Raw genomic sequence first — 144179 nt, forward strand, 5'->3', positions numbered from 1 at the left:
TTTTGTGGAGTCTGTAGGGTTTTCACCATAAAAGATTATATGATCTATAAATAGGGATTAATATTACTTCTTATCCTCTGATTTGGATGCTTTTATTTTTTTTCTTCCGATTTCTCTGGCTAGGGCTCTTCACACTATACTTGACATTAGAATCTAAATCTCGTTTGCAATCAAAGTCAATTCTGCAGACTAAATCTGTGATTGTGGAGGTGTTTCTGAGAATGGACGCTATCTTACACACACAATTAATCAGTTACTGAGATGCTAAATTTGTTTACTAATGTGCATAGCTATGAATGAGTATTGATAGAAACAAATGAGCTCACAAATGTAAGTGCTGAAAATACCAGCTGCTTAGAGGCACCAAGTTGAAAATATTGATTTGAGTTTCAAAGTGATTACAGGGCTTTTTAACTAACTGCATATGCCAACGTGATTTTTGAACTCATGTTGTCTAATGCATAAACCCATGGTGAAATATTTTACATTTTGTGCGTTTGATTCCACATACTCTTGAGAATTTGTCCTATTTTGAGTTTTAACATTTTCTACTTCTGGAAAATTGGGGAGCGCATTACCTCCCTCCCCTCTCCAATATTAGACTTATGGTCATGTTTGTAGTTGTGTTCTGGCTGGGGTCCTTAAATTCAAGGTGTCATTTGGAAACCAGTATTTTGGTTTTGCTTATTACACTAATGAGGAAATTTGGGAAAGTCTTTAGGGGAATTCCTGGCATTCTGTAATCCCCTGCCCCAAATCTGTCAGAATCGATGTTGCCAAATAGTGGGTGTTGGTCTGTCGGACTCTGTTAGTTACTATTCTTTTTTTGGCCAGTCCCCACAATTCAAGCTGAAAATATCAGATATTCGCTTTCCCAGCTTTCTTTACAGCTAAAGATAGCCATGTGAATGGGATCCAAGGAGAGATCTATCGGAAGATTTCTAGAAAATTTTGTCCTCCCTGATAAAAAAAGAAAGGAATATGAGAAGAGCTCCTTTTCCTTTTTTCAGCCTTTGACATATTTGTATTATGTTGTAGTGGTCAGAACTGTAGTGGTCATCTTGTGGAAACCAAGTGACAAGATTGAAGAAAAAGCTAATATGTTGACGGAGAACATAAAAGAATGTATGTAAAACACCAAGATAAGACAGTAGGAGAAAAAGAGGAACAAAAGAGGTACAAAACAAACATAAAACATTAACAAATTGGTGGTAGTCTTTATCTATCAGTAATTACTTTAGATATATATGGGTTAAATTCCCCCAAATAAAAGACACAGAGTGGCTGAGTAGATTTTTTTAAAAAGATCCAATTATATATTATCTATAAAAGACTCACCTTAGCTTTAAAGACACAGAAGGTTGAAATTAAATACGTGAAAGGAGATATTTTACGCAAATGGAAACCAAAAGAAAGCAGAATGGTTATGCTTCTATATGCTTATATCATACAAAATAGTCTTTAAGTTAAAAACTGTCAAAGAGGGGCACCTGAGTGGCTTAGTGGTTGAGTGTCTGCCTCCAGCTCAGGTCATGACCCCGGGGTCCTGGGATTGAGTCCCACATCAGGCTCCCCTCAGGGAGCCTACTTCTCCCTCTGCCTGTGTCTCTGCTTCTCTCTGTGTCTCTTGAATAAATAAATAAAATCTTAAAAAAAAAACTATCATGAGACAAAGTCTATATAATGACAAAAGGGTCATTTCATCAAGAAAATATAACAATTATAAATATATATATGCACCCAACACCAGAGCACCTAAATATAGTAACAGAATTGAAGAGACAGATAGCAGTACGATAATGGCAAGGAATTTCTACACCCCACTTTACAGTAATGGATGTTATAATAGCTCCTGATTTTGAGTATTTTCTTAGTCTAGCTAAGTGTGTGTTGATTTTATTTATCCTGTCCAAAATCATTGTGGTTTTGTTGATATTTGATATTCAACAAGGGTGCTAAGAACACAAAATAGGAAAAGAATACCTCCTCAACAAGTGGTGTTACTGGGCATCCACATACCGAAGAATGACATTATCTCACACCACACACAAAAATAAACTCAAAATAGATTAAAGACTTAAACATAAGACCTGGAACCATAAAACTAGAGAAAATAAAACATAGAGAAAACATTTCTTGTGCAATAATTTTTTGGATCTGACATGCAAAGCGCTGGGAACAAAGTTAAAAAAAAAGAAAGAAAAAAAAAAAAAGAAGAGATAAATGGGATTACATCAAACCAAAAACTTTTGCACAGCAAAGGAAACAAACAAGAGAGTGAAAATATTTGCAAACCATCTAACTGATAAGGGGTTAATATCCATGCTATTTCATGCTATTTAAGGAACTCCTTCAACCGAAGAACAAAAAAGCCAAATAACCTAATTTTAGAAAGAGCAATAGACTATTAGTTGCTTCAAGGCGACATACAAATGGCTGACAAGTATATAAAATGACTTTCAAAATCACTAACACTCAAGGAAATGCAAATCAAAACCACAGTGAGATGTCACCTCACACCTGGCAGAAATGTTATTATTAGAAAGATGAAAAATAACAAGTGTTGGTGAGAATGTAGAACAAAGAGGGAGTTTTTGCACACTATTAGTGAGAATGTAATTTGACACAGTCACTGGAAGGCAGTATGGAGAGATCCTCTCTGGCCAATGGTTGTGCCAGTTGTGCCAGTTGGCTGCTCCTTTGTATGTCACTGTCCATCCAGGGTCTGACACATAGGAAGCACCTGACATCTGTTTGTTGGGTGATGCTAGATGACCCTGATGCTAAATCTCTCCCGGATTCTCCCAGGAGCATGGTATTTAGCTGGGCTCCTGGCCTGAGGTCTGCTGGGAAGAAGACAATCCAAGCACACATTGCTCTAACCTCCTTCCATGGGCATCTGCGACCCCGGGCAGAAGCCGATCTCTCTCATTTCTCATTTCTCAAGGTTGGGGATGAAACAAGGCAATATATTGATTAAACACCAACTCTGTGTTGGGTGTCCTATGTAGATAGAATCCCCCTCTGGCCAGAAGGCAGACCATAAAATGACTATGAGACAGTGTGATAAGAGTCACACTGGAGCTGAGGAGGTTGGGGGTTCAGCAGGTGACTACAGTGAGGGGATCCTAGGCCATGACAAGTGGGCCATGTCAAACATGTTCATGGGGACATGAAGCAGATGTTACTCCCTGGGAGGGCATGTGGCTTAAAAGGCTGGCATCACACAGCAGAAGATATAGCTGAGCAGGAGACATTGGCATGGCCCTCAGCCCAGCACGAGGAGCCTGTGGTCAGGCCTGGCTGTCGGAATGCCCACGCTGGACCTGTCCTGTGGGGCCCTTTCAGCAGAGGCACTCATAGGGTAAGAGGACGCACCCACCTCGGGCCTGCACTCCTCATTCTAGATCATGCTTGGGGTACCCTAAATCACAGAAATCCCTGTGAAAACATCCCAAGCCCACCTCCACTTGGCCTCTTCCCAAGAGCTGACCATGCCTACAATGAGCCCTTCTGGCCCTGAGGGGCAGCCCAGAGATTAGAGGCACCAGTGTACCTGCCCACATGTTTGTGCATGAGCACCTGGGTCATGGTCTCCTTGGGGTTGGGACCAGAGCTGTAACATATCTGGACATGTGATGCATGGACCATTCTTCCCCCCTGCCATGGTCTCTGCAGTCATGAGCCACACAAGAATGCGCAGATGTTATCTAAACCAGTGAGCACCTGGAGTCTGGGTGAGCAGTGAGAGCGTAGGTGCGTGTCCCAGCCCTGAGATGTTATTAGGTGGGTGATGGCCTGCAGGCACGGGGCAGGGAGCCGTGTTAGAGGGACCCTGCGCAGCCACAGACAGGATATGCTCTGAGCAGAACCTGGACTATTGTTCTGGCCCACCCATTAGTTATGTGGGCTTGGACTGTCATTTCCCAGAACAGTCACTCACAATCATCTGCAAATGTGAGCTCATCCCTGTGCCATTATTTATTTATTTTAAGGATGTATTTATTTAGTTGAGATAGAGAGAGAGTGAGCAGCGGGGAAGGACAGAGGGAGAGAGAGGGAAAAATCTCAAGCAGATTCCCCACTGAGCATACAGCCCAACACCAGGCTGGATCTCACGACCCTCATGACTTGAGCCAAGATCAACGGTCAGACACTCAACTGACTGAGGCACCCAGGTGCCTTTAGTAAGGAACATGTTGTGGAAATCCCAGAAGCAGCCTTGGGCACACGCCCCAGTGGGGGCCTCCTCCCCTCTGCTGGAAGGAGCAGCCCATTCAGGAAGGGAGACGACCCCTTGAGCTTCACTGTGGTGAGCTGGGGTAGAAGCGTGCAGCGCCCCCCACTTGGGACCTTTCTGGACAGCACAGGGCAGCCTCTGAGCCCACGAGCGTGGCACACTTGCAGGTGTCTCCCCACAGGCCGCGTGCACAGGTTCCAACGGCAGGGCTTGTGTGCAGCCTGGTGGGACTACAGTCTTTGATTCTGGAACCCCTGCCCAGAGGATGCATTCTAATGGCTTCTGCAGAAGGTCAGTCGCCTTCTGAGAATCTGATGTCTGCCAATGAAAGGTTCAAGACTTCCTCAAAATGTGGTGGGAATAGCTGTCTTTGGATTTCCCCTAGGAGTTTAGGGGGCATTTTTTTCCCTTATTAATTTTTTTTAAAAGAAAAATAAATTGCAGCCTATGTTGTTCTTGGAAAGGAGAAAGGACCCCCAGATGTTCCTTGTTCTCTGTTTCGATGCAGCAAGCACGATCCCCTTCAGGCTGTCCTGGGGCACTGCTCGGTGTTGGGGAGAGAGACCCCCCCAGTGGGCCTGCAAGGGGACACAACCTTGGGTCTACAGTGGGGCTGGAGGTGCCCTGTAATCTTGCCCCCTCAGCAGGGACAGGGGGTGAGGCCACAACCCTTCCAAGTAAACAAGACCCAAATGTTTATTCAGTGCTTGCTGTGCAGAAACCAACAGAAACTTCTTTTTTTTTTGTGATGCACTGTCACGCCGGTGGGCAGCTTGGACACTGAAGCCCCAGTTTCATCTGTATGACGGAAAGAGCAAGAGAACCAGGCACTTTGGTTTTGGGGAGAAAATGAATCACAGGAAAGTGAGCTTCCATTGCCGACCACACTGCAGGCACCAGATGGACCTTCCGACTTCCCCACGTGGACGTTAGCTGGGTATCGCTGTGCTGGCAGGGCTGGTGCTGCTGTCCTCTCTGCAGCCACCACCTTCCCCGGGGGCACAGATGCCTTATCAGGTGACGAGTGTGAGCCAGGATCCGTCCTGGGCTCTGGGGTCGTTGACCGAGGGCAGCGAAGGTGGAGGGTGAGTGACGGGATTTTGTGTGTGGACAAATCCCTCCTCCTCCGGCTGCCGAGTGTCCATGCTTTGCCAGGTCGTGTGCGAGGGGCCTGCATACAGTATCCCTCAAATACATGCTTATCACACCTGTTCGGGCATCAGGTCTGGTTCTGGGTGCATGGCCCCCTGCAGCGGCCACACAGGCACCTGCATCCACCCCACGATCCAGCAGGGACACACACTTGCTCCCCAGGACAAGGTCGAGCGGCAGGGCAGCCACCTCACTTCATATATGGAGGCCCGGACAGACGGCACCCTTGGCGTCCAGAGGAGTCAGGGCACTGGCTCCAGCCCCGAGGCTGGGTGGGAGCTCCGCCGTGCTCATCACAGGGTCTGCAAGCCTGTGAGGACTCTCCGTGAGCCACAGTCACACTGACAAAAGCTCTCCTGGACTTTGCGAGGAGGAGCTCAGTGTGCCACGAGCTCTAAAATGAGAGTTTAGACCATTTTCAGGTCACATCATGGCAAGTGGTGGGAGTGGTTTCAGTCTAGGTCTGACTCCCCATCCCGGGACCCTGGCACCCGCCCCACAGCCCCCAGGGTGGGAAGAAGGAATGAAGGAGCAGAGGGAGAGATGACGCCGGACCTCCTGACCCACAGGCAGCAACAGGGTAGTCCCTGCAGGCACGGTGACAGTCAGCCAGCCAGCAGCAGGGGCGTCTGCACGGCCTGATGGGTCAGAGGCCAGGCCCAGTAGGTTGGAGGGAACGGGGATGCAGATGAAGTTTGGCCAAGGCCTGGAGGCGGGAGTGCAGACGGGGAGCAGCCAGGCCGTGTGAGAGGAGCCAACCGTCTGCTGACTGGGGGATTGGGGTACTGAGCAGACAGATGGCCGGGGACCCCGGAGCCTCTCCCTGTGGTCATGTGCAGGAGGGGAGAGTGATCTAGGCTGCTGGCAGCAGCTCCCACAGTGAGCTCATCAGAATGTTCTGGGTTCACAGAGACCAGTGCAGGCGCGGAGGAAGCACTTCTGCTCTGAGGGGACCGTCGGCGTCCCTGCGGCTCTGGCCTGTCCAGCGCTGCACAGTGTGTGGGGTTCTCATCATCACAGGATGACTCCATGTCCTGCCACCTCATTACCTGGCCCTTCTAGCAGAACCAGAGGCACGGAAGCTGACAATCCTGGGTCCTGGTGGCTCGAGCGCGCCCATCATGCAGACGCGTGTGTCCTGATGCAGGATGTGGGCTCTGTCCTCACGGTCTCGTGCATCCTCCGCGCTGCCTCCCAAGGGGTGGGGACCAGGTGCTCTTGGGCCCTCTTATTGGTGCAGAGCTTCGGGGTCCACCTGGAACCCCAGCAGCATGCCCCAGCCCCCCAGCTGTGACTCAGCAACTCTTGGGTTGTAAACAGGTTTTTTTTTCTTTTCAATAATAACGATATAACACATGAGTTAACACATTTAGAAAAATTCTAAAGAATAAGTAACGATGACCCCTAGTAGTTACTGACTTTTGGGCCAGGGTGTGCTCTGCGCTGGGAAAGCACAATCTCATTTAAACAAGCGTCAGCTCCTGGAGGGACTCTCTCTGCCCCTCTACTTGCGACAAAGAGAAGTTGCACCGATTGCTGGAGGCCACACACTGTCCGAGGAAGCCTTGATTTGAGCCGATGCCCGTGAGTCCACGATGCCTTAATTTTGGGCCGTGGGTTTCAGTGAAACCAGCAATGCCCGAAGGGGTGTCCTTCCTCTGAAGGAGCCCAGAATTCACAGAAATGGGTGCTGTGAGCTCCTGAGCAGAGGATGCAGGCCACACAGGGTCCTTTTTAGGAGGGGGACGCGGCTGGGGTAGACTTGTCCTGATGGCCCCGTGGGTCCTGCATGCCAGGGTGGCCGAGGGCAGGCGATGAGCACTTCTGGGCTTAGATAGATAGAAGATGCCAGGAGCTGCATTTCATCAGTACTTAAAAAAAAAAAAACTCAGACATGAGGTCTGGGAGGAAACGGTTTTGCTGAGTATTTTGAAATACCCAGGGAATCAAATACTTCATTTTGATTTTGAAAAAATTAAGCAGGTACATCAGGTTTTCTGACGGCAGAGGTCCATTCGCCAGGTTTCCTGTGACTCTGTCCTTGGGGGAAGGTGTTGGGTCATAGTCCAGGGTCCTAAGCCATGGGCAGAGCCTGAGGTCATCTGGGCAAGAAGAAGGGGGAGAAATGTTCAGGGCTTGCTGCAAGCCTTTCTTTCCTCCATCCCTTTCCTGATTTTCCCCAGGAACCCCCACCTGGCCCTTCCCTTCCTGCTCAGCAGATGCCCTAGGTCCCTGCCCTATTCAGGGCCCACAGGCAGGGGAGGCGGGGTGGGGGGCGCCTCATCATAAAATGATGTAAAGCAAGAATGATGCTTCCTACCATGCAAGGCAGCTTTGTGCACTTCACAACCTGTACAATTGGACATGACCGCCCAGCTTGCCTCCGTCTCAGCCAGAACATCAGGGTGACGCTGGTCAAGTCTGGCCTGGCTCTGGAGAAGGCGCCCTGACTCCTCATGCACTGCATCTCCCCTCCTCTCCTGCCTCCCTTCCTGCTCCTCTAAAACCATCCACATTGTTGCCTCCCTTGGCCCCCCTACCCACAGTAACGATGGCCCCTGTCTCCTCCCTGCTACCACACACACCCTGGAAGCCGTACTCATCCCCCCCTCAACACCCCTCCGCTCCCCCTGCATCTCATCAGGACAGGCTCCCAAGCCCTGCTCCCACCTTGCCTCCCTGCTCTTCGTCCTTCACCCTACCCCCACCCCACTGAGCATCGCTGCTCTGGGGTTCCAGTTACTTGGGGTGCACCCAGGGGACACTTCCGGGGAGGGCACACATCCTCACAGCCCCCAAGGCCAGCGCTGCTGTCCACCAGAGCCTGAGTCAGGACCACGCAGACTCCTCACTCTGGTCCAGGATCACCAACCCATGACATGGGGCCCCTGCACCGACCCCTTCAGGTCCTCAGATAATTTCCTGCCTGGGAAGGAAATGTAAGGCACCTGCGTGCTGAAATGGGGAATTGGGGAGCGTCCAGGCCTGCCTGGTGACCACACACCTGTGGTGCCCCAGTCCATCATCCTCCACAGAGGCTGTCTCCTGGGGGCCCCCAGGCTCCCTCCTCCTTCTCCTCGCTCTGAGCACCTCAGGTCCTCTTTCTTTCTTTCTTTCTTTCTTTCTTTCTTTCTTTCTTTCTTTCTTTCTTTCTTTCTTTCTTTCTTTCTTTCTTTTTTCTTTCTTTCTTTCTTTCTTTCTTTCTTTCTTTCTTTCTTTTTAATTTATTTTTTATTGGTGTTCAATTTGCCAACATATAGCATAAAACCCAGTGCTCATCCCATCAAGTTCCCCCCTCAGTGCCCATCACCCAGTTACCCCCACCCCCCACCCACCTCCCTTTCTACCACCCCTTGTTCGTTTCCCAGAGTTAGGAGTCTCTCATGTTCTGTCTCCCTTTCTGATATTTCCCACTCATTTTTTCTCCTTTCCCCTTTATTCCCTTTCACTATTTTTTATATTCCCCAAATGAATGAGACTATATAATGTTTGTCTTTCTCCGTTGACTTACTTCACTCAGCATAATACCCTCCAGTTCCATCCACGTTGAAGCAAATTGTGGGTATTCGTCATTTCTAATGGCTGAGGAATATTCCATGGTATATATAGACCACAGCTTCTTTATCCATTCATCTGTTGTGACGGAGAGCTGCTGGGCCTCAGGGTCTTGGCCCCAGAGCCGCTCTGCCCCAGCGTGCCGTCTCTGCACTCTAATCACAGCTAAGGCTGGCCTTGTCCCCTGTCCCCAGGGCCCATGGAGCCTGCAACCATGAGGGGCTTGGCATCTGTGCGACAAGTGAACGCAGCCGTGTGACTTCACAGTTACACCCCAGACTTGTTTTCCTCTCCAGCCCCGGGGTAGGGTGCTCCCTGCAGAAGCCCCACGCACAGAGAAAGGAGAGGTTTCAGCTCCGGGGGCTCCTCCCTACAGGCAGGTTCCAAGGCGGGGTCCCCAGGACCTCCAGGCGCCTTCTCCCACACACAGGGGCCGTGCCCCGGCCAACTTCGCAGTGGGGGAGGCCAGGTCTTTCCTTCTTCGGGTGCAGCTCCCCATCCCTCTCGTGCAGACATATATGTTCCTAGAAAGCCAACGGCAGAGCCTGCCGGGGACACGCCAGTGCTCCTTGTGCGGATCACCTAGCGGGATGTGGAGACAGAATGGGGGCTCAGTGGGGTCAGGGTCGGAGCTCCGGGCTGGCATTGAACTTGCTCCTTAGGAGGCCAGCAGCATGAGCTGGGGGGGCCTGATTCAGCTCACAGCCCCTGCCCACCTGCCTTCCCCTCGCTCCTGACAGCTGGTCCTTCTGTCATCACATAATTCTACTTATATACACGGTGCAAGGTTTTCCTCCCCAAATCCCTATTTCCAAAGAGCACAGCAAGGAAGAGCCTCTGAGAGCTGGTCCTCACCCCCGGGGCTGCCGTGCTGAGCCCCCCCACGCACTGCACTGCTCTGATCCCCACTCCTGGCCTCTAGAAAGCTGCGGGGGCCCCATTCCCTGGGACTGGCCTCTCAGCCCTCACACTCCCCTGCACCTGCTTGGACCTGTGGGTTTGCCCCCCGCCCGCCGTGCCCTTGCTGCCCCTGGAGGCCACCCCGCCATCTCCACACTCAGGAGGAGGAAAGGCAGGGTGGCCGGCGCCTGGGGTTGCCCATTGCGCCCGGGGCTGCGAGCCTGCTGAGAGCCTGGGGGGCCGCCTGGCAGAGGCAGCTGCGGAGTCCCCGTGTGCACACAGCGCAGGACCCCATCGCGGGGACGGCCGTCCAGGGCCCGCCACGGGGACCCTCCGCGGATGCTCAGGACTCCTTCCGGGTCCCGGGGTGGGAAGTCGAGCTCGTGGGGCCAGGAGCCAAGTTACCTGAGACGGACTCAAGGTGAAGCGCAAGGCAGGCAAGGTGGGGGTGGGGGTGGGGCCCTGTCCTCCCAACCCCCAGCCTCCCTCTCCCCCACCATGGCCTCAGGCCCTCAGGGGGCAGGCGAGTGCCTCCCTGGCAGGCAGCGTGGTGTTGGCATCTCCTGGGGGCTGAAGCAGGAGTGAGGTTCTCTTAGGAGAAAAATGAACACAAAGAGCAGAGATGCGCAGCCAGAGCTTGGGGTCGCATCCTTGGGGGCGCCACGCCCACCTCAATGCTCTGCTGCCGCCATCCCCAAACTCTTATTAATCTGGAACACAGAGCCCAGTCCCTCAGAGTATGTCGGGTCCTACTGAGCGCTGCAGGGAAAGTGTGTCTTAGATTCAGCCGGCTGACGGGGAGCTCTCTCCAGCCCGGGCCCACGGGTGCGGCAGAGCATCTCTGGCCGCGCCTTTTCTCTCTGCATCTGGATGCTCCCACTTGTTTTTTTTTTAAGATTTTATTTATTTATTTGAAAGAGAGACAGAAAGAGAGAGAGCACCAGCAGCGGAAGGGGCAGAGGGAGAGGGAGAAGCAGACTCCCCACCGAGCAGGGAGCCCAAGCAGGACTCGATCCCAGGACCCTGAGGTCATGACCTGAGCCGAAGGTAGATGCTTCACCAACGGAGCCCCCTAGGTGCCCCTGAATGCTCTTACTTCTTAATGTTCTCTAATTCATTCTTGACCTGCCTGGCTCCCCTTCTAACCTGGGGTGAGGGCCCTGCGCACAGCTCTTGACCCTAAGTGTTCCAGACACAGCCTCACCTGAGAGGGGCTTTCTCAGCTGTCATAGGGCAAGGAGGAAGAGCACCTCAGTTGACAAGATCTTTCCAGGAAGCCCTTCACCAAGTAGTCTCTTTGTTTTAACTGAGGGCTGAGGCTTTGGAGGTAAATATGGATTTCAAGGAGACAGAGTGTTATCTTAATGTGGAAATGTCACGCGGAGAAGCCCAGGTGATGGCTGGTGCAGGGGGACCCTGGGCCAGCTCTGGTTCACTCACTCGAGGGACAATGGGCCCTGGGAATAAGCAGGGAGGGGCCAGCAGGAATCTGAGGGGGGCTCTTTAGTGAGAAAGATGGGCTGTGGTGACAGGTAGAAGGGGGTAAGGGTAGCAGGAAGTAGGTGGCAACAGTCTGAGATTTCCAAGGGCCCAACTAGGAACGGTTGGAAGATAAGTGCCTGCCTTGGAATTCCTCCTGGGCGCCAGGGAAGGAGCATGATGACGAGCCGCAGGAAGCAGGCAAATTGAACCCAAAAAGCCATGCAAGTCGAAGAAACTGTTGTTCCAGAGCCTGGACACATGGACGGCAGCAAGCAGGGGGCTGGCGGTGCTCAGCAGGGCTTTGCCCAGTCCCTCCATTTGGCCTCCTTGGACACAGCTGGCTGTCCTGAACAGAAGGAGGGGAAAGTGCATTTCCCAAGGCCAAACCTTGGCCGAAGCCTCTAATTTTACTTCCACAAGTGTGTGCTGATGGGTTCTGAAAGGGAGGAGGCGGGTCATCGATCACACACAGCCCTCTGCTGAGCTGTAATCAGCTGCAGCTGCCGCCGGCCTGGGCCTGGCAGGCAAATGGCATCAGGATGCAGCCTTCCCGGGACCCCACATTCTCCGCCAGCCTGGGGGCAGGGGGCAGTCTATTATTAGGAGTGGCCCAAGACCTAAGTTTGCAGAACTCGTTGCTCTGGATTAAAACCACATTTGCAGGAAGTATCAACGGGGGTGGGGTGGGGGGGAAAAGCGTACATTCAGGCCTCCTTGGGGCTGGCAGGAAGAGGGCTCTGGGCCGCCATTTACAAATTCTTTCATAACATCCTCAGTTTTCTCGATTTTTCATCTAAATCCAAAAGCTGCCCCTCCTTTATAAGAATATGGTCACTAGGTCACCAGAAAATGCCCCACAGCAGAGACTGTCTATTAGAACAACTTCCTTTTGCATTCGTCTGTGGGTGGACACTGGGGTCGCTTCCATTCCTCGGCAACCGTAGATAAAGTTGCAGTGAGTACAGGGGCGCGTGTGTCTTTCCGAATGCATGGTTTCGTTTTCTTTAGGTAAATACCCAGTAGTAGAATTATTGAATCACATGGCATTTCTATTTTCAATTTTTTGAGGAACCTCAAAAGACGGCACATAGCTACACCTGTGGGGAGCTGTTGTACACCTGACACTGGTGTTATGTGTCAACTACAATTAAATTAAAAATATATAAAGATAGATGGATGAGTGGATGGATGGATAGATAGATAAATGGATGGATGGATGGATGCAGATGGATGGCTAGTTGGATGGATGGATGGATGGATGGATGGATGGATGGATGGATGGATAGATAAGTAGATAGAAGAACAGTTAAAGCACCCAAGAAACATGGGAGCTCTGACCATGATCAGTGTCCTGAAGATGCACTTGGCTCAGTGTGGGGCTTGAATGGGTCATGTTTCAAGAGGTTCACAAACTCCCACTGTTTTGCTTGGTGAAGAAAATTATAAATCTTATCGTGTCATCTGTCTAGTGCTTTCAATGGAAACATGCCTCTCGGGACATGGAGAGAGGAAAAGGACTGTGACAGGGATTAGAAGGAGCTATAGTCCAGAAATAAAGGCACATGCAGGGCTGATTTCTTTGTCCTTTAAAACCACTTTATTGAGGTGTGACCAACATGTTAAAAGTCGTAGTAGGTAATGGACACAACTCCGTGAGTTAGGTGCTAAGTTCATACCTGTGAACCCAGATGGTCCTTGGGGCCATAACAAATCCACCACCTCCCCATGCTCCTCCTGCCCCTTTGTGACTATGATGCATGTGTAACGTCCAACATAAGATCTACCCTCTTAGGAAATGTTGGGAATATAGTGCAGCACTGCTAGCCACAGCACTGGGGCAGGTCTCCAGGCTGTATTTGTGTCACATAACTGAAACTCCGTCCCGTGGGACCATCACCCTGCATTTCCACTCACTCCAGACCTTGGTGACCACCCTTCCATCTCTCCTTCTGTGAGTTTGACTAAATTCCACATATAGTGAGATTACACAGCATTTGTCTACATGTCTGCCTTATTTCACTACGTATAATGAACTCCAGGTCCATCCATTTGTCCCAATTGAAAGAATTGCCTTCATTTTATGGCCAAATAATATCTCAACGTGCACACTTTGTGTGTGTGTGTGTGTGTGTGTGTGTGTGTGATATTTTCTGTACTTATTCATCCATGGATAGACATTCCGGTTGTTTTCATATCTTGGCATTGTGAGTAATGCTGCAATGAACATGGGAGTTCAGATATCTCTTCAAGATCCTAATTTAAATTCCTTTGGATGAATACTCAGACATGGGGTTGCTGGATCATGGGGTAATTCTATTTACCACTTTTTGGGGAGCCTCCATACTGGTTTCCACAGCAGCTGCACCAGTTTTCATTCCTGCCAACAGTGCACGAGGGCTCCCTCTTCTCCGTGTCCCTGCCATAGCCATCCTTACAGGTGTGACATAGCACCTCACAGTGATTGTGATTCGCATGTCCCTGACGATGAGTGTTGTTGAGCACCTTTAATCTACTCATCGCCCATCTGTATGTCTTTGCAGAAATGTCTATTCAGATTTTTTGCCCATTTTTAATAGGATTATGTGGGCGGGTGCCATCGCGTTGTAGAAATCCCTATATATTTTTAATATGAAACCCTTAGCAAGATATTCTCTCATTCCAGAGGTTGCTTTTTCATTTTTTGATGGTGTCCTCTGCTTGCAGAAGCATTTGCTTTGATTACAGTCTCACTTGGCTTCTCTCTGTGTCACCTGTGCTTATGGTGTCAGATCTAAAAAAACCATTGCCGAGACCAACATCAAGGGGATTTTTCCATGTTTTCTTCCAGGAGATTTTTGGTTTCAGGTCTTACATTTAAATCTTTAGTCCATTTTGAGTTGATTTTTGTGTATGATGTAAGGTAAGGGTCCAACTTTATTCTTTTACATGTGGCTGTCTGGTTTTCCCACACCACTAATCGAAGAGACTGTCCTTCACCTTGGGCATTTTCCTGCACTCTTACCCTAGACTAGTTGACATGTGAGTTTGTTTCTGGGATTTCTGTTCTATTTTATTGATCTATGTGTCGGTTTTTATGCTAACACTGTTTTGATTACGTAACTTTATACTATAGTTGGAAAGCAAGTTTTTATGTATTTATTTAGAGAAAGAGAATGAGAGAGGGCACAAGCAGAGGGAGGGGCAGAGGAAGAGGGAGAAGCGGGTTCTCCACTGAGCAGGGAGTGAGCCGCACATGAGGTTCAATCCCAGGACCCTGAGATCATGACCCGAGCTGAAGGCAGACACTTACCCGACTGAGCCACCCAGCAAATCAAGAAATACAATGCCTCCAGCCTCATTAGTCTTTCCCAAGATTGCTTTGGCTATTTGGGTTTTTTTTATGATCCCATAAAAATTTTAGGACTGTTTGTTCTATGTCTGTGAAAGATGCCACTGGGATTTTCATATGGATTGCATCACTTGGGGCAATTTGAACATTTAACAATATTGATCCTTCTAACTCATGATCATGGGATATCTTTCCATTTATTTGTGTTTTCCTTAATTTCTTGTATTAATGTCTTAGTGATTTCGGTGTACAGATCTTTGGTCTCTGTCCTGCCAAGGCCTGGGTGTGCAGATGGCCGACAGATGTGTCTACCATACTGGGGGCTGGGCAAACCTTCGGGAAGACTGAGCAGGGATGGACCCCAACTACACACAGGGGAGAGCCAGGGCCAGCTCGTCTGGCACCGAGGAGTGCTTCACTGGCAATGTCAGAGGGACTCGTTCTGACTGGTGGGGCCGCATACAGCCCTGCAGGCCAGCTATGTCTCCGTGTTGTGTCCCACCACACACTTCCACATCCTCCAGCTACATGTGAAACCACAGGGTGTTTGGACACTAGGTTTTTCTGGATGTTTGCGGCAAGACACCAAATGAGCGCAGGCTCCTACTGGAGCCATGGGCTTCCGGCTTACTCAAGATTAGGTCCCCAAAGGCCCTGAAAAATAATCTAGTCCAGTGATTTTCACATGTTCAAAGGAACTCAATGCTTCTCTCAAAATTTTAGACAGAAGCTTGATATATGAAACCCATGCAAGAGTAGCTTCTCTAACAGGTGGAGAGAGTCTCACACCCCCAGTTCCAAGGATATTCTTGGCCTGGCCCCTCCAGCGCCTGGTTGCAGACCCCACTTAACCTTTGAAAACTCACTGTGCCAACTCAGGCTGCCCGTGGACAGAGGACATGGGGTCCAGAGAAGCTGGTCCCCACACGCCTCCAGAGGAGGGATGGAGCCGCACCTGGTGTCACTCTGCAGATACCGTTCCCACGCCAGCACTAACCTCCCACCCGCTCTCTGCCTCTACGTCCTCCCATGGGGGGCAGCGAAGGCTCAGCTCACCTCTCAACTGGCGGGAAAGGGAATTAGGGAGAAAGAATCTTGCATCACATATCTGCTCGGGGTCATAAGCCATTCCAGGATGGAGTGTTATTTCTCACAACTCTGTGGGCTGACCACAGATTTTCTGCTGGTCTCATGCTGGGTGACTCATGCATTCAGCTGCAGGCGACAGTGCCAATTCCACGATCCTCCCCAAGGAGGAGGGGCATTGGGCCAGGGTGGGTTTCGGGCTTCCTTGGGGGATCTAATCAAACGGCCAATAATGTCAGAACAGATCCAACCCTCTTCATTTAAAGTGAATCCTACAACTACTCATTTGTTCATTCAACAAACATGTATCAGAGCACCAGGAATTGAGCAGAGGCTGGTGGGAAGGACGTGTTCCAGATCATTCCCAGCTCCCAAGAGGGAAACATAGAGCAGACAGTTACCCCAGTATCCTGGACACACCTGGAAAGCACAGAAGAGGGGCCCCTGATGCCACATGGGCAGGTCAGGGAACTTTTCACCAGACAGTATGACCGCACTGAGTCTTGAGGACGCGTAGGGAGGAACAGGTATGGGGACATGGGACAAAGGGGAATGTGGGCTGGGTGCAGAGCTCGTCTTGTTTACCAGCCACCTAAGACTTTTCTATCTAAAACACATTCTTTAGGAGAGGTCGCCACCTGGGGAAGGGGTCACTTTTCCCGACAGAGGAAAGAGGAAATGGAGGGAACAAAGGTCTGAAGCTCTGGCTCCACTCGGAAGCAGAAATCCAAGGTCTCAGTGTGTCTGGGGGCAATGGGGATGTGTCACCAAGGCACCAGGTTATCATCCAACTGTGGCTCGCAATTGTGTATAAGTGGCTTATTTCACCCAAATAGTGTGACATTCTTAGGAAAGCAGTCCCAGTGTGGCATGCGATCCATGGTATTTTAGTGTCCTGGTCTATTGTTGACTTTATCACCTGCCATATTATGAACCCCCACCTCAGGGCCCCCCCATCCTTGGCCACAGCCTCCACCTTCAGGGCCTCCCCATCCTTGGTCACGGCCTCCATCCTCAGGGCCTCCCCGTCCTCAGCCACAGCCTCCACCCTCAGGGTCTGCCCATCCTTGGCCATGGCCTCCATCGTCAAGTTTTTCCCATCATTCCGAATGACTGCTGCCCCTCCAACCACTGTGTCTACACTCCAGGTTCATGAAGGAGGAAAAACGGAGGACAGGGAAGGGATGACACGTGACATCCAGTTCTTTTGAGGACCTTCCTGGAAGCCCTGCCTGCTGTTCACGTCCCTCTCACCGCCCGGATCCAGGGCCTCCACCCACCTGCCTGCAGGACGGAAAGTGTCCCGTGGCAGAAGCTGGCTCCCAGAGTAAAGTCAGACTCCGCCGGCAGAAGGAGCGGGGCTGCCGGGCAGGCCACCAGCCATTCACTGCAGCGCACACGGTGGGAGGTGGGGAGGAGTGGGTCAGGGAGCCCGGGGGGACGCAGGAGCCCCTGCCAGCTCTTTGCGGGGGTGGGGGGTGCAGTGGGAGAGGCGCGTGGGCTGTGAGCAGGCGGGCGTCACACGTGCCACCCTGCGGCTGGAAGGGCAGGAAGGGGCGCCGCGTGAACCAGCGTGGTTCTCAGTGGCGCCTCAAAAGAGGTGTAGACGGGCGGGGAGGACCCACCGTTCCCGCGCAGCCGGCTCACAGGGGAGCCAGGACCGCAGCCCCCCCGTGTCCTGCGTGTGCCTCGCCCGTGGGCCCCAGGTACTTCAGCTGGACACTCTATCAGGATCCATAAGATCCACGCTGTCCCCCCCGGGGTCGGTACGTGAGCGATGCTGCAAGGGCCAGCTGGTCTCCATGTGATTCATGTTCTGGGGCTGCTCCCCGCTCAACAGCCTCTCAGACATCTTTTGGAAGTTGGTTGTGTTTGCCCTTCGGTGTTGTTCAGAGACTGGGTAATAAAAATGCAAAATGCAACATCTGTGCTAAAAAAGAGAACTACGGTGCTGGACGCAGGGCGGGGAGCTTCGCGGGGGCCCTGCTGCCTGCTGGCCGATGAGGTGATGACGCTGGGGATTTGCACTACCGGCAGGAAGAAGTGGATGGACCCGGCTGCCTCACGTCTGAACTTCATCGTTTTAAATCCCGGCGTTCAGAAGTGGGGCAAGTCCAGCAGGGGACGGGGGTTGTGCCCCCCAGGGCAGGAGCATCCATGCCAGCGGGTTCTGATCCAGGCATGGTGGCCGGCCTCCCGTCCCCTTTGGAGTGGACACGTCCACGGGGCTTGGGGTCAGCTGTCCCCTTCCACGAGCTGGCCTCCTCGCGGGGCTAGCATCACAGTAACGACTCTCCCGGGACAAGCATGCTGATGCAAGATCTGCCCCCCTCTCCCTCTTCCGCCAAGAATAATAAACAGCTCCAGGCCCAGATCTGGGCTGATGTGTATCTCCCGGGCTGCAAGAACAAACAATGTCTTCCCATTTGGTTGAGACATCCTGCCGTTTGGAGCTTAAAACACAAGATGCAGGACCCTGAGCCCTTCCCGGGAAGGCTGGCTGGGCTGGGAACCCACATGCGGATCACAGTCACTGTGCCTTGGCCTCAGAAGTGTGGAGGATTAAGAGGAAACCAGGGAGAGGACGAGAGCAGTGGTTCCAGAGAAAGCACCATGGGAGAGGTGGGGGGGCGGAAGGTGCCAGAAGGACTGAGCGGGTGCATGGGCCACAACCTTGCTGTGGCTTCTGTGGCAAGGAACGGACGGGGCTGTGGAAGCAGGCTTCGGATCAGCTGGTTTGAATGACATCCATGAGCCCGGAGACTGTCCCTGATGTCCGGCCTTGGGCCCTGGGGAGATACGGTCAATGGGACAGTGACCCAGGCCGTGAGGGCCCAGAGCAGGTGGCCGTGTGGGCTCTGTGTGCTGGTTTGTATTTGAAAAGCGTGCTCCCAGGAGAGTCCACACTGCCTGCACCCGGGCCGACTCGGGGAGTGGCAGGAAGGCCCAGGAAGCCAATGAGGACAGTTGACGAAGCCCCTGCCGGGTCAGTGAGATGGGGACAGGGACACTGCCTGGTGGGGCCGTGTCCTGGGCTGGTGGGGAGGACGGGCGGGCTCCGATAGGAGATGACTTTCTCAGGTCTCTTGACTCCTTTTTAATCAGAGGAAATAACTTGTCTTGGAGACAGTATGTGGGCCAGGAGAGAACCCTTGAGCGGCACTCCTGGTGAAGGAAGTCACCCCCAGGATCCGCATCCGGAGCCTCCTCTGGAGTCAACACCCACCCCCGCCGGAGTCCTCGCTTACGGCCCCCCGTTACACTCAGGACAGCAAGGTTGAGGAGCTTCTACCCAGACTCCCCGGGCTGCTTTCTGACCTGACACAGAAAGGCAGACAGTGAAGGTGGATGGACAAGGGGCGCAGGGCCCTATACCCCCAGACGGGGGGTATCTGGCTCCTCTAGTGGCGCTGTACCCTGGGGCCTCCCAGCGGCTGGCTCTGAAGGCGTTGCCCTGGGCAGTGCCCCACAGTTGCGACAGGCACACAGTGACCCCTCCTCTGCCCTGCCCTGGACTCTCCACGCTCACAGCCAGCCTATATGGAAGAGGCAGGGCAGGACTGCCCTGGTGCATGACCACGGAGGCTCAGAGAGCCAGTGACCCTAATCGCATGAGATCACAGCTCAGCCTTCCTGACACCAAGTCACGGGTGTCGTGGTGACTCCCTCACAGTCACAAGAGCAGAGCGGCGCCAGTCCAAAGAGCCACATCCAGGGTCAGGACCAGTGAGGCCTGCTTGCAGCTTAAAACACGGTGGGAACCTCCCAGCTGCAGAACACAAGGACCTGAACGCAGGGCAGGCTTCAGGCAATAATGGATCCAGGCACTCAGACGTCTCCCTCTGTCCCTTCCCCGTGCGCTCTCCTGAGGCCGGCTTTCTCCTCCTCACCTCCACACCTGCAGCTTCGCTTCCTGCTGCCAGCTTCCAACCTGGGCAAGAGTCTGCCTCCCTAGCTACCAACGCCTCACACTTGAGTGCCTTGAACGTGCTGGGATGCCCCCTGAGCCAATCAGGGTGGGTTTTTGCCATCCTTGAGGGGAGGGTGGGTGGGGGTCAACCCCCAGGAAGGAAGAGGAGGCCCTCTGCAGGGGTGCAGCAGGGGCCACACGCACTGTCCTTCTCCCAAGCCCACCTTCCTATACGTACAGGGTCAGGGCTGTTTCTCCATGTCAGCAGTTGAGCCTCAGTGATCAGTGATGTAATGGAATCCAGCCAGGAGGACTTGGTGGCATTGGGTGGAGGCTGAGTGAATGCACCTGCTGACGGCCCAGGCGGGGACCACAGAGTGCGTGTGCCCCTGTGTACTGCCCGGCATAACCCTCCTCACCGCACCTGTGCTCCCCTGTGCAGGAAAGCTGCCTCTCCCTGAAACTCTGGCCAGGAGTCTGGCTCCCCAGGAAAACCACCTGTGCGTCCTGGGGCCACGCTCCTCGCACAACAGAGCAGCTGGAGAGAAAGGACCAGCTCTCTAGGGAACGTGCCTGGAACCACCTAATGAGGGGTGGTTTTGAAAACATATTGTCTTGCCATTAAATAAATAAATAAATAATAAATAAATAAATAGATAGATAAATAAATAAATAGATAAATAAATGGAGTGACCCAAAGCCCTCCCCCCCAGAGCTTGGCATCCCCAATGGAGACTTTCAGGGAGTGGCACAGCTAGCCGTGCGAGGAGGAGGGACCCGCGTGTGGCCACGGGGCGGGCCGGGGAATCCAGCTTCAGACCACAGGACATTCCTAGGTTGCGCTCTTTGGCCATCGCTCCACGGGCCCTGCTTTCCAGGCCACGTATGACAATGCTGTTTATTCCGTGCCTCTCAAGGGGACACGTGAGCACCATGTGGTCAGCCATGCCCTGCCCTGAGCAAGAGGAAGTGAGAAGTCTAGCATCCTCTCCCACTCAACTATCTTGTCTTGGAAAAACAGAAAGAGACTCTAAGCAAAAGCTCCGGCAAGCTAATCGCTGTTTCAACAACCAGCAGCATGCACATCGTAAGGGGTCAAGTCGTTGAGGCATCGGGACGGAGGGTAACTGTGCCTCTCGGTTTTGGAGATCATCCAGCACAGCCCCGCCATCCACACGAGGAAACTAGACACACCTACGTGGTCACCTTCTCCGAGGTCCTACTCGTGGGTGGGAGCAGAGCTCAGCTCTTCTCCAGAACATTCTCTTGCTGTCGAAGGTGGGTTGGCACCACTAACCCACCTGACGTAGCTGCACATGAGAGCAACTATTCTCGGGGTTGGACCACGGACCCTCCTGACAAGGCCCTACATCTACTGAACTGGGCCCATCCCTGCCCAGGCCATCCTGCCACCATCCCCAGGCGCCATGCCCTCCATGTCAGCCCCACGCATCACCCAGCGGCCATGGCGCATGGTCCTCGTACTTCTACACACAGAAAACCTCCCTCGTCGGTGGCAGGCATGCCCCCGCCCCTCCTCGGCTAGTAGGTATGGGCACAGATCACAAAAATTACACATGCGTCCCTGGAAAACCCAAGATTGTGTGAAAACAAAATAATAATCACACTTCATCTTCCCTCCCCCCACCCAGGGACAAACAATCTGAGTTGTTTTTAGTTTTCTCTATGAGTATATGATTCCGCTGAATACATTTCCTAATTTTCACTTTTTTTTGAAGATTTATTTATTTGAGAGAGAGAGTGCAAGAGTGCATGTGCAGGGGACAGGTAGAGAGAGAGAGAGAGAGAGAGAGAGGCAGACTTCCCTTGTGAGCGCGGAGCCTGATGCAAGGATGGATCCCACTACCCTGAGATCACAACCTGAGCTGAAATCAAGAGTCAGATACTCAACCGACTGAGCCACCCAGGCACCCCTGGTTGTCATCTTTTCTATCTCTTTGATGCATTTTGTGACGTGTATCACACTGTGATTTCTCTTTACCCACGGAAGTAACAATAAAGTTCAAAAGATTACTTTTTGTCAATTATATTCTCCTAAACCATCTTCAATATTTGCATATTTGGGATTTTATATTTAGCTCTCAAATCCAATAACTGAAGTTTATCTCTTAGTAAATAAAAAGCCAATTCAAACGAAGACAGAAGGACACGGTGGTGTGAACTAGGAATCTGAACCATCAGTTTCTCGTACAGACAAGAAATTAGGTTATTTTATTTTCTGATTGGTCCAGCTTTGTCCAGCGAATTGGCTCTTCTCCTGATTATGAATAAACAAGCATTTAGCTCCTGAATTCCCCTTTCTATGCTAATCATCTGTTTCTGCTGCTTTTGACCATTAGAAGTTTGGTTGGAAATCCCATGGCTGCATAAAGTCCATATACAACATTGTGATTCAGCGAACAGGCACGTGATGGAAAGACACATGAAGTGTCGTATCAATGATGCATATTTTTAAAAAGATTTTCTTTATTTATTCATGAGAGTCATAGAGAGAGAGAGGAAGAGACACAGGCAGAAGGAGAAGCAGGCTCCCTGTGGGGGACCTGATGCAGGATTCGATCACAGGACACTGGGATACATATAATACATATATTATTTGTGTTAATTTATGTAGATCTGATCCATCTATTTTAACTGCTCTGTAATATTCCATGGATTGGATTGTGAAGCTTAAACATAAAACCACCCATCCTTTTACCAGCAATAATGGGCTTATGCAGACATGGCACAGGATAGCCATCCTGGAGAAGCAATGCACATCCAGCAAACAAGGGAGAGGAAGGTAATTTTCTGGAGGAAGAGGAGGCAGTGGAGAGGGGTTGTCTTAATGGAATTTTATTGGAGAAAAGGCAAGATTTCAGGGCAGGGAGGGTTTCTCATTGGGTGGCAGGTGCAACGGGTCCCTGGTAGGAGGTGCCATGTCCATGGAGATCAACCCCTCTGAGGGTCTGTAAGGGAGTGTCCCTCCTGTGACTGACATGCCAGCCCCCCACCCTGCCCCCCACCCTGCCCCTCGGCCACCAGACCATTTCCCCTTATTAACGACCACAGGAAAAAAAACATGTATTGGTCTTATGCTGAGAGACAGTCCACGTGTCCAAAATTTAACACTGAAAACCCGGTTAGCTGCGTTGCCCCGTGTGTACCAGGCTCTGTGGGCGTGTGTGTCCTGTGTGAGGTCGTGCCGGCGGAGCACAATCAAAGGACGAGCCTCTTGCAGCCCTCACTGCCTCCCCACTGAGTGGTATCTGTCTGCATGGGGGTCAGTCATGGCCACCACTTGGCTCTCCCACCTTGGCAACACAGGGAGGACGGTGCCCCTGAATCGAGTGGTTCCAATGGCAATATCTGGGCCCCCACATACCTTGGCAGGGGTGGCGCTCTGCAAGCTCCGGGGCGGCAGGTGGGGGTCTGTTCCCTGGAACATAACCCATAGCCCCCTCCCACAGCCCCTCCCTCCCGCCCTCCCAGCCCTTGCCCTGACTGCTCAGCTCACTATCTGCAGGAAATCTCTCCGCTTACAGCACTTACATCCATTTCTGTGTCCCGCCGTGACCTCTGAGTCCACACACTGCCGGCATCGATGCTGAAGAGCTTCTATCTCCCTACTGCCTGCAGACAGCTGCTTGCCAATCTGACGGGGGAGAAAGGGGGGGATGATATTGAAGTGCTGTTTGGCTTTTCATAGTGATGAGCATCTTTTCATTTTTATAGGCCATTTGGGTCTTTTCCACTTTAACATACCCAGCCATAGTCTTTGCTTATCATCTTCAGCTGATTAATTCTAAATATTGTGATAGATAACCCCAAAACGTAGTGGCTTAACATAAAAAAAAAAAAAAAAAGGTTAATTTTGCTCCCTGCATGTCTCATGTGCATCTGGGCTGTTTCTACTGCGAGACTCAAGCATCTTAGGACCCTCTGCTTTCAGCCGCAGGGACAGAGAGTGCAAATGAGGATGATGCTGTGGGACCTTCTAGAAGCCAGGCCGGCAAGGGGCTGGCCGCGTCCCGCTGGCCAGAGCTCGTCACATGACCAACCTAACGCCAGGAGTCTGGGAATGCAGAGGTGATGTACATTCTTCTCCATGAGGACCAGATGGGAAATCTCTCTGGGAACATAGACGGTCAAGTCGGCCCTCCCCCCACAGGCCCAGTGGCAGCAGTGGAGCCGGGCAGGGGCCTACTGTAAACTCTTGCTCAGAAGAAGAACAGGGGACACACGGTAGTATTGGTTCAAGGGTGTGTTGGATTCCACTGGGCAGTCCCTGGGAAGCTGCCTGCCTGTGCAGGGATTACTCTTAATTAAGCAATCTGGGGTGGGGGGCGGGGCTCCTGGATCCATTGTCTTCAATGACACAGCACCTGGGAGGCTCCTCCTCATCCACCTTATGGGCCACAGGTGAAATGTGCTGGCAGGACAGGAGCCCTCGTCCCAGGAAGGCGGTGGTGAGAAAGGCCAGCCTCTTGCTCGTGGGGCAGTTTTGTGAATCTACTGCTGTGGGACAAACACCCCCAAAGGTTAGCAGCTCACAAACAAAACTCATTTACTCAGCTAACAGATCTGCAGTGATGGCCGGGCTCAGTGGTGTCGCTGTGATGACTCAGGTGCTGCTGAAGGACCCATGTCCATAGCGACTGCGAGCAGGTGCTGGGAGTTAGTTCATCCAGGGCCAGGAGGCCTGGGTGCCCCCGGGCAGGCATCTCCAGGATGTGGGGCCTCCTCGAGGCAGAGTAACCAGGCTCCGAGCACCAACGTCCCATGGAGCCCTCAGAAGGTGTGTCACCCCGGCTGTGGCGGGGCTGCTGTGGCAACGGCACCAAGTGATGTCTGAGGGTCCCAACAGTCAACATGTTCCCCAAATCGACATCTCTTTCTGTGGTCCCTGTGGTGATGCGATTCCCTCCAAACCTTGATAGTATCCTGGTTTGTTTGCTTCCATTCAGGCCCGAGCCTGGTCGCTGGAGCTCGGGCCTCTCCCTGAATGTCAACCTGGGTCTCTATTCCCGCCGCCTCCCCTGCCTGCTCCTCCTCCTCCCTGTTCGTGGGAGAGGGTCTGCGGCCCTCCTGTAGGCCGATTTTCTTCTAAGTCCCACCTTGCGTTGCCTGTGACCTGGAAGCCCTCAGCTTTCCATTTCCGGCCCCGAGAGACACCCCTTGAGCAGTCCCTGCTCCCTCTCCCTCTCCCTGCAAACTGCCCAGCATCCCCGAGCTCGTCTCCCTCTGGAGACCTTGCAAACGTGCAGCCCCCACACCACACCTCCAGCTTGTCGGTTCACAGCCCCGTCCACTCAGGCAGGCACGGGCAGCAGATTTACCCTTGTGGGTTCCCCGTTTCCAGGCTCGGGTGCTCAGGCGTGGACTTCCTTGCCACAGGCCGCCCAAAACTAAGGCAACTCCGCGGACGTCAGGCTTTCCTATGCAAGTGCCCGCCAGGCGCCAACCTCGAGTACAGGATTCACTGCTCCAGGGAAGAGGGTAAAGGCAGCTGCCGCTCGGACAGCTCGAGTGCGTCTGGGACTGAACATCACAAGCATTGACGGCCTGCTCACGTCCTAGTCTGACGGAGATCAGGTGTCAATGCTTGCTCTTCTCCACTGGGATCCAGGCACACGGCCTGTGCCAGATGCCGAAGGACCAGTCTGTTCAGTGGACCCCCCACTTCTCAACAGGGAAACCCCTTACCCATCACGTACTATGTTTCTCAACGTAACGGCTCTCCTTCTGAACGCTCGCTTTGTACCGTTTTTCTGCTTAGTTGCGTGTTGGAAACAGGATTTGTTCCCTTATGTTCCTAGGTGGTAGCTCTAGGGCCTGTGCTGATTATTTTCTAAAATATCTGCTTCTGAGTGTCTGCTATGCACGAGGATGGGGCTCAGGTCCCCAGGTGCCCCGACTGCACCCCAGCAGCCCAGGCAGGACCAGCAGGCCCCACCGCTGTGAGTCTGCAGGCCGGTATGAGGTGTCCAACTGCCCTCCAGCAGGCACTCCCTGTCCGTCTTGGAGTCTCCCTGTTTCTAGGAGACAAGGCATCAAGGAAAAGTTCGGAAGCATGTGCTGCCTGCACAGCTAGTAAAATCTGGAGAGCTTCCAGTGGTCTCCCTACAGGCTCCCCAGCCACGGGCTCCTGCAGGTGAGGCCAGCCTGCGGCCTTCTGGTCGGACAGCCAGGTGCACCCTGCTCATGCCTATGTGGACAATTTTAGTTCCTGCCCACCGGCAGAACCATCCAGACAAGCCAGACACAAACTCCTGCTGGAAGTGGAGGCAACCCACCCTCTGGCTCACTCTGTGCCCAAGCACACGCTCGGGTGGCTCCCTGTGCTGTGCGGGGTCCTCTGCCCAGGCTGGAGGTGCATGTGACTGAGGGACAGTCCAGTGGCGGGTGCCACATGTCAGGTCACTCCCAATACAAGGGCCAGGAGCAGAGAATCAGACAGGATTCCCCTCCTGTCCCCAACGCGGTCCCCCAGCCATGGTGTCCCCGTGTCCTCTGCGTGGGGAGCAGCGGGGCCTGTCACAGCTCCTGGGGCCCATTTACGGCAGCTTGTCAGCAGCATCGTGTGACGACAGGTGCAGCTTCGGGACCCTGGAGGGTGGCGCTGCCGTGAGTGGTGCCAGACGATCTGCATGTGACACCCACGTGTGCCCTGTGTCATCGGCGGCGGCATTAACCCAAGACAACAGGCCACAGCCACTTGGGCTTGTGCATCACAGCATCCGCGCCCCCGGCCGTCCCCTCTCCCGCCCGCGCAGTTTCCATCCGCCCTCCTCTCATCTCTTTCTGCAGGAAACACTCCAGGTGAGGCCCCAAGACTCATCTGGCAGCGCCGCCGGCTCTGCCCACGGTGTGCTGGTTTCGCAGCAGCCAGGAGAGCTCCCAGATTCTGCCCGGAGCCTGCAAGGCACTCTGTAACCCAGCGTCGGAATAAAGCAGAGCTGAAGTAAGGGGCTCCCCGCTTGTTTGAAGAGGAGTCACGCAAAGGTGCCACCCGACTGCTAGCCGTCAGGACAGTCTGTGCGGGCCCGGGGTCCACGGCATCATCCAGTCCCGAGCGGTGCACGGGAGCCCCTTCCCAAGGCCTTGAGCCTGTCCATGGGGATGGGGACCCTCCTCCCAGTACCGATTCCCATAAAAGCAACAGTGCCAGGGCCCCATTGTGTGAGCCCCCGGGCCAGGGCAAGGCGGATGTGCATCCCACAAACACAGGGCCACTGGAGCCCCAGCCCTCCGGGGCTGACCTCAGCAAACGAGGACACGGCAGACACAGCAGCCTCTTGCAGGAGGACACACCCCTCCGAGCCTGTACCCAACAAACATTTGCAACTGGAGGCAGTGAAGCCTGAGGTCCAAGCGCCAGCTCACAGGAAACACTTGGGCAGAGGGACCTGCTGAACCACTGCCTCTGGGTGCTAAGTCCCAACAAAAGCAGATTCTGGGGGACAGGGGAGCAGCTGATACAGCAAATAACACACGGGACAGTGAGGGACACTTGCACCTGCACAGGAACCGCCTCTTTCAGACACTGACTCAGCTGCCAAAGTAGGGTCTGTGAGGCAGCCAGAGGAATGAGCTCTGCTGCCGATGCTACGGAGGATCTCTGTTAGGATCTGCAGGTGATAATGGGGCTTTGGTTATGGTTTTCAAAAACTCTTTACAGGGGCACCTGGATGGCTCAGTGCTGGAGCATCTGCCTTTTGCTCATGGCATGATCCTGGGGTCCTGGGATCAAGTTCCACATCGGGCTCCCCGCAGGGGGTCTGCTTCTCCCTCTACCTGTGTCTGCCTCTCTCTGTGTCTCTCATGAATAAATAAATGAAATCTTTAAAAAAAGAAAAATAGTCTTTACATTTTAGATACATATATATTTCTCTATACATACATACACTTACTGGCCCACTTACATACACACTCACACACAGACCATCCTGTTTCTGCACACACTCAAACACGGATGCACATGCATGTTCACACACACTCTCCCACATGTGTCCTCACACGCACACACACCCCTCCGCTGACCCTCACATCCAGCCGTGTCTCTCTGTGTGCAGGATCAGAACCAGCCAGGACAGGCTCCTGTGTGAGGTCTTGGGGTCCCACCAGGAGCACCAGCCAGTCCCACAGCACTGGGGCCGGTGCTCCTCCCCACATGGCAGCCAGGCTGCAGATCATAAAGGAAATTTTGAGAACAGGAAATGACGGTCCATCCGGTGAACTCACTGGCTGGCCTCTTGGCTGCCCCTGATCCCACTCATGGGCTCCAATTGTGCCTCCTGGGATTTGTCTCTGGGAGCTCAGCATTTTTTGTTCAGGGACCTGCCCTTCTGCACGTCAGACTCTGCTCTGGTCCCAAACACTAGAGGAGGAGCAGAGTGAAAACCCACCAGGGCCTGGGGCTTGCTGGGAAAGAGAGCAGTCACAGTCACGTCGTGGGCGGCAAGGGTAGGCATCTGGCTTGAAGGTGGAGTTTGGCCCTTGGAGACAGGAAAGTAGGGACCCCACAGGGCTGAGCAAACATGGCACTGTAGGTCTTGCCTCAGCATCTCCAGGAAGAAGAAAAGGAGAAGAAATAGTACCTAAGAACACTCTGCAACAGTCGGGATTCCCTTTCTGCATCATTATGATAAAAATAATGTTTTGAACCAAAAGCCCAAGTATGTAGTAGAATTCTCCAGTCGAAGTACCAGGGCCTGGAGGCTTCTTTTTCAGGAGACTTTCAATTATTAATCCAATTTATTTCATGATTCTCGAACTATTCAGATTATTTCACCCTGGCTGAATTTTAGCAGCATTAGGGTTTTTTTCAAAGGCTTATTTCTTCTAAATATTCAAATTTATGAGCATAACATTATTTGTCCCATTTCCTCATTTCCCTTGTAATCCTTTAATGGTTGAGGGATGTCCTTACAACATCTTGTTTCCATCCTGGTGCTGCTGAGACCCTCTGCTGCAGGCTTACCAATTTTATTGATTTTTTTTCTTTGAAGAACCAACTTGTCATTTTATTAATTTTCTCTGTTTGCCAGTTTTCCATTTCACTGATTTCTGCTCTGATCTTGATGATTTCCCTCCTTCTGCTCCTTTCCATTTGTTTTGCTCTTCTTTTTCAGTTTCTGGAGGTATGGACTTAGATTTATGAACTGAGATTTCTCTTTTTTAACGTAAGAATTTTTTAGTACTATGAATTTTCCTCTCTACACAGTGTTAGCCACATCCCACGTTCTTTTATAAGCTGTGTTTTCATTTTCTCTCATCATTCAGTTCTACATTTTTTTCATTTCCTGTGATACTTCCACATTATTTAATTCATGGGTTTCTCAGAAGCATGCTGTGCACCTTCCACATGTTTAGAGATTTTTTTTTTTGTCTCTGTGTTATTGATTACAAGCTTGATTCCATTATACTCACATAATAATCTCTGTATGACTTTAAACCTTTTACTTTCCTTGGTATTTGTTTTTGGTCTATGATAGGGTCTCTCTTTGTGAATGTTCATGGGCATTTGAAAAAAAAAAAAAGTGTTTTGCTGCTCTGGAGTCAAGGGTTACACTGTGCCAATGAGATGCCGGTGGTAGGTTGTGTTTTCATATTCTGTCCATGTGATTTTCTTGCCAGGTGATGGGAGGTGGGTGCCAAAGGTCCCAACCATATTGTAGATTTATTTATTCCTCCTTCAACTCTACCAGTTTGTGTGTCACGTATTTTAAGGGTTTGTTGTTTTTTATGTTCACATTTAGAATTGCAATGTCTTCCTGGGTGGGTGGATCTTTTTATCTTTATGAATTGTCCTTCTTTGTTTTCAGTTATTTTCTTTGGTCTGGAATCTACATCATTGGAAATTAATATGGCCTCTCATGCCTTTTTTTTCATTGATAGTCTCATGGGATATCTTTTTCTGTCCTTTTATTTTCAACCTACCTATGTATGCTGTTGAACTCAAAGAGAATTATTCATAAACAGCACACAGTTGGGCCATTTTTTAAATCCACTCTGCCAATCTTACTTTTTAATTATAATTGCCCTAAACAGCAGGATCTGCTGCAGCTCTCTGCAGTGGAATGTTGAACGTCCCCCAGTGAGGCTGCAGTGGTTTTCAGGAAATGCCAAGGCTACCTTGAGCTGATTTATAATCCGGCTCAGAAATGCAACCTAACACTCTCCATCTGCTCTGGATTTGGAGCTGTGAGCTTGAAATATCATGGTAATGACTTCCTTGCCCAGCTCCCAGCCCTTTCCTGTGTGATGGTCTCTCTCCGAGGGGACTTTCTCTAGCACCACCAGATGAGATTCACCTTTTTCTCTTTATTTTCCCAGGGAGTGGGGCCTGGGATGCATCAACTCAAATTTCGGCCTAAATCTGGATCTCATTGTCTACAAGCAGGCTTTCTGCTGTTTAACCCTTGAGTGCTGGCTTGCACATTCAATCAGTCCAGGGTTCTGTGAAGGGGCTTCTAGAGGCTAGTGAGTGTGACAAGGGAAAGGGAGACTAGCCACTTAATTCACATGCTCCCTTCAAGGCCCCAGTTAGGTGCCCATGATCTTCGAAGGTTTTTCTGCCCAGATCACACCAAGACCATGTCTCCCATCTCAGAAGTCTTGCCATATTCATTTATGCCACTCATTTTGGTATTTAAAAAGTCAAGAATTACCCATGGAAGCTCCTCTGGTTTCTTAGTGCCTTAGTAGGGGATAAGTAGAGAGGATAAGATGGAAAAGGCCATTTGTAGGGTCCTTGTGTTCCAGAATCGAGACAAATAGTAGGCACATGGGTCATTCAACAGCTGTGGCTGGCACCACGGTGGTGGGTAGAATAGGGTGAGGGTTCAGACCACTTATCGAACATGGTTCCAGTGTCCCTGTGATGGAGTCATGCAGACAGTAGATCTGAGCAATTCGCTGAAAAGCAGCCAATGTCCTCCTGATCCTATCAGGACCCTATCTGAGGATCTTATATCCCAGCCTGGGCTCCAGGACAGGTCCAGCGCTGCACATCTTCCTTCCCCGTGTGTCCCACTATGGCCTAAAGTGGAGGCCAGATGTGGGGACGCTGGATCTGGGGGTGACCACAGCCACGGGGATGGTCTTGCTGCCACTGGAGCTGTGTCTTGATGCTCACCCCCCTAAACAGCAGAAATATGAAGACTAACCAGATGGAGTAATCAGATCAACATGTACCCCTGGCATGGCTGACAAGTGAACAGGACCTCACCTTCACAGGGAAGCGCCCAGAGAGCCTGACAGGACAATAGAACAAAAACACTCGCTCTCATTACTTTCTATCAAGACCAAGCCCAAATGCCAAGTGCACGCCCAGAACAGGAACAGAAAATCATTCCTGTTTTGGTGGTGAAAGAAAAAAACTGAATTTAAGTTAAATCTCCTTCTAAAGAATGCAGTGAAAGTTGCTGCCTTATAAACGTAAGCCATGTGCTAAGACGAGATTCATACTGACAAATTTTACTAGATTTAACTACTCACCATCTAGTCGCCCAATCTATGTATTTACTAAAACAGATTCTTACTCTCTGGGGACAAGGCCCAGAGCCCCCAATGGCATCCACATGGCCCTGTGTGCACCTGCTCCACATGCCAGGAAAGCAGGTTGTGGGTCCTGTGTTAACTGGAGAAGCTGGTTGAGTGCTGGCAGGATTGAGCACAGGAAAAGCTTTCATTTTGCCATCAACCAGTGGCACATAGCCATCCTGCAAACATGTTGCCCCCACAGGAAACTGACCCACCCACTAAACTAAGGCTCCATGGTAAGACCTCTGCCCTTGAGGAGGCATGGACACGAGACCCTCTGTACGTATTTCAGGTCCAAAGTGTTCCTGATGAGGAGTTTCACTGTCAAAACCTACCTCAAAGAAATGTAATTGCACTTATGTATTCACAAATAAAATGACAAATTAAAACAATTCTTTAGTCTCATATCTTAGTCTTTTAACAGTGTGAGCACAATTGGACATGCACAAGGCAAATGAAGGTCAGGCTAAATCTCACACTTTGTACAAAATTAACCCAAAATGGGTAATAGGTTTAAATGTAAAAGAACAAGCTATAAAACTTTCAGGAGAAAATCTTCAGGGCCCAGGATGATGAATACACTACCTGATGGCACCAAAACAAGGACCCATCATAGAATAAAATCAGTCTATTGGGACCTCAGCCACTCTAAAGACTTGGTCTCAGAAAGCCAAGGTGAAGAGGGTTGAAAGATAAGCCACGTATGGGGATGGATGGTCCAGGACTTGCACACAGAACATCTACACAGCTCTTAAAACTCAAGAATAAAAACAAAGCCAACCCATTGGAAAATGGGCAAAAGACATGAACAGGTACTTCATGGAGGGAGTCACAGATGGCCAACAACCACATGAGTTTACATACATAATATTCCAAGTACATATATATTAGATACCAGATTATGTTATGTGTTATCTGTCTTTCTACCTCATATTCGAACAGCTGATACAGTTACGATGCCAAGTCCTGGTAAGGTTGAGGAGGAACTAGGTCTCACATCCATTGCTGCTGTGAGTGTGCATGGTGCAGCCACCCAGGAAACAAGTCTTGCTGTTTCTTCAAAACCTAAACATACACTTACTGTACAACCTGCAACCTCACTTGTGGGTATCAATCCCAGGGAAATAGAAATCGGCACACAGGAACCTCTGTACGAATGTTCATAGCAGCTTTATGTGTGATAACCCCAAACTGGAAACCACCTCAAGAAGTGATGTTCTAACAGTGGTGGTTCATTTCATGGAGTAGGACTCGGCAGTGAAAAGAAGTGAACTGTCGATACTTGGTGTGGACAGATCTCAGGGCAACATGCTGAGCCAAAGATCACTCCATTTATAAAACACTTCGAAATGGCAAAACTGTGGAGACGAAGAGCAGACAAGGGGTGTCAGGTGTTAGGATACCAGGCGGCCAGGGCAGGGACGGTGTGAAAGCAAGAACACCACGGTGATGGGACATACTGTGATTTTGGGGATCTGTCCACCCAGGTGATAAAATGACGTGGCACTCCTCATGTGCGCTGCGCTAATGTCTGCTTTCTGGCTTCATAACAAACTATAGTTTCATGAGGTATAACCCTTGAGGGGAATAGGGTGAAGGGTACGTGGGGCATTCATTTCTCTACCATTTTTATGACATCCTGTGAAGCCAAAATCATTTCAAAATTAGAAGTCTTCCAAAAAAACTTACATCCCATGAGTTTCATTGAAATGGAATTGCATCTGTTCTAAAAATGACTATAAATTGTTGAATTAGGCTTCTTTTGGTGTTTGATTACTAGTCAAAGACAAGAAGCTTGGGGTAGAGGGCAGTAGCACCTAGTTTGGAGTTTGGGTTTTTTTCCATTAAGTATGACTTTATTGTTTTGGCAGACCCACATTTCCCCCTTAAACACTGAAAATGTGGCACAGGGACTGACATGTGCTCTAAGTAAATTATTTATATGCCAGATTTCTAAAACAGTAATAGGGTAAATATCTCATTAATAATTTTTATATTATAATATGTTCAAATGCTATTTTGGATATATCGGGTTAGGTGAAATATTATTTAACATTTTTTATTGGTGTAGTTGGCACACAATTCTACACGAGCTTGAGGCATACAACACAGCGATTCGCCAAGTCTACACACTACTCAGCACAAGTGTGGCTGCCATGTCACTGTACAGCCTGATTGCAGTACCTCTGTCCCCTGTGCTATGCCTTTCGTCCTGGGACTTATTCACTTCATAACTGGAAGCCTGTATCTTTAGGAGCACCTAGTCTCCTCTTCATTCATTCGTTGGAGTTATTTTGGCAGAATTAAGGGTTGAACCAGTGTTAGGTTGGTGTAGATACAGTTTCCCATGTGAATCTGGTTTATCCTTTCTACCGACCGCAGGGCTGCCCCTCAGAGGGTCCTACTGTCCCATCTCCCATTGGCCGATCTGGGCAGGTGGACTGCATTGCTGAGACGCCCAGGTCCCCATTGGCATCACACTCAGGTAGAGGGGACGACGAGGTAAGACCACAGACTGTGCAAGGAAGACTGGGGCAATACCCTCCTCCTTCACCTTCTACTAATACAACCCCCCTATTTCTTGAAACCAGAGCACCTTCCTGGCTTCCAGGCCCACTCAACCACGGCAAAGGACGGGGCAGATGGGGCTGCCTTCAGGGCCCTTCACGCTGACTCCCAAGCTTGGAGGGAGCAGTGGGGGTACAGGTGAAAGGCAGTGTGAGCATTCAGGAAGGGCCTTAGCACTGTCTTTCAAGGTGCCAATTAAATCTTTCCACCTCGTTTTCTGCCAAGTGAAAGGTGTTGGAATCACAGAATCAGCAGGTAGGGAGGGTCTTTCCCACTGGAAGGCCCTCAGGCCTCTGAAGGCTCTGCTTCGTGGCCTGTGGGAGCTGTGCCCGCGTCTGCCAGCGCTCACTCGGATGCTAGGCCTCTTGCTACAGGAGCTCTCCAGGGCCTGCCTCAGGAAAGCAGAAAAAGACTTCCATTCCTCTGGGCTCCGGCAGTGGCGCTATGTTCTCCAGACCTGGGATGGCTCGTCGATCTTTTATAGCAGCTTCAGGAAAGAGAAAATGCTGAGATTATCTGTGCAGCAAGAAGGCAAGATGGGGAGCCGGAAACGGTGTTCAGCCCCCTGCATGTTTGTGCTGTCACATCAGACTCACACTGCCGGAAGAGGCCTCATTGACTGGGTGCTCACTGAGTGGCACTTGCCCACTGGGTGCCCCGCGTGCCCCCTGCAACCCTCCAGACAGCTCTCCTAGGGGGTATGACCCCCAACGTGCTAGAGACGCCCACCGGCACTCAGACTCACGGGCAGCGAGCCCTCCGGTCCCGGCCTGGCCTCCTGCTTCTCCCCAGCACGGCCTGGAGATGAGCTGTTTCGTCCCAGATCACACCTGCAGAGCCAGGCGCCCACTCAGCTGGGTCATAATCTCGAGCGCAGGCCCTCCGCGCCCTTGTGGCGTCCTTGCTCCCAGGCGCTTCTGAACCCCCTCCTCGTGCCGGGTTTTCAGTCCCTGTGGGGGAACATTTCCACAGTGTGCAGGGAAGCCCAGGCCTGTGGTTACAGACAGCGAGAACGCCCCAGTAAGCCACCTACTCTCGTAGACAGACAGGACCTGGCTGAGGCCAGGGTGGGCTGGAGGCTGCACTGGGTCTTCCCACGCGGCCCGTCGCCCGCCCCGCACAGCCCAGGCTGCCCTCCCGAGCCCCGGGGGTCACATGGGTTCCGCGCCCGGTTTCTGAGTTTACTGAAGTCCGCGCCTGGCTCGCTCATCCTCCCTGGACATCAAAGGTTTGGGACCCAGTTTGGGACTGTCCAGCGCTACTTCCAGGCGGGCAGCTCACCGAGTGTTTACTGAAGGGGGGAGGGGACCAGGAAACAGCTGTGTGACAGGCCTGGGGCTGGGTCCCCCGGGGGTCACACTTGGCCATCTGCATCTCCTCTTAAGGCTAATCTCCCCAGTTCTCAGAGCAGCAGCCCATTAACTCAGACAGCTGGGAAAATGATGGAAACCATCTTTTTATTTTTTTCCAACATTCTTATTATGCAGTGTTTATGTTTCAGGATCCGGAGGGCCTTTCGAACATCGACCTTTTACCAGCCATTCGAGACCGGAGGCGTGGGTGCTGGGAACGCGAGGGGGCCTTGCCCAGACTCGCAGACCCAGGCAAGTCCACAGAGAGCCTGCTTCCCCCGGGCCGCGGGTGCACTGGCAGGAGGGCGGGCAGTGGGTCTGCAGCACTAGCACCCGCCCCATGTTCTTGATGCCCCAGGTCTCTGCAGAGTCCCAGAATCTCGAGCCTGGCCCCCAGGCCTGCAAGCACCTGTGTCGTTACCTTGCACCACCCACGGCAGGCAGAGGGATGGGGGCTCTGGTCCCAGGATGAGCCCCTTCCCTCACCTGGGAAGCCCGTGCCTCCCCCTTTGACATCCCGGTGCAGCAGCCACCACACAGCCTGCGATAGCTCAGCTCTGCTGGAGTTCCCACACGCGCTGAGGTCTCACTTTAGAAAAATAAATGCAGAACAGGATGCTGGGTCACGGGGACTCAGGCTGAGTACAGAGAATGGTAAATTCTTTTTTTTTTTAAGATTTTATTTATTTATTCATGAGAGAGAGAGAGAGAGACAGAGAGGCAGAGACACAGACAGAGGGAGAAGCAGGCTCCATGCAGGGAGCCCGACGTGGGATGCAATCCCGGGTCTCCAGGATCACACCCTGGGCTGAAGGCGGCGCTAAACCGCTGAGCCACTGGGCTGCCCGAGAATGTAAATATTTTCCCTTTCCAGCACTGTCCACAGAAACTTTGGCACATGATTTTCAAAGTCATACAATTTTTTTTTTAAGATTTTATTTATTTATTCATGAGAGACACGGAGAGAGAGGCAGAGACACAGGCAGAGAGAGAAGCAGGCTCCCTGCAGGCAGCCCAATGCAGGACTCGATCCCAGAACCCTGAGGTCATGCCCTGAGCCAAAGGCAGACACTCAACCCCTGAGCCCCCCAGTTACCCCAAAGTAATACATTTTTAAAAGGCGCCTGGTACCTTCCACTGCCCGTGCAGCTCTTGCGGGTGCAGCCCCGGCGTCCGTGGCTTCTAGAGCACAGGCCTGTGTGGCTCAGACAGAGACCCCCCCCTTCACAGCCAACGCCGTTCTTCAGATTTTCGAGGCTGCACAGCCCCCTGGTTCTAAGATCACGGCTTCTCCCTGATTTCGACCTTGCAGTGACCATCCCACAGGAAAGCAGAGAGCCGTGTGCTCCCGACCCCGGGGTCCATGAGTGGTGCGGGCACCCCGTCCTCACACGGTGGGCCCTTCCCTCCCTGGTCTCCATGTCCCAGAGGCTCTGCTTTCAGAGGCCAGGGCACAGGTCATGTTTTTCTGTGAAAACGAAAACACTGAGCATCTGGTGACCCCAGGGTGGGCATGTCAGGTACAGGGACACTCCCCCTGCGTCTCAGGGGGGAAGCAGCGCACTACCTCCCGTGTGCTTCCTGATGGCGGTGGGAAGCCCACGTCCTGGGGGCAGACTGTGTTTCTCCGGAGTAGCCACGGTGGTATTTCCTGCGCACCCAGACCCCACTGCTCCAGCTCCAAGGGAGGTTGAGGCCGGAGGGGCAGGAGGTCTGGAGACATGCTGGGATGTTTGCACCTCAGTGGGAACGTGCTTCTGCTCCTGAGCAGGGACTTAGAAGAGGCTACGGTGGGGCCTTCTAAGTCATGTGTGCTCTACCAGGACTTGTCAAAGAGAGGTGGAGTCTAGTCCTCCTCCCTGGTCCCTATTGTCCTGGAAGCTGCGCACATCTTGGTGACTGCCTCTGGGGGGGGCAGAGGAAGTGAGGCTGTGTGGTTCCCAAAGCTCCCCCCAACCCTGCCCCTTCCCTCCCCCTTCCCTCCCTTCTTCTGTCCTGCCTCCCTCTCCATCCCTCCCCACTTCCCCTTCTCCCCTCCTTCCTTCCCCTCCTCCCTCTCCCTCCTTCTCCCTGCCCCCTCCTTCTCCCTCCCTCCTCCTCCTTCTCTCCTTCCCTTTCCCTCCCTCCTTCCAACTTCCTTCTTCCCCCACCCCCCTCACATGAAGCCCAGAGCCATGGTGCGCGAGGAAGCGCAGGGCACATGGTTGTTCTGACCATGTTAGGCATTTCCCTCTGGAGGAGGCCGTGAAGTCTAGACCAGCTCCCCCACTCCACCTCCCCCCACCCCATGGAGCCCAGAGGGTAGGTCCATGGGCACGGAGATGTTGTCTCCAACCACGAGGCTCTGCTATGTGGCCACCACCGACATAGCCCTCAGTGGGCATCTGCCGGGAGCTCGCAGGCCACACTGTGAAGGTGTCAGGGACACAGTGACAAAGTGACATGGGACAGAGGTGGCCCTGCCTCTCCTGCTGGCGGATGTGTCAGTTCTTAGAAAGCCTGTGTGCATGAAGCTACCAGGCCATGTGGACCAGGTGCTCTGGTGTGGCCATGAGGGTACAGGAGACATGTGCCAGGAGAGTGTCATGTGCATGGGGGCAAGTCCAGGTACAGGTGCTGTGCATGCACCTGGGGGTCCTCTGGCCTTGGCCTGAGCAAGAGGGGGATGAGGGGAGGGAGGGAGACGGGGACAGGTGTGCAGTTAGAGATGCAGGCCTCAGGGAGAAGGGATGAGGGTCAGGTGCAGGGGGAAAGCCAGCCAGTCCTGCTGCTCATTGGCCCCGGGGTTGGATCTCACAGCAACAGCACCTCATAGACACTTGGATGGCACAGGGGTAGGCCAGGGGCTCTAGGGCCAAGGCGGGACCTAGGGGGCCCAATGGGGCTGTAAGGGGGCACAAAGCTCTGAAAGCCAGACTAGGACACATCTTGTCTCTAGAGCCAAACACTGGGCTTGCTTTGCAGCCAGTCACTGCCCCCTTTGCTTTAGAAGCTCCTGGCTGGGAGGGGTTACAGCAGGAGAAGCTGGGGCCCCCCTAGACCCAGCGAGAACCTCCTCCCAGCCCGCAGACTGTCTACACTGGCCAGTTCTGGGCTCTCAGGAGCCTCCTGGCCCTTTTGCCCCTGCATGGCCCCTGCATGCAGAGGTGCAGGCTGCGGGAGCCCAGCAGAGCCCTCACTGTCCTGGCGCCCTGCCCCCCCATCTGGCTCACTCCTCTCCAGGGAAAGAAAGGAGCAAGCAGGACATGCACCCTGAATGCTGAGCAGCCACAGCCTGTTGTCCCCATGCTGCACTAAAATGAGGGGTTTGTCTGACTCTGTGCCTCTGATCCCTCAAAGCCTGGATTCCATCTCAGTCCATCCCAGTGGGTTTGTCCTCACACAAGACTGTCACGTCCAGTACCATGCACTTCACACCTGCGGGTGCGCATCCCTGGGGACAGGACATTTCTAATATGCACTGGACCCCAGGGAAGGGCCATCGGCATATCTGGAAGGAGCGCACGCTTGAGTGCTGGATAGAGGGCTCCCGGTCTCCTGAATTCTGAAATTTTCAGGATTTCACCCCAGGCTGGGCTCTGGGGTCACAAATCCTGTAGGAAGCTGACGTCATCACTGTGGACGAGCCCTTCAGCGGGGGTTGTTGGTGGGGGCCAGACCCCAGAGTGGGAGCTTTGGCTTCTTGGCGGTCCTTCCTGCAGAGCGCACCCAGGCTGTGTGGAAAGCCGCCAGCTGTCCGCCGAGGGCTCGGTCCATCTGAGCGAGATCTATAGGAAGGAGCCAACCCCACCCCGCCCTCTGTTCTTCCACTTACATCGGGCACGCTGAGGTCTTAAATTTCCAGAGGAAAACAGGCATAGATTAGTGGGAGAATATTAACTTCGAGTGTGTTTTATTTCAGATGCTTGAGGATGCGACCAGTAGACATTGCCACTTCCCCGGGTGTGACGGTTTGGGTTCTCTGCTGCTGCTGCACAAACCACCCTGGAAACTACCGGCTTAAAACAAGGCTTGCGGGGATCCCTGGGTGGCTCAGCGGTTTGGCGCCTGTCTTTGGTCCAGGGCGTGATCCTGGAGTCCCGGGCTCGAGTCCCGCGTCGGGCTCTCTGCATGGAGCCTGCTTCTCCCTCTGCCTGTGTCTCTGCCTGCCCCCCCTCTATCATGAATAAATAAATAAAATCTTAAAAAAAAAGAAAGAAGAAAGAAAGAAAGAAACAAACAAACAAACAAAGTCTTGGGAGGGTGGCTCACCTCGGCCTCCCATGTTTTCGGCCGGGGCAGCTGGAATCCCCTGCAGGCTCTCACCCCTGTGCCTGGTGGGCGATGCTCGCAGTCCGCTGCCACTCCAGCCGGGGCCATGGGTCCAAACACCTGCATGCTACCTCCTCGTGCACCCTGAGTTTTGCCCTCACAAGACTGTGGCCGGACTCCCAGCTGAGGTTCAAAAGTCACTAAGGCCGCCCACATGCAGGGGGAATGTGAGCATATTTCAGAATCACTATAAGCTCCAGTCCAACATTGCTAATTAATAATGTGTGAGCCTAGATGATGCTTCAGAATCCACAGCACAGTTGGCCACAGGCATTAGCTCTGAAGTAGAGGCCCATCTACACCCTTGCTCTGGACCGATGATGCCCTACAGGACCAGGGATGCTCAGTAACAGAAGCTCCACAATAAAACCAGGCAAAAACGGACCATGTATTAGTTTTCCATAAAGACAGATTTATCTACGTAAAGCTTGTCCATCATTCTGAGACTTCGTACATCCCACATTTTGGAGTGCTAACCTGTCCTCTCTCTCAGGAACCAGGAGTTCTCATAAACCACAGTTTTGTTGTTTGACCCTCCTTTTTAAATATTGCTGACCCACAGGAGCTAAACCTACGCCGGGAACCATGTCACAGCACACCCAAGTCAAGCGTCGTCCGGAACACAAGCTCACATGGTCCTGTGCGTCGATTGTATCCCCATAAAACTCAAAGCACTTTTTTTTAAAGATTTTATTTATTTATTCATGATAGACAGAGGGGTGGGGGCAGAGACACAGGCAGAGGGAGAAGCAGGCTCCATGCAGGGAGCCCGGCACGAGACTCCATCCCGGGTCTCCAGGATTGTGCCCTGGACCAAAGGCAGGCGCCAAACCACTGAGCCACCCAGGGATCCCCCCAATCCTTGTTTCAAGCCATGAAATCACAGAGTCACGATCCCCTATCCTGAGCTGTGTCCAGGTGGTGAGAGCACTACTGCCGTGAACTGAACGTGAGGACTGTACTGCACGAACACGGCAGCTGAGAGGTGCCCCTGGGAGACCCGGGCGGGGCGGCCTTGGGCATCAGCACGTTCCCTGGCTGGAGCCTCTGAGTCAAGCCTGGTCTTGCTTTTTCTATCTCCTCTCCACCTCTCCCTGGGCTGTTCTACAGGCTGTGTGTTCACGAGCCTGGGGGGTGATGTCTCTGTGCCTCCACATAGGTCCCAGCATCCCCATCCAAAACCCCACGGGCATGTCAGCCAGACCAGCAGGGAAACAGAGGCCCAGCAAAATCAAGAGGTGTCCTAAGAGCTGGTCAAAATGACTTCTGAGGATACGATGCGTGGAAAGCACGCCAAAACAATCCCTTGGCTGCAAAACCAGTTACAGAACTGGTGGTGCATATCAGGTGGCAGGGGCTCAGCGCCCCTCTGTCCTTCGGAGAAATAATTGGCCATCTCGTCACAGAGCAGGTGTCCATGTTCATGCAGGAAACACTGACACTACTTTGAAGGCAAATCCTTGGACGATTTAGAAATGCTGGTGAGTGTAGAGGATTTGGGGGTTCACAGAGATGGAGTGAAGCCCAGGCTGGAGGGTGGGACATGAGAACGCACATGACTCCTCAGTTTCAAAAGCAGGAGGTCCACGTGGGGGGAAGACAGAGCTAGGATGGGGCACCTGGGTGCCTCCACAGCCCTCACTATACCTCCCCTCACTCGACAAGTAGCGATCCCCCATGGTTTCGGGGGAACCGGGCCCTGCACTGGTCACCCCCACACAACAAAGCAGACACAACCAGCCCCTGCCGTCGGTGCCCAGGCTGACACCCAGATAAGGCTGCCTCTGTGTGTTCACCTTCCCCCCAGGAAGGGAGGAGCCAAGGCCCTTCCAGCTCTAAGATTTCGGAATCTTCCTGTTCTGAGGCCTCACAGACTCCAGGGCTGAGCTGCAGAAAACTCCTGCCTCGGGGGAGACGGAGCTGGACGTGAGGAGGTTGGGGACCACGCCGTTGGACGGTCCAGCTGACCTCGTGACCTTCAGCTTCCTCCACCTACTTAAGGGCTGGGTATCAACGACTCTCAAGGACCCTCACTGTCTTGACCAGTGCGGTGTCTGGACCTGGCACCAAGGTGCACATTCTGGCTCTGTCCGGGGGAGAGCTGCCTGCAGCTGGGGTCTTACCATCGCGTTGCTTAGGTGGAAACAACTTCTGGTTAAGCTTAAAAAGGCGGGTGGGGGCACAGCCGGTCCTGGCCGGCATGTGGGGAGTGTGCCCCAAGTGCCCTCACCTGGGCACAAGCTCCCCCTCTCCTCCTCCTCCCTGTCCCCATGTGGACCAGCGACCAAGGCTCCTTCCCATTCCCAGGCAGATAACCGAGGGAAGCGTCTGGCATGTTTATTTTAAGAGTTGCTTCCTGAAGGCAGAGGACCTCCCCTCCGTTTCACAAAGTGCGCCCCACGGAGGGGAACACGCCCGTTGGTGGATGCCCTGTGGCTGTGTAATTGCTACTCTGCGTGCAAGGAAATGAGTGGCCACTGCTAGCAGGTAGCCGGTTTGGGAGTAGCCGAAAAGCCCTGTCCTACGAAGAAATTACACCGTAGCACAAAACAGAGGGTTCTGTTCCCTTTCTTGTAGGTCCAGGCAAAGCCACAGAGAGCAGACACAAGGCCAGTGTAACCACCTCCCAGGCGTAATTACCAGCCAAACCCGGAGAGGGCCAAGCCCTGCCAGGCCACCGTCGTGGCATTGTCATCGGGCTGCCCCCCGACCTCGGGCCTCCCCAGAGAGGACAGGGCTCTGCGTCCCCCACAGCCAAGGGCAGGGAGATATCCTGTCCTCTGTGGCTCCCCTGGGTCGGGCTCACCCAGCAGGGGCATAAAACAGAGATGAGACCCCAGGAGGACAGCTCCATGGTGCACGCTGTGGTCAGCCGCTCCGAGGCTGTGGTCTCAGCTCCAGCAGAGCCCGGGGCATCAGGGCAAGGAGCTTTGCCTGGGCCGGCGATGTGCAGGACTCCTTGTTTCCCTCCTTCCTCTGCTTTGCTTTTATGGGATCAAATCCTTAAATCAGATTCCTTGAGGGAACTGATTCTAGGGACACTTGACTGGCTTTGCCCCGAGAAAGGAGAGCCTTGTTTCAGAGGCGTCTGTCGGGAAGGAATTAGCCGTCAAACCAGCAGGACTGAACCTCACAGAAACCAGTGGCGAGAGTCAGGCCAGGATCTGCAGCCTGCAGCCTGCACCCTGAGGCCGTCCCGTGGCCCATCTCTTCCCGCAGGGAAGCCCGTTTGCCTCCCAGGGACACGGAGGCATCTCCAATTCCGTGCTCTCTGAGCACTCTGCAACTTTCCTTCTGAGCATTTAGCGCCCCAGCCAATGAATAACTGTGCAATCATTCAATGTCAGTCCCTCGCTCTGGAATGTGGAACAAAGCTCAGCTCCTTACCTGACTTTGCTGCTGCTCTTACATTCCCTCTGCCTAGAATAACACTTCACACATGCAAAGAGATCATGTTCATTACATAGTAGATGGAATTGGGATGCATGGATGGATGAGTGGATGGTGAGTAGATGAGTGGATGAGTGGGTGGGTTGATGGGATGGATGGATGGATGGATGGATGGATGGATGGATGGATGGATGAGTGGATGGATGAGTGGGTGGATGAGTGGGTGGACTGAAGGGGGAGTAGTGGGTGGGTGGATATATGGGAGGGTTGATAGGGTGGATGGATGGGTGGGTAGGTGGTGGGCAAATGGGTAGGTGAATGGATGTGTGGATGGATATGTAGATGGGTGGGTGGATGGTGGGGGTGGGGGTAGAGCCCACAGGGTTATGAAGCATTCTCTAACCAACTTCTCCAACCAGCTGAACTCTGCCAACTGTCTATAACCAGAAGCTTCTGTAGGAAGACTGAACTTTGGGGTGTGTTTGACATGAGTGAAGGCAGCTGGAATGGATGGGTGCACCAGTGTGGCATCCCCACCCGGCTGCAATGATGGGGGCAGAGCGCTCTGTCCCTGAGGACAGCATTGCCTGGCTGTGAGGCAGCCCCTGGACCCATCTGTAGAGCTCCCCAGAACAAAGCCCAGGCTGTCTCAAGAGGCCTCCTCACCCCATAAACCATGCGTGTATTTATGTAACACTTCAGGCCTGATGGAGACCAGATGTGGCCAAATGGTGGTGTGGGCTGCCCCGGAATGCTGGAATGCCAAAGCAGACATCTTTTATGGCTGTTCGAGTTCAGCAATGTCTCTGCAAGACTGAGGTCTGAGCCCTGATACACATCTGCGAACTTCACTCTTCTGTGAAAGGGGAGCACCTGGCACCCCCTATTTGATTGGCCTTGCTTACAAGAGGAGCACAACCATGTGTGATTTCTATTATCAGGGAGCCTAGGGCAGTATGAGGGATATGGGAGGAGACAAGCTGACCAGGGACCCGGCTGGGTGGCCTGGGACTGGGTGATCATCTCTGGGACCCAGTTTTCCAATGATAGTTTCAAGAGTTCGTATTTATTGAACACCTGCTTTGTTCTAGGCACCCTGCCACATGCCAAGTGAAGGTGGCATCACACCACCACGGCTCTTCTTTCTCATGTGGGCACGTGGACACAGGGCTTAACTTTCCAACATCATGACTGTCGGCAAGGGCAAGGGGCCCCTGTGAGTCTGGGCATCCTGAGTCTGAAGCTTCACCTTCTCATTACTAGAAAGTTCTCTGTCCTGTCATCCAAAGAGGGTGTGGCCAGGGACTCTGAGTGGCTGCACAGGTGGCCTCTATCTGGGGCTTCAGTACAGATGCTCGGAGGACTCCAGGCCAGAACCGTGCTTGCTGCGCACCCCAGTGTCCCCAAGCTAACCATTTGTTCTCTGAAGCTCCTGTTAGTGTCCTGGAGAACCCGGGTAGACTTTCATGCACAAACAATGGTGGGGGACCTGGCAGGTGCCCGCGCTGGCCCGGGTTGCTGTGCTTGGGGAGCTTCCACCTTAGGGATGGTGCGGCCCCACGTGGCCCTTCTGCAGCACGCCCGCCCCGTGTTTACAGAAAGTCCTCTCCCTCTACACACTCACTGCAGAGGTACTTTCCATACTGTAAATGCTGGATTCCGAAGTGCCATTTGCCCAGTGCAATTTTTCCAGGGAACAGAAAAAAATATATACCAAACATTACAATTAGGGTTTTGAGCAAGCTTTTAAGAAACACAGGGTTGTGGACATTCCAGTCACTCAGCAAAATCTGCCCTGAATCGGCTCCAGCTGCCACCCCCTACTTTCCTCCGTCGTGGAGGCTCTGGGGTGGGAGCCAGCACCCGGTTCAGGTCACACACACCACGTGCCATGGGCAGGCCATTTGCAGTGGAGGCCATCCCTCCTCTGCAAGACACCTCCTCCCCGAATGCTGGGCCACAGCGTGAGCGTCACACCAGATGGACCGTTCGTGGTTTGCAGAACCACTTCGATGGCCAGGAAGGAGCCCCAGAGCAGAGCCCATATCCATCAGGGCATGCTGAGCAGGGCAAGCTGTCTGTCATGGCCGAGCATGGTGTGTGAGGCCCTGCTTCTGACCCGTCTCATCTGCCGAAGGCCCGTGGGGCTGTGGGCGATCCTCACACTCAGAGCCCTGAGACACTCCCCAGCTTGGAGCCGTGAGACCCCCGGGGTGACTTCCCTGCAAGCTAGCACACCATCCACACCCACGAGGGGTGAGGGATAGTCGCCTAATCTGCCGCCACTCCCCAGACTGCCGGGCCTGTGACCTGACACCAGCAGTGACATGCGGAGCATGTGGTTCCTCCTCCCGCCAAAGACACATGTTAATTTGGAAAACCAAGAGCATGGGGACCTCCTTGCCTTCCCTGGGGCATTTCTGAAAACAAGTAAAACATTTCAAGGGAGGCAACAGAAATCTTTGGAACACATGCAACTCTGGAGCTTTGCCCAGACCACCAAAGCCCTAATTGATGAGCGAGCAGGACACAAGTCACCACGACGCCCCGACTCAGGAAGGACGGGTCTGGAGAGGTCCGCCTTTCTATGCACCCTGTCTTTTTAACTGTCCAAACTCAAACAAACAAAAGGTCACTGTGCCCAGATAGAATTTATGTAAAATGTTTCATAGCGGTTAAGAGTCTACTTTTCCTTGCTTTCTTTCCGTGACATCACGTAAACATTACTTTACTGAATTAAGCACAAAATCCAAACTCCATCAGAGAGAATTTGGAAAGTAACAAAGAACCATAAGCTCCTGCCCCCCTTTTACCCGGATTGGGTGAACTTTTTGTTTAAACTTAGTTTTAGTCTGATTGTAAAAATCAGCCATGTGCATCAAGTAAGATGTGGAGAACACAGAAAGTACCAAATAAAAGAATAAAAGCACTCATGACAAATCCATCCTATCATTTTCTTTCTACAGGAAGTCTCGATGGTCTGAAGGAAGGGTCAGAAGTGCTGTGAGCCTATGACCCATGTTCTTGGCAGCACCCGCAAGGTTGGCACTGCTACCGCTTGTTGGCGCTAAAACTGTGTTTCTTATCAAGGAAGAGGAAAAATGGACAGTTTCCTATGAATTTGATGCCTCACCAAGATTGCTACCCTCACCCTACCGGGGCTCAGAAAACGAGCAGTTTTGGGGAGCTGGACCTGCTTTAGCAGAAGCTTTGCGTATCCCAATGCTTTGCCCTGTAGACAGAAGGTTGAAGCCTGAGACCCGCGGGGCCATGTCACCGGATGGGTGAGACCCTGGGCTTCTGCCAAACATGTTGTTCTGCAACCAGACCTGGCCGGGGCCCTGAGGGCCTGCATGAGAGGGACAGCTGACCTGTAATCAGCCAGGGCAAGGGCTCCCAGGGCCACAGCTCAGACTCTGTGCATGTTCCTGACCCCGCAGAGGAAAGGCCAGGACATCGTCCCAGAGAGAACATTGACCACTGGTCATTGTATTTTTTTTTAAGATTTTATTTATTTATTCATGAGAGACACACACACGCAGAGAAAGAGACGTAGGCAGAGGGAGAAGCAAGCTTCCTGCGGGGAGCCCGACGAGAGACTCGATCCCGAACCTGGGGATCACGATCTGAGCTAAAGGCAGACACTCAACCACTGAGCCACCCAGGCGCCCCGAGTCACCATATTTTAAATTGCAAACTTCCCACTCCAGCTTGGGGCTCCCCATGTGCCACCCACTCGACCTCCACCATGCTGGCCTCCACGTCCACCATGCGCTTCACCTCTTTATGTGTTTCCCAGCATCCCTCGCCCCCAAGAGAGCAAACGGAAGGGCAGGGACATGGCTCTGTTTTATCTGCATCCTTATTCTCAGGATGCTGCCTCCAACAGGAGTGTCAAATAGTATTTGAGGAAGAGAAACATGAGTAAATGAAATACATTATTCTTTTTGGAAAGGAAATACAGGGAAACTCAAGGGAAGAAGCAAAAGGTAGCTAGCCACAGTCCACGTGGAAGGCGCTAGGTGGGAGCAATGAAAGAGGATGCTTTCCCATCTTCGCGCAGGAGCATTTCTCTCTGGCAGTGCACAGACTTCTGCAGAGAATGTGATCCTGGCAAAGCACTCGGAATGAATAGTGACATAAAACACTATGTCAATGCTGTGCTTTAAGAAAAAAAACCCTCTTACTGTCAATCTAAGGCCAGACTATAGATATTTGATCAAAACAGAATGCAAACATTGCCATGAAATATAACCGGCAAGTCTGACGGATGACAGGGAGTGCAGTCAGGGGGAGCTTTAGACTATCATGTCTGTGTCTCCTACCAGGTGGCCTTAGGATGCCCTATCAAGTCTCTGGGATGGAGAACAGTTTAAAGGGGTCATTTCAATCAATTGATCGATCAAATAATAAAATACAATGTGATTATCATATTTGTGATTATCAAAGTGATTATCATATCATCTATCATATTTGGAACAGGGAGAGGAAGAGGTGATGGATCGAGTGGTGGGTAGCAGGACGTGTGAACGTGTCGTTGACAACATGGACACAACTGCTAGACATGTCAAAGCAAGAGGACAGGAAGGGGAGGGATGGCCCTGGGGACAGAGGTGGCTGTGTGACATGAAGGGGCCTTACCTCCTTTAAACACTGAAGAGAATTATTTAAATTATGAGAAGAGCTTTCCCAGGGAAATCACTACAATGAAAATCTGCACCAGCCTGTCAAGGCAGCTCCGAGGAGTGCTATCCTTTGGCTCTGAAGTCAGTGTTTGGAAGGCTTTTTCCACGTTATGCAAAGAAAAGAAAGACCCATCCGGTCTGCAAAGAAAGCAATTGCTGAGAATGTCCCGGAGTGGGCGGGCTGAGAAGTTCCCACCATTACAAAGGCCAGGACATGATGGCCAGGAGTCCAACATGCAAAATGCAGAGCCTAGCTCCCAAGAATAAAAAGGAATAGTCTCAGAAGCAAGACGGAGCTTGGAGCAGAAAGTGGCCCACGGCAGGACTGGGTGTGCACCCTGGGCCCCAACGTGGAGGCCAAGATTCACCCCCCGAAGGACAGTGGTCAACACTCATGCAGACCAGACCGAGGGGCGGGGGGACAGGGGAGCCCACTCAGGTTGGGACCCACCGAGCACTCATCACCCTTTCTCATGAAGGCAAAAGGAAGACCCTCCCCCACCCCCAGTCCAGGGTAGCAACACAAAAGCTTGCCACTCGTCTAAGGCAGCACGAGCAGACGTATTAAGTGGTACATTGAAGACCTATGTGCCAGGCAAACCTCTACACGAGCCATATGATGAGCATTATAAGCTGAGAAATTAATATAAAAGAGTCGTGGTGCCCTGGTGCCCTGGTGGACACAAGCACCAAGCCTCCTGCAGGGACACCGCCCCCGCTTGCAGACTCACGGAGCGGAGCTCGCACAGAGAAGAGGGCTCCCCCTGCCAAGGCAGCACTCACGGTGAACAACAGAACAAAACAAAAGATTGCAAACACCTGGCCCCTATCAGTAATGACCAACATTTATTGAATTCCCGCTATGCTGCAACGCTTGACCCGTCTCATCACTCTGCAGGTGGCCTTGCGAGTGTGCGGCCACTAGCTTCTGCTGCGTATCAAACCACCCCCCAAACTTGAGCTGGAAAGGGCACACGTCATTCCTCACAGTGCCGTGGGGTCTTCCAGGCAGGGCACATCGGGGGGCCCGGTTGGAGGTCAGAAGGCCTGGCGAAGTGGGGGCGGATGACTCAGGATGGCCCCACTCTCAGGTCCGGCCGCTGGCTCAATGTCAGCTCAGGTGATTAAACCTTGAAGGGGGCCTGATTATCTATCCTCCGCTCATGGCTCCACCCTCTCGGCCCTCCGTCCTCCTTGGAAGGCTCCCCGTGCCTGGCTGTGCCGGGAAAGCTGCGGCAAGAATCGGCGAGACCCATGAGAGCGAGGTCAGTGAGCCGACCCCACACATTCACCCCGAGGCCGCTCTGGAATGACTCCGGGTGCTGTCTGTCCCTGCCTCTGTTCTTCTGGAACCAGCAGGGCCCCTTCCACACGCTGCCGGCCCAAGGGCGGGGTCTGCCTGTGGTTCATCCCTGGTCCTTTGGTGCTTCTATAGCTCCTGTCACCTGCACCACATCTGCTAGCACTGCCTCCATGAAACGCCCCCTGGAACAGCCTAACCTGACATGCCATCTGCTTCTTGCTAGACTCTCCCTGGCGCAGGGAGCTGCTCCCTCTCTGAGCTTTTGGAGGACTCAGGCCGTTGGTGCCCATGTGCCACCTAGGACTGTCATCTCAGCATGACTCTGTCATCTTGGTCTACACCAGAGTCAAGCTGATGGTCACAGAGCATCTTCGAGGCCACTTGCTGAACTCGGCCTCCCAGGCTCCTTGCCCTCATTGGTCACTCCCAGGTCAACCCACTGATCTCTCCCTGGCATTGTTCCATGTCCCCCAATCCCTTCTCACTGAGAACCTGCATCTCTGGTCCTCCAGCCTGCGTCACGGAATCCCTCCCTCGGCCTGGTGCACACCTGCAGCACCTCCCAGGTGCATCTGACTGGGTGCGCACCAGAGCTTCCCCTTCCTTAGCCCTGCTCCCGTCCCTGAGGCTGGATGTCCCTGCCTCCCGACTCAGGCGGCTGCTATCAGGCATCTCCTCCATGTCCTCACAGACACCTCTGACGTCGTATGTCCCGAATGAGCTCATCCCACTTCCTGCATCTCAGTGAGAGTCCCACAGAATGCCAGCTTTCCCCCCAGATGGGCTCCACTTCCAAAACAGATCCCAAACTAACCCCCTTTCCCCTTCCCACTGTCCCAAGTAGATGACCCTACAGCCCCCCAAGTGACCTCCCTCCTCCATCCCTGGCCCCTGTGGCCCAGACTCCATGCCAGATGGAGCTGTTTCATCCATGGGGGAGTCTGATGGGGTCACCATGCGTCTGGCCCTCCATGGTGACCCGAGTCATGAGACACAGCCAAACCTCTGGGTGCTGACCACATAAGCTCTCCCAGCTTGCACTGCCCAGGTCAGAGGCCACTCTCCTGCCTCTGCTCTTCCCACACCATGTCCATCTAGCCCATGCAGGTGGCTTCCACCTGAAGACACCTGCACTTCAGGCCTCTCCCTCTGGAATGGAGTTCCCAATGATCTGCATGTCCATGCTCCCTTCACACCACTTGCGGCCTCCCCAGTGGGGTCTTTCATGACTTCCTGTGAGGATGCCATATGACCTCATTTGGCTTTAATTACCTCTATAAATGCCCTGCTCCAAACACAGCCTCATTCTGAGGTCCTGGGTGTCGGGGCTGGAGCATGTTAGGGTACAGGTGAGCCCACAGACCCACCCCATGGCCCCAGTGCCTGTGAGGGCAGCACCGAGTGGAGCTGAGCGCTGCGAGGCGGCGGCGGGCACCCCAGCAACCCGTTCATGTTGTCATGCTTCTGAAAGGTTTGGAAAGAGGGTTATCGGAGTGGAAATTGGTTACAGCCATTCCTTCCCCTTGTCCCACGGACTGGAGGGCCTCTGGGTGCCTGTGAGCATTTGGGATCCAGACAATGGGAAGGTGATTTGGGAACATGCTTAATTTGATCTCTGGGGTTTTTTTTTGCTTTGTTTTTAATTAACATGCAGTATTTTCTTTCTTTCTTTCTTTCTTTCTTTCTTTCTTTCTTTCTTTCTTTCTTTCTTTCAAGAGACAGAGAGAGCATACATGCAAGCAGTGGGAGGGGCAGAGGGAGAGAAGCAGCCTCCCAGGCTGAGTGCAAAGCCTGATGCTGGACTCGATCCCATGACCCCCCGAGATCATGACCTGAGCTGAAATCAAGAGTCAAGCATTTAACCAACTGAGCCACACAGGCAGCCTTCTGGGGGCATTTTGTATGTATTAGTCGCCTCCGTTGGATGCTGACTTACTGCTGACCACAGCAGGTTGGACATGAGCTCCTGGGATGCCCTCCTGCCCCCTGCGCCAGCCCCTGGTATCAGGCCAGAGAGGTGGGATCATGCCCTCCAACACGGGGTGCAGGTGGCTGAGGAGATGCACGGCCTGAGAGACACAGAGTGTCCCCATCATTACACTTAGAAACGGGGCCGTTCCCACCGATGGCTGGTCAAAAGAGAAGTGCCGTCATGTCACAAAAATGTTTAAAATGCAGTATATTTACTTATACACGTAGTGTACTTCTTCTCCCCCACTTTGACGAGAATCACATGTCATGCAATGTACCAGAGCTCATCTCTCGATGCAGAAGGCAGAGCAGCACTACAAACAGCCAGGCCGTCTGTCTGTGAGCTCATGCTCGGTCCACCCCGACACAGCAGCCCGAAAGTTATGGACGCCAGTGAATCTCATCCCTGGGCAGCAGCTGTTCCAGAGGAAACGTGCAGATTGCCACCAGCGCGGCAATAGTCAGCAAGTGTCTCACAAGGATGTCGATGTACAAAAACATGTCATTTTTATGATATTGTGACATCCATGGTATTTGTCACCTTCTGGAAATGTATGACTGACTGTGACTTGTTTTCTAAGAACACTGTGTTACCAGGTTTCGGTACACAGCTCTGTGTCCTGGCTCTGCCCTGGCTCCCACCTCCCATGCCTATGCCCCGCCCCCATTGAGTGGCCCACGCAGGACATGTTTCAGAGCTGTGACGTCCCCCAGGCAGAGGGCTGGGGAAGGGAAGGTGGGCTAGGGCAGCTGTGGGGACAGGAGAGGGGGTGAGGGCACAGAGTGAGGCCCACAGGCAGGGAGCATGGAGGGCTCAGCCCGGGTGGCCCCACCACAGACGGAGTGAGCTACAGCTCCGGGATCATCTGGGAAGGCTTGTATCCAGTCACGCACTTGGCCACCAAACGCCACGGGCCCCGGGCAAGTCTCCTTGCACCTGTGAGCCTATTTCCTCCTTTAAAGAGTGGGATGGGGTGGGGGTTGAGTGAGACCATCATGCAGCTGTGCTTTGCAGACTGGGCTCCTTTTTCTAGTGGAATGAGGTATGTGCGAAAATGGTTGTGTGTGTGTGTGTGTGTGTGTGTGTGTTTTAACAGATTTTTAGCAGATTGCTTTCTGCATGGAGCAACACTCAGAAGTGGGAGAGGAAAAAAGAGGCCAGGATAGGCAGGAGGGAGGGTGGCCCTCATGCATCCCCGGACTACTGGCATCAGAAAGATTCAAGACAGGATGCTCCAGGCAGCGCTGCATCAGCACTGTCACAGGCCAGACCACCTGATGGGCCGCAGGCCAGGGTTTTAGTCTGGTCCCTGACTCTACTGGTTTCTTAAAAGCTCCTTTAAACCTATGTTCAGGGGGATCCCTGGGTGGCTCAGCGGTTTGGCACCTGCCTTCAGCCCAGGACATGATCCTGGAGTCCTGGGATCGAGTTCTGCATCGGGCTTCCTTCATGGAGCCTGCTTCTCCTCTGTCTGTGTCTCTGCCTCTCTCTCTATCTGTGTCTCTCATGAATAAATAAAGAAAATCTTTAAAAAACAAAACAAAACAAAAAAACCTATGTTCAGGGATACCTGGGTTGCTCAGCAGTTGAGCGTCTGCCTTCAGCTCAGGTTGTGATCCCCGCAGATAGCCTGCTTCTCCCTCTGCCTGTGTCTCTGCCTCTCTCTCTCTCTCTCTCTCTCTCTCTCTGTCATAAATAAATAAATAAATAAATAAATAAATAAATAAATAAATAATGATAGATAGATAGATAGATAGATAGATAGATAGATAGATATAGATAGATAGAATCTTTAAAAAAAAAAAAGATAAACCTGTGTTCAGCAGAAAATTAACTCCTAGGAAGGGGAAACAGGAAGCCAGATCTTTAAATGGCAAATGGACCCCTTGGACTCGGCCAGTTTGAACTGGTTAGAGAGGGACACAGTTTTGTTTTCCCCCATTTGCTGTTCTAGGTTGCAAGAGGAGGGCAATTAGCAGAAATCACCATTAATAAGGCCTGCATTAAGACATTTGGGTTTGATTTGGGGTGGGGTAGGTGGGACAAGTGAAAAAGTCATACCTTTCGGGAGAATGGCATATCTAGGAGCTGAGAGCCTGGGCAGAGAAGAATGAGGGAAGTTCTCAGCACTCCCATCCGGCAGGATGCCACAGGTTCTGGAATGATGGGCCCACACGGTGTTGCTATCAGAGACCTAGATCTTCTAGAGACATTCTTTTCTACCACCTGTGCAGGCTAACACTTGCAAAGGGGGCATGGCTATTGGGTTTGCACATCTTTCCAAGCCGCACAGAAGTCACGTTAGCCGTTGTTGATTTAGACATAGGGCTGGAGGGGCGTCAAGGCCGTTGGATGCTGGGAATCCCCAGTTAGCAGCACGCACACACACGTGTGTCTCCCGCCTTCTGCCCAGGAACCCTGCACCATCCGGGGCCTCCCCCAAAAGGGCTGTCTTCTCTCCACGTGCCCCCAGCTGCCAGCACCTCACCTTGTCCCTGGTTCTAAGAGGCTTCCTGACCTCAGCCCAAATCTGCTTGTCTCAGTGTCACGTCTTTGGCTGGGAATCACCTGACTTGCTCCCCAAAATAGAACCACATTTGCTGGAGGTACCTGGGAGGGCTCAGTCAGCTAAGTGTCTGACTCTTGATTTCAGTTCAGGTCATGACCTTAGGGTGATGAGATTGAGCCCCACATCGTGGTCCTCAATGGGTGTGGAGCCTGCTTAGGATTCTCTCTCCCTCTCCCTCTGCTCCCCCACTCTGCTTGTGTGCTTGCTCTCTCTCTCTCTCCCTTTCTCTGCCAAGAAGAAAAGAAGAAGAAGAAGAAGAAGAAGAAGAAGAAGAAGAAGAAGAAGAAGACAACCCCACACTTGCTAAAAGATGAATAAAGAAGAAATGGGTAAGAAAATGTCAATGTCACCCTGTGGGCTCCCAGTGGCGGAGCTTTCCAACACAGGTCTGTCTCCATCAACTTTTCTTGTTGTAAATTATATTTTCTAGAAGAAAGAACCAGCGTGAAAACCTTCTGGAAAAATCCTCCTACACAGACTTGTGTGTTCCAAAGGCACTTAATTTTTTCCCCCTAAATGTCCTTGTTTCAAAAAGATTACTTAGGGAACAGAGTAAAATAAACAATGGCAAAAAATCTCTTCATATTATCAAATTCATTAAATCCCAAAACACGTTAAAAATAGTACAAAATTGTTGTTTCCGTCCTTTCTCTTAAAATGTTATGTATGATTCAAAGTAGCCAATGAAAGCTATTTGCAGGACTCAGACTGCCCCTGGAGCCCCGTGCTGGCACCAAGGAAGGCAGACAGCAAACGTGGTTCCAGCCGTCCCCTGCCAGGTCACATCTGCATGCACCACAGAGCCTTAGCACACGCAGTGGGGCTCTGCGCCAGCTTCTTGGGCCCAACCCCTGTGGCCTGGGAAGGACCTGTGTGCAGGTGGTGTGGGGGGTAAAGAGGTTAATTCACGCCCTCTGAACAGTGCTTGACCCCCTATCCTAAGCACTAGCCGTTCTGAGGGCCTTGGCTCATCTCAGCCCGGTGACAGCCAACTGTATATTACCCAGGGATCAGCTCCTGGAAGGGACACCACTCTGGAGACATTTTTAGCTTTATGCTTCATGCTTTTTGGATAAGTTTGCTAATTTATGAAAATGTCATCTGGGACAGAGAAAAGATGAAGCCAAGTGGATTCCATTTTCTTCTTTCTAGAAAAGGATGAATGGGGCCAGCAAGAGAGCTTCTGCCACTGAGGCCAGAAGCAGCCATGGCCAGGTAGTCCTACCAGTTGAGTCAAGGAGTTTGGACTTTGTGGAAGGGCGGTGAGGAAGCACCACAGGAATGCCAGCAGAGCACAGCCTGCTCTGTGCATCAGGAGGTGTGGTGGGCAGCCCCCATGACAGCCCCAAGGGTCCATGCCCTGTGATGTTCCTGCCATGTGGCCCTCCCCTCAGTATGGACTGGACCTACTGACTCACTTCTAACAGACAAAATACAGCAACAGGCATGGAATGGTTAGCTTACCGTGGTCCCCTCCAGGATGTCTCCTGTAGTCTCACTTGCTCCCATGGAGGGAAATAGCTGCTCTGGTGTGAGCTGCCCTGTGGAGGCCTGTGAAGGAATGTGAGTGAGCTGGGAAGTGAGCCCTTGCCCATTTCAACCTCCGGATGATGCAGACCCCGCCAACACCTACTGTAGCCTTTGAAAGAACCTGAGTCAGAGACATCCCGCTAAGCCTTGTCCAGATGACCACCCCACAGAAATGATGAGTCAATAAATGTGTGTTATTCTAAACACTAAGTTTTGGGCTAACTTGTTACACAGCAACAGATAGCTAGCACAGATAACTCTCCTGACTAATAGAGGTAATAGATCAGGGTAAGACTGGGTGGAGGAAACCCAATAAAATGGAGGCCACAGTAATCGGGCAAGGGGAGAGATGGGTCTGACCTAGAGCAATGTCGTTGGAGGTGAAAGGTAGGAGAACACCTAGCTCAGGGAATCGTGCAAAGGCACACTTGGGATGAGCACAGCAGATGCATGCGGTGGATCCCATATGCTTGTTAGAAGAAAGCTGGAAGCATGACTTGAAGCTATTAAGTGGCCAATGCAAGAGGAAAATACCATTGGTTACATAATTCAGAGTTTGCAATACAAAATCAAGCCATTTTCCAAGAAGTAGTCTAGTTATTCCTGATCCTAGGAGTAGAAAGAAGTTGTTTTCCAAATTCAAAAAAAAAAAAAAAAAAAAAGGCGGGGACTGTTTCACATGGAAAGCATGTCCTCAAGTGAAATTAGCTCTACCTGCCATGGCAGCTGATGGCATTAATCCCATGTAAAGTTCAGTAAAGGCTCCTTAGTCCCTAATGTGGTGTAATCAGGGCACACAGCTGATTGATCCAGGCACAGCTCGATGGCTACCTAGCAGGAGACTTGGACCACATGCCCATTCTCCACTTAGCTTTTGTCAAAGGTCTGGCAGCACAAAGTTCAAGTTCATGCTCTCTGGTGGCAGCTGGAGGGAACCGCTTGTCTGTGAACATCTAAGTGTCAACCCAGGCAAAGAGATGCTCAAAGGGAAAGAACATTCTAGAAGCAGTAAACAAGTAATTTGGGGCTCACTTTAGCTCCCAATGTTCTATAACACATTAAGGTTAGGGTCTTCAAAGCATATAACAAAAGCCATAAAGGTCAGACTCCCATGTCTGTGCTCTGCAGGGCCCCAGGCTGGTCCTGTCCCTGGACCTGGTGGGACAGGCTGGGCAGGACCTGAACACAGAGGTTTACCTTCAGTAGAGCACCCACATCCCACTGTCACTTTGGAAAGCCTCACACTGTGGATTCCACAGAGGGATGGACACGAAGGGAGAAAAGTGGGCCAACATTTATTGGGAGGAAGCAGTGTTGGAGATGACCTGACACGTGCACTCTGGGCTCTAACAGTCTGTTGTGGCAGCTGCATTCTTCTGATGCCTCCCTGGGAAGCTGGAGAAGGCACCTTGGCTTCTGTCTGAAGATGCTGGAGACGTGGCTGCTGGCACTTGACCACGGTCCCAGAGAGTAGGGGGACACTGTGCTGAGCCAAGAACCCTACACAGCCTGGCCTCTGCAGGGATGTGCGGATGTACAAAGTCTGAGGATTCAGCAGTAGTATGGAGCTATGGAGGCAGAGTCTAAGGCCTGAGAGATCAGTCTGCTGATGGGCAGAAAATGCAGACATGAGTCTGACCTTCTGAGCCAAGTTCTAACCCGGGACATTTGCAGATTCTGAACACTTGCTGGTGCAGTGGACTGAGCTACATCCCCACAAAAGCCACACTTTGAAGTCCTACTCCCCAGTGTGATAGCCTTTGGGGTGGAGGAGGCCTTTGGGAAATAATCGGGTTTAGATGAGAGCAGGAAAGTGGGGTCTTCATGATGGGGTTAATATGCTTATAAGAAGAGACACCAGAGTTCTTGATTCTTTCTCCTCCATGGGAGGACACAGAGGAAAGGGGGCTGTCTGCAAGCCTGGCGGAGGGTCCTCACCAGAACCTGACCACACCACACCCTGATCCCCAACGTCCAGCCTCTCGAACTGTGAGAACTAAACGTCTGCTGTCTAAGCCACCCAGCCAGTGATGTTTTGTTATGGCCACCAAACACACCAAGACATTAGGCAAACCAAACGGAACTTTGGAAAACTCGCATGCAGAGGGATTGGAGTTCTGTGCCTGCCTCTGGGCAGGGTCCTTTCGAACTCCCTAGGCTTTGTTAGGACCCCAAGACACTGTACAATGCCAGGACTCCACCAGGTGCCAAATTGGCTCAATCCATAATTGAATGCATGTGATCTAACCCCCTCTATCAGCGTGCCAGAAAGTAGCTACAGTGAACCTCCCTGGAGGGGGATGTTTCCATCTGGAGGAGCATGGTGCAGTAGGAATATAACTTGAGACACATAAATAATTTTAAGTTTTCTGACAGCCTATTTAAAAAGTAAAAACAAACTGGTGCAATTAATGTTAATAACGTACTTTTTTTAACCATCTTCAAAATATCATTATTTCAAGACATAATCAATATTAAAATTATTGAGGTATTCCACATTTTTTGTGCCAAATCTTTGAAATTCAGTATTTTATACAAAATTAACCACATTTCAAGGGCTCAGTAGGCACGTAGTGGCTACTCTACTCAACAATGTAGACAGTAGACAGAGCTTCTGCAGTTTCTTATATGCAATGTCTACCATATACCATACAATGAAAAGTTTCCAGATATACCGAAAGATAGAGCCAAGAGAAAAAAAAATATGTATATATAACAGATCCAGATAGGAGAGCGATCAGACACAGACTTTAAAATAACTGTGAGTCATATGTTCAAGAAATCAAATGACAAAATGGAGACTTAGCAAAAAAACTCAAATTGATAAGAAAGAAATCAAATGGAAATTCTAGGTCTGAAGAGCACAAGGACTGAAATCAGGAGCTGGATGGATGAGTTTATCACTAGATTGGTTACAGTTCAAGAAAGGATCAGGAAGCTTGAATAAATAAATAAAATCTAAATTAAAAGGGGGGGCACCTGAGGGGCTCAGGTCTGCCTTCAGTTCAGGTCATGATCTCAGGGTGCCGGGATCAAGTCCCACATCGGGCTCCCTGCTCAGTAGGGAAACTGCTTCTCCCTCTCCCTCTGCCCCTCCCCCTGCTTGTTCTCTCTCTCTCTCTCTCTCTCTCTCTCTCTCTCTCAAATAAAATCTGTTTTGTAAATAGCATAATGGATAAAATCCATTTAGGAAATAAGAGCAACATGATGGAACCATCTAATGTCACATCACTGAAGTGTTAGCAAGGAGAAAGAGATTATGACGGAAGCAGGATTCAAAGGGAATTTCTCAAAATTCACAAACCCCACAGATGAGAGGTTCAGTGAACCTGACAGGTTATATAGAAAGAAAACCCTACGCTAGGGACTGTCATGGTAACCTGCAGAAAACCAACGACAAAGAGAAAGATCTTTAGAGCCGCCAGAAAAAAATGTAATGACACATTCGCTTCAAAGGGGTGGCGGTAAGGCTCACAGCTGACTTCTCAGCAGAAGACAGTGGAAGTATCTTCTGGGCCCTGATAGGGAAATGTCTATGTGGGGCAAGCAGGTAGGGGAGAGAGGTCCAAGGCCATGCCCTCCATTCCTACAAATGAAAAATGAATTCCTGTTTCTTGATGACTCACTCAATTTTGATGCAGGTTTTTACTTTCACCTCTGGGTCTCTTTACTACTGATTAATCTTTTTGCTTTCCTTACACAGCCAAAGCATAGCATTACATGAATCCCAATTCCAGAGAAAAAAGTTAATATACTACTGATGAAATCATGAATCTTGCCTTTGAAAACGATATTTCATTACTGGAAATTTCCTCTCACCAAAGGCTTACGAGTCAATGAGGTCACTGCCAACTCTAACTGCACATTCTAGTGACTAACTAGAATGGTATATAGTTTCTAAACACTGGAATGTTTCACTGACATGGCTAGTGAGGTCATTAAGAGCCTCAAGCTTTTCAGTAAGACTGCCTGAGTCCGAATCCAGACTCCACCTCCTATTCACTGTGTGATCTTAGACAACTAGCTTGACATCTCCAAACCCTGGTTTCACATATGGCAAAAATATCCATACCCTAGGAGTTTGTGAGAGAGAAATGAGATTATTCATGTAATAGTCTTAGCACAGTGGAGATTTTTTTTTCAGACAGGCATGGAATCCAAGTTTCCAATAACAGGGCAATACTAACAAAAAAGGCAAGTTCTTTAGGCAATGAGCACCCTCAACACTCATTGAGCCATCAGTGGCATAGAGCGTCCACCCTCCGTGAGGCGTGTTTCCCTGGGACCATCTTATTGCGGAACAGGGTCCATGCATTTGGGTTTCTGGTCATTGGAGACTTCCTTCGATCCCTTGATTGCCCATAAAGCTCCATACCATTGCTCACTACTGAGAAGTGAAGGCGAAAGGGGATGGATTCTTAAAGAATCCTCTGACAACTATGGTTGACACTTGAACCTAACAGGCTTGATTTACTCAGGTCCATTTATACACAGATTATTTTCAATTAATACAGGACATACTGCAATTGTTGTTTCTCTTATGATTTTATCAGCATTTTCTTTTCTGTAGCTTACTTACCATGAGAATACAATATATAATACGTATAATGTACCAAATATGTGTTAATTGACTGCTTACGTTATTGGTAAGGCTTCCGGTCAACAGTAGTCTGTTAGTTAGGTTTTGGGGAATCAAAGTCATATGCAGATTTTTTACCATGTGGGGGGATGGCACCCCTACCCTCATGTTGTTCAAGGCTCAACTGTGTTCTAAAGTCGGGCAAACTCACTAGAGTTCACTGTAGTTTCATTGAAACGATTACAAATTGAGAGAAATGTGGCATGATTTTTTAAATAATTTTTTTCAGGAACTGATAGGCAACACATGCACAAAATTAGATTCAATTTTGTAATTCTGTCTCTAGAGTGTGATCCAAAACACGCAACTGAAAGCCCAGATTCTATTTTCTTCAACTGGACAATGTGTACTTAGCATCTCTACCTTTACTTTTTCTCTTTTTACCAATGGAATATTTCAATCTTTTGTGCAAATGTAACCTACAGTATAGAAAAATATATACACACAAATGTGGACACGTATCATGAGTCTGCACACATCATGAAAGTCAACCTCTGATGTGTTCACAAAATGAAAGCTTGTGAGAAAATCAAGAAGAAAGTAATGTAACAGGAGGCCACGTTCCCATGCCCCTGGGGGCAGGGAGGGTGGGATTCCGCCCTTCACAGCTCAACCTCCACCACAAAGGCTCATCTTCTGTTTTAAGGACTGTAGCTGATTTTTTCCAAATGCTTTCTCTGCATCTATTGAGAGAATCATACAGTTCTTGTCTTTTCTTTTATTGATGTGATCTATCACATTGATTGTTTTACGAATGTTGAACCACTCTTCCATCCCAGGAATAAATCCCACTTGGTCATGGTGAATAATCCTCTTAATGTTCTGTTGGATCCTATTGGCTAGTATCTTGGTGAGAATTTTGCATCCATGTTCATCAGGGATATCAGTCTGTCATTCTCTTTTTTGGTGGGGTCTTTGTCTGGTTTTGGGATCAAGGTAACAATGCTGGCCTCATAGAATGAGTTTGGAAGTATTCCTTCCATTTCTAGCCTTTGAAACAGCTTTAGTAGAATAGGTATTATTTCTTGTTTAAATGTTTGGTATAATTCCCCTGGGAAGCCATCTGGCCCTGGACTCTTGTTTCTTGAGGAGATAGAGTAACTGGGTGACAAGCACTAAGGAGGACACATGATGAGATGAGCACTGGGTGCTATACTATTATATGTTGGCAAATTGAATTTAAATAAAATTTTTTTTAAAATAAGAACTGTGGGTGAGCACTAACTTTTGTTTGTCGGGGGTGGGGAAAAGTTTCTGCTGCTAAAAAGTCAAAAACAAAACAACATAAACACAAAAAACAAAATTTTCAAGTAACGATCTCATCCTTTGTAAAAATTGAGCGGAAAAGAACCTCTAAGTTGAGAACTTCTCCTGCCCACAGCTCATGCTGGGATGTGCTGTCGTGACAAGGCAGAGATGCTGAGCCGAGACCAGGAGGCAGCTGTGAGCTTGCCAGCAAGGTGAGACCAGAATCTCAAAGGGGTGACACACCCCGACAGGAAAGCAGGGGCAATCCAGAGACAGGTGTGGGGGGCATCTTTGGTCAAGAGCCTCAGGCCCCTCTTGATGTACATTGAATATCCTAGTCTGCTGTTCCCCTCATGCACACAGGGACACTCCTTGGCACTGCACCAGTGACTCCGTCCTCCTGATATACCTTTCCTAACAGGCCCCTCACAAGTACAAAAATATTCATTTGTTTTGTATTGTTCTTTCCCATAGCCTTGCCTCTCCTTTTGAAAGTAGTCTTTCTAATGGATTTTTAAAGCATCCTTTCTCTTACTCTGTTTTTCAGACATATGTCTGCGATCCCTTTGACGACTGTCATATGACATGTATTTGTACCATTCAGTCGTTATACTGCTACTTCCTGAAGCACAAAGCAAATCAATCATTAAATTCCTCCTCATCATTTTTTTCCAGAGACCACAGTATCCAAACACTGGAAGAGGCCTCGTAGCGATAATACAAAGGCTATAAGGAATGAAATGTGTTCCCTGACCTTGAATAAATGATGAGAGGGATAGAAGGACCTTGTTGATTAATACCTTACACAGCCAGGATGCAGCTCAGCGTTTAAACCATCCCCTGAGTTCCCAAAGCCCCTGAGTAACATCTGTGGAAATAGTACTTTCTGCAACCCCGGGGGGGGGGGGCGGTTGTATATATTTTTTATTGGAGTTCAATTTGCCAACATACAATATAACACCCAGTGCTCATCCCGTCAAGTGCTTCCCTCAGAGCCCATCACCCAGTCACCCCATTTTTCATATCTTCTCCAACAACTTTGAACCATGTCTTACAATCTAGCACATAGTAAGTCTCAATTAGATGTTTTAGGACAGAGAGAAGAATGGGTAATGGATGGATGGATGCATGGATCAGCAGATGGATGGATGGCTGGAAGGAAGGATGGATAGATGGGTACATGACTGGATGGGTGTATGGCTGGTTGGCTGGGTGGTTGTAGGGACAGATGAATGTATGGGTGGATGGGTAGATGAATGAGTGCATAGATGGATGCATGGATGCATGGATGGATAAATGATAAATAGGTAGATGATAGATAGACTACTCTATTAGACATTGGACATCCCAGGAAGGAATCAGCCAAGTGTGACAGCTTAGTGTGGCTATGTCTACATGAAGGAGAAACTTAACCTTTCTGCATCTTGTTTCCTAATCTGTAAAATGGAGCCAGTACAGGTCCATGACCTCTTATCTGAAATCTTTGTGAAACTATTAGGAATTCAGAAGTTTCCAGACTATAAGAGGTCATATTGTATAATCCTATACTTCTTTGCCACCAAATGTGTTATGAAAAACTTTTGGTTTTCAGAGCATTTTAGATGTTAGCATTGATCATAATAGAGTGAATTTATCTTTACCTTAGTGCTCATTTGAGGATTGCCATAGACTCATAAACACGTATATTGCTATATTGTTTTACCTGATGATTCCTGTCTTCCCCATAACACTAATTACAATTATTATGAAAGTGAAGACCATGTTCAATATGATATGCCTGGCACACGGCAGGTGCTCAATAAAAACAAGTGGTATGAAAAGTGGGAGGGAAAGAAGGAGGAGCTTCTGACTTCAACGGATCCCTCCACCACACTCTGCCAACACCACCCGTAGGCTCACACTCTCAACATGGTGAGCACGTTGGATCCTGTCTTCCTTAACCATCTGCAACTCCCTTTGGCCACTTCCTTCAGGAAGCACTCCTTCTCCTTCCTCGCTTCCATGACATGGCATCTTCCTGGTTTTTTCCTCTTTATCTCTGTCTTCTTTTGGAGTGTTTCTCCCTCCTTCCTGTCCCCTGGGTGTCAATACTTTATGGGTTTTTGTTCTCAATGCTCCTCTCACCCTCCACAAACTCTCCTCAAGATGCCTACTCTGTTCTCTGGCTTTCATTACAGCACATACGCTGATGACTTCCAGTCAACAACTATCCCCGAGGAAGAGCACTCATGAGCTTCAGGCCCTCATGTCTGTGATGTCCAAGATGTCTGGTATGCATCCAATCCCATCACATTCAGAAGAATCCACCTCGTTTTATCCACTCTTAATCTTCTCCCTGTGTTCTTTACATGTCTCTGGGCGAGAACCTGGAGGCACATCTTCCTCTTCTCATAAATCATACCAGTCCCCAGACTCCCTGCAGGGCCCCCATGCCGCCCCTCAGCGCACCTCCACTTTTCCTTTTCCCTTCTTTCCACCACTTCCCTCATCCAGGCTCCTGGCATAGCTTCTTTGACTTACTGAAACGATCCTCAAGGGGTGATCCGGGGACCCCTGGGGGTCCCCGAGTTGCATTCAGGGTTCTGCAAGGTCACAAACAAGCATGGGCAAAAGCCATTCAAAGCACGTGAGAGAGCAATGGATTTTAACCTAATCCAATACAAGTTTATGGCTATGGTTTCAGATTTCACTTAGCAACTAACCTGTAGGAAACTATCACTTGTTGAATTTTGGTGTAGTATCAAAGAAAAATATGCATAATGATCTGAAAAGATTATTAAAATATCCATCCCTTTTCCAACCGCCTATAGCTGTGGAAGTCAGACTTTCTCTGGGTACATCAGCCAAAAAACACTCCCAACAGGCTGATTGTGGAAGCAGATGAAACCATCTGCTTCTTCCCCTGGGCCAGACATTAAAGATATTTGCAAAGATGTACAACGATACCATCTTTTTTTCTGAAGCTTTTTTGGTTTTTGAAAATATAGTTATGTTTCATTAAAATGTGCTATATTCATTGCTAATTTTTTTAGATTTCTGACTTAATTGATAATTTAACAAGTATTGGTAAATACAACCCACAAAAACAAAGGCTTTTTATTTTCTAGTGTAAGGGGGGACCTGATACCAAAGTGTTTGAGAACATAACCCATTCTCTCCGACCTCATCCTTGCTGGCCAGAAGTGGGTGAGGTGAGGCCATTACAATCTCCCCCAGGAAGCTCCCAAGTGTGTCCCACCACTCGAGGGTAACCCGGCATGCAGGGGTCCTCAAGATCCTCCAGCCTGAAGCCTTTTCCTTCTCCCTCCCTCTCAAATCTCCAGCCAGGCCGAGCACCTCACATACTCTCATATTTGCTCACTGTCTCTAGAATGTTCTCCCCCTTCTACCGTCCCTTCTAATGAGTCCATTAGGAGTCCGTCAAAACCAACTTAAGTTGAACAATGAAGGACATTTATTGGCTCGCATTGGCCAAGGAGTTCAAAGTGACGGTTGGCTTTTATCCAGGGCTGAGCGGTGGCGGCTTGGCAGTGTCACATCTCATCTGTCATGAGGCCAGCTCCCTTCGTGGCAGTGGGATGGTGCCAGCAAACCAGGGACACACGCTTCATGATTCAGTCTCTCTTCTCAAACACTCTACACAAGACAAGGGCCTCCCTTCCATAGAAGTACCGATGATAACCAAAAACCAGGTCTCCAAAGTCCCCAGCAGATGGCCTCCAGGATTCCCACTGACAACATCCATGCCTGCCCCTGTCCTCCCACAGTGATTGGACAGAAACTGCTGCATGATCACCTCTCTCCCACTTGACCTCAGGAGCTGTCTGCCTTGTTTAGCATTGTGCCCCCAACACCTGATGTAAGGAGGGAGAGCTAGGCACACAGTAGGTGCTCAATAAATGCGTTAGTTGAAGAAAAAGGTAGACAAAGGGAAGGAGATAAAGTCGGGTGCCAGCAGAGCTCAGAAGAAGAGAGAACACAGAGAGGTTTTGCTCTGAGTATTCAGGTGGCGTGTGGTGAGGACCACTGAGGACTCAAATACTTCACGCCTCACCCGTGAGCTTTAGAGAAGACATAACTCAACAGCCAGATTTGATTCTGATACTTGTATTATCTGGTCCAAATAACTTAAGAATTTTTTTTTAATTATAAAATGGTCTAGTCGATTTTTTTAATTATCCTTTAAAATTATTATCTGGAGAATTTTGATAAACACAGGCATATAATCTTGAATTTTACATTTTGACCCTTTCTTCATATCATGCCCAAAAACTTCTTTAGGTTTCAGTGGTCTTCGTTTTGTATCACTTTGAGAAGAGTTCCACGGTTGGCGGGAATACCTAGGTGAGCACTTGACAGTGTGTATCTGGGGAAAGAACATGTTTTTCTAACTCATGTCAAGCACCTCACCAACACTTTGGAAAGAATGCAAACTCAACACTTACAGGTATAGCTCCAGATACTATGAATTTGAGATAAGGAGGAAAAAAGCCTATTTTTCTTGAATTTTTTTTATTATTTGGATTGATGCCTACTAAGGTTTTTATGTTTACTATTCAGATCCTGTTATCACTCTTCTCTAAAAAGGAGGAAAAATTAAAAGACAATTCTGGATTGTCAAGCCATTGGATTGACAATTCTGGATTGACAGGACTGGTTTGTCAATCTCAAGTCATGAGAAGGCTTTCAGATAAAATCTCAGTTTCAAAAAATGATTTAATATCTTTTTTAAACAGACGTAAACATGCCCCAGTGTTGGGTTGGACTGAATGCGACATGTTTTACGAAGTTCAATGCATTGATCCCAAACCCAGTTACATCTAAAAAGCCAGAGCTTGCCACCAAGCCCCAGCTGTGCCTCTGACATCTGGCGCCCTGCCGACCATGGACGGGTTGCCTCTCCCAGGACGGTTGGACTTGCCTGCAGACACACCGCTCAGATGCAAGCCAACCTGTCCAGAGCCCACCCCACTACCTCTTCCATCTGCACCCATGGTCCGGGCCATTATTACCTTCCCTGATCACCTAGGGCCAGGTGTCAGACACCTAAGACAGCCCCCGACCCCTGAGCCTGCTGGAGTCACCCAGACTTGCCAATCCCAAGCCTGCCTACCCTGTCTCACCCGTTCCTTCCCGAGGAGACCATTTTAAAGGCTCTTGCCCAAATTTCCCCCCAACCTCTTCCTCCTGACCAGTCCTCTTGCCCCCCTCCCATGTGCTCCTCTTCTGGCAAACTGAGAGTCCACGCTGTTTTTAGGAGCACTTGTCTTGTGGTCAGTTGGCATCAATGGACCTCATGTCTCCTACTGATTCTATACTTCAAAGCAGCCAGAGAAGGAACTTTTCTCATCCAGCACCTACGGGCAAGGAAATAGGATCAAGAGAGTCTCTCGGGATTGGAGAAGAGCAGAGAGTGGACCCCAGGGATGGACGGCCAGGTCAGGCTGCCCAATGGGGTTTAAGTCCCCAGCATCCAGCATCCACCCAAACAGCTGCCATTCATCCAAACTCCTCTCCACCTGTTCCCAGGGAAGAACACATCCAGACCTTCTTTTCTGGGTCTTGAACTTCACAAAAGTCCCCATCCCTGACTTAGGGGCAAATGGCACCAGTGGGCTTGGCCAGAAGCACATACTTCTGTCACAGCTCCCAATGATTCCTAGGGCCAACAGGGGAACATCAGCACCAGTATGTGTGACCACGTGGCTGTCCTCATTTCTCAAACACTCCATGAGATAACAGGTTACCTGTGCTCTCACTCTGGGATAAAGCACCTGCAGCCTAGGTGGGACAGTGTGCAGAGGTAGCCTCACCCAGGAACATGCTCTGATTCCTGCCTCTTTCATGCTAAATTGAAAACCTGGCACCTGTCATGTGCTTTGATTCCTTTCTGGGAGAGAAAAGACCAAGGCGCCTGGGTTTTCCAGCATTGAAGCATTTCCAGGTGGTGTTGCTGACTGATGCACACCCGCCCCAGGTTTCCCAACACAGCCCCAGGGATGGGTCACTGGGTTATGTGTCCTTATTGACGGATACCAGACTCTAAGCTTAAACATGGTTAGATTTCATATAAAGCATCTGACACAGTTTATCTTTGAAGTCAATTCTTGACGTTGCTATGGATCAAATTGTGCCTACCCCCACTGCCCCACGAGCTCCTGTGTGGAGTCCTCCAGATGTGACTGTATTTGAAGATGGGGCCCCTGAGCAGGTCATTAAGTTCAAAGAGGTCCTGGGGTGGGTGCTGACCCAACATGACTGGTTCCTTATACAAGGAAGGAACGAGCCCCCCCACACACACTCCATGTGGTGACTCAGGGAGGAGCCAACCCTCTGCAGACCAGAGGGGAGGCCTCTGCAGTCCCACCAGCGCCCTGATCTCAGAACTCCATCCTCCACCACTGTAAGAAACCAATGCATGTGGTCTAACTGCCTGTCTGCATTCCTCTGTTAGGTGGCCCTAGCGACAGACCCCTTGTGTGTCTGGGAAAGCGGTAAGTGTTCACGCACCGGTGTGTGCAGAGACAGGAACCAATATCCCGCCCACTAGACTGGCTGGAGCAGGTGCCACCAGGTCCCGTCCAAAGGCCTGGGGCATCTGTGCTGCTGAACAGGGGACACCCGAGGACCAAGTTGTGAGTCCCCAGCCTCTACCCATGGACTTCTTCTTCTACGTGGGCTGCCTCCAGGCTAGACTACAAGGCAGATGAGGCTTGCTCAGGCACAGGCAAAGTTTGGGAAGAGGGCCACATTGCCCCCACCTCCACCCCCCCACCCCCGATGCCCAGGTCCCCTTCAAAGACAGAGGCTCCAGCTCCATCCCTTCCTGGAATTTCCGTCGGTTGTGAGAGGCCACCTGGCCCAAGATGCACCCCCCCTCTTCTCGGAAGCAGAGCTCAGCCAGGGCCAGGTCAGTGTGGGATTACCAAGGCCAGGCCCACTGCGGAGCTCGGCGTGGGTCAGCCGAGGCCCTGCTGCAAGTCCACAAGGTCACCTCCATGCCCTGCTCGGTCCTGCCCCCCTCACTCCTGAACCCCCCAATCCTGAGAGCGCCCCCCACTGCAGTCCAGGGCACAGATCTCCGCTCAGATCAGTTTCATGAGAACAACCCAACCCGGGAGGCTGACTGTGCGCAGGAGTGAGACAGACGGCGCACCCCTCAGCCCGTCCCCTTGGCCCCAAGCCAGGCGAGCACTCTCCCAGGCAGCCTCCGCAGCAGCGTTCACAGGCTGTACTGCGCCACCCCTCAGGACCCCCGTATTTCCTTACTTTCTGTTTGTAGCCAAAGCTCCCCTAGGCTCTCAGTGAGGACCAGAGCCTTTCTTCCCACACATTCTATGGAAATAAGGAGTCACAAGAGGAAAACCTCTCGATCTTTGTCCATGCAGATTCGATTGCCTGTGGTTCAGGAGGGTTAGAGTGAGCGCCGAAGCGAGCAGTTCTCCGCAGGCCACCCGCGATGTTCGATGTTCGGAAACGGGGTCCACAGGACCGGGCTGGGCCCTGGCCCGGGAGCCGGCGCTGGCGAGGCCTCAGCGTGCGGGCAGGCTTTTCATGCAGCTACATCGTTTCAAACTCACAACAACCCTGCAGGTGAACTGTGACATTCCCTACTTGTAAAGAGCTTGAAGCAATGAGAGAAAGGAAGTGTCAGAGTCACAGACCTAACGAGCAGTGAAACAGGGCTTCTGACGCGGTCTGCTTGGATCCAAAGTCCTTGCTCTTGGGACGCCTGGGTGGCTCAGTGGTTTGGCACCTGCCTTCGGCCCAGTGCATGACCCTGGAGCCCCCAAATCGAGTCCCACATCGGGCTCCCTGCATGGAGCCTGCTTCTCCCTCTGCCTGTGCCTCTGCCTCTCTCTATGTGTCTCTCATGAATAAATAAATAAAATCTTTTTCTAAAAAAAAGTCCTTGCTCTCAGCCCCAGCAGGCTGACCTCAGCACGGGCGACCGTGGGCCAGGGAGCCAAACGCTGCACACCAATGAGTACAGAAAAGAGCATGGACTTGGCCACTTGACTCTCGCGAGGCCTCAGGGGCATCAGGCTGTGGACACTGAGCATCAGACCATGAGACAGGATAGCCACTCTGTGAAGTGCTTTCATCATCATAATATCACTTTTGCCACATATGGCAAACGTGCATGCTGACCCCTGTGCCTCCACTTGTCCTGAATTGGCTGTGGCTTCTAGCAGGCAATTTCAAGACAGCAGCGCTGGTCTTTGCCTGACCAGAAGCATGGCACAGGCGCAGGAGCCTTTACACATTCCAGCCCCAAACCAGGGAACCTCACTGGCTTTGTGGCTCTAATTCAGGACAAATGGAGGCATCTGAAGTCAATCCCAGAGTGCCAGAGCATCCAAGGGCGTCCCGAGGTTGCCACGTTACATGACAGAACAAGAGAACAGGGGACAGAGCAGAATGCAGAGTGTAATGGGATGCCTGCCTTTTCCCAAAGACTGAGCTGCAGGGCTAGGGACTGTGCTGATCCCATCCGAAGAAGAAGTCAATTCCTTTCTCACAAGACCTGGAAGCCATCTGTTTGGCTCACATCCCACTGATATTTAATTTTACGAAGACACAGAGGCTGGGAAAAAATGTGTGGGTGGTGCTGAATGAGAGCTCTTGCAACGCGTGGGTGCATGAGTGCTTCGGTGTGCAGACATGACCTTCCCCGACTTCTTGGCCAGGAGGCCCTTGCGAGACCCCATGTTCCAGCCAAAAGCGTGCCCAGAAATTCCTTCCTGCATTGATAAGGCATGTCGGGGTCAGCGGCTAGACTGTCTTCCCCTAAGTACTGGTGTTGAACTGGCTCCTCCCCACCCCTCGTTTATATCCTACAGAAGTGCTTACCCGAAAGCCGAGCTTCACATACCCTAGCAGAAGTGCTTGGGTATTTTGTTTTGTTCTTTTACCAGGATAGGTATTGCTATATTCCAAACCCCATATTCAGACATGGGAGGTTGTCTGCAGCCCAAATGTCACAGAGAGCACATGACTGGGCAAGATTTATGCGATGCCTCTGTTATAACCTTAAGTCTGCAGTCCTGCCCTGGAGAAGGAGACATCGTGTATACTGAGGGCCTCCGCTGCCAGGACGCCATTTACATTTGGCAACTTGTGGGCTCAGCCTGCTGGGCATGCAGCAGGCTTTATGGAGTGCCTGCCAGGTGCTGGGGACGCGGAGACTAGTGAGACACAGGCCCTAACCATGGGTCCCTCCAGGCCAGGTAGGGCTTTAGAAAAGAAAAGAATCAGAGTCTCTCATTTCTATCATAAAATTATGATTATCTGACTATGAAGCCAGAAGTAGGACAAAACTGGGTGTTTATCCAAAGGAATTGAAACCAGGGTCTCAAGGAGATAACTGCACTCCCTTGTCACCTTGGCGTCATTCATGGCAGACAAGTTGTGGAAAACACTTAAATGTCAGGATGCCTAGGGGCCTCAGTGGTGGAGTGTCTGCCTTCAGCTCAGGGCATGATCCTGGGGTCCTGGGATTGAGTCCTGCTTTGGGCTCCCCATACAGAGCCTGCTTCTCCCTCTGCCTGGGTCTCTGCCTCTCTCTCTGTGTCTCTCATGAATAAATAAATAAAATCTTAAAAAAAAAAAAGCTTAAATGTCCATCACAGATGAGAGGGTAAAGGAAATATACTGCATGCACACGACAGACGATCGTTAGGCTATAAAGGAGGGAAACTCTGACACCTGCCACATGGATGAACCCCGAGGACACTGTGCAGAGTGAAATTAGCCAGTCACAAAATGGCAAGTAGCATTCCACTTGCACAGGAATGTGACCCAGAAGAGTCATGTACACAGAGAAAGAACACACACTGCAACGGCTGGGCCTGGGGGGCGGACGGGGTCAGGGTGTCATTCCAGGGGCTAGAGATTCAGCCGTGCAGAGTGAGTGAGCCCTAGACACCTGCTTACTGTCCATGTGGAGACAGCTTAGAGAGTTAGATTCATATGATGTGGTTTTTACCACGAGAAGGCGGGCGGGGTGGGCGGCAAGGCCAGAGAAGACCTCGCAAGGCTGGGCCTCCCGGAGCCCCAGTTGGAGCGCTGTTGCTGCATCTTACAGACGGAGAGTGGAGGGCCGAGCTGCAGCCCCCGCGGCGCAGGAGCCTGTGTCTCCCTGTCACCCCTGTGTTTGTCCTGCAGGACGCGAAGTTCATGGGACACCTTAAAAAACGTACAAGGTCAGGAGGGGCGAGTTTCCCTACAGCATCTCTTGTTCTGCAAACCCAAAATGAACTAAATCAAGAACCAGAACTAGGGGGAAAGGGAGGAAACAATTTTGTGTATCTCTATTTCTTAACTATTCATGAACACGACTGTAAAAACAAAACAAAACAAAACTATGAGTCTTTAAAGCTGTGCTATGAAAAAGATCCTCCAGCCAAACAGTGACCTCACTCCCACGGAGCCTGGTGGCTGGAGGAAGGTTCCTGGACGCGCTCCTGGAAGAGCCAAGGACAGCGGTAGCAGACGTGGGAGCCTCCCGGGCTGGCAGGGCAGCAAGCGGCTCGGAGCCTTTAAAAAGACCCAAGATATTTTATGGAGAGACTTACGGGGCTTCCTCCTAAAGCAGTATTTGGACATTTCGTTCATTGAAATACAAACACTGTATCAGGAGGGTTTGCCGGAGACACATATGACCCTTGCCCCCTGAAAAGAAATACAGATTCTCAAAAACAACAACAACCCCCCTCAAGCTGTATAATGAGTAATACAGCCGTGGACGTATTATTGGATTATGGCCATTGTTCTCAGCTTTCAAATTACAATCGATGCAAACTGCTCACCAGGTGATGCTGTGTGAGCGGTTCTTACCTGGGGAGACTTTACTCCCCGGCGACATTCCTGACGTCCTGACCTGGCGGTCCCACCAGCGTCTAGTGGGCAGAGGTCAGGGTGCCACTCAACGTCCTGTAGGGCCCAGGGCACTGTCCACAATAAATAATTATTTAGTCCAAAATGTCAGGGGTGCTGAGCTTGAGCCGAAAGCCTGTCTTCAGCCAATCCTTCCCGTTCTCTCCGTCCTCCCCACTGGGCCTCAGATCAATAGAAAGAATAGGCCCTTATATTCTCTGCCAGGAAATCGGTCCCCAGAAAACACAATGCTCACGGCAGGGAAATGTTTATTTTCAACTGTGATATTTTTATACAAATGACATCAATTCATCTAAAAGGGAATAGAATAACAGAATGCAAGCAACAGGGATACCACCTTTTTTTTTTTTTTTTTTAAGCTCTGTGCTGGTTTTTATATCATATCAAATCAGGACTGAAATGGTCCATTTTCTTGATCTGCTAGCAGACCCAGGAGAAGAGGGGGGTGGGGGTGTGAATGGGTCCTGCTGAGCATCACTAACCCCCTCTCCCAGGGCGGCCACCCACTGGGTGCTGAAGGGGCCCATCAAGGCCTGGGGATTGGTTCAAAGGCTCTGATTTCCCTTTGCTTCCCATCAAATGCAATGCTGAGCTCTGGGCAAGTACACGGACCATTCTTAGTCATGCTAGAAGTCAGACCAGGGAGCTGGAGTATGGAGGGTGGGTGGGGAGGGAGGGAGGATGTCACCTCCCACCCATCCCCCACCCTGCAGGAGCCATGACACATCAATGGAACCAAGTGAGTGTGTGCGTGTTGGCAGTGGAGCTGAACATGAGCATGGTGTCCCCTTCCCCGGAGCCCCGTACGATGGTCCACACAACCTCCCCCGACCTGACATTTGCTTGGGAAGCAGCACTTTGTCCTTCTCCATAATTACTTCGTGAAATGCACGAAAACAAGCAAGTGTTCTGGGGAACTGTACTTGGCCTCTCTTCTCCTGACTGACAGCAGGTCTGCATCCCCCCTTCAGGGAAGAGTTTGCAATTCCCTTGTTCAACATTCTCAACCACAACCACCAAGGGACCACCCTTCTGCTTCCCAGGAGGATGGGGTATGTCAGGTTCTGTGTGGGGCGGGGCCCAGAGGCTGCCCAGACTCATATACCCCTCCATACCAAATCAGCATCAGGGTGCCAGCCACACTTCCAGGGAGAGGAGTCTGACTTATGGACATTGGGTCCAGAATGGGATCCCAGGGGAATAGGGGTGGGGAGGGGCAGGGATGCAGTGAGTCAGGGAAAGAAAACACCAGAGAATGCATCCTGGGCTGGCCTCATCTACGCAAGGCACACACTGATGTCTCACCCAAGGCCTCCCTCGGGCCTGGAGGTGATCGCTCTTGCAGATGGTCCAGCAGGGAGCAAGGAGGAGGGGCTCTTGCACTGGTCAGCAAGGGCCTCATGGAGGCCAAGCTGACAGTCCCCGGAAGCTGGGTGCTGTCGGCCACAGGGCCACAGGACAGGCAATGACTCCAACATGTGACAGTGATGGAACTCAACACACCCTCCTCCAGAGAAGACAGGATGGTCCATCTGCAGCCCACGGGGGTTTAGTTGCTGCCAGGCCACCTTCCAGGAGAGGTCACAACACCATCAAACAGAAAATCTGGGCAAGCAGAGCTACAACAGCGTGTGAATGAAGTCTGACACAGCCATGGATGCATGTACGGTACCCAAACAGCCAAAGAAGGGTCTTGACTTTAGTTTGAAGGATTTTGGAGTGGGTTTGGGGCATGTATCAGAGGCAAGTACTGACAGCAAGCTCCAGTGTGGCTGCTGATGGGACTCAGGATCCATGCCACAGACCACCGAGAAGCTCAGGGAGACGTAAAAAGATGAAACCAGAAATTTCCGGAAGCCATATACAGCCAGGCAGCTGTGGGCTCCCCTGGAATGGTGTGCACAGGGCATGGACGGGGCGTCCCTGGCAGGTCTCAGGGTGTCAGCAGCACGGTGGGCAGCTCCCTGCATCTGTGCTGCACGTAATTCTCCAGGTTCTATGTCGTTGTTGGGCTTTCACAAGGAGCAAGAATAATGGTAAATAAAGAAAGCTCCCCTAACAGTTGGTGAGGAACACCAGATGGGATGGGAGCTGGGGGTGGGAGCGCAGAACTGGCTGTAGGAGCCTACCCCTCTCCCCGTGCCATCGCACAGGTGCCCCCGAATGGCCTCATGTGTGAGCACGGTGTCCCCTGCTTCCTGTCGGCAGCATCTGTGCTGCGGTAACACATTCAGCCCATGTGTGGACACAGTCCCCAGGCTCCATGTGCACGGCCACCAAAAGGGTCCCCAGGGGCCCCGAGCTGTGTTTGCCGAGGGCATTCTCATCCTCACTGCCCCCACCTCGGGCTTCCCAGAATCCTCATTTGCTATCAAATCCTCATTTGGGGACACACCTCTGACATGGCCTTGCCTGCTCCAGGAACATCACACTAGCTGCCACATGGCTCATGGATCTACAAGCTGTCCCCAAACGCGCCCCCTGGGTGTAGTAGGTGCTGCTGCCGCCTGGAATGGACTGTGTCCACCCAACTGTTGGTCTGGAAGCCTCCTCCTCATGCTCAGGGACTCAGCTTAGCTGTTACCTCTGCCAAAACATCTTCCTGATGGCTGGCATGCAGGGATGCCTCCACCCTGCGCGCCCGGTCTCGGGCTCTGCACCCCCGTGTCCCATCTCTGTCTCATCTCCGGAGGTACTCCCAATGGTGGGCACATCTCCCCTGCTGATTCTGCTCTTTCTGTACCATGTGTTTCCCGTGGACAGGCGGGTGCAATCAAGGTAGAATTTGGGGGTCTGATGAGCACCTGCTATTTAGTGACAGCTCCAGCACTTCTACTCAGGAACTCAGGAGAGTCTTAGAGGTGACAGTGGTGCTGGAAGTGAACTCAGTACAGCTCTTCATATAATAGTTTGGGTACAATGGACACACACGTCCCATGTCAGTGCTTGGCAGGGAGCTGGCGGAGACTGGCTCCAGGGAGCAGCTCCCTGGGACACCAGAGCCATGTGAGGGCACAGCTCTGTGACCGACCCTGCAGTAGCCGCTGGAGGTAAAGAGGGGAGGAGGGCTGTGAACGAGGGCCTCGGGGGGAAGAACAGAGACACGGAAGGACAGAGGTGTCTCTAAGGGGCTTTACACTAAGGGCAGATGTCTTGAAGAAGGAATGTTCCCAACCCGAAGCAACACAAGTCGCTGGGGTTGGGGGACCTGGAGACAGTCCTAGAAAAATTGAGGAAGGGGGTGAAAGGGAGAGTGTGAATTAGTCACCATGTTCCATATGTTTGAGGCAGACCGAGAGTTTATGTGGGGGATGCATCAGATGACATGAAGGAACCCAGTGACGAGAGCCTTAGCATGAGAGGCAGGGGGAGCCATGCATGGCACTCCAGGAGGGACTTCGTGCATGACAGGAGGGACCGCGTGCATGAAAGGAGGGACCACGTGCGTGGCGGGAGGGACCACTGCCATGACCAACGCTGCCGTTGGTGCTCCTTATTCTGTAGAGCCGGGCGCTGAGTGCACTCGTGGGGAGCGTGGGTGAGAGGCACAGAGTGCACCTGTGTCCATTTCATGGTCCCTACCTTCCAAGGTTCACTCCAATTGGGATTATCCGACTCTGGGAAGAATGGGAAGCTAAACACAAGACACACTGGAGCTTTTAGGTTGGAACCAGGGGGCAGAGTATTAAGAAGAGGAAGGGGTGGGAAAGGATGGATTCTCAAGGTGCACGAGTAGATGCACACACACCACATCTTTCCTTCCTCGTGTGCACCGACTCTGTGCTATGACTCTGGCAACTAAACATTTAATATGCACATCTTCATTTTAACTGCACACAAATGACCAGGAGAGTGCATGCGCAGATTCCTGGAGGGGAGGCTCCCAGATTGCATTTGCTCCTCACATTCCGTAGACTCCAGGTGTTTGCTCTGATTGCAGACCAGCTGTCTCCTCAAAGAGGTCTTGCCTCAGGAATTGGGTCCATGGACCATCAAAGTACCCATGACACCCCTTTGCTGTGGGAAAGAACATCCAGCCCTAGCAGCTGAGCTGAAAATCCTACACTCACCTCCCTGTCACTTGCCATCCATACAAATGGTGATTTGAACATTGGGCATTAAAATATCAGGTTCAAAATTCTTTTACAACAGTAATCCAGCTATTGATTAGACCTGCCTTCAGTTTACCTGGTTGCTCATCAGCTTTTCTTTTTTTTTTTTTTAAGATTTTATTTATTTATTCATGAGAGACACACACACACACACAGAGAGAGAGAGGCAGAGACACAGGCAGAGGGAGAAGCAGGCTCCATGCAGGCAGCCCAATGCAGGACTTGATCCCAGGACCCCAGGATCATGCCCTGAGCCGAAGGCAGACGCTCAACCACTGAGCCCCCCAGGCGTCCTACGATTTTATTTTTAATGCAGACATTTCTGATCCAGTGACCCAGGAAGGGCATGCTCTCCACCAGGCATCACCTCAAGGATCTGAGGCCCCTTCATCATGTCCTCACCGTCCCAGAGTTCTTCATTGTCCCCACGGCAAATGGCTGATGGAGAGCGGCCCCAGCGCGCTGAGGTCAGCAAGGGCGGGCGAGCACACATCACTGCCCCCCACACTCCACCAGCCAGAACTCTCTCCTGTGCTGTGTCCCTGCTGGGGAGGTCGGCGTCCTGTGTGCCCAGGAGAACCGGCGCACAGTCTGGTGGACAGCAGCCTGTCTCTGCTACAGCTCTGGCTTTGTTTCTTGCTTCAGAAATGCTTCCCTGCTCTCCAAGGGCTGAAATGTTTCCACCCCATTCCCTTCCGCTGTTTCCAGGTGGTGTCCCCTTTTTAATCCATCTGGAGCTGATTTTTGATAATACAGGAAAAGTCTCAATGGATAACCACGCATCTCAAAACCTCCGACTGAATGGTCCTCTCCCTACTATTTTAATACACCTTTCCCCCAGTTTTAGAGACCCAACTGACAGGTAACATATATTTGTTCACCTTGTTCTACAACATAATAATTCCATGTTTGTGCATATTGAGAAATGATCACAATAAATCTAGTTAACAACCGTGACCATATATGATTACAAAAGAATTTTAAAGTCTATTCTCTTAGCAACCTCCAAATATAGAGAAGAGTGCTGTCGGCTAAGTCACTGTGCTGCACCTAACATCCCAGGACCGAGTCACCTCGGGACTGGATACTGGCTCCAGTACACCTCTTGATCAAACTGCATTTTCATACCTAAACTTCTCTGTCTATGGGCTATCTTCTGCTAATCTTATGCACCCGTCACCCCCGAATAAACAGTTTCATCGTTTCAGTCACTCTGGGTTTCCAGCTTCCTTTCAGACAACCAACCCTCTCCTCGGCCTGTTTGCCCAGGACTTTCTCAGTGATTCATACACATTTTCTTTTCCATGGCAGTGTCACCATCTTAAATACTCCATTACGAGGACATGTGACCATTTACTGACGTTGGAATTTTCAGACTTTTTGCTGCCATGAACTTCCATGCAGCTAGAACTCTGTTCACATTCCCGATTTGTTTCCCCAGGGTGGTTTCTGGAAATAAAACTGCTGGCTTGAAAAATGGTCATGCTTAATTAAGGGTGTTGGCGTGTGCCATCGAGTCACCCTCCAAAGCAGTTCTGCCAAATGTGTTCCCACCTGCGGATATGTGATAGGGCTCCCTTCTCCATATGTTTGTCTGCCCTGAGCATTACAATCTTTAAAAAATATTTAATCTAATGAACATTTTTTGCTATTGTGAATTCATCTGAATTCAAGTAAGGTTAGATTCCTATGAGTGGATGTTTTCATGTCTGGTATAAATCAGTACTTATATATTCATTGCAAAAGATCATTAATTATAACAAATTTGCTAAGGAAAGCAACCCAGTGAGGCTTTGTGGCTCATGGCCAGGAGCAACAGCTCTGCCCTACGGCTCCACGCGGGCTGCTGTCTATGTCACTGACGTGGGACGTCACGAAGCATCTCAGCCTCCAGGAAACCTTCTTCTGGATTAATTAATTGGAGCACGTTTTGCTACCTGAAGCATTGGGGTCACCCAGACAGCATTCAGACAGGGTGGACCTTCAGGTGCATCTCCAGATGTGGGGTCCCTTCATCCTCGGGTGTGGATTGTCCTCACCCCCATGCAGCCTGCACTGACTGGGGCACCATGACATGCCCCATCCTGCCCTGCACAGCCTCCGTCCCTGTCTGGTCCCTTACCAAACCCTCAGAAGGTGCCAACCCGACTGTCTGGCCGCTCTATACCTAGGGTTCAGGGGAACCAGAACCTTCTGCTGCCCTGATGCTTGAAACTCTGGCACAAGGCCCATCAACAGGAGGTGGCCAATGTTTAGGGGGCCTCTGTGATAGTGGACGGGTCTGAGGACTCTTCATACAAAATGCCACAGTGTCAGAGGTGTCAGATGCCGTCACAGGGAGCCCCTCACACAACGCCTGTCCTGGGGAAGGGAGCCACCCGCTGCCTTTGCCCGTCTGAGTCAGCGGGTGAGCGGGACGCGGCCCGCCATGGCTGAATACCCAGATGTGGTTTCTCACCCGGAAAGTTCTCCGGGCCAGCTGCTGACCCACTTGGGGCTGTCCTTTGTGCATTCACCATGAACACTCTGAAAAGGCCTGTTGTCAAATTCTTCTGCTATTTTGCAATGTCAACAGACACGATGCTATGAAGTGACAAATGAGGCCCGGCTCCGACAAAGCCCCTTTATCCCCCGGAGGCCCAATGAGTCAGACGCACTTGGGAAGGTGAAAGGTCCCAGAGCATCGGGACACCCCGCATGGTGCCCCGCAGGAGGGAAGCCAGGAGCCGGAATGTTCCCGGTTCCTCACGAATGGACTGGGGGTGCCTGGGAGGGTGGGGGGTGGGGGGGTCAGGGACTAACCATCACAGCAAAGGGCATGTCTGGCTCGGCCAGAAGACACTTCCCAAGACCAGTAAGGCTAGGACTGTGCGCACTCTGTGGTGTCCAGACCCAAGACATCCAGTTCCAACGTCAACTGAACAAACCATTTTTTAGTGTTCGTACATCCCATGCAACCTTTCTTGAACAAACAGCTCACAGTATTAAGGACACCTGTGAAGGGCTGTCAGAAGGGCTGGGGAGGCAGACACCCAATAACCGTGGTGTCGGTGCTCACAGAGAAGCCCCTCAAGAACCTCCCACTGACCAGAGCGACGCTCATGAGACCACGTGGTGCCACCCAAGCCAGAGGGCCCTGGTCCCCGCTTTAGTGCTGCCTGCACCCAGAGGTTGCCCTGGCCTCACTCCCACGCCTCGGTAATAAACGCAGAGCGCAGCAGGTGTCAGGGCCACATTTATGTCAGGGCTTGTGAGAGCCCTGAGGGGAGAACTGACACGGACTCCGGCGGGGAGGCAGGTCTATCATGTTCACGTAAAGCTCCAAGGACACATGCTAGATGGTGAAGTTTGATAATTTAGGACATTTACACAAGCGTGTTACTTTTGCCCTGACACCAGCCACTGGAAGTCCTGGAAGGACCCACTCTGTTTATTCATTACGAGGCCCCAGACATCTGCCAGTCCATGTGAGCTGGTCAAGACCAAGTCCAAGACCCATAACCTACAAGAACCCCATTCAAAAGCCGAGGAGAAGGGGTCAGGTGGCCGTGCCTGTCATTCTGAGTCCTGCCACCCACGACTCAGGCCCCAGGTGGTTGAATCCATGGCCCCTGCACATGGTGGGTCAGGACAGCAGCTCTGGGTAGACACCGCCCCCCAATGCCTCCCACCATCTGATGAGTCCATTGCAGAAATAGAAGGAAAGAGGTTGAAACAGCAGCTCTGCTTGAAAAAATGGCCTGAGGGGTTTCTCATCAACAGTAAGTAAACCCAGAGGAGTCATGAGTGAGGTGCAGCCCCTGAGGCGGAGTGCCGGCATGTCTGGGGTCTGTCGGGGACTTGAGGTGGGCCCTCCGCTCTCCCGGCGCCTTCTGAAGCGACCATGGTGGCCAGGGAAGGAGGTGCCTGTCTGCCTGGGGCACTCAGAGCTTGGGTGGCATGCGTTCTGCTCTAAGACCCATTCACCCGGGGGCAGGGACCCGCCAGCCAAGGCCAGGAGGCCACGACGGGTCCCAGCACAAGGCCAGAGAGGAGGCCTCCAGGGAGACAGCAGGAGATGCAATGGCAGAGTCAGCTGCTTGCTGACGGTCCCACCTGCAGCAGCCTGATGCTCCTAACTGGACAGGAAGAGGAATCAGAAGGTCCCCAGTCCTCAGTGAGTGACCGAGGCTGTGTGGTCCCTGTCAGTTTCTGTTGCTGTGTGACAAAGTCCTACAGACGTAGCGATTTAAAATGCCCATTATTATCTGACACCCTGTGTATCAGGAGCCTGAACATGGCTCAGCTGAGTCCTCTGCCCGGGCTCTCGCGGAACAGGGATCAGGGTGCCGGCTGGGGCTGGTGTTCTGTGAGGCTGGGGCTTCTCTCCAAGCTCACGTGGTCGCTGGTGGACTCATGTCCTGGTAGCTCCAGGCTGCAGTGTCTCCACTCCGCTCCAATGCCACGGGGCTGCCCTGGGGTCCCCAGGCCACAGCACAGCTGCTGGCCATGCTGTCCAGTCCAGCTGGAGGACAACTGCCAGGTCCAGGTGAACCCGCACAGATGCCCGGACTTGGCATCCGCGGCCACCACATCTTGAAGGCACCCAATCAATCATTGATTTCCTTCTTAGTGATGGGGAAGTGGGGACCCACCAAGCATCCTTCCTGTTGGAGAGGACAAGGGGCTTTACCTCCAGCAACCTCACGCGCCCATGCCGGTGTCTCTGCTACATCAGAGCTTCCGGGAGACACAACCTATACGACCTCAGCCTCTGTCTCTAACTCTAGGAACTACATGATCCGTCTAGAGAGAGTTTAGGCAGTTGGCTCACATGACTGTGGGGCTGGCTGGCACAAATCACAAGGGCAGGCCAGCAGATTGGAAATTCGGCTAAAAGTTGAAACTGCATTTTTAAATCTGAAGCTAGAAACTAAGGCAGGGTTTCTGCGGTGCTCTCTGGTGCCGTAGTTCCTTCTTTGGAAAAGGCTTGGTCTTGGGGCACCTGGATGGCTCAGTGTTTAAGCATCTGCCTTTAGCCCAAGTCGTAATCCCGGGGTCCTGGGATCAAGTCCCGCGGGGAGCCTCCTTCTCCCTCTGCCTGTGTCTCTGCCTCTCTCTGTGTGTCTCTCATGAATAAATAAATAAAATCTTTTTAAAAAAGAAAAAGAAAAAAAAAGTCTCAGTCTTTTGCTCTGAGGGCCTTCAGCAGGTTGCATGAGACCTGTTACAGACGGTGACCTGCTTTATCGATTGTAAATATTCATCACCTTGGGGAAGTACCTTCACAGCAACATCTGGACAGGTGTTTGACCAAACCAGTGGGCACCAGGAGCCCAGCCCACTATCATGTGCTGAGATTCTTTCTCCTTCTCAGCAGGGCACCAGCCACGAGCACCCCCAGCTCCTGCTTGTACACATACACCCCCCCCAAGATGTTTCCAACATAAAGCAGGACCGCCTTGCAGTTTATTTGGTGCAATGTGTCTCCATCTTTCATTAGTGCAAAACCACCACCCCAAACAACGTAATCACATATTAGTACCATCCTGAAGTCCATGCCGAGCAAGATGAGCTAGACGGTTCTCAGCAGAGTCTCACAGAGACCCGCAGGTAGTTCCATCCTCAGGTCTGCTTCCCTCACAGGTCCAGCTCCCGGGCGAGGAGAACTAGGACACCTGGGGCACATAACCACTGGGGCCCTTAGCTGTTTCCCTGTGTGGTCTCCTCACCACATGCCCTGGGGTAGCTGGACTCCTCATAACACCGCTGGAGCTGCTAAAAGAGTAGATGGCAAACGTTCTCGCTGCACACACGCACACAGAAGATCACTAAGCACACAGAAGATAACTAAGTGAGGGGATGGAGGTGCTAAATGACCCTATAGTGGTAATCATTTCACAAGTCACACATGCATCAGATTGTCACATTGTGCTTACACAGTGTAAGTAATCAAGCAGGGAAAACAAAAGTCAAAGACAGCTGGAGGCTCCCAGAGCAAGCGTTCCAAGGAGACCAGGCATGGCCTTGTGGCCTCCTCTATCCGGGTGCCAGAGGCCCACCCAGGTTCAAGGAGTGGCCACGTGGAATCTGAGGACATGTGTTCAAACCACCGCAGAAAGCCGCCTCCTCTGTGATCCGACTCTGAAATTCATCCCTGGGATCTGGGAGTAATTGCACATCTTTCTTTCGTAGGGCGATTCCCTCTGGCAAGGAAATTACAGTATCTTCGAGAAGTGGACTGGAGGCACCGCCTCCCCCACATCCTGTCCCAGTGCCCCTCGCCTCTGGTTCCCACATGATGCTTTGCTGTCACTGTAACTCGGGAAACCACTGGATGTAATTCTGCTTTTGATTTGTAGCTACTGTCACTGTGTGGGAACAAGAGATGAGAGATTCTTTCAACACATTTAGGGAGACTCTGGACTGGGGGCACAGGTTGGACTTGAACTTGGGTTTTTCCCATCTGCCCAATGCAGTAGCTCTCTGAGCCAGAGGCCCAGAGCTGGGAACTGCTAACGTCCTGCGTTCTGTCTCCCACTGGCTGCAGATTGGCTGCCAATGAAAGCTCGACTGTACTGAGCGATTGAGTCCAAGTGACCACAGGCAAAATGTGAGATGTGATTTCCTGTTGAGCCACTGGGTTCTATTTCAGTTTTCTGTCCTTGTAGACAAAACCACCCCCAAGAACTAGGGTCTCAAAATATCAGTTTGTACATCTCATGGCGGGTTGACATCAGCTGGCCATGCTTGGGTCCCTCACGAGGCTACATCCAGCTGATGGGTGGACTGTGTTGCGAGATGCCAGGGTCCGGGTGCTGACGGATGCCAGGGGCCCTCAATGTCTCTCCTTTGTTGTAATTCTTACAGTTGCAACTCAATGCCTATCATGTAACTATTTGTGGACTGCCTGTCCATGCAATTGCACACTCCATGGGAACAGGATCCATGGCAGTCTTGTTCACACCTGCGTTCTTTGGGCTTACCGCAGTGCTTCCTATGTATGGGGACCGAAATTAGCAGCCACGAAAGGAGAAAATAAAGACACAGGGAACAGCGCATTCAAATACTGGTTCACTTATCTAGTGGCTATGGGGTTGACACACAGGGTCCCCACCTGTAAAATAGGAAATGTAGTACCTGTCTCACTGGGTTGCTAAGCCGGTGAAACCAGAAGACACAAACAAGTGTGCTGAGCATGTGCTATTCATGAGAGGTGTGGGCAGCCCGTTGGCCTGGGGTTAATTACATGGAAGCTTTGCTTAAAACTCAAGCACTTGGGATCCCTGGATGGCTCAGTGGTTGAGCGTTTGCCTTTGGCTCAGGGTGTGATCCCGGGGTCCTAGGATCAAGTCCCACATCAGGCTCCCCACAGGGAGCCTGCTTCTCCCTCTGCCTGTGTCTCTGCCTCTCTCTGTGTGTCTCTCATGATTAAATAAATAAAATCTTTAAAAAAAACTCATGCACTGCACAAGATTGCTTTGGCTCTTCAGGATCTTCTGTGGTTCCATATGAATGTTAGCATTATTTGTTCTGGTTTTGTGAAAAATGCGGTTGATATTTTGATAGAGATTGCTTTAAATCTGTGAATTGCTTCGGGTAATACAGACACTTTGACAACATTAATTCTTCCAATCCATGAGCATGGTATATCTTTCCATGTGTTTGTGTCGTCTTTAAGTCCTTTCATCAGGGTTTTATAGTTTTTGGAGTACAGATCCCTCACCTCTTTGGTTAGATCTATTCCAAGGTATTTTATTCTTTTTGGTGCAATAGCAAAGGGAGTTTTTTTTTAATTTCTCATTCTGTGACTTTGTTGTTAGTGTATAGAAATGCTACCAATTTCTGGGTATGAATTTCATATCCTGCCACTTTACTGAAGTCATTTATTATTCTAGTAGGTTTTTAGTGGAGTCTTTAGGATTTTTTTTTTTCGTGGTGTCATTATCTGTTTTTTGTATCAGTGTAATGCTGGCCTCATAGAATAAATTTGGAACCCTTCCTTCCACTTCTATTTTTTGGAATAGTTTGGGGAGAGTAGTTATTTACTCTTCTACAAATGTCTGGTAGGTCCTGGACTTTTGTTTGTTGGTAGTTTTTTTTTTTTTTTTTTTTTTTATTGGATTCAATTTCATTGGTTGTAATCGGCCTGCTCAGATTTTCTGTTTATTTCTGATTCAGTTTTGTATGTTTTAGGAATTTATCCATTTCTTCCAGATTGTCCAGTTTGCTGGCATATAATTTTTCATAATATTTTCTTATAATCCTTTGTATTTCTGTGGTGTCAGTTATTATTTCTCCTCTCTTATTTCTGACTTTACATACTGGCCCTTTCTCTTTTTTTCTTCATGAGTCTGAATAAGGGGTTGTCAGTGTCATTTATCTTTTCAAAGAACTAGCTCCTGGTTTCATTGATTTTCTCTATTGTTGTTTTAGTCTTTATGTCATTTATTTCTTCTCTGGTCTTTCTTATTTCCTTACTTCTTTTCATCTTGGGCTTATTTTGTTGTTATTTTTCCTGCTCCTTTAGGAGTAAGGTCAGGTGGTCTATTTGAGATTTTTCTTGTTTCTTGAGGTAGGCCTGTATTGCTATAAATCTCCCTCTTCAGACTGCTTTTGCTGCAGCCCAAAGAATTTGGACTGACAAATTTTTTATCAGACATATGGTTCATCTCTGTCTCATTCTGTTCTTTTTCTGAGTTATTCTTTGTTCTTTCTTTGTCCGTATCCTGCTGTCTCCCCATTTCCCTTAACTGTCTGTGTTTGTTTCCACGGATAAGGTGAAATGGCTTCTTTCTGTGCCCAAAGACAGAAGGATCGTCCCCACCACTGTTGGCCACGTTGGGGTGGGGGTTCCCTATGTTAATGTGTCTCACCCTCTTGCTGTTCTCTGTCTTTGGTTGTTCACTGGCTGTTCAGTGGGCCCTGGGGTCCTGAAACTTCAGGAGGCACTGGTCTAATTGAGGGAGCCCCACAAAGGAAATGAGTTCAGAATCCTTATGTCACCATTCTGGACCCAACTTCGTTCTGCAGGGACTTCAGAAGACATAGTGGATGGGGGCGCCTGGGTGGCTCAGTTGGTTACACACTCTTATAGAGCTGGAATCACAGACTCAGGAGCCGGGCCCTCAGAGGTCTCAGGTTCGGGGGAGAATGACGTCCATGTCTGAGGGACAGGAATTGGGCCTGAGGCCAGAGCACAGGAGAGAAAAAAGCAGGGACCCCACTCAGGTGAGGGTGTGAAGGGGAGACATGTCAGGCAGGCCAAGGAAGGAGGGTTTATTCCGAGTGCATGGAGACCCACAAACAGGGGGAACAGTCCCTTTGGAGAGCTGACCCCACTGCTGAGCATGAGTCAGCCAGAAGACCCATTCTGTCATAGTTTTAGTTTTCTAACTTTTTTTTTTTACCATGAACACATATTCATTCTGTAATTAAAAAAAAAAATAAACAGCAGCTATAAAACAAGAATATTGCAGCTCAAATTACCCCTGAGGATTTCTTGGTCCTCGGAGCCAGAGGCAGGCTAGGCCTGAGGCAGGGAGTAGGGCTGAAGGCTGCCAGGTGCCCACTCTGCGGGAGGTGCTGTCACCAATAGGCCGGGAGCCAAGGGGCCATAGCCCGGCTGTCCCCGGGCCCCTCGCTCCCACCTCCTGCGGCCTGTAACCCCAGCCTCTGCGGGGGTGGGGGCCGTGGGAAACACCAGCAGGGTCTGAGCTGCGAAACGGCTCCCGGTGTCTGAATGTCATTTGCGTGGGTTTCCTTAACCTCTCCTTTGAGTTCCAACTATGTCAAGAGGGAAACATTCAGGCAAACAGTCCCTTGTGACCGTCACCGGGGAAACCCCGTCCCCAGCTCGGGGGCTGCCGCACAAGAATGCTGCACGCCCACGTGTCCTGCAGACATAGCTCTGCTCTGCCCAGCTTCTTCATTCCATCTGGAAGGACCTGGGTGGGATCTGCCTCCCTGAAGTGCCACGCATTCTGGGAGACACACTTACATCTGCAGGAAGCAGCAGTGGCCCCAGTTACAGAGGGACTGTGAATCCACTCCAGCCCAGCAGCAGGGAAGGGCCTGCAGGGGTGAGACCCCTGTGTCCAGCAGGTGGTTTCCAGGGGCTGGTGCTGAAGTCCTCTTCCTGGCTCTGGTATTAACTCTTCCTGAAATGTCTGCAGAGCTTCAGCAGGTTAATGCACATTAATACATTGATTTCCATGATGGAATCAGGAATTCTTTCCCACAGCATTAGCCACGAGTTGTCATAAAGTATTATACTTTAGGGGCACCTAAGTGGCTCAGCAGTTGAGTGTCTGCCTTCAGCTCAGGGCATGATCCTGGGTCCTGGGATCAAGTGCCTCATCGGGCTCCATGTTCAGTGGGGAGCCTGCTTCTCCCTCTGCCTGTGTCTCTGTCTCTCTCTGTGTGTCTCTCATGAATGAATAAATAAATAAAATCTTTAAAAAATATATTATACTTTAAAATGTGCTGCTCTAAAATGAAAATTACAATGTTCCCAGGAAACCGACCAAAAATAACTCGCAAAGTGCACACTCTGTGCTAAATGGCTGGGTGCTGTCAGAACTCACGCTCGTTTGTACTGGGTTTGCAGGACAACACAGCTTACTCTGCACTTTGAGGCACTAACCTCCCAGCTCTTTGTCCTGTAAGGGTTTGTCTTTTGAATTGATCTGTTTGATGTTTCCCAGGCATTTTTTCAGGCCTTCGTTTGCCATCCTGTAAGTTTTCTCATGCCAATGGTCTCCATTTTTTTTTTATCATTGTTTTGATGGGGTTTTTTTGTACATCTATTTGCACAGAATCGAGAGTTAAAACCTGAGTCATGTGGGGGTTTAAGGGAATTTCGTTCTGTTTCACCTGTAGAAGGAAATCCCATAGCAACGCCCCCAGTCTACCGCGTAGAGACAGCCGCCAGCTCCAGCTGCGCGTGGTCCAGGGGACATGCAGGCATGTTTGAGGCGACCCGCTGGCTGCGTCAGGGAGGAAGGACCATCTCCGAGGAACTGCGCCCAGGGAAGCAAGGGCTGCCCCAGAGTCTCCCTCCGTGTCGAGGCTCCAGAGCCGTGTCGGCCGCGGATCAGCCAGAGCCCAGAGTCTGCTCGTCCGGGCTCAGCACACACACACCGTGTGATGGGGGCTGGCCTTTCTGTGCACACGCCACCCCCCCCATCCCCATCAGGCTTCCCCATCCCCCAGCACCTTCCCCCACTCAGCATTCAGGGACTCGTTCCCTGTGGCTCCGAGGAACCCAAGAAAACCATGCTGCATGGATGCGGGCGGGACAGGGCGCAGCGAACGCAGCCGGGAACAGAGCTCACACCAGCGGGTGGGGGGAGGCTGGCATCAGCGGGATGGGGGGAGCCGCTGGAGAGGCTGCCCCAGACGCACCCACACCAGTGCTCCCTGCTCCACTAAGTTCTGGGAATAAAGTAAGACCGGTCTTCTCGCAAGGCCGTCTTGGCCGTGCTGGGAGATGAAGCTGGCAGATTACTCAGACCTCGGGGGGATTTGGGGACTGGGGTGCAGACGAGCCTTCAGTCCCATGGAATGAGGAGCTCCCCTGCTGGCGGCGCATGTCTGACCCCCCAGTCTGTGCCGCACACCGCGGCCTCCTCCGCCCAGCAGGGCAGGGCTCTGCAATCAGCTGCTCCTGCTCCTCATCCTGCATGACGCTGGGGCCCGACCTGGAGTGCAGCCTGCTTCTCCCTGTCCCCGATGACAGCTCTGCTCTCCAGAAGCAGACCCTCGGCCCGGGCCAGGCTGGCCTGCCAGTCCTCATGACCGAATCCTCTACTTGGCAAACCTTTCTTAGGTATTCGTAGAAACTATTTCTCAGAGAGGCTTGTGGTGGGTGCAGAGGGGCCCCACCGGGGGGGTGGCAGGGAGAAGCATTCCTGCCAAGGTCCAGGGTCTGGGGGCACACGAGGGAGAGGGTGCATGTGCCTTGTGGGGGAGCACCAGACCAGCACCCCAGGGTGCCTGACAACATATGATCCCCTCCTGGTCCCTGAGGCGGGCAGTCCAAGGTCCCAGCGCAGGCAGGGCTGGTTTCCCCTGACGCCTCTCCTGGCAGGTGGACACCATCCTCCCTGTGTCCTCACATGGTCGTCACTCCCTGTGTGTCTGTGTCCTCATCTCCTTACAATGACACCAATCATATGGGGTTAGGGTCAACGCATATGACCTCTGAAGAGACCTTCCCTCAAATACGACCACATTCCAAGGCACTGGGGGTTAGGTCTCAACCCCCGATTTTGAGGGGATGCAATTCAGCCCATCACAGACAGCCTCTGTCACTCTGGTGAGGTTGGCTTTAGAGACGGCTCAGAGTGGCTGCAGCAAGGTGTTGTATTTGAATGTGCAGGACAGAGAATAAAATAACCACCACCATGAGGCTCGGGGGCCCATGCTGCGGGGGGACATGTCCCAGGACCTTCCTCCGGGTCCCAGAGGTCTCCCCAACGCGGGCTGCACAGAGGGAGCCTCACGGGTCTGCTGGGACATGACCCAGGGGCTCAAGGAGCCCCTGCAGAGAGGCCAACAGCTCAAATGACAGACCAGCCCTCAGAGGGACTTGGCGTTCTCTGTGCCTCCTGCCTAAGCCCACCTTTACTATGTTCTCACGAACGACGCTGGGTTTTGTTTTCCAAGAATTAAGCTTTATTTTTTGACCTACACGTGCCTGTTGAGTTCTCTCCTTGTCTGTCCTGTGGTCCTCCAAGCAGGCAGGAGGGGTGACAGACAGGCCTGTGTCCCCAGGCTGCACCTGCTGGGGTCAGGCAGCCCTGCCCCAGGGCGGCTGTGGGCCCCGGGCACCCTGTGCACCCACTGGGCCTCTGGAAACGTGGGTCCCCACCATGGCCTTTGTCACCAGGGCGGCTCCCCAGATTCCCAGCTGCTGGCGCTGACGCCCACTCAGCCTTGTCACGACCCCTGCTTTGATGCCTTCCCACGCCACCCTGTGGGTCATGACGACACATGAAGCAGGCATCACAAATCGGCAGCGACGCAAACACACAGGCCCTCATTCAGCTGTCGCCTCCAGGGGCCCTTCCCCCCTCCAGGGGCTGCTCTGCAAAGAGGCCCCATTACAAAGCTCCAAACCACAGGATGCCCAGAGCCCGTGCAAAATGCCCCCCAAAGTTCGCTGGTGCCACAGGCCACCCAGTACTGCACAAGGCCCTCCATTGACAGGCCCTGGCCCTCCCCGGGCAGTGCGGCCTCAGCAGGCGGCGATAACAAGGCACAAAGGGCGCGGCCCCCAAATGCATGCTTCAGAAGCTGGTAAAATGGTGTATGGTCCCCCAGCACCACGACCAAATCAGCCCCCATCAGGAAGATCCTGGCCTCAGTTTCCCCAACTGTGCAGATTGTTCCCACCTGTCTCTTCCTGCCTGGTCCCCGGTGGACATAAGTGGGACAAGCATCTGGCCTGCTCTCAGGGCTTGTCAGGTGGGTTCATGGGCTCTCACAAACGAAGTAGCTCATTTCTCATGGACTCCCCCCGCGGCCAACCGGTGCAGGCAGCGTGCACGCTCGCCCGTGTTCTCTTCCACCTTCTGGAGAGCGGGGCACACGAGGGTCTGGTCCACTCCATTTACTCAGGAAGCCTTTAGCGCACGCTCACCTCTTCCACCCAAGCAGTCTCAGGACCAACGTGGAGAGCCTGCCTTGCCCCGGGAGCCGACACCCCACCGAGCTGAAAGAAAGCCACGACGTTCAAAAGCAACCATGATGCCAACTCACGTCCTTCTCTGTGTCTTGTGGCAAACTACTCGCCCACGGCGGGCGTGGTTTGGGCTTGCTTGCTAAGGCGGGATTTCTCTCTCTCGTTCCCTGTCTCTTGTCAAATGAAAGCCTGTTCCTTTCTAAAGGACTCTTCTTCCCATAGCTCCTCGCGCCTGCCCACTATCTGAAGCCCGGGTTTACGCATTAGGAGAGAAGCGATGAGGGGATCCCTGGGTGGCTCAGCGGTTTGGCGCCTGCCTTTGGCCCGGGGCGTGATCCTGGAGACCCAGGATCAAGTCCCACGTCCAGCTCCCTGCATGGAGCCTGCTTCTCCCTCTGCTGTGTCTCTGCTTCTCTCTCTCTCTGTGTCTCTCATGAATAAATAAGTAAAATATTTAAAAAAAAAAAAAAAAGGAGGGCAGCCCAGGTGCCAGGTGGCTCAGCGGTTTAGCACCGCCTTCGGCCCAGGACGTGATCCTGGAGACCCAGGATCGAGTCCTGCATCGGGCTCCCTGCACGGAGCCTGCTTCTTCCTCTGCCTGTGTCTCTGCCTCTCTCCCTCTCTCTCTTTCTCTCTCTCTGTCTCTCATGAATAAATAAATATAATCTGTAAAAAAAAAAGAAAAAAAAGGAGAGAAGTGATGGGACAAGGCGGTGTGTCCTCGTTTCGTCTGCCGATGGCACACGTGAGAATCAGGCTGGCAGTGGCCGGGGTGGGGCGAGTGGAAGGAGGTCACACCGGTGCTGACACGGTGGGGGAGCCGTGACCAGGAGTGGGCCCACTGTTCCCCTGGAGGGGATTCCATCCATGTAACGTCATTTCATTAAGTCTGGGATTTGCTTTAAAATACTGCAGAAAGGAGGGACAAGATGCACGGAGCACAGCAAGATCTTGCTGATTTCTGAGTCTAGACTGTAGGTCTCTCGGCTGGGTCCCCGCGCGCTGACTCCAGTACGGGAGTTGGGAGGTAACCCAGAGCAGGGCCCGCAGGCAGGAAGTGAAGGGGGAGGAGCCAAAGTCTGGGGTAGGGTCCTTTAGCGGCACCTGGGGCCTCAGAGAGACAGGGGGGACACCTGAGGGCCATCCTCCAAGGGCACTGACCCGGGTGTCTGGCCTGCCCCGGGCTCAGGCGCCTCCCACCGGCAGGGCCACAAGCATCCACAGGAGCTCTGCTCGGGTCCCCAGCTCCGAGGGGCTGCACCGGGCACCATGGCCTCTGCTGGGAACTCCCAGCCCCTCACACACCCTCTGCTGGGTGTGGGACTGACTCGTCCCCAGACAGGTGACGTGAGAGCCACCATGGGAATTCACAGTTTTTCAGGAAATAAGTAACAAGGGCCCGGGGCGGCGTCCTGAACCCACACCCTTCCACTCCCCCTGCCCGCCTTATTTCAACCGGCGCCTTCTCTCACATCGGCTGAGCCTTCCTTCCCCGCCCTGTCTGCACTTTGGAACAGAAACAAACGTGTCTGAAGCTGCCCACATCCCAGCAGTTGGACTGATAGGAAGCCAGGATGGGTCCCAACCTAGTAAAAGCACAAGTGACAGCCCTTGGTCGGGGCTGTAAATAATAAAGGGCGCCCAGGTGTGTAAAGCCGCGCCCCTTGCCGTGATCGGGTAACATGCTTGCTGAGGACACAGGTGCACGAAGGAAACCCTAGGGGGACAGCACAGGGACATGGCAAGTTCCTTCAGAACGCAAGTCCCTGAGACAGTCTCATCCAACCCTCGTCCAGCTGGGGACACATGGGCCAGCAGCTTCCCTGTAGGGGATGCTCAGCGGGCTTGCGACTGGCCCCTCTGCAGTGCTGACAGGTGAAGGATGCACAGTCACCCAGGAGAGAAGCTGGCTGCTATGGCTTCAGCTGTTCACTCTGTTTCGTCCTGACCTGGCTGGCATCTGAGCCAGAAGACGTGGGAGGAGGCCCGGCAGGTGCGATGGCATCTCCAGGTCGTCCCGCTGGTGTCTCCCCACCCTTGCCATCCCCTTCCCCTTCATCCCCCTTACAACTGCCCTGAGAAACCACCCCAGCAGATTTGGGGGCTTCAGTGGGGGATGGATTAAGTGGGGGTGCCCTGGGGAGCATGCAACCCTGCCTTATAGTCCCCACAGCCCAGAGAGCCCCCCTGGCCATCAGTCAGTGGGTCAGTCGCTGTGATGGCTAGTTTTTGATGAGGACTAGGCTGGGGTGGCCAGACGTGTGGCCCAACAGGTTGCCAAGTGTTTCTGTAGGAGAGTCGCATTGGGATCTGCAGACTGAGCAAGGCAGGCCGTCTTCCTCAGTGGGTGCAGAGGAGGAGGGTCTGAATGGCACATAAGGTGAATTAAAGGCAAATTTGCTCCCTCTGCCTTCTCAGGAGGGCTCGGACAGGAGCCACACTGTCAGCTCTCCTGGGTCTCCAGCCTGCCGACTGCAGGTCCTGGACTTCTCAGCCTCCAGGGTGGAAGCCAATTCCTGATAATAATACACCTCTTGTAATCACCCCAGGTCCAGAAGGCAGAGCATCAAACCAAAGACGATTATTCTCAAGCCTCACAGTTTGCTGGAATCTGCCTTATTTTGTTTTGTGCCTGCTTGGGACCCATCATCCCTTCCTTCTTTCCAAGTACTCCCTTTTTGGAATGGGAATGGCCATCCTAGGGCTGTCTCATGCAACTTGTCCAGTGTCACAGGATCACTGCTGGGGGGGAGGGGATTTCTCCTCAGGATGAATTACACCTCAAGTATAACCTGCATCTGACTTAGATGGGGCTTCAGATGGCAGAGTGGAGAGCTGGTACAGGAATGACACTTGATCTTAGCCAAAAGGCTGAGAAGTGATGGTGCTGGAATGAATTAAGACTCTGGGGCAGGTGGTGTGGGATGGGGCAGGTGGCATGGGATAGGCAGGTGGATGGAATGGGTAGGTGGTGTGGGATGGGGCAGGTGGCATGGGATGGGCAGATGGAGTAATGAGTAAGTGATATGGGATGGGCAGGTGATATGGGATGGGCAGATGGCATAGGATGGGTAGGTGATGTAGGATGGGCAGGTGGAGTAATGGACAGGTGATGTGGAATGGAGGCATCTTGTGTGCCAGAAAGACAGGGATTTGGGTCAGAGTAAATTGAATTGTGTCCTCTGGAAAATCATGTGTTGAAGGTCTAGCCCTGAGTGGTGCTTGGAGGCACCACCTTTGGGAGGTAATTGGGTTCAGATGAGGTGATGAGGGTGGGGCCCCACAATGGGATTGGTGCCCTTACCAGGAGAAACCAGAAAGCTTCTGTCTCCCCTCCATGCAGGGACACAGTGGGAGGTGCCCACCTGCAAGCCAGCAGGAGCCTTCACTAGGGAACCGAACTGGGGGGCACCCGATCTCGGACCTCCAGGCTCCAGAACTGAGAGGAGTACATTCCTGTGTGAGCCACGCAGTCTGCAGCATCTGTCACGGCCGCCCGAGCTGGCTGAGGCAGTCACTTGCACTCTCACAGATTCTCCTGGTCCCTGCAGGGTAGCCAGCGCTAGAGCAGAAGGACCCCAAACGAGCCCCCATCTTAGCCCAGGTCTCTGTAACAAAGCATCACAGAGCGGCAGCTTAAACAGCAGACACCTGTGCCTCACAGTTCTGGGGGCTGGACATGGAGATCAAGGTGGGGCGTGCTCTGCACCTGGGGAGAACCAGCTTCCCGGTTCATGGAGGCTGCCATCCTGCTGGGCAGAGGAAGGAGCCCCTTCCTTCACGCGGTGGAAGAAGCCCCTGATGAGGACACTGGTCACATTCATGGGGCTCCACCCTCAGGACCTACTCACCTCCCAAAGGCCTCACCTCCTAACCCCATCGCACTGGGGCTAGGTTTCAACATGTGCATTTTGAAGGGACACGAACATCCAGGCTCCCTCAGCCCCATGAGGCTCTGCCGGCCACTCAGGACCAACACGAAGCAGGGTGTCCCCAGTGCACTTGCTGGCTCACACTGTCACATATGTCTCCTAGGGGAGGAAGACTCCAGCGTCTGGGGAGGCCCTGCTCTCACCAAGTCTGTGCTGCCTGCTGGGATGAGTCACCTGGCCAACTTCTGACAATTGATTTATGTTTTGATGGGGGAAGAATTTGAAATCTGAATGAATACTCTAGAGAATTCTCACCTAACAAGATCCATTTAAAATATAAAAATTGGAGGCACCTGAGTGACTCTGTTGGTTAAGTGTCAGAGTCTTGATTTTGGCTCAGGTTGTGATCTCGGGGTCCTGGGATCGAGCCCTGCGGTGGGTTCCTCACTCAGTGGGGAGTCTGCTGGAGATTCTCTCCCTCTGCCCCCTGCACCTCAAATAAATAAATATGATCTTTAATATATATTTATCACTCTTCATTTTGTAACTTCATAAAAGCCCAACTTTGCATAATATGTGCTGTTTGGAGCAGGGGGTTTGGCAAAGGATCTAGGGTTGCTAGCAAGGCAGGTCTTTCCATGCAAGTGCTCACTCCGCCTGATGCTCTGCCTTGAGGACGGCTGAGCATGGAGACCCAATCTTCCTGAGTGATGAAGTACCTACGTTAAAGCCTTTGCTTAGTCACGGTTGTCAGTAACAGCAGAGTGATGGATACATGAGAAGTGACGTGTTCACTTAGGCATCAATATCTAAGACCGTCACAATTTCATCCCCATGCAGGGGAGTCATGATGAGAGAAGCTGGAATCTTAAACATCAGAATGGGAGAGTCTTTATAGTAAGTACAAGAAAAGGTTGAACATGTTTATTGTACAAATGTTACATAATAATTCATAAGAAAAAAAATCTATTGTCATAATTGGGCAAATATCCCTGTATTGTTAGGCCAGCCCAAACATCTCTACACAGCCCCCTACTGATCCATGGAGGTGGACAAAAGACCCAGAAATCACAGGACTAATGGACTCATTAGCCCCCATGGTCCTCACTGGCCCCCTGACCACATTGGCCTCATGGTGCTACTGGCCCAATGATCCTATTGCTTCCTGTGATCCCAATGGCCCCATGATCCCAATGACTCCTATAATCCCAAAGCCTCCCATGATCCCAATGCCCTCCATGATTCCAATGGCTCCATCATCCCAATCGCCCCATGATCCCAATGACTCCTATAATCCCAAAGCCTCCCATGATCCCAATGGCCCCCATAATCCCAAGGACCCCCATGACCACAAAGACCCCATGATCCCAATGGCTGCATGATCCCATTGGCCCCATGACCCCAATGGCCCCCCTGACCCCAACGGCCCCATGATCCCATTGGCCCCATGGTCCTACTGGTCCTCTTACTCACCTTCCTCTCACTCAACTCCAGACCTGAGCTCTGCTGCCCCTTTAGGATCCCACTTCTGTTGGGTACTTGGAATTTGTATGAGGCTCTTTGTCTACAGATTCCACACCGGAATCAAGAATCCCCACCTACACTTCATGAAGACACTGCTTAAAACAGAATTTCAGAATGTGACTCTTGACAAGCTCTCCAGGATGCCCCCACAAAGCTGGGGTGGATTCAGGGGTTTGTAAGCACATGATCAAGACAGTGTTAGTGTGAAAAAGGACTCACCATCATTAGTCACCAGGAAGTATAAATTATAGCTGAAAAGGGCTTTTGCTTACACACCCACCAGGATAGCTAAAAATGACAGGCTGACAATGTCAAATGTTGGCGAGGACACGGAGCCGTCAGAACTGCCAAGCACTGTGGAGGGGGAAGCGTTGAACAGTGGGAACATCCTGGGAAAGGTTCCGGAAGCTTCACTTAAAACTCAACACAAACCTACCATATATCAACACAAACCTGGACAAATATCTAGGATGGAAGAGATGAAAAGCCTACATCCACAGGAAGAGCTGTCATGGAACATTCACAGCAGCTGTATTCACAACAGCCCCACACAAGCCGGCAGTCCATCAACAGGAGGGGGTCCAAACAGTGATCCAGTCATATGGCGAAATACTTCTCAACTGCAGAGTGCAACTAACAGCCAATACGTTCAACAACACAGATGGGTCTCAAAAATGTTACAGCAAGTGAAAGAAGCCAGACACAGAAGGGCACACACCTTATGATCCCATATTAATTCACTTCTTGAACCAGGAAACCTGATCTCTAGAGGGAAAGAGAATCAGCCCAGTGGTTGCATGTGGGGTGAGACAAGGATTGACGGGTAAGAACCGTGTAGTATTCTGGGGTGATGTGAATGTCCCACTGATAAAGGTCAGGTCACACAGGTGGATCACTTGTCAAAACACCGTGAAGGGCACACTATAATTTGTGCATTGAGTTGTATAAAATTTTCCTTGGGGGGCATAAAAAGATTTTGTTTGAGACAGAGCACAAGCAGGGGGAGGAGCAGAGGGAGAGGGAGAAGCAGGCCCTCCCTGAGCAGGGACTTGATCCCAGGATCCTGGGATCATGACCTGAACCAAAGGCAAATGCTTCGCCGACTGAGCCAGCCAGGTGCCCCAAAAATCCCAACTTCTTAAGCAGCCTTCTAAACAGCTTAGGTTGGCTGGTTCCATCATTAACCAGTTAAAAATGAGTCTCAAAAACCACTGAACATAAGCCCCTTTGTGTGTGCAGGAATTTGGCTCCTAAGATGACCCAGGGGAGGCTGCAGGAGCCAGAAGCAGGCCGGGAACCCAGAGGCTCCGTGGACACCAGCAGGGGAGCATGGGGATGCACGCTGGGAAGGGGCCGCTCTGAGCTGCAGATGCATTTGTTGAGAATCTTGATTCCCGTTCCCATCGTGTGAGCAGACCTGAGCAGGCCGGGGAAATGGGCTGCTTCTGCGTCTCCCTTGTACGTCAGTGGGAAGTGGTTGAAATGCACCAGCCAGCTGCCACTGAAGTGGATTCACAATACCGGCCAAACGGCTAGTTAATAAGCACATGGGAAAATGCTCAGGATCATTAGTGATCATAAAGTATAAATTAGAACAATGATAGGCCCTTTTGCCAAGCACCGTGGAGAGTAAGGAGATTCGCCAGCACTCCGCGAAGGCAGCTGAGGGCAGGCCCTGCCGAGGGCAGATGGCGCAGGCCCTCGGGAGGCAGGCCGTGGTCGGCAGCAACTGCACAGCCAGGCGTGGCTGTCATTATTTCTAGCAGCAAGCAGTCGACGGCTTCCCAGGGGCCCGCCGCGGGGAACGGTTGCGGAAACGAGGGTCTCCATCCGACGGATGTGCAGTGGAATGCTACACGTCGTATTTGAGAGGCGGCTGTTATTGCTTTTACAACACAGAAAAGAAATTAGGAGCCTGACAAGCTCGTCACAGCCTATGGGAGCCCTGAAACCACCCTTCAGCTGAGGCCCATGAAATCCAAATTGCTTTTTAAATTAACTGGCAGGAAACCTTGAATGAGGATTTTGTCTCCAATTCAGTTAATAGGAACCAGATGCAAAGTTTCAATCAAACCCTCATTGTCTAGTGGTCTGGTACCCATTTATCCATGTGCTCGCTAAGCTAAAAATATTTTATTCATTTGCATCTTTTGTTGATTAATACCTTAGATACATAGTAACTGCCTAAGATACATTCTTTCTGTGTCGTAAAAATGAACTTGCAAGCATTCATGTGGGAATGCTAGGAATGTCTCATTTTTCCCCCGAATCAAATGAAATCTGAGTCAAAGTCTCCATCCCACTCAGCTGGTGGGAAATTGGATCTCTGTCTTCATGGGAACCTGCCCCCATCGCTCCCCAGGGCCACACGGTGATCCTGAGGGGCTAACGCTAAGTAGTATATTCTGAGAGGTCCTCTGCTCCCCTGTCCACACCTAGGGTGGCAGCCACCCAGCACCCTACAGGTTTGTGAGGACGCTGGGCTTCTCCCTGCACACTGGGCTTTCCTGGGCTGGGAAGGGGTTCTTCCTGCAGGGCCATCGCCTCCTCCTCTGTCCCAAGAGCCCTCCATCTGTGCCTGCAGCCTCCTTCCTGGGGAAGCCTGGCACACAGTGACTCAGTCTCCTGTCAGACACACAAACACGCACACTACTCACATACACACATCACTCCAGGAATGTGGGGTAGTGTCGCAACTCATTTCCACCCTGAGAATGGGCCTGAGGCAACACCTTTTGGGGATTAATGAGGAAAAATGTGAACTCAAAGCTTTTCAGGTTTTTTGGTAGGTAAGTAAACTATCCTGGTAGGCAAGGAGTCATTCTTTCTCATGAACGGTGCAGAATGGCCTCTTACGCAGGGTCCCCACCTTCGGTCAGAACTAATAAATCTAGCGGTTAATACCGTTTCATGTGCGAACCCTAGATATATATGTGAGTTTGCTCCTGCAGATCCCAGGTTCTCATTGTGAACCACAGCTAAATCATAGGATTACCTAAGAATTACCGTGTCCTGCCTGACACAGCGTGTTCTCAGTAACCTGGCAAGAGATCCACTCTGTCCAACACAAAATGGCAAGTCGCCTGTGTTCCCCGAGTCTTAGTCTCCTGGAGAAAGCTCTGAGGGGGGGATATCATCAAAAACAATCCAAAGAGCCAGCGGCAGTTCATGGAAGAAATGCAAAGAGATGACAGAGGATCAAGAGGGTGAATCAAAGCCATGGGGTCATTCTCTCTGAGCAGGTTGGCCAGGGCATAGGAGACGGCAATGCCCGGTGCTAACGAGGGAAGGAAGGGGCGTTAAGGGAAGCAACCCCTCATGGGGCAGCTTTGCAGTAACCTGACTCCAGGAACCCAAAATTCAGAAAGTTTGCACATGTTCTCAAGGCCATGGCCACAATGTTGTTCAGTGCTTATGAAGGCAAAGGTGTGGAGGCGACAAAGACGCCCGACTGGCAAGGCCCTAACAGGTCACAGTTCAGCTGCTCTGCATGACTTAGATGTCCACACGGCAAGACCCTAACAGGCCATGACTCAGCTGCTCTGCGTGACTTAGATGCCCATCTGGCAGGACCCTAACAGGTCATGGCTCAGCCTCTCTGCATGACTTAGATGCCCACCCAGCGGGACCCTGACAGCTCACATCTCAGCCACTCTGCTTGAGTTAGATGCCCACCTGGTGGGACCCTAATGGCTCAGCTACTCTGTGCATTGTCACACAACTCTAAGAAAAATGAGAGGAATACACATACGGACCTGGAAGAATGTCCATATGGATGATTGGGGTTCTTTCTTTTAAAAATTAAAAAAAAGTGAGTTGAAAACCAATGCACGGGCAGCCCAGGTGGCTCAGCGGTTTAGCACCACCTTCATTCCAGGGTGTGATCCTGGGGTCCCAGGATCGAGTCCCATATCAGGCTCCCTGCATGGAGCCTGCTTCTCCCTCTGCCTGTGTCTCTGCCTCTCTCTCTCTCTCTCTCTCTCTCTCTCTATATATATATATATATATATATATATACATAAATAAAATCTTTTAAAAAAAGGAAAAAAGTACAAAAACACTATGTGGTATCTGCTGAAAATTAAAAAAAAGAAAAAAAAAAGAAAACCAATGCACAAGAGCTTCCACTTTGTGAAATACACACAGGACACAAGTTTGTGTACTCGTGAGGATGCATTTGAATATGCATGTGTGGCTGTAATTTGCATACACATAGACAAATTCTGGGCAGAACACGATGATCCGCCGGTAATGCTATGTGGGGTTCATACCCACATACCCAGAGAAAGGGACTCTGTACAGCAGCAGGTGCAGGGGCGCTGGCACCGCTGTGGTTCCCAGGCCCTCTGTCGGTGCACACGTGTACAGTCCCATCACCACCATGCACCACGGCTACCAGTACCCAGCAGCCCCTTGCACAACGACAGCACACCACCACAGTGCGCTACTGGCACTGATATAGCCCCTGTTCTCCTGGGTCTCCCCGGTCTTGCCCGCACACACTCGTGTGTGAGCGTGGGTATGTGCAGGATCCTGGGTTCACCCCACGGTCGGGACAATGCTGCATATCCATCGACACAAGGATCCATCCCGTCATAACCACGCCGCCTGTCCCCCACCATCCCTAAATTTCACAACTACCCTGTGGTCCCTTTCTATAATTTTGTCAGGCCGAGTATCTTATAAATGCAGAATCCTATACTATGTACCCTTTGGGAGTGGCTCTCTTTCGCTCAGCCTGGTTCCCTTTGGGTTTGTCCTTGCTGCTGTGTGTGTCACTTGATGGCTCCTCCCTGTCGCTGACTGTTGTGCCGTGGCGTGGGCGCACCATTCTGTTCCAGCATTCCCGCTGGGAAGGGCATCTGGGCTGTTCCCAGTTTCTGGTGATCACAAATAAAGTTGCCATGAACCTCGAAGCACAGGCATTTGTGAGAACATACAAAGTCCCTTGCCGGAGAGGAATGTCCAGTAGTGCGGTTGCTGGCCGTGTGGGAGTCTTAGATCTTTACGGGAATTGGCCATGGTGGCCATAGGAGCTGTCCCAGCGGACGTCAGCCGGCAGGACATTGGTGTCCAGTCACCCTGCTAGGCTTCAGTCTTCTTGTCGTTGCTTTTAGCTCAGCCACTCCGATAGACGTGCCCTGCTGTCTCATTGTGGCTTCGGTGTGCATTTCCACGGTGGCGAAGGACACTGAGTGCTCTCGCATGTTCGTTTGCCATCGGCACATCCTCCTACGGGAGGCATCTCTTCACGGCCCGCACCCACTTCCTACCTGGATTGGTTGACTCCTACCCCGTTTTCCAGGTCCTTGTGTTTCCTAGGTCCCAGAATGCTCCAGGCACAGTGTAGTTTGCAAATCTTTTCTCCCAGTCTGTAGATTGTTCAATCTTTTAACAGCAAGGTGCTAAAATGTTGGTGACATCCAGTGTAACAATCTTCCTTTTATGGTTGCTGCTTCTGGCATCATAGGTTTGATAGAGCTTTCTGCCCAGCCCTACACCCTGAAGGTTTTCTCCTATCTTTTTCTAGGGTTTTCTAGTTTTACATTCTATATTGAGATCTGATGTCCCTCCCGACCTTATTTAAGACGTGAGGTTCTGATGGAGGCTCCCTTGGTTTTCATTACCACGGCCCTCCAGTTGCTCCAGCACCTTTGCCAAAAAGATTCTCTTCCCTCCATGGAATTGCTTTTGTACATTTGTCAAAACTCAATTCAGGATGCCTGTGGGGGCCTGTTTCCAGGCTCTGTTCTGCTCCACGGCTATTCTGCTAGGGCCACGCTGTGCCACTCACTGCTCCACTCACTGCAGTACACAGTGGCCTCAATGCTGGCCAGACTGAGCCCTTCAGCTATTTCACCTTACAAAGTGCATTAGCCCTATACATTTTGAATAAGTTTGTTTGCATTTAACAAAAAAAAAAAAAACCTTTCTGGGGGTTTTGATAGAAATTGCATTAAACTCACAGATCAGTCTGGGGAGGATGGGATGAAGGCTTTGGGTAACCCCGTGGGGCCCCGGCTGCTGGGGGCAGGACCACCCTTGGCACCTGTTCAGCATGGCCGTGCTTCAAGCCTCACCTGGTCCTCATTTCCCATCTTCACCCTGAGATAAGTCCTTGCTGCTGATTGTTACACCCACTCTCCTGGAACTTGGCAGGTTGGACTGTTTCTTAAATGGGATGTCGGTTCATTAGATGAAGCGCAAACCTTAATATGTTCTGCGAGGTTCTGACAATGAGATAGAAGTGGCTGAGTCCCTCCTGCAGCTCCTCACCTCCAGACGGAGAACCGCATACACGAGCATCCTTCTCTAGGTCCAGGGACTCTGGGAGCCATGCCAACAGCTCTAGCCAGAGTGCTCCACCCCCCAGAGAACCCCTGTGAAGGAAAGGTACCCACTGGGACGGGTAGGCTTCAGACTGTTTACTAATAATCATTAACTTCTTTACAGGGTCTGCCATATAGAATATTTCCCTGAAAACTCCATCACTTCTACATTAGCACAGTAATGAGAAAAGCAAATTAGTGAAAAGGGAATTGAAAGTGATTGACTTATCCTTTTTCTCAGGAACTGATAAGACAAACCAAAGCCATGCCTTAATCTAGAATTTAAAAAATCAAATAATTGCATGAACTGGAGAAGGCTGGCCTCTGGTTGCTCTACAGCCCACCTGAGAGGTTTCTTGTAATTCCCCAAACTGAAGTGCCTCCAGCAGGCCGCCCTCCTAATGTGTGGGTTTCTGTCCACATGAGGGTTTACGCAAGAAAGACACAGAGCCTTCTTCAGACTTACTCCGTTTTCCTTTGCTCCTCCCTTTCCAGGTTTAAATGGCATCCTTTCTGTGATTTTTAATTTTAAGTGTCAATTTGACCAGGCTATCGAGTGCCCAGATATTTAGCTAAATGTTATTCTAGGTGTTTCTTGACAGATTCTTTTGGATGACATTAACATTGCCCTCTCTACTGTGGGTGGGCCTCATCCAATCAGTTGAGGGCATTCATAAAATTAAAGAATTCCCCTAAGTTAGAGGAAATTCTCCAGCAGACAGATGGCCTTAAGATTTTTATCTTCACCGTTGGCCTCCCTGAGTCTCCAGCCTGCTGGGCCCCTATTAGAGATTTGGACTTAGTCTCCATAATCATACAAGTCAACTCTTTATAATAAATAAATGAAAGAAAGAAGAGAGGATATATTTCCTATCAGTTCTGCCTCTCTAGAGAATCCTAATATACTCCCCTTTGCTACAACTGAAAAAAAGCAAAGCGACTACTTTGAATCTATTTACATGGTTAACCTCCTGCCATATCCATGAAATGGAACCAAAAGAATCTAAACTCTTTTGACAAGAAATTCTCCTATTCAGTGAATGGGTACTGGGAGCCAGCAAGAAATTATTATTTTTTAATTTGTGTGCTGTATTTTTGTCTTTGAAAACCCACATTTTTGGAAAAGTTAAGTTTCTGAAGGACATGGTCAGAGAGCTTATCATCTCCAGGCATTGGAAGTATTTCCAAGATCCCCCATGGACAAGTAGCTTCCGTGAAAACACAATATTTGGAAATGTAACTGGGCTTGTTCGTGCTCACCACAACGAGAATATTTGGTCCTTGTGGCACTAACATGGGGGCCAGGCTACCTTCACATTAATTTTAAAGGCATGCCAACCATGAAGGGCAACTGCTTCACGGAAAATGTTTCCAGACTCATCTGTCCACAGCCTTATCAGTTGCTTGGGTCCAGATGCAAACTGACAGACCCTGAGAGGTCAGTGCAGTGAGTAGCTCCACTGCAAGGACACTCGCCTCTCACTGCTCAGGGCACGGAGGGCGGAGTGTTTCTTGGGCCCGTGGACATGAACCTTCGGGACTCGCCATGCACACACATTCCTTACAGCCCCAAGATCATGTGCGCTCTCCTATGTGGGGATCCCACACAATCCGATCAGTGTTTTCAATATTTGAAGAATGCTGTGTTGGGGGCAACGGTTTTCTGAGAAAGCCACAAAAGAATAGAAGCACTTTTTCTTGAGAAAAAAGAATGGATTTCTTTTCTGAAAAACCTTTCTTGTTTCTCTTAGCTGCTGCTTGTTGGTACCTGTACACAGCGAAGGTTTGGGTTTGTATTGAGCACTGAGTACGTCAGGTCTCCGTGAGTGGCGGCCCATGGAGAGAAGCGGGAACATGCAAGGTGCCAAGGCGTTGGCTTCTCTGGGCATTTGTACTGGTGCATCCCAGTTTCCAGGCTTATGACCAGTTCCCGCTGAGTACACTGAGCAGTCCACCTCCGGGCTGATGGAGACTTACCTCCAGGGGAGACACACACTGGGGCGTCCAGCACTGGGGAAGCGCCCATGGTACAGTGGGTGATACAGTTCCTGCCCTCACCCTCACCCCCCGTGAGAAGACAATGGAAGTTATAATGAATTATCATATTTTTCCACATCTGTTCCTTCATTTTGCTTATACTAATGACATGCCTGTCCTGTAACATCATGGGACACCTGGGTGGCTCAGTGTTTGAGTGTCTGCCTTCAGCTCAGGGCATGATCTCAGGATCCTGGGATCGAGTCCCTCATCAGGGTCCCCACAGGGGGCCTGCTTCTCCCTCTGCCTGTGTCTCTGCCTCTCTCTGTGTGTCTCTCATGAATAAATAAAATCTTTTAAAAAGAGAAAACTAAAACTTCTATATCCACCTTTCATTTAGCCCATAGAAATAAAAATACAAGGGTATCTATGATTTCAATGCTCTGGATTCTGGAAAAGGCAAAGCCCTGGAGCCAGTAGAGGGATCAGTGGTTGCCAGGAGCTGGGGAGAGGGAAGGGTGACCAGGAGTCACATGGGAAATTTTTAGGGCAACGAGTCTATGCTGTGGAACACTGTTGTGCCAAATACACAGCATCACACATGTGTCCCAACCCACAGAACACGCAGCACCCAGTGTTACCCGGACATGAGCCATGTACCCGGGTGAGGATGAAGCATCCATGCAGGTCCATCCAGTGTGAGAAATGCACCATCCTGTGGGGATGTTGATGGTGGGAGTTGGGGGTGGGCAGGGTGGACTCGGGAGGTCCCTGAACCTTCTTCTTAATTTTGCTGTAAACCTAAAATTGCTCTAAAAAATACAGCATTTTTTTTAAAATGTGAGAACACAAGTACCTACTGAAGCATTGTTCATAGTGGCCAAGAGGTGGAGCTCAATTAAATGCTTTTTATCAGAGGCCAAAAACATTCAGGTTCATGTCAAACCAAGCAGAACAGTGTTTTACTCTCTTGCCTTCAGAACAATGAGGAGCGGCCCCTCCTCTGTAACCTGCGCAGTGAGCACCACCGGAGCACACACACGTGTGCCCTGAGAGCCACAGGCCACGCTCTGTCCCCGCGCCTGTGCGGGACGCAGGGATGGAGCTCCTGAGGGACACGAGAAGATGAGCAAAAAACATAAAGAAAAAGTTTGAGGAACAGCATTATGACACAATCCGTTACGACGCTGATTTAAAACTCCGTGCGTGTGTGTCTGTGTACGAAGAGAAAACGTCGTCACATGTGGTAACGTTCCCTGTGTCTCCCATCGGGTTTATCCAACAACAGCAACCCTCTCCCCCCCACCCCCACCCCCATGGTGCTGATTCTCCAGAAACCACCCTCTCTCCCCAGAGATTATGACTTCGTAACTGGACGTCCAGGGATGGCTCTGGGTAAGACGACAGCTCTGCAGGGCGAGCCCCCCGCTGCCCCCCGGTGACCTCCTCCAACGACATTTTCATTGTTCTCTCCAGCGGGTGCTTCTCCTCGGAGAAACAACCCTGTAACCGTCTGAAACTGGCACCGCTTCACACGCTGAAGAAAATAGGGTTGCACAGAAAACCGACTCTGGGAAGTTAAAAATTGATGTACTTTGAGAATGAAGCAGGATGGCAAAGCGGCCTGGTCCACATGGAGATGCCTGCGGATGCAGAACAAAGGCAGCCACTGCCACGGAAAGAAGATCACGAGGGAGGCCATTCGCCAGACACACACGAGAAACGCAATTGTGCAAATGGGAATGATTAACCTTGCCTGTGTCTTATTCAAACGTGCATTTGGGGGAGATGTCGCACATGCAAGTCATTGCTCATTGCCTCCTTTGGAGCCTTCTTGGTGGCAAAATGTCTAGGGTGATCCTAGCCCAGGGACATGCTCTTCTCATCAAGGTCCTCACTGATCGTTCCGACTTTTACCTCATTTCAAAGTCACTTTACTTTTAAAGATTGATTCCAGATCTTTGTATCCAAAAGTGTTTAAATGTGCTTGTTTCTGTTATTAACTACCCAAACTTGGGGGAGTTTAAAACAGAGCTGATAATATGGCTTTAAAAACTTGTAAGGGGGAGCACCCAGCTCAAGATATGATCCCGGGGTCCTGGGATCGAGTCTCACGTGGGGCTCCCCGCAAGGAGCCTGCTTCTCCCTCCGCCTATGTCTCTGCCTCTCTCTGTGTCTCTCATGAATAAATAAATAATTTTAAAAATTAAGAAATAAATAAATAAAAATAAAAACTTGTAAGGGTACGGCTGCTTTTCTGGCTCCCATCTTCCAAAAAGGACAGGCCGGCCTCTGAAGGACGATTCGCCTGCCCCATGCAGGCCTGGGCCTCAGATCCGGGCTCCAGGGCTGGGGAGCTGCTTGTCCAGGGCCGGGCAGGCGGGGCAGCAGGAGTCTGCTCTTCCTACGCCCCTCTCTAAGCGTCCCCCTCTGTCGGGACAGACACCAACCTTCTGCCCACAAGGAGGAGGAGCGCAGGCTAGCGGGGGGAGGCTGCCCCCTGGTGGCTCATCCCGAGCGTCCTTCCCCACACTTCCACTTGGTGCTCAGAACAACCCGAGGGCATGTGATGACGATGACACATGTCCTCACCTCTGTGAGGTGCCTGTTAGAGGGTGGGCATCTTTACTGTCTTGCTCAAGGAGATGTTCCGTGCACCGACACACTTCTGGCTCAGTGTGGGTGTTCAGCAAATGCTTGCTGGGTGAATGGCCCACAGGGATGCAAATGAACCACGGCCGGAGATGACCCTCCGAGGGACCGCCCCCTGGCCAGGCATCAATGTCCAGAATGCCCCATGACCACCTGCTGTCCCGTGGGTGCTCGTTCTGCTGTCCTGTGCGTCCAGGGAGATGCTGGGTCAGGCCTCCCCCAGAAGGTCCCGTCTGCCGATCTGTCAGTGACCATGAACTCCCTTTATCTGTGCACATGACATGTTCACATCCTGGACTGCAGCATCCAGTAGATGGCTCGTTACACGGAGACATGAGCAAACAACATGGAATTCCCAGGGGCTTCTCTTCTGGGCTTGAGATGAACTGTTGCTGGATGGACATCAGCTCAAACCCTAGAGAGCCGTTAGTTATGTCCAAGTCTTTGCCTTGGCTCAAATCAATGCAGGCTTTGGCTATATTTTGACCATAAGAAGAAAATATCCATTTTTTTCTGACCACTTGGGTACCTGCCATCTCCCCCAAATGCACATGCTTTTGGCCTGGCCACACAGAGGTAACATTAGATCCTGGGAAACAAAGCGCAACAAGTCCCTGGCCTGAGCTCACCAGCCTTGGGCCCACCTGCCCGCCTCCACCCCCCATAGAAGCAAGGGCCCAGAAGACTCTAATTCAGAGACCTCATGTCCCCAGATGCAAGACCCACGACCCCTCCAGGCCGGAGCCATGTGGCACTTTAAAGACGCTACCAATGGGGCACCAGGGTGACTCAGTAGTTGTACATCTGCCTTCAGCTCAGGTTGTGATCCCAGGGTCCCGGGATCGAGTCCCACATCGGGCTCCCTACATGGAGCCTGCTTCTCCTTCTGCCTGTGTCTCTGCCTCTCTCTGTATCTCTTGTGAATAAATAAAATCTTAAGAAAAAAAAAAAAAAGATGCTGCCGTTGTGTGTACTTGGCAAATGTTGAATATTCTATTGGGTGCTGAGGGTCACTCCAGAGAGGAGCTGTAATGTTTGCACATCACCCAGAGAGACACAAGGTCGAGTGTGTATTGACCCTGCCCCAGGCACAACCTCAGGGTCAAGGAGACCTCCTGATTATGGATCCCCCTTTCTGACCCACAGCCTGGGTTTCACTGTTCTTTGGGGCCTGGACTGACTCTGTCCTGTGTCCTCAGCCTGGATCTGACATGTGGATCCAGAAGAAGCTGGCTGGCCGTCTGGTCCCATCTTCCCTCCACTCCAAACCCTCAGTTACTCTGGGAAACAACTAGATCCCATGTGGAAGCTCTAGGTAAGAGCACTGACATCTTCATCTGTGCAAATCTCAGACGTGGAACATGTGGGTGAGCCACATACTGCTTATTGCTAAGGAATCCAGGGAGACCTGGTGCTTGGATGGCAGGGTCTCCCACAGGTTGTCTCCTCCCCACATCTCTTGACACATCATGACTGTCTCTGTGGTCAGCCCACTGCCGGCAGACACACAAATCCTTATGTGCAATTGTGCAAACTGGGGAAACTGTCAGAGCAGTCAGCAAGGAGCATGGGTGTGTGTCGGCACTCTGTGCCTCATGACCGCATGTCCCAGCATGCCACCCTGTCTGGGGCCAGGCACAGTGCCGCCTCGGCAAGGAGCAGAGGGGCAGGCAGACAACCACCTAACGCACAGTCCTGCCAGGAATTCGCCAGAACTGAGGAGCTGGTGAAGCAGCAGAGCTGGAGGTCATGCTCAGGCTTCCACTGAGACTCCCGTTGTGAATCGGACTAGTTTTTCCAAGAGTGAACTGGGAGTCCAACCTGTCCCACTTCACACTGAGAATTGGGACACATTCCAGGAACGTGAGATGCACGTCGTCTCTCATAGAAATGTATCTACATTCACTGTGTGCTTGTCCTGGTGCTTCATGGACTTTCCTCATTCTGTGCTTCACCAAGACCCAGGTGAGGAGAGTGAGGCATGGCCAGGTGACGCTTGCCCAACTCACAGCCCTGGCATGGGTGTGTTCTGTGCCACTTCCATGAGGTTCGCCTCTTGGCTACACATCCTCCAACCCATGGTTCTCACACTGGGTCCCTGGGACTTGGCAGATGAGAAAGCTCGTGCTCCCCCTGCTCCACCCTACGTGTGCCAAATCAGAAACCCTGGGGGCTGGGCCCAGAAATGCGTGTTTGCACAGGGTCCTCAGGCAATTCTGATGCATGCTGATTCCAGAGCTGCTAGATGGAGCCCTGTGGTGAGGGTTCCCATTCTGGCATGTTTTAGGGGAATTCTTGGGAGGAGAGAGTGGCTGACATCCTTGCCAGGAACAAGTTAATGAACAGCCTCCCTTTCTAGGGCACTGTGTGCAATGCTCAGAATTCTGAGAAGAAACTATATTTATGAACACATCAGTGAGAAATGTATTCACTCTGTGAAAACAGTACTCCCCTGAGAGAGGGATGCACATGGACTTGGTGATTCGTCAAACAGGATGCAGAGTCCATGTGCATTGACTGACTCTTCCCCACCCTCTCCGACCGCAGCACAAACCAGACTCACCTCGCACTTGAGAAATGTACCCCAGTTTCCTGACTCCCCTTCTGATGTTTCACCAGGCTCTTCTCCACTGTGAAGCCAGAGTGATTTTTCTGAAAACCTGAATTGCTTAAACCATCCTTGCTTCAAGGATGACTATTTCTCACAGGATTAGGACCAAAATACTTAATAATTGTATGGAAGCACAAAAAGACCCCAAAGAGCCAAAGAAATCTTGAGAAAAGAAGAGCAAAGCTGAAGGCATCACACTTCCTGATTCCAAACTATATTATTCCAAAGCTGAAGTAAATCAAAACAGTTTAGTACTGACATGAAAATAGACACTTGGACCAATGGAACAGAATCAAGAGCCCAGAAATACCCCCATGCTCATATGGCCAATTAATCTATGACAAAGGAGCCAAAATATACAAGGGGGAAAGACCATCCCTTTGGTAAATGGTATTGGGAAAATTGGACAGCCACCTGCAAATGAATGAAACTAGACCCCTATTTATATCATACACAAAACATCAAGTAACATGGATGAAATATTTGACCATAAGACCTAACACCATAAACCTCCTAGAAGAAAATATAGGTGATAAGCCTCTTGACAATGATTTTTTTGGATTTGACACCAAACACAGAAGGAACAAAAACAAAAATAAGCAAATCTTAAAAGCTTCTGCACAGCAAAGGAAACCATCAACAGAATAAAAAGGGAACTTACTGAATGAGAGAAGATATTTGCAAATCATATATCTGATAAGGGGTTAATATCCAAAATATTTAAAGAACTCATATAACTCAATAGCAAAAAAAAAAAAAAAAAAGATTTAAAACAGAAGTACTGAATAGTCATTTCTTCCAAAGAAGATATACAAATGGCCAACAGACACATAAAATGATGCTCAACATCACTCATCTTCACAGAAATGCAAATCAAAACTACAATGAGATACCACACTTGTCAGAACAGCCATCATCAAAAAGACAAGAAACAACAGGTATTGACAAGGATGCAGAGGGGAGCCCTCATGCACTGTTGGGAATGCAAGCTGGTGCAGTCGCTCTGGAGAACAATGTGGAGGCTCCTCAAAATGTGAAGAACAGAACTAGGATAGGATCCCGCAATCCCATTCTGGGTACATATCCACTGGAAATAAAGCAGGATCTAAAGAGACCTCTGCACTTCCATGTTCACGGCAGCATTATTCACAACCCAAGATGTGGAAACGACCAAAGTTGTTTGTCCACTGACCATTGAAAAGATAAAGGTGTGGCCAGTGGAGCTGACAAGTGGGGGGAGCCCCGGGAAGGAGTGTGGGTTTGATCCAGAGGCACAGAGAGCCTTGCAGACAGTCCAGTAGGGACTGTCCTCCTCAGCCTGTCTCCACTCAAGGCACCAGTCTGAGTAATGCTCCTTCTCATGGTGCTCCCCCTCTTCCTCCTCATGATGCTTCTCCTCCAGGTGATGCTCCTCCTCCTCATGATGCTCCTCCTCCATGTGGTACTCCTCCTCTGTATGATGCTTCTCCTCTGCATGGTGCTCCTCCTCTTTGTGGTGCTCCTCCTCTTTGTGGTGCTCCTCCTCTTTGTAGTGCTCCTCCTCCTTTTTGTGCTCCTCATCTCAATGGTGCTCCTCCTCCTCCTGAGGACGCTCCTTCTCCTTGTGATGCTCTTCCTCCAGGTGGTGCTCCTCCTCCTGGTGGTGTTCCCCATACCCCCACGTGGGATCAGGTGCCCTTATACCAGTTCTTTACCAGGACAGGGGGTGTGCAGGAGCAGCAGACCAGGACCAGCTCTGGACTCTGGGCTGATGGGTCTCACTCCTGGGGGGTGATGGCTGATCTTATGTGTCACCATATTGGACCACGGGTGCCCAGGTATGTGGTTAAACACGATTCTGGGAGATTCACACTTGAATCTGCACACAGAGTAAGGCAGAGGATGGGGCTTGGCCCATCCACCAAAGCTGCCCAGGGCTGAATAGGGAGCACCCCCTCCATTTCCAGCCACTGAGCAGGGACGCAGTCTCCTCCTGGCCCTGGACCAGCACATGCACCTCCTGGGCCCAGGCTCCCAGGGCTTCGGGCTTGGACCTTCACCACCGGCTCCCGTGAGGGGCTTTGGTGAAGGTGACTGCTGCAGGCCCAGCACTTTCCAGGCTGCGCAGTCAGAGGAGCCATTCCTGCAGTACACCCATACACACATCACATACACACTACACATACGCTACACTCTACACACACATGTGCACACATTCTCAGTTGCTCACTTGCTCTTTCTTCCCCCCTGCACTTCTCCTTCGGCCCCTCTAAGGGGAGTAGCTAGGGAGGGCGTGCAGGCTGCTCCCTCTGTCCGATGTCCTGCTGGCCTCCCTGCCCTCCGAGACCCACTGCTCTCTGAGGCTGAGTGCCCGGCCCTGTCATGCCTTCTGCGAACAGCAGAGGTGGGCATGGGTCTCTCCTCCCCTCGCTGAGAATCACTGCCGCCTGATGTCCCGCACCCCCCTCACCCCGAGCCCGTCACTGACTACAGGGATCATAGCTCTTTTGTGTGCAGGCATGTACTCCTCCCTATGGGAAGAGCAGGTGGGCACGGGAGATCTCAGCTCACTGCCATGCTCTGAATGGACACCCAAGGCGTATCAGGACCCTGAATTAACACTCCATTTTATTTAAAAGTCCTGCAAATGTAAGTGCATGCATGATACCATATGCACATAAAGACTTAGAAAAGGGACGGGGAGGACCTTTGCTACTAGGCTGTTTGGGTTGTAAGTTTACAGGTGGCTTTGTCGTATCCTGTATTACCCAGTTTGGGTACAAGACATAGGGAGCAGTTTTAGGATCACAAAAAGATATGATGCAGAAAGTGTTTATGGCTTTAGTATTTAAGGAAAATCACATTGCTTTTTAACACGTGGCTTTAAGAAAAGCTATCCGTGCCATCGTCCTCATTCACAAGGGTTCAGGGCAACGGCCACAACAATGTACCAATGACATCTGGCCAGTTGGTATCACAAGCTTGTACTTTCCAAAATGTTTCTAAAATCTGGGCTGGGGACCAGGTTGAAAAGAAAACGTGGATGTTTTAGGGAAGTTTTTTTTTTTTTTTCCAAATAAAGGTTTTGATTTATAAAAAGGATGTTCTAAGAATTTACATCCTCATTTCGAGCAGCAGTGAGCTTCCTGATAAATCCGGATGTTCACACTTCCCGGGAGAAGAGTTTTGCTTTATAACCAACTCAAAGAGAAATGGCACGTGAAGAAGGAGGAGCCACGTGGAACCTCAGCGATAACCAGGCGAATGGTGCAGTGATGTGGTTTTATGTCGTTCCAGCAAGCGTGGCACAGGTGAGCCGGGGGTGTTGACCTGTGTAAATGCCAGCCACGAGGGCCCTTGTCCCACCTGGGATTCCTCTGGCCACGTGGACAACTTGGGGAATGTGTTGAAACCGGCCCTAAAACTCAGGAGGCTCCTTGTAGGGCTCCCTCCTGAGCTTCTGAGTCCACGCACATAGCTCCGGGGCCAGCTCCTGTCCCAGCAAACCACGGCAGCGTCGTGCACACAGCCTGCCCCTGCGGTGCCACCTTCCAAGGGCTCTGTGAAATCAAAGCTCGTTTCATAATAACACAAAGAGACTACTTGCCTTTTTCGCTCTACTTCTCTTATGTGCACAATGGAACTCTCCAGAGGTTGCACGATGAGTGACATCACAACAGCCTGAAGGCAGAATGAGAATCTTCACTAATTGTCACTAAAGAATCTTACTAGGTAAGCATTAAAAGATATTTGAAAATGTAAAACAGTGTCCCTCTTCTCATCACATTTTTTTTAATTTTGGAAAATATAGTTATTTTTATTAAAAGATGTCATTTATATCAGCATGGAATAGTTTATTATTCTTGTTTATAAATAAATTAGTATTTTTCCATTTCTTTCATTAGGATGATGATAAATATCTATAGCCATAACACTCATAAACAAAAATCTGTGGGATCTTCAGTAATTTTTATGAACAGGAAGGAGGCCTGACACCAAACCATTGACTACTGCTCTTGTAGTACAAGTAACAACAAAGTGTTTTTGTCAGTGGGCTTGTTTAACTTGGTCCTGAGTGGTGATGTGTTTGGGGCCAGATGTTGTGGCCTTGTAGGGAGGTGATGACCAGGCCGGATGACCTTTCCCTAAACCCCCTCTCCAGCACATTGCTGGCCAGGGCTCCCCAGAGAGGACACCCCCCCCGCCCCCACAGCAGCTCACACCCAGCCCTCACCTCTTGGGCACCAGCTACGCCCCTGCCTTCCCAGAGGTGTGTGTCGCTCCCTAATGATAGGCCCTGGCTCCCATGGACAGGCAGGCCAGCAAGGTCAGAGGCAACAAGTATGGACTTGCATCTCAGTCTGCTCTTGTGGGCTCCCTGTGTGTCCACTTGCCATCCTTCATTTGTATCCACGTCCTCATCCCAGGGGCTGCAAGCTCCAGCCGCGACATAAAGCTGGGCCAGTGGCTACAGCTTCATGATTCCCTGTGACAACCACCTGTTCGTCAGCCCCTCGGGGTACAGCAGGGCAGTGCCTGGGCCGGCTGAAGGCGGGAAGAAGAGCGAACAGACGCAGGAAGGCGTGATGGAGGTTACAGAGGACCATTTCCTTTCACATCCGTGTTTCAAGTGTTGGTGAACTGAGTACCCTCCATTTGACCAGCACAAGTTCTATGGGCAAATATTTATATTTTTCCATCTGAGGACTATACTAGTTATCTATGACTGAATAACAAATTACCCCGGAACATAGCAGGAAACTAGCAAGCATTTATTAGCTCACAGGGTCATCTCTGAAAGTCAGGAGTCTTGGGACGGCTCCACTGGGTCTCTTTGGCTCACAGTCTCTCGAGATTCCAGCAAAGAGGTTGGCTGTCTGTCATCTGAGGGCTTGAAAGGCTGGAACATCTATGTTTGGGGAACAGCCACTTTGACGTCCGTCAGATGGCTACTGGCCAGAGGCCTCATCAGGTGGAATGTGCCCCGGGACGGCTGATGGCGACAAGGCAGCTCACTCAAGAGCAAGTGAGCAAGAGAGAAAGAGACAGAGCCACACTGGTGCCTTTTACAGCCTAATCTCAAGCAGTATGACATCACTCCTGCCACACTCTGCTGGACACACGATAACACAACTGTGAGAGGCTGACCACACAGGGTGTGAACCCCACAAGGTGGGGCCACTGGGACCACCACGGAGGCACCATCACGATTCCACCCAGGGAGAGACCCAATCATGAACACACAATCCTCAAGCAAGACAATTAATTATTCTTTATGTTGATTCATTAGTTCACTGGATTCTCATGGGAAAAAAACCTGAGACATCAGCAAGGGAATGTTATCATTTCTATTTTGCAGACTAGGAAAATAAAGCAAAAGAAATCTTTGGTTCAGTGCACCAAATGGGTCTAGAACTCTTAGCTGACTGGTTTCCCCCCCATTTCCTCATCATGGAGTGAGGCAATGAGAGGCCAGGATGCAGCTCCCCGGGGGAAAAGGAGGACTGGCACGCAGGCAGGGGATTAGGATTCCACCACTGGAGGAGGACTCTACACCATCCTCCCCAGGGACTCGTGGTGAGTGGTTCTCAAATGATGCCCCCCCTCCCTGGCCTGAACAAGGTGTCCTACTGCTAAGACAAGATGCCAGTTTTTTACCACTTCGTACAAAGATTGGAGAGAAGTTTCCCAGTTTTGAGTTTTTATCCTAGATTCATCCTAAAATCTGCAATCTGGTACCAATTGTTCCAACAAGAGCTAACAGAAAATGAATGAATGAGAGCAAATGATGGTTAGAAAAACCAGACACAGCAGGATGTTCTGTTAAATGCCCTGTGGTATTCCGTAATGTATGTTCACATGTGCTTGAGATTACCTCACAGTACGCAAATATACATTCTTCACTCTTATGTTTCATTAAATCCCGTGGTTCACCAAGGAGTCCAAGACCATCTGGAGGCCCCGTTCCTGAACAAGATCATGCCACTGAAGATGAGACTCGTTCCAGCTCATTACCTCTCCCGCCTAATAAAACATTGATCTTTGGCCTCCATGAACAAATATGTTGGGAGAAATTTAAAACATTTTCCCCAGAAGGGTAAGATTGGGGCAATCTCACACAGTACTGAGATCATGACCTGAGCTGAAATGAAGAGTTGGACACTTAACTGACCAAGCAACCCAGGTGCCCTGAGATAAGCTAATTTATTACATATGTTGGTTGCCTTAGGGCAGTGCACTTTATTCTAGCAGGCAACCTTGTTGAGAAGGGTCCACTGAGGTTTTCTAGCTAACCTGACTTGTAGTGGGAGCACACAAGGTGGGTGGGGGTCTCAGCTCTGCCTGAGAAGGAACATGGAGCCATGCTCGAGCTCCCTCGGTGAGCAAAAAGCCTGAAGTCCACGAGCACAGAAAGTGGACCCATGTTTGCCAGACACTAGGAGCAAGGGGCGGGTGGGATAGCACATGGCCACAAGGGACCCTTCCGAGGAGGTGGAAATGTTCTAAAATGGATAACAGTGATGATAGTTGCACAACTCTATAAATACACTAAAAATCACTGGGGTGTACGCTTAAAACAAGTGAAATCTTATGGTATGTATATTTTTCTTCAAAAAATATTTACCCATAAATATCTCCTATAGGGACCCAAGCACCCAGATGTGAAAGGAAAAAGCTCAGGAGGAAGAGAACCACAGGCTGACTTAGGGCCAGAGTCACACCACTGCCAAGAACAAGGATGGTGAACACAGCCACGTAGCAAATAGGGATTTTGTAATGTTCCTGCTCCAGTGGTTTCCTCCCCACATCCTATAAACATGTCCAATTAAAAAAAAAAAAAAACCTCCCTCAAAACTGCCCACTCCCCAGGCACCACATACTTACTTCTGGCCATGGCCAAGCTTCTTAAATGTCTCTATTTTCAATTCCTACTGATCCATGCATTCATTTATGCAACAAGTATGTAGCAAACATCTATCCTGTGACCAAGAGTTTGTGCAGCACATAAATACATTACAGAACCTATTTACTCTTAAGAAACTCACTTCTGTGTGATGAGAGCAAAAATGTCAGAGTAAGGAAATCCAAAATCCACATCTGCATAAAAAAATCAATGGGACAAAAAAACAGGCAGAATAAAATCCTTTGGAACTCTGGACTCTACCCAAAATCGTGCAGTAACCTGGGAGAAGGAGTCACTTATTCCAGAAAAATACCTGAGTCTCTGTAAGCAGCATTTCAACTTCCTGTAGCCCATCCCCATGACCCCCCATGAGTGTTAGCCTTTAAAATAACAGTCTGTGTCCCTGGATCAGAGACACCAGAGGGGGTATAATGGACATTATTTGCAAAGAATTGTCATTATTTGATCTGTCTGGAGGTTCCCTGGAAGACATGCTCAAAAGGGTTGGATTTCTGGACTAGTGATAAAACAGCTAGATGGGGGCCATTTGTCAAAAACCTTCCCAGGCAAATATTTTAGTCATTGGTGTATGAGACAGTGGATAACATATCACAATAGATTGGCCAGAAGGTGAGCTGAAAACATTAGGGAATGAGGAGCTCTGGGGAATAAGGGCGTTGAAAAGTCCCCACATATTTCTGGGAATCTAGAAGGTCACATGTGTGCCTAGGGCTGCATAAAGGCTCAGAAGAGACCACAAGTTCTCACCTGTGGCTGACCTTGAGGCTCTGTGAAAGCTAAGTTAAATTAAGGTACAGCTGTGAACTGTCTCCTTGATTGTTGAACCCATGCCCCAAGACAGAGCCCCCCAGCAAAGACTAGGAGGGTTTTTTGGTCCCAGTCATTTGAAGACTCTCTGCTGAATCATTAGCTGACCACTGAGCTAATGGAAGGGACTTCACCAGCTATACATGACAGAGAACACAGACTTTACAAAATTAGTTCAGAAAAGTCACCAAACAACCACTACTACAACAAGAAGCAAAAACAACAAACCCTGGGGTAGGGGAAGAATCTAATGCTGACACATTATAACACACAAAATGCAAAGTTTTCAACAGAAGTTAGGAGGCATGCCAAGGAACAAGAAAGTATAGCTCATACACAGAGGGACAAGAACCAATCAGTAAGAATTTATTGGAAAAGTTATTGAAAACTCATTGAAAAAGATGTTGAATTTACTATTTAATAGTATAAATCAACTATTTTAAATATGTGCTAGAGGAGATCAAGGAAACACTGTGAAAAAACTATAGAGTATGGGAAGGATGGCCCGTCAAATAGAGACTATAATAAAGAGAAAGAAATTATAAAAAGAAACCAACCAGAGGGACACCTTGGTGGCTCAGTGGTTGAGTGTCTTGCCTTGGGCTCAGGGAGTGATCTCAGTCTGGGAATGGAGTCCCGTATTAGGCTCCCCGCAGGAAGCCTGTTTCCCCCTCTGCCTATGCCTCTGCCTCCATGTGTCTCTCATGAATAAATAATTAAAATCTTAAAAAAGAAAGGAAAGAAAGAAAGAAAGAAAGAAAGAAAGAAAGAAAGAAAGAAAGAAAGAAAGAAGGAAAGAAAGCCGAAATTCTGGAGCTAAAAAGTACAATAACTAAAATGGTAGTTTCAATAAAAGAGTTCAATAGCAGATTTGGACAGGCAAAAGAAAGAATCCATGAAATTGAAAATAACAAAATTAAGGATATCCAATCTGAGGAACAGAAAAGACAAAAGAATGAATACAAATTAGCAAAATCTCAGATTTTGAGGGACACCATCAGGCGCACCAACATATATCCTAGAAGGAGAGGAAAGAGAAGTAGAATGTTCCTTTGGAGAAATAATGGCTGCAAATTTCCCAGATTTGATGAAAGACATTGATCTACCTACCAAGGAGCTCAACGGGATAAATTAAAAGACAGCCACACCAGATATATCATAATCTAACTACTGAAAGCCAGAGACTGAAAGTCCTGGAGCATGAGAGAACTGACTCACCATGTGTAAAGCATCCTCATCAACGTAAAGAACTGATTTATCATTAGAAAGCAGAAAGGCCAGGAGATAGTGAGACGATGTAGTCAAAGTACTGAAATTTAAAAACTGAAAAGCAAGAATTCTGTATCCAGCAGAACAGGAGAAGATTCCCAGTTTCTGATCCAGCATATAAGGAACCTGGAAGGCATCACCTCTATGCTCACAAGAAGAAACTGAAAATCAACAAGTATTCTTCAGCCCATCAGACAATTGAGGTCGGGGGCAAAGCACTGCTCAAAAAATTGGGGAGATGGGCAGGAGCCATGCCAGTTTCTCACAGTGAAGATAGAAAAATCACCTCATGTTATGACAGGGTGGAGGGAAAGTAGCAATTCTGAAATACACCCACAGCACCTGCTCTTTTTCTTAATGTTTTATTTAAGTTCAATTGTGTTAACATATAGTGTATTATTAGTTTCAGGGATAGAGTTTAGTGATTCATCAGTTGCATATAAACACCCAGTGTTCATTATATCACATGCCCTCCTTAATGAGCATCACTCAGCTACCTGTCCCCCTCCTGCTTCCCCTCCAGCGACCTCAGTTTCTTTCCCAGGGTTAAGAGTCTCTTATACTTTGTCTCCCTCTCTGTTTTCATCTTATTTTTCCTTCCCTTCCCCTTTATTCATCTATTTTGTTTCCTAAATTCCACATACAAGTGAAATCTATGGTATTTGTCTTTCTCTTACTGGTTTATTCCACTCAGCATAATATCCTCTAGTTCTATCCGTGTCATTGCAAATGACAAGATTTCATTCTTTCCGATGGCTAATATTCCATTGTGTATATAGACCAAACATTCTTTATCTATTTATCTGTCGATGGACATCTAGGCTCTTTCCATACTTTGGATACTGTGGACATCAGACAAACTATTTCAGAGGAAGTATTTCATCAGAGCCTAACTGATGGGATTTTCCAAAGCCTATTACCTGGGAGAATGAAAACACACTACCACAGACACCTCTAGCCTTCCACAGAGAAAGGGAAATACCCTAATCCACCTCCTTCTAGTCTGTCTCATCTAAGGGGGTAAAAACCCAAGGGACACTTATAGAGGTCACAGCTTGGAGGGTATAGGCTCACTAAAAGACTGAGGTCTAATCATAAGAGTATAAAATGTTTCTCTTATATAATAACTGAGGAATACAAGGGAAAGAACTGCATCTTTCAGGTTTTATTTTAAAAGAGTCTCTAGGGAAATCCAAACACACAGAAGAGACAACAATAGAGACATCGGGGGAACGATCAGCCTCTGACATCTACAGCCAATGCAGCCAGTAAGCATAGCTGGACTGGCCATCAGATAAACATAAAACTGCTCACTAAACACCCATTTACCTCAGTTCCTTTCACTCAGTACAACATTTCCAGCTTTTAGCAAAAAAAAATATATATATATCACAAGGCATACTAAGGGACAAAACACAGTTTGAGGAAACAGAGCAGCCATCAGAACCAGAATTAGATATGGAAGAGATGTTGGAATTATCAGACTGAGAGTTTAAAACCATGATTAATATGTGCAAAAGTCTCACAGAAAAGGTGAAAGACTCTCAAGAACAGATGGCAATGAAAGTAGAGAGATGAAAAAAAAAGAAAGAAAGAAAGTAGAGAGATGAAAACTGTAAGAAAGAATTATCTTAAATAGCAGAAATCAAAATAACACAGTAACAAAAGTTAATGTCTTTGATTAGTGATGATGAATAGACCAGAGTGGCTAACAAAGGAAGAGACAATAATAAACTTGAAGAAATGCCCATGGAAAATTACAAAACTGAAATGCAAAGAGAAAAAAATAATAATAACAAGGATAGAACAGGCTATCCAGGATCAGTGAGATAATTACAAAAGGTATACCATGCTATGATGGGAATGCCAGAAGTGAAGAAACAGAAAAAGGAATGGAAGAAGAGAACAAATACAGAAGCCATGGTGACAGAATTTTCTAAAATTAAAGATAGTCACCAAACCACAAATCCAGAAAGCTAAGAGAGCATCAAACAGGTTAATATACTTTTAAAAATCTATACCTAGCCATATCACATTCAAACTGCAGAAAATCAAAGACAAAGAAAATATTTGGAAAATGCCAGGGGAGGAAGTGGGGGGATCACTTTACACATAGGAAAGCAAGAGAAAGAATTATACAGGACCATGCAAGCAAGAGAGTGGAGTAAAATATTTAAGAGGTTAAAAAAAAAAACAAAAACACTAAGCTAGAATTCTGTATTCAGAAAAATTATCCTTCAATAGCAAAGGAGAAATAAGAATCTCCTCAGACAAAAAAAAAAAAAAAAAACTTGATGGAATTTAGCACCAACAGATTTCCCTTGCGAGAGGCATTGAAAGATGATCATCAGAAAAAAAAAAAAAGGAAAATATAGGTCAGAAGCTCAGGTCTACATAAATCAAAGAAGAGTGTTAGAGAAAGAATAAGTGAAGGTAAAAATGAAATTTTTTATTCTTCTTATTCTTAATTGATATAAGAAAGAACAGTTTGTTCAAAATAATAATAGCAATAAACTTGGTGACTGTAGTTTACTGTTCAGTGAAATGAGGGGCAGCAATGTTATAAAGGATGGGAGGGGAAGGGGGAGTGCTCTGTGTAAAGTATTTGCAGTACTCAGGAAATGGCACAATGTTATTCAAGAGTCGGCTTGGATTGGTTATAAATGCACATTGCGAACTCAGGGGCAACCACTAAGAAAAGTAAAAAAAGAAGTACAACTGATATGCTAAGAGAGAAGGAAAATTAATATCAGTGAATGTTCAGTTAAAGTCAGAGCATGCAGGGGTGCCGGGGCAGCTCAGTCTGGGGAGTGGCAAGCTCTTAATTTCAACTCAGGTCATGATCTCAAGGTCTTGGGATTGAGCCCATGTCAGGCTCCATCCTTAGCAAGGAGTCTGCTCGAGGATTCTTTTATTCTCTCTCCCTCTGCCTCTACCCCTGCTTGAGTGCTTCTTCTCTCTCTCTCTCTAGAATAAATAAATTAATCTTTTTATAAAAAGAACAGAGAATGCAGAAAAAAGAGTGGAAGACAAAGAACAAGAGCAACAAATGTGAAAAAGAGACATGATCAATATTACTCAAACTAAGTTACCCCCTTAAACATCAATAATCAAAATATACCAAATAAAATACTGTCAGGACAGATTTTTAAAATAAGACCAAACTACATGTTGTGTATAAGAAATCAATTCTAAATACAAAGATCAAATAAAAGTGAGGGGTCTGGGGCACCTGAGTGGCTGAGTCCATTAAGTGCAAGACTCCTGATTTTGGTTTAGGTCATGATCTCAGGGTTGACACAAAGACCCATGGCTGGCTCTGCCCGGGTCATGGAGCCTGCTTAAGATTCTCTCCCTCCCTCTTCCTCTGCCTCTCCCCTTCCCTGCTCAAGGTCTCTCTTTTTCTCAAAAAAAAAAAAAAATTTTTTTTTAATAAAATAAAAGTGAGGGGTGGATAAAGATAAACCATGCTAACATTCATCAAAAGAAAGTTGGAGTAGGGGATATTAATTTCAGACAAAGCAGATGTCAGAGTAAGTAAAATTATCAAGATAAAGAAGGGCATTCATTACATGATGATAAAGTGGTCAATTCTCCAAGAAGACACAATAATCTTTAATGTGAGAGTACCAAAAAACAGAGAGTCAAAATACATCAAACAAAAACTAATAGAACTAAAAGGAGAAATGAATGAGTCCACTATCGCTGTTGGAGACGCCAGCACGCTGCTGTCACTAATGAATAGATCCAACATGCAGAAAATCAATAAGGACATGGTTCAACTGAACAACACCATCAATCAACTGGATCTAATTGACCTTTAAAGAATACTTTACCAACAAAGCAGAATATATATCCTTCTCAGGCTCACACAGAACTTGCACCAAGATAGACCACATTCTGAGTCATAAAACACATCACACATTTTGCTCTCTGACCACAGTGGGCTAAACCAGAAATCGGTAATAGAAGGGTAGCTGGAAAATCCCCAAATGCTTGGTGATTTAAAAATGCACTACTTGGGATCCCTGGGTGGCACAGCGGTTTGGCGCCTGCCTTTGGCCCAGGGCGTGATCCTGGAGACCCGGGATCGAATCCCACGCCTGGCTTCCGGTGCGTGGAGCCTGCTTCTCCCTCTGCCTGTGTCTCTGCCTCTCTCTCTCTCTCTCTGTTACTATCATAAATAAATAAAAAAATTTAAAAAAATGCACTACTAAATGACACATGGGTCAGAGAAGGCCAAAGAGAAAATTTTTATTATTTTCAACTAAATTTTATACAGCTTATCACAATTTGCAGGATGCAGGGAAAACAATGTTTGGAGGAAATTTTATATTATTGAAAACATATACTAGAAAAGAATAAAGATCTAAATCAATCATCTAAGCGTCCATTTTAGAAAACTGGAAAGAAGGACACCTGGGTGGCTCAGTGGTTGAGAGTCTGCCTTTGGCCCGTGGCAGGATTTTGGGGTACTGGGATCGAGTCCCAGCATCCGGCTTCCTGCATGGAGCCTGCTTCTCCCTCTGCCTGTGTCTCTGTCTCTCTCTCTTTCTCTCTCTCTCTCTCTCTCTGTGTGTGCCTCTCATGAATAAATAAATAAAATCTTTTTTTAAAAAAATCCAAAGTAATAAGAAGGAAAGGAATTACAAATTTAGAGCAGAAATTTTAAAAATCGGACAGAAGAAATCAATAAAGAAAATCAATAACATCAAAAGCTGCTTCCTTGAAACGATCAATAAAATTGATAAACCTTTAGCCAAGTTACTTAAAAAAATAAGAAGAAGAAGCAAAGACACAAATTACTATTACCAGAAATAAAAGAAAGGCCATCAATACAGATCCCATGGATATGAAAAGGATAATAAAAGAATACCATGAACAACTCTCCAGCCCTAAATTGAATATCTTATATAAATAGAACAAATTCCTTTAAAAATGAAATTCACAAAATTCACATAAGAAAGAGGCAGGCACTGCAGCCCAACCGAGCTGCCCCTATGTGCCTCTCATGTATGCTCATCTTGGCAAATCTGCCAGGATGTCTCACCAAGGGCTATGGATCGGCCTTAATAAAATAGATTTGAAAACAAAATCTGAGAATGAACTAGAGTTTACCAGTTCAGGCTCAGCCAACCCTGAGTCCACCAAAGTGATGGGCAATGTGGAAACCAATCTGTACCATGTTACAGAGAAATGGAATGTGACCACATGCCCCAGCACCAAAATTACTGTGGGAGATCAGCTCACACATGGACTGAAGCTGATTTTTGACTCCTCTGGCTCCCCTAACCCTGAAGCCAGAAGGGGGCAGGAGGGGAGATGCTAAATTTGAGGCAGGATACAGGCAGAAGCACATCGACCTAGATTTCCACATCACTAGGCTTTCAATCCAGGGTGCCGTGTGTGGAGTCACCAGGGCCAGCTGGCTGGCCACCAGATGGATTTTGAGACCACAAAGTCCCAAGTGACTCAGCAACTTTGCAGGTGGCTACAAGACTGATGAATTCCAGCCTCACATCAATGTCAATGGCAGGACAGAGTTTGAAGGCCCCATTTGCCAGAAGATGAACAAGAAGTTGGAAACTTCTGTCAATGTCAACTGGACAGCAGAAACAATAACCCTTAACTTTGGAATAGCAGCCAAGTATTAGATTGACCCTGATACCAGCTTCTTGGCCAAAGGGAGTGATTCCAGCCTGGTAGGTCCAGGGTATATTAAGATCCTAAAGCCAAGTATCAAAATGATACTGTCAGTTCCGCCAGACAGAAAGAATGTCAATGCCAGTGGCCACCAGCCTGGTCTGGGACTGGAATTTCAAGCATTAATAAATATCATACGACTGTTCAGTTTAAAACTATTCATAGCTAACTTTGGAACTTAGTGTATCTTTTAATATTGTGTGTCTGGGATGCAATTTTGCTAAACATCATGGTAGACCTCCAGGTTAAAGATGATTTAGCCTGAAGGTTACCAAGGTACGTAAGAAATCCAATTCCAAAATCATCCCTTCATCTGTAGGCTTGGGGGGAACTTGGTGGCCGCGCTAAAGAGCTCAGGGTTCTTTTTTTTTTTTTTTTTTTTTTTGGTATTTTTTTTATTGGAGTTCGATTTGCCAACATATAGCATAACACCCAGTGCTCATCCCGTCAAGTGCCTCCCTCAGTGCCCGTCACCCAGTCACCCCAATCCCCCACCCACCTTTCCACTACCCCTTGTTTGTTTCCCAGAGTTAGGGGTCTCCCATGTTCTTCACCCTCACTGATATTTTCACTCATTTTCTCTCCTTTCCCCTTTATTCCCTTTCACTATTTTTTATATTCCCCAAATGAATGAGTTCATATAATGTTTGTCCTTCTCCGATTGACTTATTTCACTCAGCATAATACCCTCCAGTTCCATCCACGTCGAAGCAAATGGTGGGTATTTGTCATTTCTAATGGCTGAGGAATATTCCATTGTATACATAGACCACATCTTCTTTATCCATTCATCTTTCGATGGACACCAAGGCTCCTTCCACAGTTTGGCTATTGTGGACATTGCTGCTATAAACATGGGGGTGTAGGTGTTCTGGCATTTCACTGCATCTGTATCTTTGGGGTAAATCCCCAGTAGTGCAATTGCTGGGTCGTAGGGCAGGTCTATTTTTAACTCTTTGAGAAACCTCCACATAGTTTTCCAGAGTGGCTGTACCAGTTCACATTCCCACCAACAGTGCAAGGGGTTCCCCCTTCTCCACATCCTCTCCAACATTTGTTGATTCTGTCTTGTTAATTTTCCCCATTCTCACTGGTGTGAGGTGGGATCTCATTGTGGTTTTGATTTGTATTTCCCTGATGACAAGTGATGTGGAGCATTTTCTCGTGTGCTTCTTGGCCATGTCTGTGTCTTCTTTGGTGAAATTTCTGTTTATATCTTTTGCCCATTTCATGATTGGATTGTTTGTTTCTTTGCTGTTGAGTTTAATAAGTTCTTTATAGATCTTGGATACTAGCCCTTTATCTGATATGTCAATTGCAAATATCTTCTCCCATTCTGTAGGATGACTTTTAGTTTTGTTGACTGTTTCTTTTGCTGTGCAGAAGCTTTTTATCTTGATTACAAAGCTGTGATCATCAAGACAGTATGGTACCGGCACAAAAACAGACCCATAGATCAATGGAACGGAATAGAGAACCCAGAAATTGGCCCTCAACTCTATGGTCAACTACTATTTGGCAAAGCAGGAAAGACTATCCACTGGAAAAAGGACAGTCTCTTCAATAAATGGTGCTGAGGAAAATTGGACAGCCACTTGCAGATGAAACTAGACCATTCTCTTACACCATACACAAAGATAAACTCAAAATGGATGAAGGATCTAAATGTGAGACAGGAATACATCAAAATCCTAGGGGAGAACACAGACAACACCCTTTTTTGAACTTGGCCATAGCAACTTCTTGCAAGATACATCTATAAAGGCAAGGGAAACAAAAGCAAAAATGAATTATTGGGACTTAAGATAAAAAGCTTCAGGTTTCTTTTTTTATGCAGAAATGGCTGCCAGTGGAAGCTTACAATGCATAGGTACTTTGTAAAATCCATTTTGAGTAAATGAATGAAATTGTGGCTTTCTGAGAATCAAGTCTAGGTTTCCTGCCCTGAATGAGGAGAGGCTCATTGTTTGACGCTGTGCACAAACTCATCTATAAGGGTTTTTTAGACAGAATCTGCATGACCTCTTTCTACCCTGCTCCATCACTTCCTTTACAACAAAGCGATCTGCAGGGTACACTACCTGTTTCTTCCGTGCTGTTTTGAGGCAGAGAGAATGGATGTGATGATGCCAATGACTCAAGACTTAATTCTCTCTCTTGTTGGTCTGTTGCCCTTGCACCGGAGTCGGACATAGCTGCCAAGAGCTCCAGCTGCAAGGTGGAAAAAGCGTCCATCACTATAGTCACATGGCGAAAACCCTTGGATCTAAATCAGACTTCTGTTGCATGGTCACCTCTCAATTGGCTTTTTAAAAGTTTAATGGGTTCATTTTAGTCTTCCCTTTTGTTTGGAATTAGACCCTCCCCTTCAAATGCCTTAATTACTTAAAATAAAACTTGAATAAAATATTGAAACCAGAGGAGAGCCTCAGGATGGTCACTCTCATCACTCCTATTCAACATGGTACTGTAAGTCCCTTCTAGAGCAATCAGGCAAGACAAAGAAATAAAAGGCATTCCGATCAGAAAGAAAGAAGTAAACACGTCATTATTTGCAAATGATGTGACTTTATATATTGAAAATCCCAAAGACTCAACTAAAAATCTATTGGATCTAATCAATGAATTCAATGATGCTGCAGGATATAAAATCATTATGCAGAAACAAGTTGCATTTCTATGCACTAACAATGAAATATCTGGAAAAAAAGTAAAGAAAACTATCCCATTTACAATAGCATTAAAAACACTAAAATACCTAGGAATAAATTTAACCAAGGAAGTGAAAGATCAATACAATGAAAACTACAAGACTTGGTTGAAAGAAATCAAAGAAAACACAAACAAATGGCTCATGGATTGGAAGAGTTAATATTACTGAAAGTTCCTGGTACTCAAAGCTTGCTATAAATTCAATGCCATCCCTATCAAAATTACAATGGCATTTTTCACAGAAATAGAATAAACAACCCTAAAATTTGTATAGAACCATAAAAGACCCCCGAATAGCCAAAGCCATCACGAGAAAGAACAAAGGTGGAAGCATCACACTTCCAGATTTCACGCTACACTACAAAGCTATAGTAATTAAGACAGCGTGGTACTGGCACAAAACAACATGTAGATCAGTGGAGCAGAATAGAGAACCTAGAATTGAATCCTCACATGTCTGGTTAGCTGGTTTTTAAGGGAGCCAAGAACATCCAATGGGAAAAGAACAAATGGTGTTCGGAAAACGAGTTAACTACATGAAGAAAAATGAATTGGACCCCTGTCTTACAATGCTCACAAACATTAACTCACAATGGACCAGAAACTTAAACAGAAGACCTAATACTATAAAACTCCTAGACCAGCCCCTCAACATTAGTCTTGGGAATGATTTTTTTGATATGACTCCAAAAGCACAATCAACAAAGGATTAAATCAACAAGTGGATCTACATCAAACTTAAAAGCTTCTGCACTAGGAAAGAACCAATCAACAAAATAAAGAGGTAACCCAAGCAATGGGATAGAATATTTGCAAGCCATATGCATGTGATCAAGATCCAAAGTTTACAAAGAACTCATACAATTCAATAGTAAGAAAACCTAACAATTGGATTAAACAATGAGCAGAGGAGCTAAATAGACATTTTTCTGAAGAAGACACCCAGAGGGCCAATAGGTTCATGAAAAGATGTTCAACATCCCTCATCATCAGGAAATGCAAATCAAAGCCACAGTGAGATATCATCTCACACCTATCAGAATGGTTCTCAAAAAAACAAGAGATAGCAAGTGTCGGTGAGGATGTGGAGAAAGGGGAACCCTTGTTCACTGTTGCTTGGATTGTACTGGTCCAGCTACTTTAGAGAACAGTATGGAGGTTCCTCAAGAAATTAAAAATAGAATTACCGTATAGCTCAGCAATTCCACTGGTGGGTATGTACCCAAAGGAAATGATAACAGGTCACGAAGGAGACATCTGCACCCCCATGTTGACCGCACCATTATTCACAATAGCCAAGATACAGGAACAATGCAAGCGTCCCTCAGTGGGTAAATAGATAAAGAACACACACATAAAGTAGAATACTGCTCAGCCATGAGAAAAATCACATCCTGCCATTTGTGACAACACGGATGAGCCCTGAGGACATTATGTTAAGTGAGATAAGTCCTACAGAGAAAACCAAATCCTATGATATTCCTTGTATGTGGAATCTAAAAAACCCTGAATTTGAAAAGACAGAGAGTGGAAGAGTGGTTACAAAGACCAGAGGTGAGGAATGTTTGGAATGTTGGACATTGTTCAAAGATGCACACTTGCAGTGTCTAGATAAATAAGCCCTGAAGATGTAATTAATACACAGTACAGGGATTACAGGCTCCCCCCCCCCCCGCCCAAAAAAAAAACTATAAAAATTAAACTTGAGATGCTTGGTGGCTCAGTGGTTGAAGATCTGCCTTGGGCTCAGGGCATGATCCCAGGGTCCTGGGATCAAGTCCCAGATTGGGCTCCCCGCAGTGAGCCTGCATCTCCCTCTGCCTGTGTCTCTGCCTCTGTGTGTGTGTGTCTCTCATGAATAAATAAATAAATCTTAAAAAAAATTAAGCTTGCTAAGAAACTAGTTCTTAATTGATCCCATCACTAGAAAAAATGGAAACTAGGTGACACAGTAGACATGCTGGCTGACGCCACGATGGCGGCCATATTGTGGTCATATTGCAGCATGACAGCATCAAGTCAGTGTGCTGCACACCTCAGACTCACACAATGTTGTATGGCAATTATATCTCAGTGTAAACAAACAGGGAGAAAGATCTTCTTCCCTCTCCCCATCCCACTCCCTCCCCCTTCCCTCTCTCCCCCCTCTCTGCCCTCCTCTATCCATCTATCTCCTCCTTATCCTCTTCTCCCCCTTTCCCTCCCTCTGGTCCTCTCTGGTTCTTCTTCTGCCTGTCCAGGCATTTCTCCTCCATCTCCTCCACGAGTCCCTTTGCCCACCCTTGGAGAAGTGTCCTGTTCTCATTCCCTTAGACCCAGTTGGCCACTCCTTGGTTCCATTCTGCCCCCCATACTTCTATCTTGGGCTTCTCCCTTGCTCTTCTAAGCCATGTGTCTCTCTGCCCATAGGACGATGCAAACTGGACACTCCCAAGATGTTCAAGTTCAACATGGCTGACGTTGGATTCCTCATCTTCCACAGCAAACCTCCTACTCTGTCCACACTCTCTGATATGTGTAACAGAAGAACTACAAACCTGTTATTAAGCCGTCCAACCCCATCATCCAAAGCACAACACTGGAAGCCTCTACTGCCCTCACTGTATCCAAAGGGCTCCTGAATCCTGCAGATTATTCTGCTGATATGGCCCTTGGCTCTTCCAAATCTTTACCATTTCTTTTCTGGACTATTATTTTAGTCACTTTAATGGATTTTCCTCTTTCTTCTCCTCTCAATTCATTGTCCACATTGCAACGGATCTTTCCAAAATTAAAATGATCTTGTTACTCCAAACAATGCTATTCAAGACACACACATATGCATGTGCCTGCACACAGGTGCACACACACATACATAAGTAAAGTCAAACATCAATTTGGTGCTTAAACATTACTGAATACTGAAAGGCTAAAAATGGGTTGCTCCACTTACCCACCAGGTAGTGCTTCCTTCCAGAGCCAGCAAAAAAAAACCACACTTCTGTAAAATCTTCCCTTAAAGTTTCTCTTAAAGCCCCACAGACATGATGATACCCCTTCTTGTGCCCCAACTACCCCCCCAACACACACACACATGTCTCCTACCTCATATCTCAGTCAACCCCTAAGCTATCAACATCTCCCTCAAACTCCAAGACCCTTGAAGGATGGGCTACAGTGTTCACTCCTATATACTTGGTGCATACATCACTGTCTAACATAAAAGATACTTTTGCTTTATTAATGGATTATCAAGAATAAGAATATTATCCCAGACAGCAATAGTAAATAGAGCCTGCTACTTATTCTGAGATCAGCATGGTCTCCACCCCACAATTTAATCTGTGTACAGAGAATTCAGAGAAAATAAGAAGAAAATATCTGAAGTTTTGGGAAAGGCTAAAAGATCATCTTCAACTTGAAAAATGAAGGCTGAGGAGGGATTTAAATGTATCCTCAAATGAATTCCATATGGTGAAAAGAAATGCTCTTGGGGCCCAGGAGACCAGGGCTCTCTGCTACCAACCAGCTGTGGGAACTTGGCCTCCCTGGGCCAGTACTTCTGCTCCTGCTACATCACAGAGCTGTGCACTGAGCATCCTTGCAGCACTGGGGCTCTGCAATCCTCTACCTACGCACTGCAAACAGTAAATATGTACAAATAGCAACTATCACATTGCACACCTGAAAGCAACATGACACCATGTCAATTATACCTCAACTTAAAAAAACAGATGAAAGAAAAATACACCAATGTCAACACAAGGGACTGTTAGATGCAAGAAAGCCTTTTCCTGGAGCAGAACCCATTTAGGGTGGAGCAACTTGAAAGGGTGGTGGAGAGTTGTTTCCTGAGGCCCTGATTAGCAGAGCGTGTTCAACCATCCTGAAGGATTTGTGTTGTCTTCTTCCTGGAGTTAGTGGTGATGCTGATGGGTTGGGGTTGGGGTGGGGGTGTCAAGCCAGGTTCCACAATCCTGAACCTTTCTGATATTTTGATAAACATTACAGGTCAGAGAATAATCAGTAAGATGATTATGAATGCTTCTTGCCATCAAATAATCATGGCTGATAATCCCATGATGACATGTAATGGGATAAGGGAGGAGGGTACTTTTTGTGAACAAAAAGTAGAATTTTGTCCTAAAATTATATAAATCCAGATACAACTGGGGATATATTTTCATAGCAGTTGAGCTTCCCTCCAGAAATCAGCAAGGGATGAACCCTCTGCTTTATCTTAAGGGAGCTGAGTGCCAGGATGAATTTGCCACTTTCTGAAAAAAAGACACAAATATCCAAGAGCAGCTGTGGCCTCTGTCGATGTTCTGCTGTGACTCCTCTCTGAGTCTCTATCTGGCACAATACGATGGAGTGAGCTCACATGCCTGGAGTAAACTCAGCCCAGAACATCAGCCATGATTTACTTCCAGAGGCAGTAATAAACCTCCCTGTTGGAACTGTATTTGGTTGCTGCTGGCCAGGTTCCTTATCCATTTATATTATGCTTCAAAGCTATAAAAAATATAGAATTAAAATGGACAAGAGATATCTATATTTATATACCTATCTGCTCCATGGATTGCATCCTGTAGAAGAAGATCAATTCCTTTAAAATATTAACTAGGGTCGTTTAAGGATCCATACAATGGAAAAAATAACAGCTTCCAGGAACCACCAACCTCACTGTGGTATTTCTCACTGAGAAAAATAAATTCTGAATTTCTTGCAGCTGTTGAAAATGACAAATTCCATCACAGCAACAAAAAAATAACCCTAGTAGGTAAAGATACTTGAGCCAAGTTAGACTTTGGGAACTCAGTGCCCTGGTCTTGGGCTGAGGCCAGAGAAAATGAGCTCCCTGACCATTTATGGAAACTGAGTTTGAGCTTGGTAGGGGATGTGGGCACATGCTGGACGTGACAAGGTTGACATTTGCATTCCAGTGACTCCAGCCTGACCTATCCCAGGATGAACATGTGGCCTTCCCCAGACGATGCTAGGCCCTCTGCCTGCCTAGATGAGCATCCTTGCCCTGGGATTCCAGAAGGGTGAGATAAGAGAGGCATCAAACCTGGACCTGATGAGGCCAAGATGCTTCATTCAGTTCCTAAGGTTTGTGCCCATTGAAATGCAGCTTGATGTTCCTTCCCAAGCAAAGCTGAGACCCCCACCCACCCTGTGTGCTCCCACCACCAGCCAGGTTAGCTTGGAAACCTCCATGGGCCCTTCTCAACAAGGATTCAAGCAGAACAGAGCTCACTGCCTATAGCCACAAACATATGTCATAAATTAGCTGGTCTCCTCTCCTCCTACAGTGGCACTAGCTATGGAGCATTCTTGGGAAAATCAAGAAAACAGTCCTCCAAATGACTCCACTGTAATCTCATTCTCCTTTGGAACTCAGCTGAAAATGACTGGAATTAGAAAGGCTTAGGAATGAGATCAGACCTTTTTTTTTAGATTTTATTTATTTATTCATGAGAGACACACAGAGAGAAAGGCAGAGACATAGGCAGAGGGAGAAGCAGGCTCCATGCAGGGAGCCTGACATGGGACCCAATCCAGGTCTCCAGGATCAGGCCCCCGGCTGAAGGTGGCACTAAACCCCTGAGCCACCTGGGCTGCCCAGATCAGGCCTTCTTAACTTCTGAGCCAGACCCCAGTCTAGAACACAGATGGACATTGGTGCTGGGCTCTGGGTCTTATCCAGGCTTAGGATGGAAGTCATGCCTCTTGCCTGCCAGGATTTCACAGCAATGGTTGAGGCAGCTCTCCCCATGCAGATTCACCATCATATTCCTCCTGCTGCCTAGAGGAGCCACTTATATCAATGAAACATGTTATTGTTTCATACAGTTTCTATCCCGTATGTGAGCACTCAGGGTGAGTTCCATGTTGGTGGCACAAGTAGGCTGAAAATCTTGGTCAGGTGCAAGGATTTAAACAGAGATGTCCTTGTAACATTTCTCTTTTTAAAATGCCCTTTGAGGGCACCTGGGTAGACCAGTCAGTTAAGTGTCCAACTCTTGATTTCCACTCAGGTCATGATCTCAGGATCGTGAGATCCTGTGTTGGGCTTCACACTGAGTATGGAACCTGCTTAAGATTCTCTCTCTCTCTCTCTCTCTCTCTGCCCCCCACAAGCTTATACTCTCTCTCTCTCTCACTCTCTAAAAGAAGAAAAGAAAAGAAAAAATGTCCTTTCACTGGCTTTGTGGTATGGAGGTTACAAGTGTGGGCCCTTGAAACAGACCAAACTGAGTCCGGTATTGCTCTGCATCTCTTATATTATGTGTTCTCAGAAAACGTACTCAGCCTCTCTCCTTTTGACATGAGGCAATGAAGAACGGTGTGCCTGAGAAGTGGAAAACCAACAAGATGAGTGTCCAAGGACAGACCTGAGAGAGTTACCAGTCATGAGACAGGGAATAGTCCAAGAAGAGGAAGTTTGTGGATTCCCTGAACTGGAGACATTGCTGGGATTCCAGAGAGACAAAGGTAGCTACAGTTCCGAAGACCTGCAGAGGGTTGCCCTGAGCATCCATCATGTGTGCAGAAGGACACTCTCCAAGGCTGGTTCCAGAATTGAAGGCTAGTGAGAACCACAGCCAGTACTCACACAGAGCCAGGACTGCTGTGTGACTCCACCAGCCAGGCCTAAAGCATCCACAGATCATACATTCACAGGTGGGGCACTCAGATAAATCTCTCCACAGTATTGGGGGATAATTCACCCTAGACAACACTGCTGAGGTCACAAATCTTAAAAACAAATCTTAACAGACTATAAGGAATCAAACCGATTCCATGAAATATAACTGTCCCAGAACAAAGCTCAAGAATATTTATGAGAATATAAAAATATCTAGCACCCAAAAAGGTAGAATTCACAATGCCTGGCACTTTATAAATATATATGTGTGTGTGTATATATATATATATATATATATATATATATATATATAATATATTAGGTATGCAAAGAAGCTTATAGATACAATCCAGAATGAGGAGAAAAGTCAATCAGTTAAACCAACCCAGAACAAACACAGATGGGAGAATTCACAGAAAAGGATGTTAATGTTAGTGTAAATGTGTTCTATATGTTTTAAAAGTTAAGTAGAGACATGGAAAATATATTTTTAAAGCTACCCAAATCAAACTTTAGACACGAAAACTACAATATCTCTGGGGTAAAATAAACTAGATGAAGCTACCAGCAGATTAGACATTTCTGAGGAAAATATTAGTGACCTTGGAGGTATGGCAATAGATATTATCCAAGTTGAAACTGGAGGAAAGTGATAAAAAAAAAAAAGAAAGATATCAGAAAAAATTAGTAAGTAAAAAAAATTAGGACAAGTTCACAAGGCCTAATATACATTTAGTTGTAGTCCTTAAAGGAGAAGGGAGTAAGGAGGACAGAAAAAAATTAGAAGAAATGATGAATAAAATTTTCCAAATTTGATGAATATGCACAGATGCATGAGACTCAATTAAGTCTAAGAAACTAGAAGAAAATGACACCAACTTACATCATAATCAAATTGTTCCAAATCCAGTGATGAAGGTAAGATATTTTTTAAAGTCAGGGGAAGGGGCCCCTGCATGGTTCAGTGGTTGAGCATCTCCCTTCGGCTCAGGGCATGATCCTGGGGTTGGGATCCAGTCCCTCATTGGGCTCCCCGCAGGGAGCTCACTTCTCCCTCTGCTTGTGTCTCTGCCTCTCTCTCTGGGTCTCTCATGAATAAATAAATAAAATCTTTAAAAAATAAAAATAAATAAAGTCAGAGAAAAAAATTATGTACATAAGGAAGATAGTACATATAACAGCAAATTTCACATCAAAAACTATGCAACTAAAAAAAACTATGCAACTGGGAAACAGTGGAGTAACAAAATATTGAAGGAAAAAAAACTCTGTTAATCTAGAATTTAATATCCAGCAAAAAATACTTTTAATTAAAAGGACAAAATTCAAACTATTTCAGATAATAAATGCTGACAGAATTCTCCACCAGGAGACCCATGCTTCAAGAAATGTTTAAAGGAGGGATGCCCGGGTGGCTCAGTGGTTGAGCATCTGCCTTTGGCTCAGGGCGTAATCCCAGGGTCCTGGGATCAAGTCCCGCATTGAGCTCCCCACAGGGAGCCTGCTTCTCCCTCTGCCTGTGTCTCTGCCTCTCTCTTTATGTCTCTCATGAATAAATAAATAAAACATTTTGTAAAAAAGAAATGTTTAAAGGACATCATTCAGATAGATGGATAATGATGCCAGATGGACACAAGGATCTAACAAGTCAATGAAGCACCATGAGTTGAATATGTATGATTTTTTTCATATTATTTCAATCTTTTAAAAAATAATTGTTTCAACAAAAATAAGAACCAGGTATTTTGAGATTTCTAACATACATATTAGAAAATGTCTGGTGACAACCCCATAGAGGGTGGGAGGGAGAAGTGGGAGCATACGACTATAGCATCCCTATATTCCACAAGCAGTGGTACATCACTTGAAAGTAAACTCTGGTCAGTATACCCCTAGCCCTAAATAAACCACCAGAATAACAAAACAAGGCATTATCCCTAATTATCCAATGAAGAGAGAAGACACAAATCACTAATATTGGGAATCAGAAGTGGCATCAGCACAGAATCCACATATATTAAAAAGATAATACAGAAAAGCTATGAACAACTTTAGGCTAATAGATTTGATAACTCAGATGAAAAGAAGAAAGAACCTGGTAGAAATCAAATAAGTAGAAGCCATATAGTCAAAATACATAAAATTCACTGTTCTAAGTAGGTTCAGAGACTCAAAATCTTTGGAGTTTGCCCAGATTGTCAGAATGTGATGACTGGCTTCTGCATTAACTTGCTATTTAATTTAAATCTTGAAAGCAAGCCCATTTCCATGAAGTTGGCCAAGGACTTCCATGTGAAGAAATGTAACTTGTGGTTAAAACTGTTCCCATGAAGGAAACTCCAGAAAATTAAAGAGAAGGGAATATATTCCAACCTCTTCTATGAGGCCAGGTACCTTAGTTACCAAAACCAGATAAGGAAATTACAAGAATAGCAAACTAAAGACCAATATTCCACATAAATGTAGATGCAAAAAAAAATCTAAAAACAATTTTAGCAAATCAAAGCCAATAATGTACAAAAGGGAAAATATATTATCATCAAGGTGGGTTTACCAGGAATGCAAAGTTGGTTTAACACTTGAAAATCAATGCAATGGGACATAGTAATAAACTTTAGGATGTAAAATATTAAAAATAAGAAACCTGTATGATTATTTCAATAGATACGGGAAAAGCACTCAATAGAATCTCACATCTATTTCTGATTTTTTAAAAAAAATTTTTGAGAATTAGGATCAAAAAGGAGCATCATCGGTGTGATAAAGAACATCTACAGAAAACCTACAGTGAACATAATACTCAGTGGGAGAAACTGGGCACATTTCTCCTAAGATCAAGAACAAGACACAGATACCTGTTCTCAGGATGCCCAGTCGATCCTGCACTGGAGGGTCTTTCCAATGTGAGTGGCAAGAAAAAGAGATAAAAGACATTCATACTGGAAAGGAAAATTAAAAATTTTTGTTCACAGATGACATAATCATATATATAAAGTTTGATGGACCCTACAAAAAGTAAATGAGTTTAGTAAGTCTGCAGGATTTTAGGTCAATACACAACTGTCATCTCTATATTTATATGCTAGCAATGCAAAGTCAGAAATTGAAATTATTAAGATAATGCCATTTAAAATAGCTGGTGGTGTGAGGCCAGGGTGAGAGCAGACGGCGGTGAGGTCCCAGTCCTATCACGACAGCAGGTGCCTGCTGCCCCATTCAGAGGACACAGCAGTGGACAGTCCGTGGAGCTTGAGGTGGGCTGCTGCCCTTGGCTACGTGGCTGCCCAGCTGGGCTCTCTGACCTTACCAAGGATTCTGAGTACCTAACACGCTGCGATAATCCTCTTTTCTTTTTAAACCAGTGGAGCCTGGCCCAGAAGGCAACTGCCCACAATCTGGAAAGGAAAGGGCTGGTGAAGCAATCCCGGGTGGCTCCTTCCACTCCATGTGGGGCCCCGAGGACAGCAGCTGGTGGCCTCTGAACATCTCAAGTTCCAGGGAGATGGATGGCCTATATGGCAAGTGCCTGAATAAGAGCCCAGGAAGCAACCCTGCCCAACACAAGGATTATAGGAAAGTTCCCTATGGAGCTCGGAGCGCAGCTGGGGAACTGGATTTTCCCATTTTATCTCATTTTAATGAATTTTAGTTTAAACAGTACCATGGCTGATGGCTACAGGGTGAGACGTCTCTGGATGAGTGAAGCTTCCAGAAACACGTTACTGTCAGCTCAGTTCCTGATGAGCATTAGCCTCCTCAGGGAGCTGTGGGGCACAGAGGGATGGTCCCCAACTGCTCCCCAGGAACACGTGTGCAGGACCTTCAGGCGGCCACTTTCGGTGACTGGAGGCTGCCCCCCTCTCTATTGACACCCTGCCTTCTTCCAGGTCAGCGCGGCTGGGGAAGGGTCTGTGAGACCAGGCCAACCCACGAGATCACCTCTCCATCTTTTTTAAAGATTTTTTTAAATTTGTTTATTCATGAGAGACACAGAGAGAGAAGCAGAAGAAGCAGGCTCCATGCAGGGAGCCTGATGTGGGACTCGATCGTGGTCCCCAGGATCACACCCTGACCAGAAGGTAGATGCTCAACCACTGAGCACCCCAGGCATCCCCTCACTTCCCCATAAGGCCAGCTGTGCCATATAACATCACTTGGTCACCGGAGCATAATCCATCATGGCCCACGATCCCAGGACTGCAATTCTGGCCAATACAGCACTCCGTAGGCAAGAACTTGATCTAGTTTAAAAATCAAAAACCAAAGTGTACTGGATTCATCCGAGTGCTGCTAGCAAAATCATCGATCCCACTGGGATGCATATCAGATTGGGGGCTGACTTCATGGTACATATCGAAATAAATGTTGCCTGGATTAAAAAGCTAAATATAAACCTGAAATTATAACAATAGTAAGGAAATGTAAGTGAGCATTTGTCTTCCCTTTGCTTGAGGGCGGGAGCTTCCTATGCATCAAAACAGCAAAAACCACAGAACCAACCACATGCTAGTCAGAAATTTCCATGAAGAAATGAAATATGCAGTGAGCAGGGGGAATTATTGCATCAAATAGTGTACAGGCTGACAGCCATAATACTTTCAAGACTCACGAATTAGGCGGGATAAACCCAACTGAAAAATAAAGAAGAGAGGGGTACCTGGGGGGCTCAGTCGGTGAAGCCATTGGCTCAGGTCATGATCTCAGGGTCCCGGGATCGAGTCCTGCATCAGTCTGTGTGCTCAGGGAGAGTGTGCTTCTCCCTCTGCTGCTCCCCTGCTTGTGCTCTCTCTCTCTCTCTCTCTCAAATAAATAAAATCTTTGAAATAAATAAAATAAATAATAAAACCTGATTTTTTTAAGATTTTATTTATTTATTCATGAGAGACACAGAGACCTGTTCTGTTCTGGGCACAGAACACCATGGGAGACATAGGCAGAGGAAGAAAATAAAATAAAAAATAAGAGTTGGTGGGGACCAGAGGAGGGTGGTGGAAAAGCCATCGTTCGGCTGTCACTCCTGGGGTGGGCCACTCAGGACAGTGACTGGCAAACACTGCTCTATGGTTTGTTTGAAAGTTGCTAAGATCCTAAAAGGTCTCATCCCAGGGACCAAACTACATCTGTAGTTGTGTGAGATGATGGGTGTGCACTACACTCATGCTGGTGACAACCCCACAAGCTGCTGTCCTCCTGTACGCCTTCAATGTACGCGGTGCCCTGACACCCCAGTGAGCATAAACCAAACAAGGACAAGGCACAGACCCTTGAAGACCGGAGGTACAAACATGCAAGTGTGTGACCGTGTAATAACCTCCCGGGGATGAGAGAGGCACACTCCGTGGGCACCGTCATCCACACACGGCTGCTCAGGGCAGCTCCTGGCTCAGGCACCCACCCACGTGTCTCCCAAAGCCCAACCGCTGTGTTGTATGTGCCACTGGGTGAGTCGATGGAGGGCCCCCGGGTCAGATTGTGGGGTGAGCACTACACAGAAACACATACCTGCCGCTGCTGACATGTTCCCTTCTCTGGCTGACTGCAGGAGCAGGGCGCAGACAGCCCCTCGCGTGCCCACGCTTCTGTCCACAGCCTCACAGGCACACGGCTCCGTCCCCTGCCAGCCACCACCCAAGCCCGTCTGCTGCCAAAGCTCGGACGCGGCCCAGATTCAGAGCGCGCAGAGCGAGGCACGAGGAGCCCGAGGTCCCAGGAACAGGTGCCGACACCCACCTGCAGATGAAACGGTGTGGCTCCGGTGGAGAAGCTGAGTCCTGGGCGAGGACTGTGCGGGGTGCCACCTGGGCAGTGGGGCACAGTCCTCACAGGAACCATGATGACCCATCCGTGCACTCGGTTCCCCTCGCTGGGAGGACACAAGCTCCACGACAGCTTGTAACCACCTGGTGAGTGCCGGGCAGACAGTGGCGGTCTGGATGCTGAGGGGCAGGGGGGTGTTAGCTAGTTGGACTAGTGGCGGCGGCGTGTGAGTAACCACCGTGACGCCCACGGGCAGAGCGCTGCGCCTTGTTCCCGGTTTCACTGAGCTGTAACTGGCACACCGCACAGTGGAAGTTTAAGTGACAGGCCTTCACGTGGCCCCCGGACTCCAGGCATCCACTTTCTTGGAGCACCTGCACCCCCTGCTGGGTGGGGACCAGAGCACCCACAATGCCTGAGACCTAGGGCAGGGCCCTGGCGTGCACCCGCGAGTGCACGCGCACGCACACCCACACACACACACACGCATGCACCCCCGGAGACCTGGACCTCCCACCTGTACCCGGCTGCAGACCATGGTCGGCCACCCTCCTCCATGCACATAGAGGCCTGTCTGTCTGGGACACACAGAAGATGCCAGAAACAGTGTCTTGGAGGAAAATAAACTCGCAGTTGCTGTTAGCAGCAGAAGGGTCTGCTCCCTGCCTGGGGAAGGGAACCACCTTTCCAAAGTGCCTCGTGTTCCAAGATCAGAGCACGGGGGGTATTTTTGTTGTTGTTCAAAGTGAGAATTCATGTCCACTCTCGTCACTGTGGAACTCAGTTACATGTAGCACTTTTGACTACAAGCAAGTTTCACATTAATATTTACTCATTTCAATATGTAAACATCCCCAGTGACCAAGCCAATGTTCCTTCACCTGTGGGGGGGGCGGGGCAGAAGGATGGGCAGGAATTGGAGCTGAAGGCGGGATCTGAAGCCCCGCTGTGGGTTGGGCCTCTGACAGCACAGAATCCTGCAGTGGGGCCAGGCCGTGTCGGGTGCATCACTAGTATTTTACTTCTCTCATCGGTGCTGGGAATGGGATCTCTGGGGCTCCTGGACACCTGGCCGGGACCCGAACCTGTCTGCGATGGGCAGCTGCTGGGTCTGCGCACATGAGCAGCACACACCCAGGGGAACCCGTGCTTCCGAAGGCCCAGAAGTGAGACTCCAACAGTGAGAATGAACGTGGTTACCGCAGAAAACCATGTCTACGACCCTAGTTATCTGTTTGGGGTCAAAAGAATGTTAACACGGCTTCTCAGGGTGGGGGGGGACCAACCCCCCTGATAGGACATGGGCACAAAACTGACCATTTTCCAAGACAATGACCGAATTTCAGCTTCATCTAAATTGCACATGGAATTTCTGGCTTAGAAAAACTTCTGGAACTAGTTTGTCGATGGGACCTCTGTTGGCATGCGGGGACGTGCCCTTACTTCCAATGAGCACGCAGCTGAGGAAGGACGAGCTACGCTGCACAGACACATGGAGACGGATTGCTTTCTCATTATTTTATTAACAGTTTGGTGCTTAAAGCCGTGTCAGCGGTGGCTCCCGTCTCTCCCCGTGGCAGACAGCTTGCAAATGGGGCCAATCATTTGCCTCCTTGCGCTCATGCCCTCGGGCAGCCTCCCCCTCAGGACTTTGGGCAGAACCGCAGGTGGAAAGATGGCAAATGCGACAGAAGCAGAGACTTGAACAGAGCTGCACCTGCTTGGACTCCCCAAATCCCTGTGAGAATGAAGCCAGGGCTGCCTGCTGGGGGACAAGAGGCTGCGGGTGCAGAACCAAGAACCCCGCTGCCCACTGGCCGCAGCGCATGGGAGCACCCAGCAGAGGCCACCACGTTGGCCCACCCAGCTCTTGGACAAGTAAGGTGAAGAAAGCAGGTGGTGTCTTACGCCTCTGGACTCCGGGCGCTTCGCTATGCAGCACACGCTTGCTAACCGTGCAGGCCCCATATGAGAACAGCCTCCCCTCTCCCACCCAAAGTTCTGTTTCTGTTTACAAAGACATGGCCAAGGGGGTAGCAAAGCACAGTCCTCGACTCAAATACCCTCTTCCAGAGCCCAGGTGAGGGTCAGGGGCCTGCACAGGAGGCCCTGGAGAGAAGCGGGTAACAGGAGAAGCTGGGGCCTTCACCCATGAGGATGCTCACCGGACGCCACTGCTCCTGCTGCCCACAGGCCAACATTCCCTGGAGCCCGCCACCTCCCAAACGTGGAGGAAAGTTCTTTGTGCTCAACGAAGTCCATTTGAACCACGCATCTGTGGATCTGCACACAGTGAATCCACAAACAAACCAATTGTAAAACAGTTGCTTCACTGAAATCACCTGCACTCAGGGCTCCTGGGGGGCTCAGCTGATTGGGCGTCTAACTCTTGGTTTTGGCTCAGGTCCTGATCTCAGGGTTGTGGCATCAAGCCCCACGTCGGGCTCTGCGCTCAGCATGAAGCCTGGTTGCAATTCTCTCTCCCTCTCCCTCCACCCTTCCCGCTCATGCTTGCTCTCTCTCTCTCTCTCTCTCTCTCAATTTTTCTTAAATTTCATTTATTTATTTGAGAGAGAGCATGACTGGGGTGGAGGAATGGGGGGAGGGAGAGAGACAAGCAGACTCTGCTCTTAGCCAGGAGCCTGATGTGGGGCTCGATCTCAGGACTCTGAGATCACCACCTGAGCCAAAACCAAGAGCCAGATGCTTAACCAAAGAGCCACCCAGGGGGCCCATAAAAATCTTAAAAAAGGAAAAAAAATCACTTGCGCTCACGCTAAGGGCCAGGAAAGAGCGGTACTATTGGCGTCGTCTCTGACATCCCTTTTCTGGAGCCTGTTAATTGGGAGCTAACCATGAGCCCAGTCCCATGTCGGCCCCCTTCCCTGCCCAGCTGATCAGCTGCATGTGACCCCTCCCTGCAAGTGGGGCCTGAAGATGGAAACTCCTTCATGAGGACAAGGCTGAGGCCGCAGCAGGTGCGGGGAGACTCAGCCTCAGATGTCCCACGACGCGCGTTCAGAGGTGGGTGTTGAGACCCACACTCATCACACAGGGGCGGGGACAATGACAGCCTTATGGACGAGTGACTGGTCCACCTCATGTGGTCAGTACAGCCGTGCTTCCAAGAGCTCCTCTGTGGCCTGTGCCAATGCCTCGGGCCTCTGCCGTGGTGACAGCACCGTGAATGCAGACCACGTTTGGAGCACCTGTTCCTCAGTGGATGGCACCTGCTTGTTTCCACTGTTTGTGAACACTTATGAATACTTATATTTATGAACAATGAGTATCTGTGAATAGTGTCTGATGAACGTCTGTGCACGACCATTTCCATGGACATATGTTTTCGGTCCTCGTCAGTATATACGTCCACTTGGAATTGCTGGAACACGCGGTAAGTCTTTGCTAACTTTTCACCTGTTAAACTGTTTTCCCAAGCGGCTGTGCCATGTGGCCTTCCCGTCCCGCGTCTCCCATCCTTACTCGCTGTTACCACGGCCGCTGAGGGGCTGTGAGGTGGCACCTCCCAAAGTCCTCTCTGTATTTCCCTCCTGAGGAATAGGTTGAGCGTTTTTCCCTGTACCATCCACCATCAGTGGATTTCCTCTTGGAGGAAATACCCACACAGATCTGCTCTTTTCATTGTGGTAAAATACTCGAAATACACAGTTTACCACCTTAATCGGCTATAAGTGTACCGTTGGGTAATGTCAGGTCTGTTCGTGTTGTGGTGCGACAGCCGCAGAACCTTCTCACACCCGGTAAATGACCCTCTGGCCCCCAGCCCCGCGGCCAGCACCCCGCTGTCATTTCTGGGAGAGCGCCGAGCTGCCTGTGAGCACGCCAACCCTCTGTGCTCCCCCATCGCACAGTCCCGTGCAAACATCTCCATTGTGTTAGGAACTCTTCTGGGCACTGACCTCTCTGTGGTAGCGTTGCTCGGATGCTACCAGAGACATCACGGGTATTTCAGACTCAAGATCATTGTATGAAAAAAAAAAAGATCATTGCATGTCCTTGGGTCGCGACGGCATCTCCAGTCACCATCCGACAGCAAGTTAGCCGCTCCAGTCCAGAGTCCCAGTGGAAGCTGGTAGATGGTGCACACAGGCTTCCCTCAATGAACCCCATCTCCACCCCACACAAGGCTATGTACTGTGCAGAGGATTTGTCCACACCAGCGCTCCAGTTTCCAGTCTGCACTGTTTTAACAACACGTGCGATTTAACAAGACGTGTGGGTTCGGGCACCTTCCTGGTTCCCATCTTCGCGGCCCGGTAACGCTGCCAGTAGGACGGGCTTGCCAGCCTCCGTCCTCATGACGCCCCTGCACGCGCTCAGGGAAAAGCTTGCACAGACACCCCCCCCTGGTTTGTCCCAGTGTTCACCTCAATCCGTAGATGCCTGCGCTCCTCACTGTGGGACTGTAGGACCTCGCCAGAAGCAGGGGAAATGCATTATAACACCCACTCCCGGAAAACTGGGAGCTCCCATAGACAGAAACAGGGCGTCAACCGACCAAGAGAGCACAGGTCCTGAGTCCGCCAGCTACTTCATCCGTGTGCAAGGCTGTCCCACCTGCAGGCCCCGGGCTCCTGCCCACGCGGCAGGGCCTTTCCACACACCTGCAGCTCAAGCTCCGTCTGACCATTGGAGGCCATCGAGCTGCACTTGGGCTCCGCCAGCTAAACCTGGTATTCCATGTTGTTAACAACTGAATAATAGCACTGATTATAGTAATAGCATTTACATGATGTTTATGGCGGATGCTGGTCTTGGGAGTTTGTGTGTGTTAGTAACCGTTTGCTCCCCAAAAGCCTATGAGAAAGGTGTAGTGTCTATTTTACAGACGAGGACGTGGCATTCTTACACCTTTATAGGTGAAGACATGCACAAGAGCTTCTTTCGTTTTTTCTTTCTTTCTTCTTTCTTTCTTTCTTTCTTTTCTTTCTTTCTTTCTTTCTTTCTTTCTTTCTTTCTTTCTTTCTTTCTTTCTTCTTTCTTTTCCTTCTTCCTTTCTTTTTTAGATTTTATTTATTTATCATGAGACACACAGAGAGAGGGGCAAAGACACAGGCAGAGGGAGAAGCAGGCTCCTCACAGGGAGCCCGATGTGGGACTCGATCCCAGGACCCCAAGGTCACAACCTGAGCCGAAGGCAGATGCTCACTCACTGAGCCACCCAGGTGCCCCCATAAGAGCTTATTTCTAAACAAAAGATTGAACCCCGAGTAGCATGGTTCCATGTTCTCTATTTGCCAAAAGAAAAAAACATCTTTGAGAAGCACGAAACAAGCAAAACCAAGAGTTCCACCTTATGTAAAACCACCCTGTGCATACCACACTTGTGAGTGGGCAATGCTCTGCGTGGGTAACAAGGTCTGCAGAAGCAGGTGGCACATCGTGGTGTGTGGTGGCATTGACTGCACGATTGGGCTGAAAAAATAGCATAAAATGAGCAGTGCTATCTATGAATATCTCTGCAAATAGCCTCAATAAAATAATGAAATTTAATTCTAAGGCTCATTAAAATAATAATAAGCCATGGCCAAGTAGGATCTATCCCTTAGGAATGCAAGGATAATTCAAACTAGGACATCTATTCATTGAATTCACTGTGTTAATAATTCAAAGAAGAAAAATCATATCATCGACTACAGAGAAGCTAAAATGGCATTTAAAAAAAATTCAGCAGGGGCTCCTGGGTGGCTCAGTAGGTTAAGTGTCTGACTTGATCTTGGGTCAGGTCCCAATCTCACGGTCCTGAGTTCAAGTCTCGCAACAGCCTCTGTGCTAGGCACGGAGCCTACTTTTAAAAACAGAAATTCAACATCCATTCCTGATTAAATTTTGAAAACACTTACCAATAAGTGGATATTTTCTTCTTATAATGAGAAAGGATATCTTAAACCAAAAAGAGTATCAAACCAGACAAGGAAAACTGGAAACCTTCTCACCATGTCCCGGCTATGGTTACAAGTCAA

The 144179-nt window shown here is 49.7% G+C and overlaps 1 protein-coding gene, 2 long non-coding RNA genes and 1 pseudogene across 3 annotated transcripts in view; 1 reads left to right on the forward strand and 3 right to left on the reverse strand.

Moving 5' to 3' along the window:
- Window positions 1-3979: 3979 nt before the first annotated feature.
- On the reverse strand, window positions 3980-71815 carry LOC144290593 (uncharacterized). Its single transcript, XR_013358183.1, has 3 exons — window positions 71607-71815; window positions 23206-23308; window positions 3980-7494 (listed from the first exon to the last, which is right to left on the reverse strand). It is a non-coding gene; the product is annotated as an uncharacterized LOC144290593 (long non-coding RNA).
- A 16597-nt stretch (window positions 71816-88412) lies between these two features.
- LOC144321093 (uncharacterized) lies at window positions 88413-98795 on the reverse strand. The gene is made up of 2 exons (XR_013386801.1): window positions 94790-98795; window positions 88413-89474 (listed from the first exon to the last, which is right to left on the reverse strand). It is a non-coding gene; the product is annotated as an uncharacterized LOC144321093 (long non-coding RNA).
- A 23605-nt stretch (window positions 98796-122400) lies between these two features.
- On the forward strand, window positions 122401-123626 carry LOC144290972 (non-selective voltage-gated ion channel VDAC1 pseudogene; annotated as a pseudogene).
- Window positions 123627-139698: 16072 nt separating this feature from the next.
- The window catches only part of NXNL2 (nucleoredoxin like 2), a 15842-nt gene continuing 11361 nt past the window's right edge, over window positions 139699-144179 (reverse strand). Inside the window, exon 2 of the mRNA XM_077910476.1 lies at window positions 139699-144179. This exon is cut by the window's right edge and continues 4244 nt beyond it. The gene's annotated coding sequence lies outside the window, so the exon portion shown is untranslated.

The sequence above is a fragment of the Canis aureus genome, chromosome 1, assembly GCF_053574225.1.
Source record: "Canis aureus isolate CA01 chromosome 1, VMU_Caureus_v.1.0, whole genome shotgun sequence".
Taxonomy (NCBI): domain Eukaryota; kingdom Metazoa; phylum Chordata; class Mammalia; order Carnivora; family Canidae; genus Canis; species Canis aureus.